General features: G+C 40.5%; 1 protein-coding gene across 1 annotated transcript; it reads left to right on the top strand.

Moving 5' to 3' along the window:
* The first annotated feature begins 17,835 nt into the window (after window positions 1-17,835).
* Window positions 17,836-72,460, top strand: LOC122807903 (SET-binding protein-like). Its single transcript, XM_044078980.1, has 2 exons — window positions 17,836-18,036; window positions 67,770-72,460. The coding sequence occupies exons 1-2, from the start codon at window positions 17,937-17,939 to the stop codon at window positions 68,261-68,263; spliced, it is 594 nt and encodes a 197-aa protein (XP_043934915.1). The 5' UTR covers window positions 17,836-17,936; the 3' UTR covers window positions 68,264-72,460.
* Window positions 72,461-144,179: the final 71,719 nt, after the last annotated feature.

Genomic DNA, 144,179 nt, shown 5'->3' on the forward strand with positions numbered 1-144,179 from the left:
CCTGCTACTTTATAATTTGCCAGCCTCCCTACCCAATAGTCAGGACTGCAGCAAGGGGAAGGCGAAGAACATAGTACAGTTTTGTACCTACCATAAATGTAGATGTTCTCCTTCCCTCTGTGTTTCAGGGTGGTTGTGTAGGTGCCTTTACATGCTTATATTTTTGTATATATATTACTGTATATATTGTGCATGTTTATTGGTGCAGGTTGTTTTGGGACTTGTCTTTTGGGTCTTCTGACATCTGGGCTCTGGTATTCGGGCGACGGGGGGACGCCGGACTACCAAGTCAGTCGACTGCAGCAAGGGGATCCTCGAACATCTACATTTATGGTAGGTACAAAACTGTACTTTTATAGAGATTGTAGTGTAGAAAAATCTGTACCTCTGTTTGAGTGTTTGAATGAAAATATAAATTTGGAGCAAAGCAGGATTTCTTCCAAATTATTCAGAAGGTCGAATACTAGGTAGTATTAAAGTCTGATGTTGTTTAGTGGCCAGTATTAAAATGACATTTGTTCAACAGATGTGTAGTGCCTCTTGATGGATTAGGTAGTGCTACTGAGATATGTTATGTGGGTTACAGACAATCAAATCAGGAAGTCAGTCTTTAATTTCAGTATCCTGCAAGCATCACAAGCATATATGTGGTAATGATGCAGTTTATTCAGGTAAGGTTTCTGCCAGGAGCACAGAACTCCCTAGCAGATGTATTAAGCAGACAAATCATGGATCCCCACGAGTGGAAACTGGATCTTCATGTATTTCAGAAATTGACAGTGTCATGGGGAACTCCAGACATAGATCTGTTCGCTTCTCCACTAAACCACCAGCTGCCAAAGTATTGCACAAAGGGGTTTCATCACACAGCTTGGAAAGTGGATGTTGTGTCTTTCAGTTGGAAAAACCTTCATGTCTATGCTTTTCCACCTCTACCTCTTCTTCCAAAGGTATTACTAAAGGTCAGACAGGACAGGCCAAGGATGATTTTGATAGCTCCAGATTGGCCTCGGCAACACTGGTACCCACTTCTAAGGAGTCTTGTAAAGAAGCCTCCATGGCCTTTACCTCTGATTCCTCATCTGTTATCTCAGAAGGACGGTCATCTGCTCAATGTCAAGCTTCAATCTCTCCATCTCACAGCTTGGCATATTCTGGGTTGAAACATGGAAGGTCTCAGCTTCCTCAACAAGTTTTAAATGTGATTATGGAAGCTAGAAGGCCTAGTACTAGGAGAGTGTAAGAAAAATGGAAGAGATTTTTATTTTGGTGTACAGCAAAGAATTTGGAGATTTCAGAGCCTAATTTGAGTGTGGCTCTTCAATATCTTACTGAGTTATTGGACAAAGGTTTGTCTTTCTCTTCCATAAAGATTCATGCTGCAGCAATTTCAGCTCACTATGATTGTGACCCACCTTTGTTTTCGCATCCTTTGTTCAAGCAGTTTCTTAGAGGCAAAGAATATAAGACCCCACGAGAGCTCCTACTCCTGCTTGGGATCTCAATTTTGTGTTGGAAAAACTTACTCTACAACCTTTGAGTCTGCAGCTACTGCTGAATTGAAATATTTGTCATGGAAGACTGCTTTTCTGTTGGCTATTACTTCTGCAAGAAGGGTGTCTGAGTTGCAGGCCCTTATGGCAGTAGAGCCCTTTTGATTTTCCATAAGGACAGGGTATCATTACGCACTAATCCTTCCTTTATGCCTAAGGTGGTTTCTAGTGTGGCTTTAAACCAAACTATTCATTTGCCTACGTTTTTGCAGATCCTCAAAATAAAGGGGAAAAGATTTTGCACACTTTAGATGTACACAGGCAATTGCGTTATTATTTGAGCAGGACTAAAGATTTTAGGCAGTCTCAACAGTTACTTGTTTCTTTTGTTTTAAGTTCACAGGGCAAACCTGTGTCAAAACAAACTATTTCTAGGTGGATTGGCTTTTGCATTGCATTTTGTTATTCCCATCATGGCAAAGAGGTTCCAGCTGGGATTAGGCCTCATTCCACTAGGGCTACTGCCACTTCAACAGCATTTCTAAGGGGTGGCAACTAAGGATATTCTGGAAGCAGCTACTTGGAGTTCAGTGCATACTTTCTCTAGGCATTATCACCTGCCTATATACTCTAAGTCTAGAGCTGGTTTTGCCACAGCTGTTTTACAAGGCTTGTTGTCAGCTCCTGCTACTTTATAATTTGCCAGCCTCCTTACCTCTGCTTTGGGATTCTACCCAATAGTCAGGACTGCAGCAAGGGAAGACGAAGAACATAGTACAGTTTTGTACCTACCATAAATGTAGATGTTCGAGGATTCCCTTGCTGCAGTCCAATTTACCCTCCCTCCTTCCCTCTGTGTTTCAGGGTGGTTGTGTAGGTGCCTTTACATGCTTATATTTTTGTATATATATTACTGTATATATTGTGCATGTTTATTGGTGCAGGTTGTTTTGGGACTTGTCTTTTGGGTCTTCTGACATCTGGGCAAGAGGAAATGACGCGCCGGTCGTCGCGATATAGGTACTTGACGCATTGACGTCAGTCTAAGGCGCAAGAAAAGAACGAAGCGTCGGTCCATGCCGCGCATAGTACCCCTGACGTACTGACGTCAGTCTAAGGCGCCATGACCGACGTCAGCCTTATACTCTGGTATTCGGGCCGACTGGGGACGCGGACTATACCCAATAGTCAGGACTGCAGCAAGGGAATCCTCGAACATCTACATTTATGGTAGGTACAAAACTGTACTTTGCATAGATTGTAGTAGTAGAAAATCTGTACCTCTGTTTAGGAGTGTTTGAATGAAAATATAAATTTGGAGCAAAGCAGAGATTTCTTCCAAATTATTCAGAAGGTCGAATACTAGGTAGTATTAAAGTCTGATGTTGTTTAGTGGCCAGTATTAAAATGACATTTGTTCAACAGATGTGTAGTGCCTCTTGATGGATTAGGTAGTGCTACTGAGATATGTTATGTGGGTTACAGACAATCAAATCAGGAAGTCAGTCTTTAATTTCAGTATCCTTCACAAGCATATATGTGGTAATGATGCAGTTTAGGAGAAATACTGACTTAAGCTGTGGAGAATGTGCATGTCCCAGTGGTGCAAAGGGAAGAGGTCTTGCTAGAATGACAACAGCTTGGGAAGTTAGCTTCCCATGTCCAGGGGTTCAGCCAATGGGGTTGGCTAACATTACCTTTGACCATCTCTCCATTTTTGGTGAAGTGGGGGATCACGGTTTGACACTTATTGGTGTTGAGTATGCCCGTGCAGAGAGCTGGACACAAACAGGCAGCAGCAAAGATGTTCAGGGGAAATCCTATGGGGGTCCCTATTATGAAGCATGCATTACACATTGAATCCAGGGATACTGTGGAGTTAATAAAAGCAACAGAAAATACCAGAGATGGTGATTTAATAGACAAGTTACTGTTTATATTGTTGTTTGTATGTGCTTTCTCTACAGAAATGTGCAACACAGGAGTTAAGACCCTACTTGATATTTGTGGGTGGGGGGCACTAAGGTCAGACGTAAATTTTTTGAGTTCATTGAAAGCATCCTGGTTGCTTTCACAGACAAAAGCAAACATGTTGTATAGCCCGTGTTTATTTTTTGTTAGGTCCCACTGGGGTGTTGCTTTTTGGATCTAGTCTTTAATAGTGGTGAATTAAATTGGAAATTCATTGTGAAGTGACACAAGCCCCAAGCGATAACCACATAATATGGCTGGAAAATAGAAGGGACTTGGGGATAAGATGCATGAAATGAGTGACCTTGACTTTGCAGACTGTGCACTTTATATAACAGGAATATGAAACAAGCATGACAGGATTAAGCAGGGAAGAAATAAATGGTAGCTTTGGGGAATACTTCATATATTTGGAAATGGTCTATCATGTAACTGCTGTCCTTCTGTCTTAGAAAAGTAAGCAAGTTAAGGATAGAAAATGTGCGGGTGTGTCTCAGTGGAAGTAACAGAGGAACGATAAAAAGCCTTTTCTGAGAACAAGTTAAATTGAAGGAGGAAGGTTTCTTTTACATGCAAGTGAACCTGGAACATAAACAGCAGTAAGCATTTTACTCTCTCTTCCTGAAGACAGCAGGGAATAACAGATTAACGTAGGACAGGTTGGAGCAGTTATGGAAGGCAAGTGATCAGAAGTCCTTGTGTTAGAATGAGGAATTTTTAATAAATATACAAAAAAGATAAGCTGTATCCCAAAATACTACATAATTAAGAAAGGTTGTGGTTGCATTCTTCCACATCACTTTTTCCTTGAGCACTGTTTGAGGACTGGAAAAGGATGGAAATAGTTCCTCTTTGGTACCTTAGGACTAATGATGAGAGGGGTAATGCTAGACCTGTTAATGTCAACATAGCAGTAGAGGCACTCCTGTTTGGCTGAGGATTTGAGAAATACTTGTATATGAACACACATATACACACACACACACACACACACACACACACACACACACACACACACACGCACACACGCTCACACTGCATAGATATTAGATATCTAGTCATGTATCAAAGCTTCCACAAATGCAAAATGTAGTTGAGGAAAATCACAATGTGGCCATCTTTGTGTAACCCGGGCAATCTAGTGTGAGCTCAAGGCATGTGTGTTTGGATTTGTATACTTTTGTACTATATACTTGTGTAAGCTAGAACACAGGAATGTTCATAGGTTCATAGTTTAGTACTAAGCTAACTGCCCTTGCGAGACATTTGTTCTCAGAAAAGGCTTTTTATCGTTCCTCTGTTACTTCCACTGAGACACACACGCACATTTTCTATCCTTAACTTGCTTACTTTTCTAAGACAGAAGTACAGCAGTTACATAATAGACCATTTCCAAATATATGAAGTATTCCCCAAAGCTACCATAATATTCTAAGGGCAAATGGTGAGTATCCTCAGTAACCTAACGCGTATAACTTTGTTCTCCCATCTTACTTTTTGTATGTAAAGGTAGTACCATACTGTAGGAGGACATGAGAGTTTATGTACGGGTGTCCTTTTCTGTGTGAGTGTATGGCTAGTAATAACTGTAACTGTAGCCATTATGTAAACTGTGAATCCCTGCACCACAGAAAACAAAATAAAACACAAAAAATACTTTTTGGTGGGGGCAAGCCCCTCTACACCTCTCACACCCATGTTTCTCTAATATACTAGCTCTGAGATTACACAACACTGGGGTCAAAGAAAAACTCCCTTACACACAATGTTCTGTATTCTTGCTGATAAAAACACAAAGGTTTTAATAAAACAGCACTTCAGTGAGCAGAGTAGATGATTCTGGTTTCAATATATAACACATCTGGCCAAGTGCAAGAATGCCGTCTGTGTGTATAGGTGTTTATGTATGTACATGTATTTTAATGCACAAAGTCATCGTCTCCCTTTGTGTCTTATAGAGACTCGAGAGCCTTGCTGATGTACTGGCTTCTCTTTTGGTCAATGTAAATATTACTGCTGCTGTTCCCTTAAATGGTCTGTAGATCCATTGGCATCAGCCAGATTAACAACAAAGTCAGTAAAAGTTATGTGTCATCTGGGGCTTTCTTTATGTTGAATGCATTTATTGATGCATGATGTCAGTGTGCTGAAATGCATGTAGACTTTGTAAAACTACCATAGTTTTTGCTGTTGATGTGACAACAAAAGAGAATACGTTTGCATACAGAAAAGTGTTTTGACATGCATCCATGGACAATCTTCAAACATGGTAAATGTTTTTATACCATAATTTACACAACTTGTGCCGAAAGAAGAAGAAGTGCTGCTGCAGATAAGCAAGCACTGTGTCAGTTTTTTGTTTGTGCCAGTGTGTAATTTTGTCATTTTGTACTTTGGGTGTAATTGTTTGCATGTACCAGGCATTCCATACAAATGCTTTAAATGTTGATAGCATGCCAGTTAGCATTCATTGTTGCAGAGGGACCTTTCAAGAAAGCTTTGCTGATTGTACATTTGCTCTTTATTTGAATGGGGTATTCTATGAAGATTACATAATTAAGAAAGGTTGTGGTTGCATTCTTCCACATCACTTTTTCCTTGAGCACTTTTTAAGGCTTTCTTCATAGTAACCTTAAAATATATTAACCTGTTTTGGAAAACACTAAACATCACTTTGTCCCATGACATTTAAATATCCAAACAGTAACTGATAAACAGGGTGGTTAGATGCTGAACTACTTGTGATTTTGATTTGGAAGTGGTTTGACCTTGAACTGATAGCTGTGTAGTCATGACAACAGGAAATGGATCTCTGCATCCAGGGGGTGGAACTCCATAAATCAAGATTGAAAGCCAATATGCAAATATTTTTGTGCAGGTAGAATTATGTTAACATTCTGCTGTAAGGATTTTCCTTTGGAGATCAGTTTTTTATTTCTTTATTCTGTTGGTCAGTGCTATTTTGCTAAGGCTTTCTGATAGTAAAAAGCAAATTTACTAGCATCATTTCCCTGACTTTTCTAATTTTTCTCTTGTAGGTCACAAATTGTGAATAGTTTTTGGCCGTGTATTGTTTTGGCAAGCATGTAACTTTCATCTGTCAAATCCAACACTATGACACTTCAGTCCAAGTAACAGTATTTGCTGGATGTACAGTTTGCATGTGTGTGCCAAGAAGTGAATGTTCCTTGCTTTACGGTTTCTGTTTTAATGCACTTTACTTGCCATTTTCCGTCCATTTTGATTTCTTGTAACTGAATTTGTTTTATAGTGTCCTAAATCATTACATAGTTTTGAAAGAAAAGGACTGCAGGGCTGGCTTATCCAGTCCATTTTTCTTATTGCAGACTTCACATTTCTAGTTTGAATACTGATGTATATATGTTTATCATATACTTAGGACCGCAGTGCTTCTGTTTACTGTTGAATTTCTTCACTGATCTTACTGGTGCCTTTGAGTTCCTTATGTCTAACCACCACTTTTTTTCTTTTAAAAAATTCAGACTATCATTCTTTTCCCTGGCTTTTTGCCAGGTTTGCGCCCTGCCATCTTCATCCCTGAGCAGTTCTCCAGAATATGATACCCTCCTCTTTAGATTGTTTTGTGGCGGTGAGGGTCACTGTATCAATAAATCATAACTTTGAGGATCATGAATGGGTCTCCAATCTCAACCATGATATACGTTCAGGATATCGATGTAAAGAAGTCCACCACGAGCAAAGCTGGAGAGGTGAATCTTGCTGCTTTTTTGAGAACACATAATGTCCTGTGTTATGATAGTACAGACCCAGTCATAATCCTTTGTAGTGCATGGAGCTTAACCTGCTGTCCTGTCCTACAGAAGTCAGGAAAAAAAGTGCTGTAGTGGTAAATGTTTTACAACTTTGAAAGTTGTAACACATTTACTGCTGCTGGACAGAGAGCAACCAACAAAGAAGAGTGGCATGAAGCTGTGCAGCTAACTATTCGTTGAGAATTGTTTCTTTTTTTCAAAAAAAAAAAGAAAGAAAGAAAAAAAGTCTGATTGAAGAGTTTTGACATATGAGCTTCCCACTGCTCTTCTGTGATGATCAGTCATCCCTGTTGATAGTTAATGTCTGCTTTGAGAGTAGAGCTTAACAGCAGTGAAGGATGTTAAGAAATGCTTGTTAAGCACATTTCTGATGTCAGAAAGGTTAGCCTGTCTTTCCATTAATTTCAGAGCATAATCGCAGAGCTCCATGCAGTACTTTTAAGGTTTTATATTGTGTTTGTTAACCAGGTAAGCCCACTACACACAGGTGTCCCTTTTTAGGGACAGCCTGGGAATACTGTCTTGCTTAAAGTCATAAAGTAGGCAAATAGAGGCTTTGTGACTAAAACTCTCGATTACAGGGAAGCAGCATGATAACAGTTTATAGCCTTACTTTTCTGCCCTTTGTGTTCTGAAGTTTTTGACGAGCTTTCAGGACTAGCTTTTCACACCCCAAACCAAACTGCACTGACTGACCACTCTTCTCCATTCTTGCTTCAAAGCATGGCACCTTATTACTACGGACAGGTTGTACAGACAGTTTAGCAAAGTTATGCAATAAAATTTCTGTGTATACAAATGTAGTTTATTCCACAAACACTTCCTCATCTAACACATTAAGATCTACATACAATTTATTGATCAGCTGTCTTTAACGGCAATAGAGGGGATACCTTTAGATCAATGAAGTCAAGCCCTTATTCTTACTGTTTCTAGTTCTAGGACAACACAACATCTCAAGACTAGAACTTAAATAATTCTAAAATACAAATATAGGGTGTAGCTCAGAAAACTGTGTTTCTTTTTATATAACAAAATTCTTAGATGATACCACTGGATGTGGAAGATGCCCATCATCTTATTTCAGCGAGACTTTCTTCCGAAAATTAAAAAGAGAGAGAGAGAGAGAGGAACTCTCAGGTTCCAAATAGCATAGCACAATTTTCTATACTCGGGTCTGCCATTTGGGCTATCCACAGATCTCAGATTTTTTTACCATATCTTTACCACCAGTATTTGTTCATGTTAAAAAGCAAAACATTACCATTTTATTTCTCTAGGTGATTGTTTGATAATGCCAGAGACAAGAAATGTTTTGATTCATAACATAGAAAAGACTATTTTTATCTTTCAGTCTCTGAGGACAACAATAAAATGCAGTTAGTCTTCTCTGTTTCCCTTGAGACATCAGCAACATTCCTTGGGACAGTCATAGATTCAGTTCTGGTGAAGATTTTCCCTACAAATGACAGTAGGAGATTCAGACATTTATAACAGAGTTTGCTGAGCAGTAGTAGATGGCAACAAGAGATTTCCTTACAGCTGTGGGGTACATGTCTTCTGCACGTTTCTTCTATCTCAGGAGAGACTGTCTAATGGAAAGTTCAGTGGCTCCTAAGAAATCTCTGGAATCAGACCAAGGATTGAGTGGACATGATGTGGTATGTATTCCTCACAAATTCTGGTGATGGACAGGCACAGCACGCTTAACCATTGAAGTGACATTTCTGTCCACTTTCAAAGTTCTGTATTTCACAACATTCTGGATTATGCCTGAGAGACCCAATCATCAACTTGTCAGTTAATCTCAACAGGAGCAATCTCTTCATGTTAGTCGGAAAGAGATGAAAGCAGTTCAAGGACAGTTTTTAATTAGGGCATTTATAAATAACAGAAAATAGTTCAACACTAATGTGATGCATAAACAAGGAGGAACCAGATCTTTCCAGTTTTTCAAGGAGGCAGTAAAATCTGTGACACAATTCACTTAAAATATGGGGTGTGTAGTTAAAAAAAAAAAAAAAAAAATCTGTGATACAATTCACCCTGCACTTTTCAGCAATTCTTGTTACAAGTCTGCTGACTCCGTTGGTTGATGAGCAGAAAGAAAACCTTGACTTCTGCGTGGAAGCTGGATCTGTACATCTTTTAAGAGAACATGTAGAAGTGTCAGCCTTCCACATGTGGAGCTCTGTGGAGCACATTGTTCCCTTGCTCCCCACAGCATGGAAGATAAATATTTTCTCCTTCAAAACAATTAAGACTATTATTTATGCTTTCCTTTCTGTTGGTCTGGAAGCAACTGCTCAAAGCAATGGAAGACAGAACCAAAGTAATATAAATACCTCTTTTTCAACCAATGTACCATTTGCTCATGTCATTTCTAACATTGCAACAGGGAAAGATTGTACATACTAATATCAAAATACTGACTCCTGCCAGCACACAGGAGGGAATTCTTTTTTTTTTTGCATATTGATTACTAGTATGAGTTATGTCATGCTTCAAAAGCTTCAGGCACCTTCCATGGGCCCAGACTGTCAGGCAGCTTGAGGTAAGATGACTAAAAGACAAGTTTGGACACAAAGTCCTTCAGAGCTTTATTGCCACCAAAGAATACGCTCTGCTGAGGCTTTTGAGGGCCCAACAGTCAACTTGTACTGTTCCTTTGCTGGGCAGATAAGTTACCTTTCTGGGAAAATAAACCTCCAATTTCTTATTTGTGTTGCTGTTTTATTGTTTTCCTCCTCAGAGAAATTATTTTAAAACTAGCATCGTTGTGTTTTAACAAACTGTCATGAGAGTCGAATGTACTTTTAAATAGAGCTTTCGTTATTCCTGTCAGTTTTAAAAGTGGTGTAAAGAAATTGAAAACATTTTTTTCAGTGTGTCGAGCTGGCATACTGTTTTAAAGTGCTTTTTACTGTGTTTTTCTCTAAAAAAAAATAAATAAATAACTTTTGTAGACTGGTAGTGTTATACCTGCATTTGCTGCTTGCCTTCCTTGGGAAAGAGGCACCATTTTTGGCTTGACCATGGACCAGACTACCAATTCCATTGTCAGTCCTTCTTCCAGACACAAAAAGAAAAAAAAATATGCAAAGAATCCTTGCCACCACAGCAGGCTAGCAATTTTCCTCAGCCAGAGTTGAGTGACTTTGCTATGGTCATTTATTGTACTTCAGACCATTCATCTTTTATTCTGAATCCCTCTGGTGTATTACCTGCAGTCAGTATAGAATGGGTATTAGCCATGTCCCCTCTTTTTCAGAGCATTATCGCATATAAGGGTATACTGTCACAACTTTGCTTTTCAGAATTTTGAATTGTCTGGCTTGTGTATTAAACTTTGTTCCAACTAATTGTGACATTATGAGAAATGTTTTATCTGAAGTTTCTTCTTGTGAGGAAAAATCTGCTTTAAAGTAACTTGGTTTCTTCTACTGCACCCGTCACTCACTTATTTTTCACAGTGTGCGTATGACTCTGTTGATACTTCTTCCAAGGTTATGGCTAATGGTACTCTTTTAAGAAGGTTTATATAGCTGCATTCTCAGAAACTCCCAGATAATGTTAAAAATGAAGTTTTAAATCCACCCTTGCATAGAGGTTTAGTGTTTGGTCCCTCTGCAGCAGAGATGATCAAAAAGTGTGATGAAAGAGGCAAGAGCTGATCCAGGGAATTGCTAGGATTTTGCAGACCTTTTTTTCCAAAATTTTCAAGGGATTTTCTATTTCTTCATACAGTTTTAGAAAAAAAGCAGAATAAACAGTCTCAACAAAATAATAGGTAACCAGATGTTTAAGAATAAATGGCAAGGGTGTTCCATAAAGAAGTTTCATCCCCCTCAAAACCAAGGACAGTTCAACAAGTCTGAATGATTGTTCAAGAAACCTTGTGACCCCCCCCCCTCCAACCCTGGCCCTTTTTTTTCCAGAAAACCTAATCTCCATTTTAGTCTTTGGCAACAGATAATTTCAGAGAAATGTGTTTTAAAAATCATCCATCAAGGTTATAGATGGCAGTGGGAGGAAATTATTTCTTTCTAGAGTGTCATTCCTCACCCTCCAGATCATACTGTTTTGTTTCCACAGGTTCTTTGTCACATGCTTTTCCAAGGGGGTGCTAGAACTGGTTCCTCCTTCCCAGGTGGGGAGTGGTTGTTGGTCAGGGATATTCTTACTGATAAAGAAAGAAAATGCTTTGAGACCAGTTCTGGATCTTTTCTTTCCTAAACCTGTTTTGTGAAAGTGCCCAAATACAAAATGATGTCATTTCACAACCTTTTACATCTTCTTCCTTTTTTAAGTATCCTAGTAACACTAGACTTAAAATATGTTTATCATCACATTCCTGTTCTTCCAGACTTCAGACGTTTCTTAAGGTTTTGTGTATCTGGATCACATTATCTGTTTTCTACCTTACACTTTGGAATATTTACTCCAAGAGTGTTCACAAAGTGTCTAGCTCCAGTTGTAGCTCATTGCAGAGTACAGGGTATCCACATTTTTTCTGTATCCGGACAACTTTCATGTCTTTGCAGAGTCTTTTTCAGTGTCAAGAATTTCTCCTTTGGGTGAGAGATCTCTTACACAATTGGAATTCCAAGAGAACATTCAAAGGTCTTTCTTGACTCCTTCAGACACGATTGTCTTCCGGGGATGCTCAGGGCATCTGTGATTCTCATGATACCCCTGGCAAGACTCCACATGAGAAAGATACAGTGGTTTCTGAAATCTCTTTGGTCCCAGCACCAGCACCCTTTATCTTTGTAAATGCCAGTGCTGGGGTTTATCAGAAGATAAATCATTTGGTGAAGACAACAGGTATCCTAAAATCCAGGTCTGTCCTTCTCCCTCCATGTTCCAAAACAGTCACCCAGCACAGATGCTTCTGACTTTGCTTAGGATGCAGTTTCAGGAAGGGTAAAAGGATAAACGCAAGCATGTAAATATCAAGGAGATGCTTGCCGTGATCAAGGCATTCAATTCTCTGAACCATCTTTGGTCCCCAGGATGTCTTCAAGTGGTTGCAGACAATACCACAGTCATGTGGTGCATCAGCAAGCAAGGGTGAACCCAGTCATTTTGTAGTCTAGCCATGTCACCTTGGGATATAGCGTCACAGCACATCTCAATCTGCAGGCATGCTGCATTCTGTCAGAGCAAAACTGTGTGTAAAAACAAGCTGACCAGGACCAGGGCAGGCCATCCTGAATAGAAACTGGATTGGGAGTCTTCCAAGATTTGATTCATCTGCAGGAAGTTCCTCAAGTAGACCTCTATGCCTCCTCGCTGAATCAATTGGCACAAGCCTCTTCCAGGTCTCCATGCAAGAAGGCCTGGAAGACCGATGCCTTTTCTTTTCCTTGGATAGGAATGTTCCTGTATGCTTTTCCACCTTTTCTGCCAATATCCAGGGTACTTCTGAAGATTCAGAAAGAATCCACCAAAATCATTATGGTGATTCCCTTATGGCCCAGAAAACAGTGGTTCTCCTTTCTTTTGAAAATTGCCAGAGCAGTCACCACAAGCATCCTCACAGACTAGGTATACGCACACAAGAACAGGGATGTTTGGTACACCTTGACATCAGTCAGTTTCAGTTGACTGACTGGATGATAGGGTCTTAATTCCTTTCAGGCACCTGTTTACTGAGGATGTGCAGCAGGTACTAATCGAAGCAAGAAAGCCTGCTACTAGAAAATCATATATTAGCAAATGGAAAAGGTTTTCTAGTTGGTGCCAACAATATAAACAGCACCCATTCTGGGCTAGGTGTTCTGTGGTTTTACAGTATTTTGAGTTACTGTGCTGTGGCCTTTCTTATTCCTCTGTCAAGGTTCATTTATCAGCCATTACAGCACTGCTGTCCATGGATCCTCCACTTTCAATACAGTCTCATGTTTTTGAAATGGATTTTGTGTAAGAGCCCCCCCCCCCCCCAAGAAAACCGGCAGCCCCTCCTTGGGAACTTAATTTTATGTTAGAGAAGGTAACACTTGCTCTGTTTGAACCAGCTGACCTGGCTGACTTGGGTTTTTAACATGGAAAAGAACTTTACTGATTGCTCTGACCTCTGCAAGAAGAGTATCTGAGTTGCAAGCTCTTTTGGTGAGTCAACCTTATCTCATTTTCCACAGGGACAGGATTTCTTTGAGAACTAATCATTCTTTTATGCCTAAAGTGATATATGTTTATTTTCTTTCCTGAACATAAAAATGAGGGAGAAGGGATACTTCATACCTTCAATGTCCCTATACAACTCAAGTACTATCTTGACAGAACAAAATCTTTCAGATCTTCGGATCTCTTGTTCATTTCTTGTGAAGGTAAGAAGAAGGGACAGCGTGTATCAAACAGACTATTTTCAAATAGTTGTCTTAAGGCTATTATCTTTTCTTATACTCACCATAACAAAACTATTCCAGGCAAGGTAAAGGCGCATTCCATCAGAACCTTGGCTTCATCTATGGCTTTTTGGAAAGTGTTGGATTCTAGAAGTATTCTAGAAGCTGCTACTTGGTCCTCTGAACATACTTTTACAAAGCACTATAAGCTTGATTCCTTCTCTAGGTACATGTCAGGCTTTGCTAAGACCATTCTCCAGAGCCTCCTGAACTCTTCTCCTTCCATCTCCCAAATGTAGCAATCTCGGGTAGTCTGTCCATATAGCTAAGTCTACTGCAGCAGTGATCAACATAGTATATTTGTGTAAATAAACTTGCAATAACAGTAAATATTGAAATGACCTCTGCTGCAGTTGCCATTCCCTCCCCTCCACCCCCCCTTGTTTTTAGTGTTTTTTTATGCCAGGATGTGAACATTTATTTTTTGTTGCTCCTAGCATTGCTTTTTCAGGGCTCAGCCACCCTCCCTCTATTGACAGGAAAGCTCTGAAGGGCTTGGCGTCCAAACTTGTTTTTTAGTCAGCTCTGCTCAAGCTGACAGTTTGGATGTGTTACAAATTTTAGAAAAGCCAAAGTCACCTGATACAAAAATGTCTTACAAAGTGGAAAATATTTGTTTTTAGTTCCATGTCACAAGGTCTTTACCATATTGTCACATTCCAGGAATACCAGAATGGTTAAGTAATATAATTTCTTTCCAACTTTTCATGCACTGAAATTCATGTTTTTACAGTTTCTACTTGATTCACAACTTTTTCACAGGTTGTAGTACATCCATGTATAAACATTTTCCTTTAAGGAGTCCAGAATTTAAGATCAGGAATGTTCATGCTGGAGAAGCTAATTTTACCACCTTTTTGTTATAACATTGAGAGACTGTAGAGTTAAGCAATTTTTCTGGTAAACACATGGTTGTTATCTGGCAGAATAATTTCAGATTTATAAGCCCTTGTATAAAGTTCCTTGACTTGATTTTTCATAATGAAAGAGGCATAGAAATTTCTGATTCCTAATACTGACTTGTAGTCCCCTCATGTATTACGTTATTTGTTAGAAAGCAAAGAAACCTAATGTAAGAAAATCTTATGGAAGGGATACAATTTTGCTCCATGTCACAAGATTTGGATCCTTTATATTATTGATCTGTTAAAGTCATTTGTTTCATTCACTGAAGTTGGTTGCTGTAATATCTGATTGTTTTCCAACTTTTTCCACAAATTGTGGGACATCTATCTGTAAAAGTGTAAAATCTTTTCTTAAAGGAAGACCTCTTAAAAGACAAATTTGTCTCTCATGGAGTTTAAACTTTTTGCTGGAGAAACTGACTTTGCCAACAATTTAAATACACTTTCAAAGACTACAGAGTTAAAAATTTCTAGTAGTTGTTAATCTGGAAGATAATTTAAAAATTTCTCACCCTGTTGTACAAATCTTATTTTTTTCCATAATGTAGACGATTATGATCGAGTTGCCGATTATAACCTTCATATTACATGTTCGAGACATGCATGCCAAGAAATTCACCTCAGGAGCAAATTTGGCATCCATGTCGAGATGTTCTTTATAGCGCATGGAGCTTTTATCTGCTCCGTACTACTGGCTACAGGTGAAAAAAAATCACAAAGTGTTTTGCAGGCTTTCTAAGCCATAAAACACATAGCAGACGTTGTCAGAAAGGCAGTGTAACACAGTCTGTTAAATTTACACTCACCTGCTTGCATCCCAACCGTTTAGATGTTTGTAGAACATCCAGATTTTATGAATGGACCAAAAATATGAATCAGTAATCAACCTGTGGTTTTCAGACAAACCACTAAAGCTTGAAAACACTAAACAGTGACATACATTTGAGTTTCAGAGTTCATGTCCTTCAGAAAATGGATAATAGCACATCATGTTATTCTAGCAACTAAGTTTATTTGATGAAGTTGAGGACATGTTACTGGTAAGGATAGCAGGCAGAAACAAATCTTTTATTTCTGCTACTGTCATTTACTGATCTGCACTGGTGGATTTTACCGCCTTGCGTAGAACCTGACCTCAACAGCTTTAACAGGTTTAACAGTTGTTAAGATTGGATTGGGCACCACCCTGACACTTAACTGGTTTGTCTTTTTCCAAATATCAGAGCGTAGTCACCACCCCCCATGCGCTACAACATTGTTACTTACAACTAACCCATGTTTATGTCTAAAATGTCAGCATGTTTTATTAAGCCGTCTCTTCAGCTAGCATTTCTTTGTTTCCCAGAATGATTAGGAATATTATTTCCACTTGGATGTTCATAAATAGTTTGATCATTGTACTAAAAGAGCGAAAGAAGTCAGAAAAATTATGAACTATTTTATTCAATAAAGCCTACCGATCAGTAAGCAATCTTTATCAAAATGATTGGTACATTGTACTGCACGTTATTATGACACTTAGAATAAACCTTTATAGGGAGAGTAAAAAGCCCATTCTAATAAAGCAAACATTTTGCTAGGAAAGCAGCAGTATATCAGCATATGTTAGAAATTTTCTGCATGAGGTATTTTAGTAGCTGTCAAGTGGTCCACTGTACATACCTTCACAAAATAGTAAAAGATGGCTCTAGAGTCCAGAGTCAGACAGACTTTGGCATGGAGGACATGGTTTGGCCTGACTGTTCTGCAAGGCATAATTTAACTGCCCAAATTCCTTGAGTTCAGTAGTACTGGCTTAAAAAGTACCAGTATTATTTACTGCTAGAGTGACAATCCCAGAATAAGATAATATAGTTCTGTATCCTTATATTTACCATGACAGGAGATCTTTTAGAAATGGTCATTGTTAGAAAAATGTTCCTTCCCTTCCCGTGTGTCATTACACACAATTGCGATGGCAAGGTGTAGAAGTAGTTAGCACAGTTGCCATTCACTGCTAGATGTTTAGTTAATTTCTCATCCCCATCTGTACCAGAATTTTCACTGGATAATCTGATTTCATCCCACATCCCAAAGATGTGCCATAGTTGAATTGGTGTTCCTCCTAGTTGTCCTTATATGTGTGTGAACTTGCCAAGAGTGCATGACATGCATACTGCAGTGGTTTGGCACTGTCATTAATTCATCTGCCTTGTGCCCAGTAAATAGCAGGATAGGCTGTATCTCCCCCATAACCCTGAACTGGATTAAGCATAACTGGAAAATGTTTTTTAAAGCATATTCATCTCATTTGACTTCACTGTTGCTTGTTAGTTTTAGTATCACTGTATAATTTAATAATCATTAAGGTAAATGCCCATCACATTCATGGGGGGGGCATTTACCTTAATGATTATCCAATTAAGGTAACCCCCCCCCCCCGACTGTGATGGGCATTTACTTTAATGATTATCAAATTGTATAGTGATACTAAGGTAAATGCCCATCACAGTCACGGGAAGGGGTGCAAAGGGCTTGAAAACAGAACATAGCTTGTAGCTAAAGCCTTCATAGGGTATACAAGACTGAAAAAAGTCTGATCATTTAGAAGACAGAGTAGTTGGGATATAACCTAAATTTTATGATTTACAGTTAGAATGACTGCACATTGAAGGTCTGCTGTTTTGAAAGTTTATTTACACACATTTGCAGTTTCTGAAGCTTTCTGTCATATATGCACCCTTTCTGTCCTTAAAAAAAAAGTACTGCCGTCACCACTCTTTTGACATACTTGCTGCTCCATCGTTATTTTTCTCGTCTGAACGACTTGTTCTGTCTTTGTTCTTACTTTGTAACAGTTTCCAGAAATGAGTACAAGAAACTCTGCTTTGGCCACATCAAACACAAGCATCCATTGTAAGGAATTATAAATTACAGTCACTGCAAGGTTTTTTGCATTTTGTTCTTAGACAGGTTTGTTTCTTATGCAATGAAATAAAATAAAAATAAAAACATAAATTTTTTTCAAAACAAGAATGTTCACAAACTGTATTATTTTGGAATTTAATTTGTAAGATCTTTTTTTTTTCTTGCTCTGAGTTCATTTTAATCAGTTACTTTTAGCATCAGTAATACCTGGAGTATCTGTTAGCACTGACTTACTATTTTTTTCTTAGTTTTTACAATAAGTAAAAAACATCATATTTAATTTATGTCTCCTTTCCACTTTTGTTGCTAATGTGAGATTGTCTTATTTCCAAGCACAGTTAGCTGCATTGTTCTCCTAATACATTATACCCTTTATTTATTCCAGGTCTTCTCAACTCCCACCTGAAAGCAGATCAGGCATCCTTCCAAAACAAGGGTGACAGTACTGTTTCAGCCATGGTAACTAGAAGAAAGCCAGTGCCTGCAGAGTCCATTCTGGTACATCCAGCTTCAGTGTTATCATCTTTGCCGTTATCATCCATGCCATCTGAACCAGGTATAACACTCATTTTGTGTTGTTCTATAAACCATAGCTGTATGTTAAAAATTGCTTTAATTATATCTGAAGTAGACATACTGAATAACTGTACTTGGTTCCTTTAATCTTGATGTCACTAGGGAAAGTTTACTAGGAATTAGGCTGTATTATGCAAGAGTCTGTGTTATATACAAGTCATACAAGCTAACATGCTGCTTATGATGCAGACATATCCTCCTTTCAGCAGCTGCATTTACAGTGCTATAAACTTCATTTGTTTTTAGAGGGCCAAGTTAAACACCGTAAAGGCCTTGCTATCCCATATGATGTTTTACAGTAGAGGCAGTTATGGAAGAATGCCGTCTAGCAGCTGTCAAAATTTTCCCAAAATAAAAAAATGCAAATGCACCCATTTCTACATAGCTGGATAATCCTACATCTCCCCAATTAGCTTATCAGCCTGATTTAAAACAAAAATGAAAAGATGTAGCAAAGCACACACAAGACAAATGCTTCGTTGTAAGAGTTTAGAATCACAGTTAATATAGCAAATACCACAATGAAGCAACCAAGCTGTACCAAATGGTATAAAAGCATAAACCTTTTATTCCTTCAAGTGCACACGGTAAGCGCTTTCGCCAATAAGCTTCATCAGACCACATAATAGCAGCATAAAAAATGGTGTTTATATATAACAATTCAAATCCTAATCATCCAATCACAACATGAAACTTAAAATTGGTGTACTGATTTCTTAAAGAAATATACATATAAAACCAATAAACCTACATGCAAATTTCAACTACATATCCAAATACACACAGTATATATTTCAGAAATCACAAATATATACATAAAAAGGTGTATGTAAACCATGACATATGAAGCATCTAAAAACATAATAAAAAACTATAAAATGCAAATTATGAAAATATAAATTATAAAAATATACGAGGAATACATGTAAAAATATAAATAATAGATGCATATAAAATATTTCATTTCTGTATTCTCCATTTATTTAAAAATATTTCATTTCTGTATTCTCCGTTTATTTAAAAAAGGTTTTATGGAGGCCCTCTCATTTAACCCACTACCCCTGTCAGCTCTGAGAATGATAATCCAGTTGTTCTCTCTAAATTCAGTGTGGTTCCTGATGTCTCCTTTTCTAATACTAGGTGTTATGACCTCAATAGCCCTAAAAAGAAAATAATGACCATCATCATACTGATGAACAGAACAGGGTGTAACTTCTGTTCATACATTGATACTTCAAATAAGTTCCGTCATCCAGACTTACACAGAGAATATTCATTTCACGCTGAAGCTGCATGTAGAACCCCTAACATTGTATATTTAGTGGAGTGTCAAACATGCCATTGTTTTTACGTTCGCAAAACGAATAGACCTTTTAAGGACAGGATTTGTGAACATTTATATAACATCAAGAGATGCTCTGACAACAATGCACTGGCAAAACATGTTATTAGATATGATGATACGTCATTATTTTCCTTTTAGGGCTATTGAGGTCATAACACCTAGTATTAGAAAAGGAGACATCAGGAACCACACTGAATTTAGAGCAAACTGGATTATCATTCTCAGAGCTGACAGGGGTTGTGGGTTAAATGAGAGGGCCTCCATAAAACCTTTTTTAAATAAACGGAGAATACAGAAATGAAATATTTTTAAATAAATGAAGAATACAGAAATGAAATATTTTATATAGGTTCATAGGTTCATACTAGGCTATCTGCCCTAGGGCATTTATAAGCCTAGCCAGAATGTGTTTGGCTTTCGCCACCTATTTTAAATTTATTTTGCTATGCCCTTTTTCGAGGTTAATATACTGTGCCTCTGTCTAACAGTGACACAGAAGTGATACCCGGGGTAAACCTACGATCTCCCATCCACTCATCAAGATTCCTCTTGAAGAGAGTCAATGAGGGACTCTGCCTAACCTGGGCTGGGATTTTATTCCAGAGTGAAGGGAGCCTCTGGGTTATGAATCTGTCCCTCCAGCATGTCCTATTTATTTCAGTGCTGAGGTTCAAGTCTCTCGAGCACGTAGCTTGATGGGATTTGGATTTTCCGAGGTGCAGCATGTCCATTAATTCCGGGTTGGACATGGCTTTATACGTCAGGCACAGATCGCCTCTGAACAGGCGGTATGCCACTGAGTAGAGCTGGAGTTTCTTTAACCGGGCAGCATATGGCATCTGTTTGAGCCCTTTGATCCTCTTGGTGAGGTAGTTTTGGGGTCTTTCCAGTTGCTGCAGGTGTCCGGTAAGGTACATCCCAAAAGGGGCATTGTACTCAATTATGGGCCTGATGAGGGATGAGTAAAGAGGCACGATGACCTCCCCTGATCTAGATGTGAATCCCTTCATGATTAGGTGGGCTATATAAAATGTTTTTCTAACCACTTTGGCCACGTGGTTGTCAAATGAGAGATTGCTATCAACTTGGGTAACCAGGTCCCTAATTACTTCTTCTGTACTTAATGGATTACCACCTATGTGGTAATTTGTGGGCACTTTGTTTTTGCCAAAGGGGATGACTATACACTTTTTGGCATTTAGCTTGAGGCCATGGCTCTGGCACCAGTTGTCTGTTTCTATGAGGCCCTTTTGGAGGATGCTTGTGTCGGCTGGAGAGTCGATTATGGTGCCCAGTTTGCAGTCATCTGCGAACTTGGTCAGCCACAGTCCTTCCGTGTTGGCCTGTACCACTGAGAAATATATACCGAACAAGAGAGGTCCCAGGACTGAGCCATGTGGGACACCACTTGTAACTGGTTTGGAGTCTGACATGGCTCCAGCAATTCTAACCATGTGGGTTCTGTCCTTGAGCCAGTTTGCAATCCATCTAGTGACATAGGGGTTTATATTTAAGCTGGTGAGCTTATCTGTAATGCCCAAGTGGGGTATTGTATCGAAGGCTTTTGCGAGGTCCAGGTAGGCTGTGTGGACCACCTTCCCCTCATCAATGGCCTTGGTGACTGTTTCAAAGAAATCAACCAGGTTTAATAGGCAGGATCTGCCCTTAACAAAGCCGAACTGGGTAGGATCCAGTGTCTGTAGGTCCCCAATATCTTTATTTATAAGGTCCATGATGATCCTTTCCATAGCTTTGCAGACCAAGCTAGTCAGGCTTATGGGGCGATAGTTTCCAGGATCCGTTGAGGCACCACCTTTATGGAGAGGGACCACTGTTGCTGTACGCCACTCTTTGGGCACATATCCTGTAGTAAGGCTGAGAATGAACAGTAGTTTTATGTTTGGGTTTAGCTCTTCTTGGAGTTCATGTAGGACGCAGCCTGGGACACCGTCTGGTCCCATTGATGCTGTGTTTTTGCTTTGGAGAGGGCGGCTCTTACCTGAGCATCTGAGATGTCAGGGGGGCAGCACTCTGCTGGGATAGATATTTGCCTTTTTGGTGGGGAGGTGGGGGGGAGAAGTTTGCGCTGAACTTGTCAGCTAGGATGTTGGCAATGTCTGTGGGTTCGGTGTATTTTTTGTCATTTTGGACTAATTCTGAGCATATCTGGGAATTACCACCCAGGTTCCTAACATAACTAAAGAAAGCCTTGTGATTATCCTTAGTGTCCTGTGCAATTTTTCTCTCGAAGCTGGCCTTAGACAATTTTATGAGTGCCCGTAGTTTTTGCTAATACTGATCAGTGATGCCTTCCCTTTTGGGATTTTGCTGTATCATTTAGTAGCTTCCTCCTTCTATTGTATAGTTTGTTTATGGCTGGGGTCCACCAGACAGGACGTCTGCCTTTGGAGGACTGGGTCTTGGTTTTATTTGGGATCACATGATCCATGCATTCCTGAAGGTGTTCATAGAATGCGTTTATAAAGGATTCTGCAGTCTGGGCCGTATTTTCCACAGGCCCGGGTCTTTGAAGGATTCCACCTCGGTTTTGAGGAGTGTGAAATTTGCTTTAGAGAAGTTTTTCACTGTGGTTTTCTGGGCAGGGGGTGGGGACTGGATGTGAATATCCAGTGAGATTAGTTTATGGTCTGATCTTACCAGTGAGGGATACACTTCTGGTCTGGAGCATAGAGTCCCCATGTTGGTGATGATCAGGTCCAGTATGTTTTCCCCTCTTGTGGGAGTGGTAACAAGTTGTTCCATAGCATTTGAGTTTATAAATTCTAGGAACCTTTGGGCTCGGGTGTTTGGGCTAGAGTAATGCTCCCAGTCTATGTTTGGGTAGTTGAAGTCGCCCAATATAATAGTGTTTGGAGAGACCTTCATATTTTCTAGTGTTCTCAGGAAGGCCGAGTGGGGTTCTTGGGTTTGGGAGGGTGGTCTGTAGCAGGCTATAAACTGGAAGGCAGTTTTACCCACTGTTAGTTGCACATGGATAGTCCCTGATGCTTCGTGCTTTGCCACCAACCTGGAGGTGTGGGTATCTTTGATGAATATCGATACTCCCCCTGCTTTTGTGGTTCGGTCCAAGTTTTGGGGCCGAAAAGCATGGTATGAGGTATAACCTGGTAGTGCTGGGGTGCTCTCGGGAGCCCTGAACCAGGTTTCTGTTACTGCACAGATATCGATGTTCTCCATGCTAAGGAGAGTTTCGAGTGCGTGCATCTTGAGGTTTAGACTTCTGTCATTGAGTAGCATTACTCTTAGTTTCTTATCCCTTGTGATACCTATGGAGGTGGGTTTGTCTTTAGAGCCTTGCCTAAAAAAGGCACTATGGGGGTAGCAAGAGCCTTTGCCAATATCAGAAAGCCCAGGGGTGACAGGTGCAAGCCGTCCCTAGCGAAGCATCATGGCTTGTCGAGCATATCATCCCAAGCTGGCAGGCATTGGATCCCCTTTGAATGACACCAGTACTTAAGCCAATTGTTGAAATTGATCATCTTGTCTGCATATTGTGGCATCATTCTTGGTGAGGGTAAGATACTACTCAAGGTTAGGGTCATACCGGCCTGGGCTACATGCTCAGAGAGCTCCTCTGTGTCTCTTTTCATGTAGTCCAGGGAGGTACATCTCAGGTCATTCACACCAGCATGGACAATGACTGAGTCATATTTGTACTTGCCTTGGAGTGACCTGAGTGCTTGTGTTATGTGGCGGATCCTAGCGCCCGACAGGCTGCTCACCGTGACCCTCTCCTTGTTCAGCCTGGTGAGCGGGACGTCATTGTGCCTGACGATAGAGTCACCTATTACAAGTGTATCAGGTGTGTTGTTTAGTCTTAAGGGCTGTGACTGTTCGGCACACTGGCTTTGTGAGATGTGTTGCACGTGTTTTGTTTTGGGGTAGCGGTTGCTTGGGTGTCTGCTTTGGAGGTCTCTGCTGCTTAGGCAGATCTTTATTTATAGCCTCCGAGTATGTTTTTGTGTGATTATGTGTTTGGTTTGCTGTCGTGGTAGGTCTATGTGAGACTGGAATTGTAGTGAGTGTGGTTTCCTTCTCCTCCTGACTGGTTATGCCAGTACTGAGTTGAGAGAGCTTAGCCTCCAGTTTGGCTATATGGTTGCATCTCTCACATGTGTTGGAATTTGTTGGGAGTAGAAGAGGGTTGTCTGTGTACATGAGGCAGTTGTAACATTGCCTCAAGATTCCCAGATTCACCAGCTGGACCGGAGAGGAGATTGACAACTGACCTTTGGACATGCTAGAATAATATTGGGAATTCCTTTATAATTGAAAACAAGGGCCAGTGGGGAGTGAGGGTGTAGTGCTTTTAATTTTTAGTGCTGACTTATATAATTGCTTTAGTGAGCAAGTGCCAGGTAACTTAAGTGCAATGTGTTACAGGTAACTTAAATGCAAAACGACAAACAGTAACTTTCTTTCAAGTGAAACAAGGAAATAAGTACAGTAAGCAATGCAGATATCACTAGTGATCCACAGAAGCGCTGAGAAGCCGCGTATTAGGTGGAATTAGCGTTCCAGGGAAATAACAAGCAAACAAACAACAAGCATATAAACAAAGCTAGATTCAGCAGGCCTGGATCTAGTCTATGCTACAGCAAACAAGGTGTACCAATTTCAGTAAGATACAGTTCAAATATTCAGGGACTATAAACCTTTAACCAGAAATTCCCAGCTCAGAAGGGCAGAGTTCAGCCTCTTCTCCCACAAGAGTGCAGACCACGAACCTTCTTAATGTAAACTAACTGGCCTGAAGCCCAAGTGCTTAAACCAGAACTAATACACTTTAAGAATAACAGACACTGGGCTCTCAATCAGCAGTTCCCAACTTAGAAGGATGAAAGCTACCTGTCTTGCCACCACAGTGCATGCCACAAACCTTCCTAATGTAAAACAACTGGTCTGAAGCCCAAGTGCTTAATCCAAAAGACTTAGAATGATAGCTACACTTCAATCAAGTTACTACCAAGCAGTAATAAATACAATTGAATACTTTAGAGAATGCCTGGATTAGTGCTCAAGTTACACAAACAAAGCTAGATCCAGTAGGCCTGAATCCAGTCTATGCCACAGCAAACAAAGTGCACCAACTTCAGTAAGAAGCAGTTCAGATATGCATTCACTATAAGCCTTTAACCAGAAATTCCCAGCTCAGAAGGGCAGAGTCCAGCCTCTCCTCCCACAAGAGTGCAGACCACGAACCCTCTTAATGTAAAATAACTGGCCTGAAAGCCCAAGTGCTTTAACCAGAATTAATAAACTTGTAGAATAACAGACACTGAGCCCTCAATCAGCAGTTCCCAACTTAGAAGGATGTAAGCTACCTGTTCTGCCACTACAGTGCAGACCACAAACCCTCTCAGTGCAAAACAACTGGTCCGGAGCCCAAGTGTTTAAACCAAAAGGCTTAGAATGAGTTACACCAAGCAGTAATAAATACAGTTGAGTACTTTTAAGATGATGCAAAAGTAAAATAAAGTAGGTAGAAACACAAGTACAGTAAAAGCAGATGAAATTTTTTTTTTTTTTTCTGAACAAGTGCTGAGATCAAAGAAACAGATTTGAGTGCTGAAACTAGAAAACTGGCTAGTTATAAGAAAAAAAACTAAGCTAGAAGGCTTCCCTCCAACACAGAAGGGCTTGGGGGCTCAGAAGCCTACAAATAGTCTATACCACTTAACAGGAAAGGCAGGAAACAAGCTTAAATTTTTTTTCTGTTTCCCAGATGCTCTCTTTGTACACAGTAGGAGTGCCTGAAATCAGAATATGATCTCACTGTACTCATTTGAGTGAGCAAATGAGATGGGCCCAGAAGGAGTATCCAAACACAAATTCACAAGAGGGGTGGGCAGTTTCAAGGCCACTAAGATTAACACCAAAACAAAAACAGGGAGGGTGGGTGGGACTAACTGAAGAGCAGAGTCAAAACTTCCAGTTCAGTTAATATTCCTGCAACACATTTAAAATCAATTTAAATACTGTATTTTTTTGTGGGGGGGAGTGCAGATAAAGGTACTTAAATTCTCTTATATGTCCAGTTGAATACAGCTAGTTCTTAGCCGGCCAAAGCTGAGGTTTTAAGCAGAAAATATTTCACACTGTACCACTTAAATAGGCAAGGACAGGAAATCAAAGAATGTGGCTACCCCCACACCTGTAATTACTAGCAAATAACAAAATTCAGCAATATGCATCTATCATTTATATTTTTACATGTATTCCTCGTATATTTTTATAATTTATATTTTCATAATTTGCATTTTATAGTTTTCTATTATATTTTTTGATGCTTCATATGTCTTGGTTTACATACACCTTTTTATGTATATATTTGTGATTTCTGAAATATATACTCTGTGTATTTGGATATGTAGTTGAAATTTGCATGTAGGTTTATTGGTTTTATATGTATATTTCTTTAAGAAATCAGTACACCAATTTTAAGTTTCATGTTGTGATTGGATGATTAGGATTTGAATTGTTATATATAAAGACCATTTTTTATGTTGCTATTATGTGGTCTGATGAAGCTTATTGGCGAAAGCGCTTACCGTGTGCACTTGAAGGAATAAAAGGTTTATGCTTTTATACCATTTGGTACAGCTTGGTTGCTTCGTTGTGGTATTTGCTATATTAACTGTGATTTAAAACAAAGTTGTTGTCAACATGTTTATTATGTAGGTTGGGAGGTTTGCCATAATGGATAAAGTGTTTTCCTCATAGGTTAGGTGAAAGGTACAGAGTATGATTCTCACCTTGGATTATTGGTTAGGCGTAAAATGGTCCTTCAGAGCAGTTGATTAATATTCAACCATAAATCTATGTAAATATAGCAGGTGTACTGAAGCTTGCTGTTGGTAGTTTTATCCCCTCTAAACCATGATCTTACCACCATATATCACTTACACTCTCATTCTTCACTACTAACATTATTATACTCAGCTTAGTATTCCTTTAACTTATTTCAACTTATCCTTTTCTATCTCTTCACTCTTTCTTCACAGCTATCATTTTTGTACTTACCATTGTACTCCTCTGACTAGTTTCAGCTAACCTTTTCTTGTCTCTTCCATCCCTCAGACATACTGATGTAGTGTAGATGGCGTTACCAGTGAACCATGGCGATAGGCTTATAGCTTGTATGAATCCTGTAATTGAACTTCTCATTGCCATTTGAATCATGATTTACGTAATGTACTACTACCATCTGAGTTATGACTGCATGTATTTATGTAATAAACTTACACTTTTTGTCAAACTGTATATTTTCCACATATGTTTGGATCATAGACATGCTGCTATCTGCAATTGTTGTGATTATGAAGTTCTGTTCGCTGTATGTAATAATGTGTCACTGTTAACTCATTCTACTTCATTATAGTTTGAGTCTCTAATATTCTTGCCGTCTTTGTGTTGGTCACTGAAAAATTAATTGTCAAGGTACTCCTTACTGTGATGGATCCAAAGTCTTCTTTTAGACACTAAGGTCTTGCTGGCTGGATTCTGCTGGAATCAAAGTCTAGTTATAATTGCATTCACAGTCTGTTGCCCACAGAAACTTGCAGAATGTATACTGATGCAGCACCAAACTCTGTCACTTAACACAGATGCAGTAATTAATAAATAACTTTTTGTAACAAACCACACATACTGCTGTTGCAGCTTTAGTTACACTGTGCCACTTTACTTCTCAATCAGCATAGAAGATAGCTTTCCTGTACAAAATACTTCTCCTAACAGTTTCATTTGCTATAGTCTCTTTATAATGGTTTTACATCCTGTTTTTCACCTTGGTATTCTGTTTTGGTCTTTGTATGAAAACATCTTTTTGCTGGTGTTTGCAGAGAAACAATGTTTTCATCCTGTAGAGAAATAATGCTGATCTTGTGAAAATGCTGACTTGATGAAAGCATATCCATTCAAACTTCCCTTCTTAACAGTGTCATATTTTAGAAACACGTGCAGAGTGTTTTCCTGTTGTCCATTCTTTAAGAAAGCAGGTTAGCTTTCTTACTGAATGTGAAATGCATACATCATGTTTTTTACATTTTTGGTAAGTCTGTAAGAGGTCAGCTTTCTTGCTGACAGTGTGAAATGCTTACATTCTTTTAAATTTGTAGGAAAACATGTTATACCTTATTCATTTTGCATATTTGTACTTTCAACCTTAATACCTTTTTGAGAATACTCTTACAATTCTCTCTTTTTATTTTAAAACATACTCAAAACACTTTATACTGATGTGCATTTTGAATCAGATTATATAGAAAACGCATTAAGAAACAAAACCTTTAGTCTTCTTTTGATACAAGTCAAACTGTAATTTTACATAGTTAATACAATGATATCAAGTTTTACTACCAAAACTGAATGCATTTAACAACTTTTTCTTTTGCAGACCATTCTGTGAAAATATTTCATCAGTTATGGGCTGTGTCTGGTTTAGTTTTAACTTGATTAATTTATTCTTTTGCAATTACAGAATTTCATTTATGACTTAGAACTCTTGCATTAACTCTATGCAGCTGTTGAATTAACTGTTTACTTTTATTAATCATTTTATACCAATATATTAGAGATAGACTAATATCTATAAGAGACAATAACTATGTGCTACTGCAAACGTTATTTAGTGTTATAAATATACAGTTTCAATGTCATTTTAACCATAACATTGTGGTCATATTTCTGAACTCCCTATTAACACCTTGGTTGACACTGAAGTGAACTAAAGAATGCTGTTTACATATTAGTCCATTAGCTGTATGAGTACAATATTTTAATATAATGTTCCTTTAACGTAACCAATACTAGTACAGATAAAACGATGGTCCAAAAAACAGTGATAAAACTGCAACTAGTAATAGAATTACAACTTGACAAATTACTTTTGAACTTGTTACTTTACAATGTGTCCTATACAGTATATATCTACACAGACTGTTTGCTACTCATGCATTTCAATAGGTACCCTGGACCCATTTTTTTAAAATTTCATTTGTACTGAGTTATTTTATATTTGTACATACAAAGACTGTAAAGTACATTTAGTCTAATCTTACAAATTTAGTAATATTAATATCAAGCAAAATCTTGGACTAGTAGCATTACCACCAAAGGCATGGTATTAAACTACATATCCAGCAATTAGAAACATTTATGCTTTTGCATACCAACGTTGTCTTGACAAAACATTAAAAAATAGTGACCAGTATTGCTCATTTTTTACATATCTTTACTCTCTCTCTCTTGTATAGCTTTACAGTTTAACAGGTTGTAAATATAATTTAATATAATAACTGGCATGATAGCTGTTAGAAACTTGTAAAATATCTTATCCTGTCAGGTTTAATCTGTTTACCAGTATTTCTAATGCACTAATACCTGTTTTCTCCTCCCCCCTGAAAGTGTATTGTCAACAAGGAATGATATATTATTTCTTCCTGTGGCTTTATTTTAGACCCTTTTGCAGTACTGCTTATACAGTCAGTGTAAATCTGAGAAAGTACTCCTCCCCCTGTAGTATTGCAGTATTGTTTGTATTCTCACAGCGTAAATAAAATAAAGTATGTTAGCCCAACACTTTGGTTACACATTTGCTTTATTAGGTTACTAACAAACTATGGACCTTTGTCTGATTTGATAATTTTTTTTATAAAGTTTTTACTGTTTACCACCCTGCTTAATTGATTTGAACTGTATGTATATAATGGCCCATCGGCTGGCTATACTTGATGTAACAGTTTTTTTACTTTTAACATTTACCTGCAAACAGATTATCAGTGACATGTATGCACAATTGTGTTTTAATAAAAAATAAATTTTTAGAAAAACTCAAGCCACTTGTCTGGCAATCGGTCTTGTTTTTTACCTTATCTGCTCAATATTTCCTGTAACTATTTATTTGGGAAGGTCTGAGCTCACATTTTAGACTCTGTAGACCGTAATTAAGCCTTTTAGCATTTTTCCTTTAATCATCTGTTAATACACTTGCAATTTGATAGTAAAATGCAGTTATAAAAACACTCAGAAATATAATATGTATTTGTGATTTGCATAACTTCGCATTTATACTACATAAGTAGACATTATTTTACAATTAGTTTACATATTTTTTAACTTTGATTTTAGTATTTTTTATTTATTTAACTGTCCTGCCATTTATTTTACAAAGACTACTTGACTAATGCCATCTGTGATTTTATTTATTTTTAAAATTTAGAACTTTATTTACATTATTTATATTCGCTGTTGTCTGCCTTTCCTCTTGTGCATTATAAACAGATGTACTTTAGATGAAAAGAAAATACATGTATGCCAGTCTTTTGACTTCAGATCTTTACTGTTATTAACTACTCTCATTTGATTTTTATGCACTAGAACCGTTTTGTTTACCTTTTGACTCTACTATGAGAATAGCAGTCATACGCTCTACTTTACTGTAGTACTGATAAATATCTTGCTTTAATTGAATGAAAGTAAAACATTTGGGAATAATTTGTCCATACAGCAGATCCTGCCATGTATGCTTAACAGTTTTCAAAACACAAACATATTATAAAATATATATTTTTTGTACAGATCAGCTGTAGTTTCCTGCACTTTTGCAATGTTTTCTTAAGCTCAGCTGTTGTATGCAGAAAGTCAGTCTCTTGTCAGTTCAGCTAATTTATTTTCTTTATCCTGTAATTGCTGTTCAGTAGTTTTCTGTAATGCTGCACAGTCTTTCTGACATTTTTCAGTAACCTGTTCTGCTGAATCTCAAACTCCTATGCACTTTTGAAAAAATTTGTGTATAACTTGACTAAACTTCTTGAACTCATTGTGTCTGTCTTTTAGACGTCTACTACATTCTTTTTGTAACAAGATGTACTGGAGGTTCTGTCAGTAACTGATTTGACTGTTGTTGTAACTCTGAAATTAACCTTTCACATGTGGTGACCGGACATAACTGTTCAACATCTGAATTTAATGTAAGCATATTAACATTTTCTGGTTCTTTACCATTAACAGTTTTGTCTGTACAGTCTAACCTTTGAATAATGTCATGCACTGTATTTTTATGACATTGTACACAGAAAGCAGTTTCATATGATTTACACAATAAACATTTGTCATACCCCACATGATTTTCTTTGAGATACCAGTCAAATGTTGTAATCCATTTGCATAATGCCTTACTATCAACTTGCCCTAATAAAGTTTTACATTTACTAATAATGTGCTGTGTATACCAACTTTGCAGTTTACTCCATATTTTATCTGGTTGTTCTGCTACATTAAGAGTAAAGCTTGGCTTACACCTGCTTGAATTCTGTCTAATAGCATCCATACTAAAAATGTGACACAGAAAAAGGTCTTACCACTTAGCAAGGAACAGGTGATCAGGCTGTTGCAGATGGCTGGAAAATTTTTGGAGTCACTCGAGAAGCTGGTGAAACACAGCATACAGCGAGATGCTGTGAAAAGTTGGTGGTCACCTTTCTTGGAGAATTTATGGCACTGTGACTTTCCTGCACTGCAGACTCAATCTGGATTCAGATGTCTGAGAAACTGTACTACCACAAGCTGCATAAACTGGAATATTTATGTTTAGAATTTACATATATGTACAAATGTTAGTTACTGCAATTTGACTGAAGTGACCCTCTGCAGGCATCACCACTCCCCTGTGTTTGAATGCAGGCTAGGCTCACCATTGAAAAATTAATTATCAAGATGCTCCTTAGTATGATGGATCTGAAGTCTTAAGACTCTAAGGTCTTGCTGGCTGGATTCTGCTGAAATCAAAGTCTAGTTATAATTGCATTCACAGTATGTTGCATACAGAAACTTGCAAAATATACACTGATGCATTACTAAACTCTGTCACTTATACACTGATCCAGTAATTAATAAATAACTTTTTAAAACAAATCACATGTACTACTGTTGCAGCTTTAGTTACACTGTGCCACTTTACTTCTCGATCAGCATAGAAGATAACTTTCCTGTACAAAATACTTCTCCTAACAGTTTCATTTGCTATAGTCTCTTTAGTGGCTGCACATCCTGTTTTTCTCCTTGGTATTCTATTTTGGTTTTTGTATGAAAACATCTGTTTGCTGGTGTTTGCAGAGAAACAATGTTTTCATCCTGTAGAGAAACAATGCTGATCTTGTAAAAGTGCTGACTTGATGAAAGCATAATATCCATTCAAACTTCCCTGCTTAACAGTGTCACATGATAGAAACATGTACAGATTGTTTTCCTGTTGCACATTCTTTAAGGAAGCAGGTTAGCTTTCTTACTGACAATGTGAAATGCATACATCCTGTTTTTTACATTTTTGTTAAGTCTGTAAGAGGTCATCTTTCTTGCTGATAGTGTGAAATGCATACATTATTGCTAATTTTGTAGAAAAACATGTTATACCTTATTTATTTCGCATATTTGTACTTTCAACCTTAATACCTTGTTGAGCATACTCTTACAGTCACATCTAAAAAGTGTCATTGGACCAGTGCACTTATGAAATTAACAAATGTAATTAATTAAATAAATAAAAATGTGCTGTGTTCATATTTTAAAATTTAATGATATGATTACATTGTGATGCCTGAACATTCAAGGGAGCATGGGATCTTACCAGCTGTGTACAGAGATATTAAAGGTGTTACAGTGGGTTGTAGGCTGAAAGGAGGGTGGCTCACCAAAGACACAATTGCATATTTCAGGTTTGTTCACTGTGTGAGCAAATGTTTTTTTTTCAGGAAGCTTCCAGAGACTTTTTGGAATCTACAGTACCAAGTGTTAGATGTTACATTCAGTCATTAAGACAGATCTGAGTTGAATCACTTTACCACCTTGAGAATATTGATAACAAAAGCTGACATTCTTTCTGGCTGCATGGCACAGAGGGGTAAAGCCCTGACTGTGAGTAGATGAGTTGGGATCGATTAGCCACATGCTGGAGAAGCTGTCTGTGGAGTGCAAAGGTGAGTGGCTGTCACTGACTTGCCCATATCTGGAGAGGAAGGCAGTTCCACTGCCTTGCTGACACCCAGATGAAGACGGATTTCACAGCAGGCAGCACATCCACCAAATAGCAAGGTCCTGCTATAGCCAGGATTAGCCACATGTCTAAAACAGTGTATTTTATTCGGCCAGAGTTATGGAATGATGCATATGAAGCTGCCATGTAGGAAAACTGAGCCAGGGCATAACCCTTGATGTCTGTCTGGGTGACCACCTTCTGCGGTCACTTCTCATCTAAAGTAAATGATGGCTAATAGTTGACAGGCACAAGGGAGAAAAAGACATAGAAAAAATTCCTTATTTTATACATCTGTTCCGTCCTTCCAGACCAAAAGCTTGGAGACTGGACACATTCGTTCTATGTTGATGATGCTCCTTCCTTTATAGTTTATCCCTTTCCAGTTGCTGAAAAGATCCCACATGAAATCCAGAGAATAAATTCAGACAGTCTTTATATAGGCTTACTTAGCATAAGATCTGATTTTAAAAGCTCACTGCTTTAAATCAGTGCTAGAATCTCATGTCAGGATGTCCTAATCTCAGCATTAACCATATCACTTGCTTTGTTCTATCTTGAAAGCATCCAGGAAGCTCTCCAGCAGCTTTTTTTCTGTGTTAGTTAATGGAAATTTCAACACAGTGTTATTGTGACTCCAAATATTTAGAGCAATTTTATTTAAAAAAATAAATAAATCCTATTCCAAATCATCCTTCTTCAGAAAAGAGACTGACTCCAGATCATTCCTTTATAAGTTTTATTGGAATAAGTGTTTTCACTCTTGTAGACTTCTGAGATGTAAGAACTGCATCTGAAGAAGTTTGCAAGGATGAAAGGACTTATCCCAATAAAACTTATAAAAGGAATGATCTGGAATCAGTCTCTTTTTTGAAAGAGGAGGATTTGGAACTACAATTATTTTTTCAGAAATTTAATTTGCTGAAGGGATTATACTTGGACCCTGAACAATCCTGTGTTGGAATTTCAGATTGTCCTGGTGTATACGCCTTGTATACAGCCAGGTTGGATTTGAGATACTGGAGTCTCCACCAGTGGGTGACCTTGGATTGTCTGTGTTGGTTAATGAAAGGACTGTCTTTCTGGACTGAATATGAGAGGTCTGTCCCTTCAGGGCTCCCCTGTCTCTTTTCCCCTCAAGTACTTTACCTACATAATTCTTCTAAAAAGGCTTGGTCTACTCACATAACTTGACATTCCAGCCACATGTATTCAGAGGATTTTCTATTGGCAGTGCACAGGCAGGTTAAACAGCTTTTAAAAGGGATTTGACATCTCAGGGACGCTTTCAAAAACTCGGGCTCTCACTCAGTGTAATTTGCAATGTTTCTTTGTGAGTTCAACACATTGTAAACACCATTTTTTAATTTCGTAATGTACAACTGGAAATAAAATCTCTGTTTAAGGCATCATGGATCTCTTTTGTTGATGCTTTCATAAACTATACATGACTTAGTAATGACAAGTACTTTGTTGTTGAAATTACTAAGAGCTTTGTTCTGGTTAAGTGAATTATTTAGCCCCAAGTATGTGTTTGGGAAGATAACTATCAAGCTTGTTGACCTAATCTGTTTTGAGTATCTGTTACATACAGGTAAACACTTGTCAGTTATGAAACAGGAATCATGCAAGGCTGGGTTTCCTCTACAAATGCAGTTGCCATAACTAGGAAACCTCAACATTTTATAGAAGTCTTACTTAGGCATTTTATACTTTGGTCACGTGAGAAAGGATAACTGAATCTTTAAACAGTCATCACTTTCGTAAAGTTTTCTCAAGTCCAGTAAGGAACAGAGACTTTGTTATGGAGTCGCATATAACAGTAGTTTCAAAATTAAGTCTGCAGTCAGGGAATGCAAATTATATTTCAGTTAACAGACCAAGTAATGCTGAACTTACAGCACGGTTTGTGAATACAAGATATACTTTTTCCTATTCAGTCCTGCAGTACATCTTTTCCCGTTTGTAAGTCTAATGTATCTGTAGCTCTTTTTGTAGCCCAGATGTTTATGTGATTCAGTGAAGCAACAACTGTGTTAATAGGAAAATGGGGCATTACTCTGCATTTCCTGTAATTAATGGAGAACTCTTTGAAAACTTCTTTATTTAAAATAAATCTGCAAACTGAGCACAGCTGTGGAGTGCAAGACGTTCTTCAAAACCTTTAGCTGGAAATGGCCTGGGGCATCTCCAAGGGGATCTGTAATGATAGTAATTAAGAACGAACCTCGGCACTGAAATGACTGCCTTGCTTAGTTCTTGTCTGAAATGAGTCACTAGCTATAAGTGGTTTTGGTTTACATATGGAAAATGTATTTTTTATAATTAATGAAAAACAGACTTTGGCAAGCAAGTGAACCAGGTCCTTATTTATGTGAGTGCAAATGTCTGCAGTTTGTTTATGACTCATTTATTCAGTTCTTGTATTGTGACTACAGTTTGCTTACATTAAATTAACATAAAACTCACTCAGAGTAGCTGCATAAAGGCTTTTTGGTGTATGTGTATAATAGAAAAAGGAAAGAAGAAATGTTAAATGACTGCTGTATACTTGTCGGGTCAGAGTTTAACATTACTTGTAAAAAGCTCTTTGGTTGTCTGTTTTTATATATAACTAGGCTAGGATGAGGGGATGTATGCAGTAAACGCAGTAATGATGGTGTCATTACTGGACTTTTGGCAAGTTATGCAAGCTTTGTTCAACATATTTATGAAAGGTTATCAAACACAGTGTTGTTAATGCAAAGTATGTACCTTTAACATTTTTTCACTGAAAAGTAATGATAGGTTCATAGGTTGGTACTAGGCTGTCAGCCCTAGGGCCTATACAAGCCTAGCCATAGCAATTCCCTGGATATTTCTTCCCACAATATTTACTTCCCTGGACCCCTGCCTAGCAGGGCGAGTGACGTGATCCCTGGAGTGAATTTCCTATCTCCCTTCCAATTGTCAAGGTTAAGCCGCGGTGGTACAGCAGTAGCGTTGTTGCCTCACAGTAAGAGGTTCTCCTGTTTGATTCTCGACTGGAGTGCGTTCTGTGTGGAGTCTGCATGTCCTCCCCACGGTTGAGTGGCCTCCGAAAGACATCATGAATGGGCATGCCTTCGCTGAAGGTTAGGTGTCGGGCTGGCAGCTCGGCACCATAAAAATCTACTGCCAATCATTAGCGGACCGGAGTTCCGCTGTGGCGACCCCTAACCAGGAAAAGCCAAAAAGACAAACAAATATCCAATCGTCAAGATTACTTTTGAAGAGGGCCAAGGAGGCACTCTGCTTGACATGTATGGGCAGTCTATTCCAGAGTATGAGGAGTCTCTGGGTCAGGAACCTATCCCTCCAGCATGTTTTGTTCATTCTGATGACAAGGTTTAGATCCCTGGAGCGTGTGGCTCTGAGGGATTGGGATTTCTTTAAGTTGAGCATGTCCAATAGCTCAGGGTTTGACATGGCCTTGTATGTTAAGCAGAGATCCCCTTTGAGTAGACGATATGCAACAGAGTATAGCTGGAGTTTTTTTAAACGGTCCTCATAGGGCATCTGCTTTAGGCCTGTGATTCTTTTAGTGAGGTATTTCTGTGGCCTTTCCAGCTGTTGCAGATGTATTGTGTGGTACATACCAAACGGGGCGTTGTACTCTATAATGGGTCTAATGAGGGATGAGTACAGTGGGACAATGACCTCCTTTTTCTGGATGAAAAGCCCTTAGTGATGAAGTGTGCCACATAGAAAGATTTCCGGACTGTTGTGGCAATGTGGTTATCGAAGGTGAGACCACGGTCCACCTGTGTCCCCAAGTCTCTCATCACACTTTCAGTGTTTAGTGTACTGCCACCTATGTGGTAATTCAGGGGTACATGTTTTTTTCCCAAAGCGGTTAACTATACATTTCTTAGCATTAAGCTTGAGCCCAATGGCTCTGGCACCAAGCATCTGTTTCTGTAAGGCCCTTTTGTAGAATATCCACATCATTTGGGGATTCAATAATGGCTCCCAGTTTGCAGTCATCTGCGAACTTTGTTAGCCAGAGTCCCTTAGTGTTGGCCTGTACTTCAGAGAAGTAGATGCCAAACAAGAGCGGTCCCAGGACTGAACCCTGAGGTACTCCACTTGTCACTTGTCTGGAGCTGGATTTGGAGTTGGCTACATTTACAGTCTGGGTTCTGTCAGTAAGCCAGGTGGCAACCCATCGAGTGACGTAGGGATTTATGCCCAGCTTAGTAAGTTTATCTATGATTCCAGAGTGGGGGATGGTGTTGAAGGCCTTGGCGAGGTCCAGGTAGGCTCTGTGGACCACCTTATCCTCGTCCACAGGTCTAGAGACTGATTCGAAGAAGTCAGTCAGGTTCAGGAGACAAGATCGGCCCTTCACGACCCCAAACTGGATGGGGTCCAGTGTTTGAAGGTTGCCAATGTTTTTGTCTATAAGTTCCATGATAATGCGTTCCATGCCCTTGCAGATCAGGCTCATCAGACTGATGGGATGGTAGTTCCTGGGATACAAGGTAGATCCCCCCTTGTGGAGTGGGATAACTGTAGTTGTGCGCCACTCAGTGGGCACGAAGCCTGAGGTGAGGCTATGATTAAACATGACACTTAGATGAGGTGCCAGTTAATTTTGTAGTTCATGTAGTACACAGCCCGGGATGTCATCTGGTCCCATGGATGCTGTATTCTTAGCTTTGGAGAGTGCAGTTTCTACCTGTGTGGCCATGATTTCCAGAATTTGGCAATCTTTTGGTATTGAGATGGACCCTTTAGATTGTGAGAGGGGGGTGAAGTTGGCACTAAATTGATCTGCCAGGATATTAGCAATATCCCTGGGATCAGTATATTTAATGCCATTCTGTTGTAGCTCAGAGCAGCTGGAAGTGTGAATATCCTTGGTGAATATGGACACTTCTCCACCTTTAGTGTTTCGGTCTTGGTTTGGTGGCCGAAAAATGTGGTAAGAGTTGTAGCCTGGTATTGCAGGGGTTCTCTCTGGAGCCTTGAACCAGGCCTCAGTTACTGCACAGATATCGATGTTCTCCATTTTTAGGTGTGCCTCGAGAGACTGCATTTTGAGGTTTAGACTTCTAGCATTTAGTAGCATTACCTTCAGATTTTGCATGCTTGTGTCTGTTACGGTGGTGGTTTTGTCCTTTGATCCTTGCCTAAAGAAGACACTATAGGGGTGGCAAGAGCTTTAGCCAGTAACCTGAATCCCAGGGGTGACAGGTGCAGACCATCTCTGGCAAAGCATCGTGGTTTGTCGATCATGTTGTCCCAGGCAGACAGATACTGGATCCCCTTTGAATGACACCAGAAGCTTAGCCAATTGTTAAAGTCAATCATTTTGTCCTTATACTGTGGTATCATTCTGGGCGAAGGCAGGATGCTACTCATGGCTAGGGTCATACCTGCCTAGGCCACATGATCCAAAAGCTCTTCCATGTCTCTTTTCATGTAGTCCAGGGAGGTACGTCTCAAGTCATTCATTTCAACATGGACAATGAAAGAGTCGTATTTGTACTTGTTGTGGAGTTTCTTGAGTGCATGCATTATGTGGCGGATCCTGGCACCCGACAGGCAGCTGACTGTAATTTTCTCCTTGTTCAGCCTGGTGAGTGGGACAAAATGTTGGGTACGTTGTCTTGCCTTAGGGGCTGTTGTTGAGTGGCACACTGGTGTTGTGAGCTATGTGTCACTTTGGTTGTGACTGGTGTTTGTTTGTGTTTCAGCTTCAGAGGTCCTTGTTGCTTGGGCAGGTTAATGTTAAGGGCCTCCGCATATGTGGGTTTAGTGTTGCTATGTGTGGGTGTTGATGGTGTGGGTTTTGAAGGGCTATGTGTTGCTTGAGGTGTAGTGCAGGTGTTAACCTTCTCCTCTTGACTGTCTAGCACAGTCTTGGCTGGAGAGAGCTTTGCTTCCAGTTTGGCTATGTAGGTGCATCTCTCGCAGGTTGTAGTGTTGGGTGGTAGGAGGAGAGGGTTGTCTGCGCACATGAGGCAGTTGCTGCATTGCCCCAGTATGCCCAGATTCACCAGGTGGACAGGAGAAATCACCAGAAGCTGACCCTTGGACATGTCTGTTTAGGTGCTTTTTTGTAATGTACAAGAGCTGTTTTCCCTTACCTTTGTAATTATAGGCTGTTTAGTGCCTATGAGTAATTTCTCCTTATTAACAAGGAGAGTTGAGTGCTTGTATCAGTTTAAGGCTTCCTAGTGCTTTCCAGCAGGTTCTAGAGCAAGTGCTAGTCACAGGGGTTCACATTTTAGTGCTACTACTGAGAAACCAGCTAGTTCTAAGGAAAAATTTGAAGAGCAGACTTTCTGGCACCTGGAATAGTTTAACCGTAGCCCCGCGGTGCTGCACGATGCGTAAAACGCACAAACACAAGTGTTTGTAAGCCAGAAAGTTGAAAGTGATAGAAATCAGCCCAAAATGGCTAATAAAATTACAATTTCAAAGCTGGAAACCACTCCTCTAGTGTTAGATAGGCAGTACAGTGCTCACCATTCCCACTGGTAAGCAGTAAGACTTCCCTCTACCACAGCAAGGTCTGGATAGTTCTGAACACAGAAAATAAAGTAATTTTAATTTTTATTATTTATGCTTCTTTGCCCTTATAAGCCAGTGACACTGCAACATATGAGTAGCATATGTTTGCCCTGTATTTAGAAGTCATTCAATTCAGTTGTCTGAGACAGGAACCAATGTACCAAAAACAGCTACATTTCTTCATCATCACCATCACCTTCTACTTAAGTACTCCATCTTCAGGGTTATCTTTCAGTAACTGTGTATATGGCATGGTAATGCACTGTCCAACCCACTGATGTCAGCATCCCTACAATGTACTTCCTTTTCTAATCCATGGTAGGTTACAAACCATTGTGCTTAACAGTTTTCTGACTGTATCAACAGTCCACATAAAGCTGGTTCTTTTCTAAATGTATGTATTGATGGTTCATGCTGATGTAAGTCTCTGCTCACTTCTGTTCCAGGCTAATAGCTGACCATCATGACTTGTTCATTCACTTATTTTTAGTTATTTTCTGAGCAGTACAGAAGCTGAGAGTTGACCCAGTCATAGTTTGAAAGTACATTATCAACTGTGTATGTTTTTAAACACACTTCCAGCACTGTGGATCAAGCAGTTTTCCATCCCCAAGGTATCATTAGCCATCCATCCCTCTCTGTTTCGGCCACCATCTCCAGTTCTGTGGTCGTTTAGCAGGACCAGTGTTTCTTTGGCACATTCTTAACTTCATTCTTCTGCACTACAGAGCTGACATTTTTTTGTATATTTTCATCTGTGATAATTGCTTAGTGTCAGGTTGTGTATCGGTTGTCAGACAAAATGTGCAACCTGAGTCTTTATTTTTCTTATCAGAAATTATTAATAACAGAATTGGTTTATTACTCATAATGTTAATTCTTGAGTCTGGAAGACTGATACTTCCTAGTAGCAGACATGAAGCACACATCCTAGAATTTTTAAGCACAAACACATGGATAGAATTTAAGTTCCAACAATTGTATTTGTTCAGCAGTAACTCAGTATTATTTTCTATACCTACCCACCTGAAGGAGCAAAACTTAAATGCTTGCGTTATGTAGAACTTTGTGTACATCCTCAAGTTTTATGTTCATTTATTTTCATTGATAGGTTTGCTGCTAAACTCCTTTAACCTCCTATTACTTAGAATTGATTAGGTAGGGATTAAAGGAGCACCAGCCTCTCTTACAAAGTTAATTAACTTATAGACAAGAAGATGTTGTAAAATTATGCCAGTATCCTTACTTTAAGATAAGAAATCTCTACCAGGCTTGCTAAATTGAATGAAACAAATAGTATTTGGGAGGTTAAAAGTATGAACTGGCTTGATTTGCTTACTTAACTCTTGTCACTGTAGTCATATGTTGTATATACTATGGCAGTGGGTGATTTCATATTTTGTCAATTGGAGAGGGGTATTTTTTTTAATACTGATTAAACTAGAGCCTCCTACCCCATTGTTAAATGTATGAATTATCCATAACCCTAAAGTGGTGTATTGCTGCTGTACAGTAGCATTATTCTAGAAAAGGAACTTCCCATCTTTTTAAAATAATGCCCTTGTGTAATGTGACCTCTGTGATTATTTCTCTCTGCTGATGCAGTGCAGAGATGGAAGCTGTAAAATGGACTATGCATGCACATACCCATGTACATAACAATATATTCTGCGGGCATGGACTAAATGGAGGTGCTGTGGCAGAAAGAAATGCAGTAAAAGTTAAATAAAAGAGAATTTTTTAAGGACTGTGACAGATGAGTTTTACTGATTAGAAATATACATTACACCTCTCCACTTTTAATTTGTTTTCAGAAGGGACATGGATTTGTAGTGAAATACTGCATGTAGCATTGCCTCCTCGTAACAAGGTTCTGTGGTTCAGTTCTTGGCTGGGTTCCCTTCTGAACAGAATCTGCTTATCAGTGTTACATCAGCATGGGCTTTCTGTGGTCAGTCTGGTTTCTCCTACTTTTCCGAGACATTCGGTAGTTGAGCTGACATTCCCCAGATTGCTTGTATGAGTGTATGTAGTGTGTGAGTGAGTGAGTGAGTGAGTGAGTGAGTGAGTGAGTGAGTGAGTGAGTGAGTGAGAGAGACTGCACATTCTCTGATAAACTGACACCTTGTCCAGAATGGGTTGCAATGCCTTGTATCCACTGGCTGCTGAGATAAGCGCCAGTATCCCAGTGATCCTGTAGAGGATGAAGATGTCTATCAGAAAATGGGTGGATGGATAAGTTTTGCTGTTTGTGGCAAGATAAAATTATGGTGTTTGGTAGCTAAACCAATTTGTCTTTGAGTACAGCTACCAGGTTTTTCTTTCTAACTGGAGATTAGTCATAAATTAGTAAATTGAAATTGAAGTTAAAGTACACACCACTACTGTTTCCTGTTAAGTTCCCCTCCTCCCCCATTCTACATAAAGCACATGTCCTTTCTGACCCAGTGTATCATGGGACGTGAGAGAGTGAGATAAAAGTTGCCGAACAAAGCTGTTAACCATGTAGGAGTACATTTTTTTGTATGCTGTTAATGGCGGGTCCCTCCGGATGACCATGAAGTACAGTATACTGCAGTGCCCACTACAGTGGACTATATATATAAGAGCTCACTTCTGCACAACTGCAGTTCCATTTAGATTAAATGAGCATACTTCAGATGACTTGTGCTTCTTAGAGTCCCTAATGCAAGTGCTGTGTTACAATCGCAGGCCATCCCCCCAGGTGAATCTCATAGCAAGACTATGCCAAACCTGCCCATGATGGGCGAGCCAGCATGAGTTTCCACTTCCACCCCCTCTGATTGGTTCTTGCATTGTTCAAGCCAGTAACTGAATTCAGGTCATCTGAAGCATACTCAGGGCCAAAACCTGCATGCCACAAAGCCAGCCATCACTACTCACTGCTTTTTACTTATGCAAAATACAGTCACTCTTAAGGCATCATAACTAACCAGTGTAAGTCTTTGTATAGGCTGCCTTTGTTGTTCAGTCATTCTCTGATATCCAAGAGCTAGAGCCCATGTCAGCACGTAGAGAGCATAAGGCTTTTTTATTTTAAACTTTATTTTAGTTTATTCATTTGTCAAACATTTTAGTGAATTAGTCGTCATAGACCTTTTCATGAATGAGCTAAGCCACAAGCACAAGGGTCAGTTTACATGCAGTAGTCGTTCAATCAATATGTTTTTGGTAGAAGGGAGGAATACCTTGAGAAAACCCATGCAGACATGGGGACTGTATGAATAATCCACATAGTAAGTGACCAAGTGACCAGAAGTCAGGAGTGAATTCTGTGGAGATTGTAAGGCAGACATCTTAAGCACTAAGCCACTCTGCATCAAAGTAATCCTCATCAAGGAATCCAGTTTATTACAGAAGATATGCATGTTTACATGCATATACACACACACATAGTACATTTATCTGCAGATAGTTTGGAGGCTTGCCATTGCATTTGCAGTATGTCTTTGTGATGTGTGAGTAAATCAGAACACCTAGGGGAATAGTCTGGCTACATATGACTGCTTGAGAGCAGTTACACAATGTAAATATTCTTATAATTAAAAAAAAATTGTCTAAATGATCTGTCAAAGAGCACTTATCTCTGGGTTTTGTTCCATCATTTTGGAAGGAAGCCATCACTGTCCCCATATCTAAAGGAAGGGAACTCAGTTTTGGTAGATTAGTATTGCCCTTTTAGCCTAAGAAGTATTATAGGCAAATATTTCAAATGTGTGATATGATGACAGGGTGTCTGAATTCTGATTTTGGTATATACCAGCATGGATTTACAGCAGGATGCTTTTTTAGTAAATTTTTACTGGTTAACATGGGAAATGGTAGATCAAGGTCTCTGAGCTATTTTTTGTATCTTGATCTGGCAAGCCCTTTGATTCAGTGCCACATAAAGAAATTTTGAAAATATGGAAACACAATGTTAATGCCTTTATTTGTAGATGAATAAGCATTTGGTTGAGTGGGAACAATTGTAGCATTAAGAATTTCACACTGTGTCAGAAACTAAGCTTGTAACAGTAGGATTCCCACAGGGGTTGATGGAACCAAAATAGTTTCCACATCAGGAAGGCATTTGGGTTTGTAAGCTTGCAGATGACAAAGTGTGGGTGATTGTGACATACTGACAAAAGCCAGATTGCAGGGAACTTGGAAAGGACTGAAGTGTGGTTATTGAATAGTAATATGGAATTTAATGTTAAAAAATCAGAGATCCTCCATTTTGGTGTTAGTAATTTTAAAGTATCTGTATTCAGTAGACAGTAAGCTTTGTCCATATGGATGACACTGTAAAGGGTCTTAGACTCGTTGTTGATATGAGGTTGTGCTTTCAAGCAAACCTGCAAAATGTTGTAGGGAAAACTTACTCTACTCTAAAGGAAATGCTACACAATATATCTAGCTGGGAAGCTGAGATATTACTGCCTATATACAAAGTGGTAGTAAGACCTGTTATTGAATATCATATGGTAGTATGTAGTTATAATATGGCTCATATTCGTAGGTTGGAAAGAATCCATAGGGTCTACGCACTCTATCCCACCCCCACCCATCACCTGATCAGAGCTTTTAAAAACACTTATAACACAATACACTGCTTGGGAGCCATTTTTTTGAATCCTAGTAACTGCTCTGTCCTGGCATTCTGTGCACCTCCTGCTTCTCTCTGTAAGTACTGAAGTTCAATTGCTGAACCTAATTTACTGAATATAACTGCAGTATCATCTAGTTTTTGACTTGTAACAGAAGCTACTTGTGTACTGTTTATGCAGTGACTCTGTAGAAGACTACTAGTGTTGTATGAATTTTTTGCCTGATATTTATTTATACTACTGTAAAGCTACTGTAATGTTTTTGTGAACCATTTTGACCAAAAACGAGTTCAGAACTATGCCAATAAGTTACCATCTCTAACTAATGCTTATATGGAAAGATACAAATCATTTACATCTATAACAGAGCTATATGGTGCTGAAATACTATTGAACTAGATACTAAGAAATATAATCACTGTCTAACGCATTATCTAACTACTGCTAGGCATTTCTGGTGAACTAATCTGTAACTGGGACTACATTAGTGTGTATTAAATATTCCTTAACGTACCATTAATAAAAGAGGGTTAAATACTGTTTTTATTTTTGCTATTGCATGACTAGCCTAAGTCTGTGTATTTGTTACCTAGTATTTTCTGCTCTGTTTAATACTGTGAACTCCCCATTTGCAGAGGTTCTACTCACCTCGCCCTAATGCCTATATCTCTGCTCTCTTCTACAGTGTTTAAATATACCTGCTGCATTTTTTGCTGAAAATATAACTCTGCTGCTTTGCCTCTTCCTCAGGACTGTACTCTGCGATCTGAAGCTGCGGCGGTCTACTATCTGCCCCACTATCTTCCACTACAGCGCTGCACTAGTTATTAAAACCATGTTTAAATATACCTGCTGCATTTTCTACTAAAAATGTGACTCTGCTGCCTTGCCTCTCCCTTGGGACTGTACTCTCTGATCTGAAGCAGCGGCAGTCTACTACCTGCCCCACCATTTTCCACTACAGAGCTGCACTAGTTATTAAAATCTATAGGTGTTTTTTTCATTAATGTATCTTACTTGTTGTTCTGAGTGAGTAGTGTACATGGACGCTAAGGCCTGCCATAGAACCCCCCCCCCTTTTTCTTTGCAACTGACTTAAAATTAACAGCATCCCTTAATTAACAGTCGACCCTGACTTTCCTCCTGATTTACTGTTAGCTACTGCCCATAAAAGTCGCAGTGGTGTTGCCAGTCACAGTTAAATATAATCACACTTTAACCAGTACCTTACCTACTCTAGCTCACTGTTTCAGTTCTTTGCTGAGTTCCTTACCTTGTGGAATTGATTCAGCCCGCTCCGTTCGCCCTCACTATTGCTCAGGCTCACTTCTCTCCCCACCCTGCCTATACCCAAATTTATTCATAACCACAACCACCTGACTTTCTTAACACTTCCCACCAACCTATCGCATAATCCTCCAACCACTCCCCCATCTCTTTCCTTTCACCACCTTCTCATTAATTTGTTTGGTGGTGCTCTGTCACATCACACTATCCTTTCTCCCTCTAATAACTCCCAAACCAGATAACTTAACTCCACATATACAACCACCACGCCACTTCAACTCTCAGCATGCTTGCACCTCCGATTTTCTTAGCAGTTCTCCTCTCCCTAGGCTACCATCTAACTTCGTACTACTCCACTATCACTAACCATAATCACCTAAACTCCCCCATGCTAACCTTAACCACAATCACCTAAACTCCCCCACGCTAACCTTTTCAAACACTCACCACCATAATCGCATATACATTTCACGTACCATCTTCAACCACACCCCCTTTGAGCTCACCAAGCTCATTTACAAAGAAACTAATTATAAAAAAACTACCCAGTTTACTCATACACAGTATGATCACCACTTACCTACACACACACTGACCATTGCTACTAACCAACTTGCACTCCGTGGCGACATCCACCCTAACCCAGGCCCCTCCACTACTATACCTACTGCTACAAACCTACATGCATCTATTATCCCCTTCAAGCAAAAATCCTCTGACCTCTTAATACTCAGTATAAACATCTGCAGCATCATGAATAAAATTGAAGAAGTACACGCCTCTATATCCTTCTATAACCCTGACATTCTAACCAAGACCTGGCTCAAGCCCCACATCAAAGATACCACCATAGCCCCTCCTGGCTACAACATCCTTAGATGTGATCAAATAGCTAAAAGAGGTGAGGGCATTGCCCAACTTTACAGGCACAACCTTACTCTCCAGCAAATATGTAAAGATATCCCCACTTTCGGCTATGCAGAAACCCTGTTTGCAAATATAAAATTAAACCAGCAGAAACAACTCAACATTATAGGTGCCTGCTTACCACCAGGTGACATTATTGCCACCCTAAAGTCCATTTTACATTGGACTTCCACCACCCTTCCTCAGGAGACACCTATCCTGGGGGATTTCAACATTGATTGGGCCTCTGTCATGGCATCCACCCCAAAGTACCACTTAAACCTATTTAACTTCACACAGCTTATCCAAACCCCCCACCCATATAAACAAATCCACCAAAAAGGAATCCATATTAGACTGGATCCTAACCAACAAGCCTTCATCTGCCAATATATCTTGGTACATTACCCGACTCCCTCAGTGATCACCTACCCACATTCATACTAAGTCAGTACACAAAACCCATAAAATCCCCCATCCTACTTTCTATCCGTAGTTCCAAAAATTTCCTACCAGACCAATTCATCAACACCATAAAAAAATAAATTGGTCACCTCTTAAAAACTCTACCATTAGATGAAGTCGTGGATTACTTTAACACTACCTTCTTAGGTATTCTTAATCTTATGGTCCCACAACATATAGTTCATACTAAAACGAACCCAGCCCCCTGAATCTCAAAGGACACAAGATCACTTCTCAAACAACGAGACATAGCTTGGGCAACCTGTCATACCGACAAAACAAGTACCAATCGACAGTACTTCCTAGAGCTCAGAAACAAAGCAAAAAAACAAATACATAATGACAATAAAAGTTATTATATCCAGCTACAAAAAACTCACTACAACAATCCACAAATACTCTGGCCCGCAATCAATCACATTCTCCAACCAAGCAAAGTCACCTCCACAAACCCTAACATTGAAGGTGATAACAATGATATTGCCAAACAGTTTAATGACTATTTCACCTCCTCCATCCAAAAGTTATTCAACAATTTCCCCACTACAACTACAAATACCCCCAAATTAAAAAAAAAACGGTCACCATAAGACCAACTCCCAAATCTCTCTTAAACCAGTTCTAAACACCTTGCCAAATTGAAACCCACCTCTCTCACCTACCCTATTTCAATACTAATCAATAGATCCATAGCTGAACACACTGTCCACTGTCTCTGGAAAATTTCTTACTTCATCCCCCTACACAAAGGTGGTGCATCGACAGAACTTAGGACTGTCTCCCCTATCAAAAGTCTTAGAAAAATGTGTACACACCCAACTACTGAATCATCCTCTTCAATGTAACCTACTAGCAAATTCTCAACTTGGATTTCAGCCAAACCATAGTACCACCTCTGCCCTTATATCCTTTACTGACTATGTCAACCAACAAAGAAATCTCAGTAACTTTGTATCTGTTGTCTTCCTAGACCTGTCAGAGGCATTGGACATGGTGTCCCACTGCAAATTACTATCAAGTCTCTCTGAGCTTAATCTGGATAACTCCTCTCTACTGTGGTTTAAAAATTATCTGTCCCTCTGGCAACAAGCTGTTAAATGGCATAACTCTGTCTCCCCTCTCCTCCCAGTGGGACAAGGTGTTCCGCAAGGATCATTCTTGGTCCCTTACTATTTTCTGTCTTTACCAGTAACATCCCCTTGTCTAGCCAACAGACTAATATAGTACAGTGTGCTGATGACACCTCCCTTATTGCTCAGCCCCCTGTCTACAGTTTCTACAAGATAGAACCCACAAAGCTTTCACTACTATAGAAAAATGGCTAAATTCCTCCCAACTCATACTAAACCCATCTAAGACCAAACTCATGATCTTCCACCCATCCAGAACGTTCACCCCTACCTCACCATTCTCAGTAACATCCTCCAATACCCTTATCATACCAGTAACTCAAGCCACGCCACTAGGTGTAACTATTGATCAAAACCTAAAATTCGACAAACATATAGCACTAACAATAGCCAAAGTTTATAAAAAACTAGGTTCCCTCTACCAGTGCAAGAGCTTCCTCACACAGGAATCCTGAATCACTATCTCTCGTATCCATCTACTCTCCACCTTACTATACGCTTCCCCAGTTCTAACTAACCTAATCAAATCTGACCTTCTGAAACTATCTACCTGCTACAATAAATTCTCAAACTTTGTAACCAATGCTAAGTTTTGTTCACACCGCCTCCCTAAGACAACTAGGATGGTTAGAGCTCCCTAACCTGCTAAAGCACAGTCAACTTCTCCTGACCCAACAACTGCTGTACCAACCAAGTAAACATCAGCAAAGCTCTTCAGTACCACCCTACTGACTGTTACCAATTGCTTACATAGCTCGGGCCAAACTCTTTATCACTATGCAGTTGCTAAGGCCTGGAACTGTCTACCCTCTGGCATTAGATGTCTAAATAGTAAACATACTTTCAAATCCCTACTAAGAGATCTCCTGTTCAAAACTTTGATATGTTCCTGTACAAAACCAGACTAATTTCACCTGTTCCTGACTTTCACCATCCCTAGATCACAGGTGTACTGTGTAGTTTCACTTGGTGCATAGTACTGTGAACCAGGTGTTTAGGCTACCTTTATAGTTATGATTTCTAGTTTATGACCCTGTTTGTCTATGGAAACTTCTTTTTGAATTTATGTTCAAGCAGTTGTGTATTTGTTGTATAATATTGTTTAATTGTTCTCAATATTCTAACCACTGTATGCTGCATCATTTGTAAAACTTTGATTTTACTCATTTTATATGTTCTAAGCTCTTTGTACAAAATAGCTATGTTTATATAATTTTTTATTATTTTTTTATAATTTTTTTGCTATGTATCTGGAGCTTTTGTCCCTGTGCTTGTGCTGAAAACAGTCACCTTGTGTCTAGTCGGACTAACCCAGTAATCAAATGGAAAATAAAATAAATAAGTAAAACTAATTTGTGAAAATAAGGTACTTCAGTTGCAAAATTAGACTTCAGATGCTTTGTTTGTTTGCAGTATGTAATAAGTTAATAAGATGGTATCTTATCCTGACTTATAAGTGTAAAGATAATAATGTTATGGCATTAACAGTGGACACTGAATTTAACAACCATCAGCAAAGCACAAGGAACTATGGTGCATTAGCTGAGGTGTTAAGGGTAAATATGGAGTTAAGGAAGAACAACTTCCATGTAATATCATGGCTGCTGTGTAGTGCTCTTCCACTGGGAATCAGAATTGCAAAGATTTTGCAGGTGTTTAAAAAAGGCATTGGATGACGTTATTGGGATTGGAGCATCTGATCCCTCAATGTTAGGTAGCAAGCTCTTGGAAGACCTTAAGTAAGACTTGGAGTTTGCTACTGTACACATTGAACACTTGAATATTTACCTTGTCATCTCCAAGAGGTTATGTACGTGTACAGATGTTTTTGTTTACCCACATAGTCAGGCCTCCAGACACCATAAAAACAGGAAAATGGAGAAGCCTAGAAGATTGGTCTAGGCTTCTTTTCTTGTTTTTATTGTGTCTAACAAACCCATTGTGCTCTCTGTCCTTTTCCATGAACAATCTCAAAGCAAGATATTTCCACCAGTCTGGGACAGATGACCAAGACCTTAGTAAATAATCAGGAGATCCTGCCCTGGTCTTGAACTCTTGGTTTACCTCCACTCAGCCCAAGAGGTTATACTGTATTCTGAAACTGCATCATTTGAAATCCCAGAAAAGAATGTGCTGACAATTAAAACTTTGCTACCTGTACTCCAGAATGGCAGACCTCTGACTCGAGTTTTCTTATGAGAGATAAGACAGCAACACAGCTGGACACCGGTTTCATACATCCACTCTAATCATTCAGCTGGAAGTGGCATACTTTTGTGAGGGGACTTCAGTACTTTTGTCACTCCAGTTGAAGAACTGCTAGCAGTTGTATTAGGGACAACTGATAGTTGTATTCTGGTCCATATGATGATCACAGAATGCCCCACTGTTATTTGGGAAAAAAATACTGGGTAATCAAATGTCCAAAGGTTGGTTGTTGGTTAAGGGCACTCCAGGTACATAGACATTGACATTTGTTCTTTGAGGAAAAAAAATGTTGGTATGATCTCCCAGACTGTAGAGAAAGTTGATAGTGTGGATATGACTCCTTGGATCCTTGTGCTGTGGCTGCTGGTACTGTTCTTAGAATGCATGCCTGGTTATGAATCCAGCAGTTCTAAGCAAGCATGCTCAAAATGTTTGGCAAAGTGCATCACTTTCTTCTGCAACCAGTGTACCAAGACCCTGACTGTTAAGTTAGGAAACTCAACTGCTGCCACAGTGGGCTTATCCAAAAACTTTTATACCATGTATTTGTGAAGGAGCAATTGGACTTCCACTCACACATTCTCCTAGCATTACAGGATAGTTTCTAGTCTGTTTTGGGCCTTTGCAGTATTACTGCACATGTTGTACTCTCATCACTGCCTAGGTTCAGAACCCTAGATCTCCCTTGTACTCTATCCTTCATATTATGAATGGCTTGGAGCAACAATCCTTATGTGAGTGAATTCATCATAACAAGGATCGTTTTTGCATTAACTGCTTCAACTTCTCAGGGTTGTGCCTTCCTGATGTGTATAATATATATATATATATATATATATATATATATATATATATATTGTGTGTGTGTGTGTGTGTGCGTCTCTCTCTCTCTCTAGTTTATTAAAGATGGTGGGTTTTGTTAGTGTAAATTATTCCTCGAGATCTTATTAATTTTATTAATTGTGACGTCTTTTCTAACACCGGATGTTTGATATGGGGGGGGGGGGTCACTGTATCAGATCATACTGTGAAAACAATAACTGATGTTATTAAATTTCTTCTCCCCTTCTAAAAGACTGCTGATTAGGATGCTTGGCATGTCTTCTTAACTGTCCAGAAGAGCTAACATCCATTTGTGGCCTTTCCCATTCATATTATGAATGCAATCTGGATATCTTTTATTTTTTGCTGAGTACCCTCAAAAAATTCAACTTATTTTGTAATAGGTGTCACTCATGTATTTATGCTTGTTAAAATTTATAATCTGAGACACTGACTTTCCAGTTTTTCTGGGGAAGTATTGGAAACTACTGAGTTTGAATTGTCTGAGTATTGCAAAAAACACAAGATTTTCACAGAGTTTGGCATTTTACTTCAGAGCACGCATTCAGCCTTACTTGCATTTCTGCTTATGTTTAGTAAATGTAAATACGATCAGTTTACTTTACTGAATATTCCTTATTTAGAATTTTTTTAATTTTGAATGTGTATTGATTTACTTGTGATTGTAATGAAATCATGACAGTGACTGCTAATTATACTTACAATCACATGCATCATTTTTGAATTGTATGTTCCAAAGATGGAAATTCATTGTTTTAATAACAGTATGTCAATGTCTGTTAAATTGTAAATAGTAAAGCCAGGGCAGAGCCATAGTTAGGGCATGGCAGAGAGGATGGCTGCCCTGGGTGCAAGCGATTAGGGAGCATGATCTGCAGGTGCCAGTATTGCTGGAGTGCAGTATTGTTACTGCTTTATGAAGCTAAGATATCCCTACCATAAATGAATGTCAGTACTGTAAGGTTGGCACAGCTGACATGCTGTCAATGTGTGTGCTGACTTAACTGTAAACTGTAGCAAGAAGCAAGCAGCTTGCTACAATTTTAGAGTAGTGGGAAGAATTATTTTTCCAAGTTTGAGAGGACTTTTTTTTGTTTTCCTCTCTCTAATCTAGTTATGGCACTGAGACAGGGAGTTATACAGGTTAACTCCAGTTTCTAAGTATTGGGAATATCTTATATAAGCTGTACAGTTCTGGTATGTACTGTGCATGCGTGAACCCTGTCATTTGATTGTTGGTCTCTTTTTGGGTTGCACAGATACACACGCTTTGTTGTGGCATACCGTAAGTGATTTATTTATGACATCGTACACCATAAGTGATTCCACTGGCTATATTTACACAGAGGGTGAAATTATACATATTTTCATCTTCTTGAACATGCTACCTAACAGAGAGTGATGAAGGCTTTGTGTTTTGAAGAAGTGGCATTTCTGTATAAATAGCATTGCTAGATTGCAGTGCCACCTTAATGTCCACACCTGTCAGAAAGTAGCCACTTCTCAGGTGTTTGGACTAACAGTGATTGATTATTCTTGTGTTGCATGAGCTTGTTTATTTTGCCTGTAGAGGTTTTATTGTGGAATGTTGACCAGAATCTTTTGATGTGAAGTTATATCTCGCCGTTCATTCTTACAGATGTATTTGGAGCCGATCCTTGGCTCCGAGTCGGCCTACTACAAAGCTCGAGGTCTTCAGACAGCTCAAGGCCAAGTCCCTCTCCCATGATGCACCTTGAGTTACCCCAGATTTAGTTTGCCACTGCAACAGACTGGAGGTTTCCTAGCACAGCTCGGGCCAGTATTTCATATTTTTCTTAAGAATTACTATTTTCTCTCTTATATATTGATAGTTATAACTTTAAAATATTAATAGCTTGTTAGATTGGTAGCCTTTCTGACTTTTTCTTATACTCCCTTTCACCTTTGTTTTTTATAGGCCTTTATTATTCCCTTTCCCTTCTTTGGTGTGCCTTTATAAAAATATTAGGATAGTTTATATAGCTTTGTAGTGTTTCATAAGCTTCTATAGACGTTAAATATTGTGTGAGAGTGTGTTTTTATAGTTATAGTTAGCTCACATTTGTTCATACATAGCCCATTTGTTTTTAAGGGCTACTTACTGTAGTTTAAGATTGCTAAAATGTGTGTGTGTGTGTGTGTGTGTGTGTGTGTGTGTGTGTGTGTGTGTGTGTGTGTGTGTGTGTGTGTGTGTGTGTGTGTGTTCTTCTTTGATATTGCAGTCTGTTGGTGTTGTTGTTGTTGTACAGTTGGATATTTTTGGTACTGTAGGATTTCACATAACTGACCAAGAAAAAGACAAACATCCCAAGTCTGGGTTTAAAAAATGTCCAAAGTGTGGACAAAAGATGTCAGTGACAGATAGTCATGTAAATTGTGTGTAAATTGTGTCCATTGACTTGGAGCTTTGCACTTGCAAGAGAGCTGCTCCATTTGCCATTCCTTTTCTAGCAGAGTGCTGCATGAAAGGAAAAGAAAACTGATTGATAGAGGACTTCTAAAATCTTCTTTTCAGGAAGCTTTGAGCGACCAAGATAAGTCTAGCCAGTCTCCCAAGTCTTTTAAGTCCTCTAAGGCTTCTTCGTCTGGTTTGTCAAAGTCCAAGAAACCGTCAGTGTCGGCTCCAAAGCCTTCGGAGCTGAGCATCCTGTCTTTTCGGAGCTGGTCCCCAGTCCTCGAACCGGTCTCCGAAGTACTAAAATCTCCTATCCTCCAGTTGGTACCACCCTCCTTACATTCATCTCAGTCCTCGATTACCCTGTCCGATTTGGATGTGGATCGTGTGGTGCAGAAGCTGCTACAGGCAACGGCGTGCGCTAAATTTTTATCAGCTCCAACCCAAGTGGTTTCAGAACCGAAAACTGTTATTCCATCGACTTCTTTTCCTCCTCCGAGCCATACTGGTCCATTAGAGCCGGAGGAGATGGACCTCATGATTGTGGAGCCTTCTGAGCCAACTCCTGCTCCAGTGCCATTGGTTCCGATTACTCAGACTTTCTCGGCGCCCATCGAGGAGTCTAGGAGCCGACACTTGCCGGTCAGGTCCGGGGAGGATAGTTGGACTGACCTGTCAGTTCCAACTTTGCCTCTCGGGGCCTCGGCTCGGATGAGTTTGGCTCCTATCTCTGGATCAGAGCCCACTGTTCTAGTGCCGAAGGGATCATTTGATGTTAACTTGTCCAATCTCACCTTCATTCTTGCTGGATAGTTCCAGAGCCGATCCTCGGCTCAGACTCAGACACTTACTAGAGCTCGAGAGCTTTTTACTGGCTCGAGGCTACCCCTTATCCCAGAATGCCCAGCGCCAGCTACCCAGATCTCGTTTGCCGCTTTAGCTGCGAGGTTGCGATAAATACTGGCTCAGGCTTAGTATCACTTTTTGTCTCTTGTAAATTCAATTATTATGCTTAAAATTTGATATAATTCTTCTTTGGTATTAGTTTGTAAGTTTCTTTATTGTAAACCGCCTTAACTCGTCCTTGTGCTTTACTTTGGTGCTGTGTTGGCCGTCGCCCCTTAGTCGCTAGGCCTTCTGTTATTCCCTGAACTCGTTTAACTTAGAGAGTCCCCCCCCCTTAAGGACAGCCGTTTAAGTTAGAGGCTCTCCCTTAAGGTCTGTATTAATTTTTAGTTTTTTCTACTGTAGTTTGTCTTTTACTAAAATGTCTAAGGAAGTTAAAACCTCTAGTTTTAAAAAGTGTGACTCATGCTGTCAGAAGATGTCTCTGACAGATGGGTGCACTAGTGTTTATTGCCTGGGGGCTCTGCACCTGCAGGACTGTTGTGCTATTTGTCATGCCTTTAGTCCAAGGGTCCTGCAGGAGTGGAAAAACAAGCTTATCCTCTGTGGCTTATAAAAACAGGATTCTCTGGCTAAAGCATCTCAGCCATTGAAACCTTTGAAACCAGTCAAGCCGTTGGCTCCATGTTCGGAACCAACCTGTGAGCTTGACAAACCAAGTGTGTCGGTGCCAGCTGGCACCGACAAGACTACCCCTCCGTCGGCTCCAGCTGTTACTTCTGAGCCGTCTCGGAGCCACAAAAGAGCTAGGTCTCCTTCTTTGGAGCTGATTCACTCGGTGCCACAGTCACCATTACTTCAAAGCAAGTCCAGTCATCGCTCATCTTCCCACTCCTCTCGATCCTCGAGGTTATCGGTTCGGGATGTGGAGAGAGTAGTCAGTAGGTTGCTTAACTCACAGCCCCTTGCTAAAATGCTTTCAAGCCCAGCTCAACAGGCTTCGGCTCCATTCGCTTCGATTTCGATTCCTCCTCCGACTATACTTAGTTCGGAGCCGGAGTCCATGGACGCTCTGATAGTGGTTCCTTCAGCTCCGATGACATCCTCATCGGCTCCAACGTTGGCTCCGATTACCTCGATTCTTCCTCCCATCGAGGTATCTGGGCACTGAAGCTCTCTCGTCGGCTCCGAGGGGGGAAGTGGCATCGGACCCTTGTCCGACCCCGCTCTCCCTCTCGGAGCATCAGCTCAGTTGAGCTCGGCTCCCACATCGGCCTCGGAGCCATCACCCTCGGTGCAGGGTGGTATTCCTGTCTCTTCAGAGCAGGAGCCCTCCTTGTGTCGAGACCGTGACGCTTTCGAGGTCATGCGGAGAGTGCTGTCCCCACAGATGGCTCCATTGGCTCCACCCCCTTGGTGCCTGTGACAACCTCTGCTCCTCCCCCAGCCTCAAAGCGTAGGGAACCTATGCCCCAGGATACCCCATTGGGTGAATCCTCTTCTTCCAAAGCCTCCCCAGAGCATTGTGAGCAGGCCCCCCGGAAGAAAAAGTGCAAGAGGAAGCACCTAGACTCCCCTGAGTCTGTCACCTCAGATTCAGACCGAGATGAATCGGAGGGGTCCCCAGGTCCCCTTCTGAAGATGTTTCTTTTTCGGACATCCTTAAGATTCTCAGGCAGAGGCGTAGCTGGACTTCCCTAGCCCCCTCCGAGGACGAGTCTGTATACTTGGACGCATTTGGTTCCCGACCTTCCACCTCCTGGGTGTCTCCGCCTTTGGATCCACTCATGTCTGTAGTGTCTCGAAAGGCTTGGTCAGCTCCAGATTCCATGAAACCTGTCCCAAGGAGATCCAATAAATTCATCACAGCTCCCCAAGACAAACAATTCTTAACTAAAGATGTCCCAGTTGATGCCATGGTGATAGCAGCAACCACAAAGAGAGAGTTATCTGAAACCTCCTCATCTGTCCATCCACCGAATAAAGACTCTCGTACGATGGACAGATATGGGAAGTGAATGTTTTCATCAGCGACCTTCTCCCTTAGGTCCCTGAACTATCTTTCTCATTTTACTAAGCTTCAGAGGGATCTCCTAAAAGAGCTTGGAGATACCCTACAAGAGCGCACAGCTGAAGGAGCTTCAGCCAAGGTAGCTACCCAGCCTGCGACTCTTAATTCAATAGTCAATTGCTCCATGAGGCTTATTTCATATGCAGCCGATGGAGCGAGTAGAGCTGCAAGAACAGGAGTAGCTCTTAGGAGGCATTCTTGGCTGTGGCTATGTCAGTTTGCAGAACCTTTCAGAGCGTCCTTCACCAGTACCCCCTTTGATAGCTCCTCTCGCTTTGGGCCTCAGGTGAAAGACACACTTACCAGGTGCCAGCAGGAAGGCAAGACGCTCTCTGATGTCAGAGTCCATTTTTCCACTCCTACCAGACCGTACCCAAAAGGTCAGAAGGGTGGAAGGATGTGGTTCTGAAAATCCCATGGACCCTTGCCTGATGCATGTTGTTAATTTTCCCCCAAGGGCAGAGGAGGAAATAATAACAATGGTAGACACCGCCCTCTTGGCAGAAGGGGTCCGCAAAATCAGGGTGACAGAGATACTTTCTCTTCCCAACCCTATCAGCATCCCTGAAGGGATGTCCGACTGCTCAACTCTGGAGGCAGTCGGGGAAGGCTTTCATTGTACCCAACCACCTAGCAAAATATTACAAAAGACAAATGGATACTAGCCATTATATCCAGAGGTTACAAGATTCCCTTTCATCAACCCCCTTTTGTTTCAAAAAAATCCATCCCAGATGTTCCACCCAATCTAAGGGATCAGGCAGTCACAGAAGTTTCAAGACTGCTAGAAAAAAGAGCCATCCAGGAAGTCCCCGCAGACCAATTAGGATCCGGAACTTAGTCAAGATTCTTTTTTGTGCCCAAAAAGACAGGGGACTGGAGACCAATCCTAGATCTAAGCAGGTTAAAAAAATCTGTAAAAAAAGAAACATTCCGGATGGTAACACTGCAGTCCATTCTCCCCTTTCTGGGTCAGGACAATTGGATGTGCTCCATAGATCTTCAGGACACGTACTGTCATATAAAAATAGACAGACGGTCCAGGAGATTTCTACGCTTCCAGCTAGGGGCCAGTCATTACCAATTCAGAGCTCTGCCCTTTGGTCTCACCACAGCCCCTAGGGTGTTCACCAAATGCATGGCAGTAGTCACGGCTCACCTGAGATGTCAAGGATTCCAGGGGTTTCCTTATCTGGACGACTGGCTCCTCACTGCTACCACCAGGCAACAAGTTATAGAAGTACGAGATTACACCATCACATCCTGTGCTCAACTAGGCATCACAATAAACTTTGAAAAATCTGCCTTGTTGCCCTGTCAGTCTATTACATACATAGGAGCAAAGCTAAACACAAGAAAAATGATTGTAAATTTGCCTCAGGAAAGAGTTTCCATTATTCGAAAACAGATGTCACTTCTCCTGAGGAGCAAAAGAATTCAAGTCAAATATGTTCTTCAAGTTCTAGGGTCCATGGCAGCAGCCATTCTTCCAGTTCCCTTAGCACACTTTCACATGAGAGTCCTTCAGTAGCTTCTTTTCACACAATGGTCCTTCCGGGAATTACCCATGTCTCAAATGATGCTAATTACGGAATCTTGCAAAAGACACCTTTCCTGGTGGATGGTCTCCCCACTAGTTTCTCAGGGCAAACCTTTCATGGAACCCCATCTGGTCGCCACAGTCACCATAGACACTTCCCTTTTAGGGTGGGGGAGGGCATTATCTAGGGAAGACAGTCCAGGGCACTTGGCAACCTCACGAGTACCACTTGCACATCAACGTCCTGGAGATGAGAGTGGTGCTGCTAGCATTGCAAGCTCTTCAAGACTCTTTCCCTGCTGGGACTATTGCAATACAGACGAACAATATGTCAGTGGTTTGGTACATCAACAAACAGGGTGGAACCAGGTCTTACCCCTTGTGCCGAGAGGCCCTCAGACTGTGGCAGTGGGCGATTTCCTCCCAAAGTTTTCTGATAGCAACGCATAACCCTGGGACATCCAACATAATAGTGGACAAGCTCAGCAGGGTTATCCTCATGCCTCACGAGTGGTCTCTGAAACAGGAAATTGTGGATCTTATTTTCCGCAAATGGGGTCAGCCTTGCTGCGATCGCTTTGCCTCTCCCCTCAACAACAAATGCAGCAGCTACTTCTCCCTTGTTCCTCCTCCAGGTCAGACACCCAGGGATGCTCTAGTCCACGATTGGCCTCAGGGACTCCTTTATGCATTTTCCCCCTTCCCCATAATTCCAAAAGTCATTCAGAAAGCAAAATCGTTGGGTTGCAAAATGATCCTCATTGCCCCCTATTGGCCTTGACAGATTTGGTTTCTGTTCCTTCACCCCCACCTTCTAGCCCAGCCTTGAATTCTGGACCCACTACCGGACCTCTTGATTCATAAATCAGGCTGGCTACACCAATCCCTCCAATCTCTCAAGCTCACAGCTTGGTTACTCCACTTCCAATCCTAGCCAGGCTCCCCAATATTTCCCCAGCAGTGCGTGACATTATTGTTTCCTCTCATAAGACAAATACAAGGAAAGTCTATGCTAGCAAATGGAAAAGATTCTTCCTGGGTAGAATCCAGGAATTTAGATCCTTTTACAGCACCTGTACATGAGATTTTGGACTTCCTAGCAGAACTGTTTGATGGTAGAAGCCGCTGCACCAGAATGAGAGTACAACTGGCTGCCATTTCAAATTTTCATGTCAGAGTTTCTAACTCCAGCATAATGTCTCACAAACTCTGTAAGGCCTTCATGAGAGATACATCTCTACTTAGACCCCCAGTGAAGGAGCCACTTCCACCTTAGGATCTCAGTTTGGTTCTTGCCTCCTTGATACTGCCACCCTTTGAACCAGCAGCATCATGTTCCTTGAAGTTTCTCTCTTGGAAAACTATTTTCTTAGTTGATATTACTTCTGCCAGACGTGTTTCAGAACTTCATGCACTATGTGTTTGCTTCCATACCTAGTTTTTCACAGACAGGGTTTGCCTGAGAACTAACCCATCTTTTCTACCTAAAGTTTGTTCAGACCACAATTTGAATCAATCCATTGAACTCCCTGTCTTTTTCCATAATCATTCCAACAAGGCAGAATACAGGTTACACCAATTAGATGTGCATAGACAACTGTATTTCTATCTCCATAGAACTAAAGACATGAGAAAATCAGATCAGTTGTTCCTTTCATTTGCTAACAATAAACAAGACCTTCCAGTTTCTAAAGTAACATTGTTAAAATGGTTATTGGACGCCATAGTCCATAGTGAGCCCGGATAAATGGGGAGGGTTGCTTCAGGAAGGGCATCCGGCGTAAAACCTCTGCCAAAAATTACTGATGCGGAGAAGTTTTCATAATTACATACCGGATCATTCGAGGCCCGGGTTAACAACGACCGCCACCAGTACTGTTAGCCAACAGGGTGCTGGCGAAAATTGGGCTACTGTTGGCCGAAGAAGAGGAGGGGGAAGGCATGCCCGAAGGCAGGAAGAGAGGTGGAAGGTTAGGAGTGTAGTACTGAGGGTAGGAACTTTGAATGTTGGCAGTATGACTGGTATAGGGAGAGAGCTAGCTGATATGAATGAGAGAAGGAAGGTTGATATATTGTGCGTGCAAGAGACCAGATGGAAGGGAAGTAAGGACAAGTGTATAGGAGGCGGGTTCAAATTGTTCTATCATGGTGTGGATGGCAGAAGAAATGGGGTAGGGGTTATCCTAATGGAACAGTATGCCAAGAGTGTTTTGGAGGTGAAGAGCGTGTCTGATAGAATGATGTTTATGAAGCTTGAAATTGATGGTGTAATGATGAATGTTGTTAGTGCATATGCTCCACAAGTTGGGTGTGCGATGGATGAGAAAGAAAAATTTTGGAGTGAGTTGGATGAAGTGGTGGTGAGTGTACCCAAGGGTGAGAGACTAGGGATTGGAGCGGACTTCAGTGGGCATGTTGGTGAAGTGAACAGAGGGGATGAGGAAGTGATGGGTAGGTATGGTGTTAAGGAGAGGAATGCAGAAGGTCAGATGATTGTGGATTTTGCGAAAAGGGTGGACATGGCTGTGGTGAATACTTATTTTAAGAAGAGGGAGGAGCATAGGGTGACGTACAAGAGTGGAGGAAGATGCACACAGGTGGAATATATCCTATGTAGGAGGGCCAGTCTGAAGGAGATTGGAGACTGTAAAGTGGTGACTGGGGAAAGTGTAGTTAAGCAGCATAGAATGGTGGTCTGCAGGATGATGTTGGTGATCAAGAAGCGGAGGAGGAGTGTGAAAGCAGTGCCAAGGATTAAATGGTGGAAGTTAAAAAGGGTGATTGTGAGGTGGAGTTCAGGGAAGAGTTAAGACAGGCACTGGGAGGCAATGAAGAGTTACCGAATAGCTGGGTAACTACAGCAGAGCTAGTAAGGGAGACTGCTAGGAAGGTACTTGGTGTGACATCTGGACAGAGGAAGGAGGACAAGGAGACATGGTGGTGGAATGAGGAAGTACAGGAGAGTATACAGAGGAAGAGGCTGGCGAAGAAGAAGTGGGATTGTCAAAGAGATGAAGAAAGTAGACATGAGTATAGGGAGATGAGGCGCATGGCAAAGAGAGAGGTGGCGAAGGCTAAGGATAAGGCATATAGAGAGTTATATGAGAGCTTGGACACTAAAGAGGGAGAAAAGGACCTGTATCGATTGGCTAGACAGAGGGACAGAGCTGGGAAAGATGTGCAGCAGGTAAGATAAAGGACAGTGAGGGAAACATACTCACAAGTGAGGAGAGTGTGTTGAGTAGATGGAAAGAGTACTTTGAAGGGCTGATGAATGAAGAGAATGAGAGAGAGAGAAGGTTGGATGATGTGGGGATAATGAATCAGGAAGTGAAGCAGATTAGCAAGGAGGAAGTAAGGACAGCTATGAAGAGGATGAAGAATGGAAAGGCTGTTGGCCCAGATGACATACCAGTGGAAACATGGAGGTGCTTAGGAGAAATGGCAGTGGAATTTTTAACCAGATTGTTTAAAGAAATTTTGGAAAGTCAGAGGATGCCTGAGGAGTGGAGAAAAAGTGTTTTGGTACCTATCTTTAAGAATAAGGGTGATGTGCAGAGCTGCAGTAATTATGGAGGGATAAAATTGATCAGTCACAGCTTGAAGTTATGGGAAAGAGTAGTGGAAGCTAGGTTAAGAAGGGAGGTGATGATTAGTGATCAGCAGTATGGTTTCATGCCAGTAAAGAGCACTACAGATGCAATATTTGCTCTGAGAGTGTTGGAGAAATACAGAGAAGGTCAGAAGGAGTTGCATTGTGTCTTTGTGGACTTAGAGAAAGCATATGACAGGGTGCCTAGAGAGGAGTTGTGGTATTGTATGAGGAAGTCGGGAGTGGCAGAGAAGTATGTAAGAGTGGTACAGGATATGTACGAGGGTAGTGTGACATTGGTGAGGACTGAGGTGGGAGTGACAGATACGTTTAAGGTGGAGGTGGGATTACATCAAGGATCAGCTCTGAGCCCTTTCTTATTTGCAGTGGTGATGGACAGGTTGACAGATGAGATTAGACAGGAGTCCCCGTGGACTATGATGTTTGCAGATGACATTGTGATATGTAGTGAGAGTAGGGACCAGGTTGAGGAGACCCTGGAGTGGTGGAGATATGCTTTAGAGAAGAGAGGAATGAAGGTCAGCAGGGCTAAAACAGAATATATGTGTGTAAATGAGAGTGAGGGTAGAGGAATGGTGAGGATGCAGGGAGTAGAGTTGGTAAAGGTGGATGAGTTTAAGTACTTGGGATCAACAGTTCAGAGTAATGGTGAGTGTGGAAGAGAGGTGAAGAAGAGAGTACAGGCAGGGTGGAATGGGTGGAGAAGAGTGTCAGGAGTGATTTGTGACAGACGGGTACCAATAAGAGTGAAAGGGAAGGTCTACAAGAGGGTAGTGAGACCAGCTATGTTGTATGGGTTGGAGACGGTAGCATTGTCAAAAAGGCAGGAGTCAGAGCTGGATGTGGCAGAGTTATAGATGTTAAGATTTGCACTGGGTGTGACTAGGATGGACAGGATTAGGAATCAGTATATTCGAGGGTCAGCTCAGTTTGGACAGTTTGGAGACAAAGCAAGAGAGGCGAGATTGCGTTGGTTTGGACATATGCTGAGGAGGGATGCTGGGTATATTGGGAAAAGGATGCTAAGGATGGAGCTGCCAGGTAAGAGGAAAAGAGGAAGGCCTAAGATGAGGTTTATGTATGTGGTGAGAGAGGACATGCAGGCGGTTGGTGTGAAAGAGCATGATGCAGAGGACAGGAAGAAATGGAAACAGATGATCCGCTGTGGCAACCCCTAATGGGAACAGCTGAAAGAAGATGATGATGATGATGATAGTCCATAGCTACCTCTTGGGACAAAAAGATCTTCCAACAAAACCCAAAGATCATTCAACCAGGTCAGTAGCTACTTCGGTAGCATTTCAATCTAGATTGCCCATAGATTCAATTTGTGCAGCAGCTACTTGGGCAGATCCTCATACATTCATTTCTCATTACAAAGTAGATGTGGTCTCCTGCGGCAGAGCTTCCTTTGGTTTCCCGGTTCTGAAGAGTCTGTTCCAATGAGCCACCCAGGATTGAGGTGCTGTCCCATCCAGCAAGAATGAAGGTGAGATTGGACAACTTAACATAAAGAAGTTATGTACCTACCATAACGTTCCATGTTAGTTGTCCTTCATCTCGCCTTCCTTCTTGCATCCCTCCCTCCTTCCCCCTTCCTCGAGGATTGAGAGGAGTTTCTCAATGGTTTCACTGGCTAATTTGTTTTGTTATTAGTTGCTTCTCAACCAAACCATGACAATTAACTTTATATCCAGGTTTAGTAATGGATTATCTTCTATAATTATGTCTAGTGTCTCAAATGAGATCTGGGTAGCTGGCGCTGGGCATTCTGGGATAAGGGGTAGCCTTGAGCCAGTAAAGAGCACTCGAGCTATAGTAAGTGGCCGAGTCGGAGGATCGGCTCCCGACCCATCCAGCAAGAAGGAAGGTGAGATGAAGGACAACTAACATGGAACGTTATGGTAGGTACATAACTTCTTTTTTCTTCAGATCCAGTGGTTCCTTCTCATCGGAGAAGGGGTGCCTTTGAGGCCATAAGGAGAGTAATGTCCCCCAGGACATCCACAACTTCAGGACCAACTACCTCCTCTTCCCCAAAAGGGCCTGTGTCCACTTCTGCCTCACAGATCCCTTTGAAGCGTAGAGACCCTAAGCCTCAGGAAGCCCCACTGGGTGGCCCCTGCTCTTCCGAGACCTCACCAGAAGTTCCCACTGATGAGGTTCCCAGGAAGAGAATTTGCAAGAGGAAGCATCTAGACTCCCTGCAGGAGTCTCTCACATCTGACACCGACTTAGATGAATCAGAAGGGTCCCCATGGTCTCCCTCTGAAGATATCTCATTTGCAGATATATTAGAAATCCTTAAGCAGAGGGGTGGCTGGAAGCCCACCAACCCTACTAAAGGTGAGTCGGTCCTCCTGAAGGCTTTCAGGCCTCAACCCTCCACCTCTTGGGTGTCTCTGCCCTTTGATAAGCTCATGGACCTGGTCTCACGAAGGGCGTGCAAGTCTCCAGACACCATGGAGCCTGTCACTAGGAAGCCCAATAAATTTATTTCTGCCCCTCAGGATAAATCTTTTCTCACCAAGGAAGTGACTGTTGATGCCATGGTGGTGGCAGCAGCTACCAAAAAGAAGATGTCAGAAACTTCTTCCTCTATCCATCCTCCTAACAGAGACTCTAGGATCATGGATAGATATGGGAAGCGCATGTATAGTTCAACGACATTTGCCATGCGTTCACTGAGCTATCTTACACACTTCACAAGACTGCAAAGAGACCTCCTAAAAGAGTATCAGGGTATGGTAGCTGAAGGAGCTTCAGATAAAGTTGCCTTCCAGCTTGCTACCCTTAATTCCATAGTGAACTCATCCATGCATCTCATCTCATCTGCAGCTGATGGAACAAGTAGGGCAGAGAGTACAGGAATTGCTCTCAGGAGACACTCCTGGATGCACTTATGTTCCTTTGCGGAGCCCTTTAAGTCATCCTTTGTCAACAGCCCCTTTGATGGCTCGTCCCTTTTTGGGCCCAAAGTTAAGGAAACTTTGACCAGGTGTGAGCAGGAAGGAAAGACTCTGTCTGCCGTCGGAGACCATTTTTCCACCCCTACTAGACCCTACCCCAAGGGTCAAAAGGGAGGAAAGATGTGGTTCCGAAAAGCCCAAGAAGTCTTTCTGGACACACATGGTGAATCCCCCTTCAGGGGCAGAGGAAAGGGGGCAATAATGGAAGACGCCACCCTCACGGCAGAGGGGGTCCACAAAACTAGGGAGACAGAGACCAGGTCTTTGGGAAGCCCTACCAGCACTCCTGAAAGGAGGCCCGACTGTCCTACTCTGGAGGCAGTCAGGGGTCACTTATGGCTCAAAATAACAAACAACAACTGGGTACAAAGTATAGTTTCCAAAGGATATTTTATTCCCTTCGCCATCCCCCCTCCATTGACAACAAAAATCCCGGACGTTCCACCCACTTGCAGGGAACAAGCAATAGTAGAGGTCCAAACGTTGCTAAGAAAAAGAGTCATCCAACCAGTCCCAGTAGACCAGACAGGATCCGGAACTTACTCAAGATTCTTTTTGGTTCCAAAAAGGACAGGGGACTGGAAACCTATTTTGGACCTCAGCAGACTAAACAGATCTGACAAGAAAGAGACGTTCCAGATGGTCATGCTTCAGTCGATACTACCGTTCTTAGGGAAAGACAGTTGAATGTGCTTGATAGATCTGCAGGATGTGTACTATCCTATAAAAATGGCCAGACCATCCAGGGATCATCTGTGCTTCTGGCTGGGAGCCAATCATTACCATTTTCGAGCCCTGCCCTTTTGTCTCACTACAGCCCCCAGAGTGTTCACCAGATGTATGGCAATGGTCACGGCTCACCTGAGGCATTTGGGATTCCAGGTGTTTCTGTACTTAGACGAGTGGCTCCTCACTGCCACCACCAGGCATCAGCTAATATAAGCCAGGGACACCACCTCTTACTCTTTGCAATCAGCTAGGCATTACCATTAATTCAGAAATATCTGCCTTGTCGCCATTACAACATATAGTTTTTATTAGACCAGAATTGGACACCACCACCACCACTTTAAAACTTCCATCAGAAAGAATATTACTACTTCGTCAGCAAATCCAGAACATCATATCCAGAGACAAGGTTCCAGCATCAGAAGTACTAAAGCTGTTAGGGATGATGGAAGCTGCTATAATAGCGATTCCGTTGGGTCGCATGCACATGTGGATTCTACAATTGCTGCTGTTCACGCAATGGTCTTATCAAGAGCTCCCAATGTCTCATCTCATTATTGTAACAAACACATGCAAAAAGGATCTTCGGTGGTGGTGTTTGACCTCTCTTCAAGTAACGATAGGTCATCCTTTTATCCTACTCTCACCATCAGCCACAGTGACCACGGATGCTTCCCCGATCGGGTGGGGGCATTTTCAGGGAAGAACAGCCCAAGGCACATGGACCAAATAAGAGACACATCTGCATATCAATGTCCTGGAGATGAGATCGGTACAATTGGTGTTGCAGTACTTTCGGGACTCTCCCTCTGGGGACAGTTGTGATTCAGACGGACAACATGTCAGTGGTCTGGTACTTGAACAAACAAGGAAGAACCAGATCCTATCCCCTTGGTTGAGAGGCTGTAAGAGTATGGCAGTGGGCTACATCCATCCAGCACTTGCTGATAGCAACGCACATCCCGGGGAAATCCAACGTGATTGCAGACAAACTTAGCAGGGCAATTTTGTTGCCTCATGAGTGGTCCCTCAAAAATGAGATAGCGGAGAGAATATTCGGCAGATGGGGCCAGCATTGCTGCGATCTTTTTGCCTCCCACATGAACACAAAATGCAGAAGCTGCTTTGCCCTGATTCCCCCTCTGGGAGATTTTCCAAGGGACGCGCTCGTACACAATTGGCCTCCGGATCTCCTCTGTGCTTTCCCACCAATTCCCCTGATACCCAAAGTACTACAGAAAGCAAAAGCCCTGGGAAGGACCATCATTCTAATAGCCACTCATTGGCCTTGTCATATTTGGTTCCCCTTCCTTCGTCTTCATCTGTTGGAAGAGCCTTGGATTCTTGACCCAGTTCCAGACCTTCTGACGCATTCGTCAGGGGCTCTTTATCCCTCTCTTCAGTCCCTAAAATTGACATCTTGGCTGCTCCAATTCCCATCATAGCCAGGTTCCATAACCTCTCAAACGAAACACAGCATATTTTAATATCCTCTTATAAGTCCTCTACTAGAAAGTTGTACCTTAGCAAATAGAGGAGATTTTCTATATGGGTTTCTTAGAATAACACTGATCCCTAAAAAGCCCCCATTTCCTCTATATTAGAATTTTTGACTATGCTTTTCAACAAAGGAGCGGTGGCAGCTACAATTCGAGTACAGCTTGCCACCATCTCTAATTTTCATCTTGATGTTAAAGGATTTAACATTATGTCACACAAGCTATCCAAAGCCTGTCTCAAAGGGACCTTTCACCTCAGACAACCAGTGAAATCCCCTTATACTCCATGGAACCTAAATTTTATGTTTTCACACATTATTACTATCTAAATGGTTATCTGATTGCATCACTTTCACTTAGCTGCCAATTTACCCCTACAACACAAAATTAAGGCTCATTCTACCAGAGCAGTGTCCACATCCTCTGCTTTTTCTGCTAGACTTCCTATAGACAATATTTGTGCAGCAGCCACTTGGTCAAAACCTCATACCTTTATCACTCATTACAAAGTTGATAGGGCCTCCTTTGGTTCTACTGTCCTGAAAAACATATTCCCGTGAGCCACCCGAGAAAGATGGTGCTTGGGACACTACCCATCTGTAAGAATGAATGGCTTTACATAAAGAAGTTATGTACTCACCATAACGTTCCATGTGAGTTGTTCATCTCGCCTTCATTCTTACTTCCCACCCTCCTACCCGCTCCAGGGTTTTTTTCAAGGACCGAGATACTAGTTTTATCATGGTTGCTCTGTCTTTCTTATGTTTTTTATCTAAAAAAGTGATAGAATGGTATATGGTATTATTAGAGGCAGCAAACAAGGTCTGAGGTAACTCAAGGTGCATCATGGGATAGGGACTTGGCCTTGAGCTGTCTGAAGACCTCGAGCTTTGTAGTAGGCCGGCTCGGAGCCAAGAATCGGCTCCGAACCCATCCCTAAGAGTGAAGGCGAGATGAACAACTCACATGGAACGTTACGGTGAGTACATAACTTCTTTTGTAAATGGGTGGGCACAGTTCACAGTACAAGCAGAAATGAAACATTCCTTGTTGTCTACTGTAAAGGATGGCAGCGTGCTTGAGTATAGGAATTCAGATAGATGTACCTGGCAACTAAGTTTGAATTCCATAGCCCTATATGGCTACTGTCTTCCTTCCCCACTGATTTTTGTTAACATACTTGTGCTCCTTGGTTAAATCTAGAAGCATTGATCACCGTAGTATAAATTCTGCATGTCATGCTTTCTTGAAAGATCTTCTTTCTTTTAAGTTAAACAAAGAAATTTTTCATATACCATAGCTCATCCTCACTGCACTGTCAAGTTTAAAATGGTATACTTGGTTGAATAGTACTTTCACTGTGTTAATTCCTGTACCTGCAGTTAATCATTATAAATGTGCCTAATATGACAGTATATAATTGTTTGTGTTACAGTATGATATTATCCTATCTTCCCAATATACAAGTGTGGCTAGATGTATCTTGGTAATTTGTATTTCATTTTAGTATTTAGCCTTCACTGATTTAGCCCTCACATAACAAAAGTAGATTTATTTAAATGGAAAATTTGACTTCTATTTTGAAGTTGTTTTCTTATACTGATGCAGATTGTAATTATTTTTTTCTTTTTTTTTTAAAAAGTCCGTCCTCCTCTGAAGAAGCGATTCAAGCCTGCAGAGGTTGAAGCAGTCCAAAATGATTTAAGAAAGATGTGCAGTTACACCAAGATTCTGTCCACCAAAAAGAACTTGGATCATGTTAACAAAATCCTTAAAGCCAAGAGGTTGCAGCGGCAATCCAAGACAGGTAATAATTTTGTGAAGAAAAAGAGGGGGCGTCCACGGAAGCAGCCTCTTCCTTTGGATGTAGACTGTGTAGACCAAATGCCAATCCTGGAGAAGTGCATTGATCTACCCAACAAACGGGGTCACAGACTTTGCTCAAATGCTGCAGCATTACAGTCTGCTGTCCGGGACTCTGTCATGGATACAATTGAGGCTGTGATTCATATGGCCCGTGAAACCCCACCTTCAAAGACACCACAGGATGGGAAGAGAAAACAGAAAGAGCAGGAAGAAGTGAAAGTGAAACGAACCAGGAAAGCCAGAGGTACTGAAAGTGAAACTACTCCCTGATAACTAAATTCAAAATATTTTTAGCATAACTGCTAAAAACAGATGTACTGGAATCTTTTAAGACTGTCTCAGGCCCATTTGAAAAGAAAGAAAAGCTGTAACACCAAACATCATTGTACTTTTTTTTTTAAACTAGTGGCAGGCAGGTTGGTTCAGATCTGGCTGATCAAGTACTTTGGTGATACCAGAAGTAGAGGTTATATTAATTAAGGTACTTAATTTACTAAGCAGTGTGGAGTTATGACAAAAACAAAAACAATTATGTCTGAGTTCCTTCTGGATGCAAGCTCTTCTGTTAGGAACATGATATTCGTACTACCAGCATATCATAATTAGGTGTACAGATAAAGCAACAGTACATGATGTTCACTAAGAAATGTGAATTTGAACTCTTTTACAACCAATCCAATGCTGACATTTCAACATACTGGTCTTTTACAGCATTGTACAAACTGTCACGTGTGTTGCCATGGTGTTTGCTGTTGGCAGAGATGTTCATGGGCCTTCTGCATGTTTAACAGTGGTCATTGTGGTAGGAAGTCTGCTTTAGCCACTATTTCAGACCTCCTTGCCTATTTCTGAGGTCTTGTGACAATTCAGGCAATATAAACTGAGCCTTAAGCAATTATTTGCATACCCAATCACTGTCCACAATAATGTAGATAATTTTGTCACTGTCTAATCTGAGTTTTGTAGATGGCAGGAATCTGACCAAAAATCGTCCATAGCAAATTAGGCATATTCAGTTGTATGTTTCTTTGGTGGCAGTATTAATATGAAAGGTACTTTCAAGTAGAAAAGAACAGAAAAAATCATCCTGTAGTAATACGTTTGAGAACTCCACTTATTTTATTTATGATTCCAAACTGGTAGTTTGAAAAACTGTTTATTATTTTAGTAATGAAGGTGGCTGTCGTAATTTTTCAGATATGTTGTATAAGGGATTTAATATACTTGTCTTAAAAATATTTTTTTAATTGTTCCAGGGCGCCTGACATTGCAGTTCTATGCCACGCAGAATCAGAAGTTCTATGTGTGGTTGCCTTAATAAATTAAAAGTCTTTAACATTTTTGTACATAATATAGTAATACAGCCATCAATCTGCGTGGATGCAAACTTTGTGCACAAGGTCTCTCATTTGGTCTGTTGAGTAATACAAGCAAATACACTTGTTAAGTTCTGAATGTAACATGTTCAAACCTTCCTAAGAGAGCCATTGCCCACTATTTAGTTTAAACAAAAATAAGTAAACTGTCAATGAAAATTAAATGTTCATTAATGTCAGTGTTCATTTGTGTTTTGAAATGGGATTAATCAGTACTGGTAAATGTGTTTGCTTTAATGTGTAGTTAAAGGCAAAAAACATGGTGAATTAGATGTTGAAGGTTTTTGGGCAGTAATAACCCAATAAATTAAGAATAAGGTCACCTTCTTTTAAGTAAGGAACATCAGTTGATTACAACATAACCATCTGTAACTCAGAGAAGTACTGCATTTAGCAGCATATGCTGCCTTTTCTGTGTTTCTTCACTGTGCTTCAAAAACAGTTTCACTGTGTGCTACTGTTGTGTATCTGCTGTTCTTTTCTTTAACATTCATCTTTTTCTGATTGCCCTTAGATAGCCATGAATAACGTTTTGAAATGCACATCTGTTAAGCTTTTACATTGTTGTCACAGTATCTCTGTCTGTATCCCGTCATGCATGTAATCATCACAGATGTAAACCACATTATATGCACTTAAAACAGTTCAGAACAAGTACCTGAACTGCAAACACATTCCAAAGTATCACTATGGCTGTCAGAATTGTACATTTCTTCTCAATAATGCCACAGACATCTGACATTTGACAACCAGAATCTGGTGTGCACACTTCTCCCCACCTCCCAAACCACCCTTCATATTTTGACATAACTGAGGAATAAGATATAACATTTTTCTTTTTTTATATGACCCTTCTGTTTTAGTTAAATACATTTGAAAGAAGTATGTTCTAATTTCGGGTTGAGATTTTTATACGAGTGGGATGGGCCACCAGGACCACAAAGTGTGGTCATTTATCCCTGACTTAAAAATGAGTAACAATACGTAGTTAAAAAATACATTGCCTGAACAACTTTCTTTGTGACTGAGTTCTCTTGCCTTGTAAATATTAGATGCAGCAGTGGATCATACTAAAATAAGTCACATTTTCCAGAACCGTACACAATCTCCAGGTGATGTGTTAACCTTTACCTTTTTCACTGTATTCAATGTATATATTTTTTAAAGGATATTTCCGCCTCATTATATACTGTAAAATGTGGTGAGAAACATTTCCCGACATACAATTCTTCATTGGCTATATATTTTTTTGGTTTAAAATCCATAAAAATCAGGAAAAAGACTGAATGCACTAAAAGAGTTGTTAATACATAATGCAGCTAAAATTCTTGTTTAAAAGTGCAAGACCCTACACACAGTAGCTTATTTTAATAAATACCACTACCAAAATAACATGAAAAAGGACTGCATTAAGAAAAATTGTATACATTCTGAGTTACAGTTTTAACCATAGGTGGTGGTATTAAGTGAGCAAAATATATCAAGGTAATTTTGTTCAGTAGATTTACAAGACTGAGTTACTGAAATGTTAGCTGCAAAATGTTCTTAAGGTGACAATAGCTGATTGATGGATCATAATAGCCAGGCATACACAAAGGTATGCTGCCAGGATAGTAGGGATAACATGTCACTAAAATGATTGATGTTTGTGGACATGTGCAGTATATTTATAAATTACACAATATAAAGTAACCTACAGCACAGTTTGTCTTACAATTATGCTTCTACTTTTACTACTAATAAACCTAGCAGCTTGTTTCAGTGTAGTTCCATGTGTTGTAGGGTGGCATCCATACTGTCTTCCTTCCTGCTTATTTGCTGAATGTGTTGCTGTCTTCGGGTGGGATTTGTTTACAGCTTACCAAGCACATCACTGTTATGAGTAGTACTTCAGTGAAAGGTACTGTTCACGAGTCATGGAAGGAACTTGGGGGACTTATAAAAGTCAGCTATGTGGTATATTGCCCTCATCTACTCTCCAGATTCCCACACATATGTATGTGCACACACACACACACACACACACACACACACACACACACACACATGTACACAGGCACACACAGCGGCAGTCTTTCAGTAAACCTTGTTATGGGGATTTTGCCTAGGTTTTCACGGCTACATATAAGAGCATATTGCCAATAGATCATGCCAGGGGAAAAATAAAAGCAGTTATCTTCCTATCATTTATAGCAGTCTGTTTATCAGGAATCAGATGCCACTTTCCATTGTACGGTACCACAGTAACTGACATTTGAGGCATTGCTGAACACAGAGAGAGTGTGGCTTTCTTTTTAATAAACAATGCTTGAGCCTCATTTTCACAGTGAGCATTCTCAAAACAGGCAACTAGCCTTTCAATAGAAGTAAAAAAAAAAAAAAATTGGACTGTAATCCTGAACGAACTAAAAGCACATCCTAATTGATTTGAACATGTACGTTGTATTCTTTAAAATGCCTATCTGTGTAATAAAACACTACAAAATAATTAGATTATAGAACCGCTGCCAATAAAGTAAACATGGGCATACTTAACCCCATGTTGTTTATCTTTGTTTTAAAGCTATTTCTTAATTAAAAGTGCACATCAAGTGTTATATATGTATATAATAAAAGAATGGGGCACAAGATTGTTTTTCAAGTCGTGCTGGCTAAATTTCAGTTTGTATTCATAAGTGGTTTTTAAAAGCCTTTTTTAAAGTGTATTTGCATGTTCTATTGTATGTAAACATATTTTAGAGGAAAACAAATTGTATTTGTATTTTAATTGAATATAGAAGCAAGAAAAAATTGTACATTGTTTGAAATGTTCTTTTTTGTAACAGTTTTTATTCATGAGGCATTTTTGTACATTTCAGAAATGGATACAGACTTGCTGTTATTTGATGCTTTAGATACATCTGGCATGCTTTAATGTCATGCTCCTTCATGATCTTAGATGTTGGTTTTTAAGCATTTTTTATAAAAAAGAAAAAAGAAAGCTCATTTTTTTTCTCTACCCGATCAGGTAGTAGCAAAGAGCACTTAAAAAAAATTAATCTTATTCATATGTTATTCATTGTGTGAAATAAAGGAATTCAGTTCAAAGTAATGACATGACTGGAGTGCTTTTTTTTTTCTTGACTGTCATCTGTTTTGTATCAGATAGCTCAGCTTTCATTTTGCATCTGTAATGTGTAAAAAAAAAATACACACACACATATGTAATAAATGTGATAGTTTTGTTTTACAAAATACAATAGAAAAATGAAAATTTCCAGTGAAAGCAGAGTACCGTATGAATAAGCAACTAATTAATCTAAGAAGTGCTGTTAGTATGAATATGTATATTCCTAGCAATAGATTCCTACCTGTTGTATGTTAGTACAACAACATGTTGAGCCCTGCTTTACTTAGGTTGATAGCCACTTCACCTTCTTCCTGCCTCCTCGTACTATCAGAGACCCAAACTGTGTGAGACCTTGGATACAGAAACTTAGCTAACCAGGTTCATAAGTGTATACTAGGCTAATGACCACTAGGTCCTTTATAAGCCTAGCCATACAACCTAAATGTGCTTCACAAGTTGTGTTTTAAAGGTTATTTTACGGGGGTGTATGTTAGTTAGAGCATGATTTAATGGCTACCTCTGCCCATGAAACACACAGCTGGTGGACCAGGGTTAAATTTTCAATTTCCTTTCCACTGATCCAGGTTACAGTTGAATAGGGTTAGGGAAGGGCTGTGCTTCCCATGAATGGGAAGCCTTTTCCAGAGAATGGGGCATAGCTCTCTCTCAACCCCTTAGGACAAAAAGTCTGGAAAAAGCCAAAAATAATGTTGGGGCAAATCCCCAAAAATAGGGACACATTTTAAATATTCCTCTTACAAACTTAGAAAGTTGCTAGAATAAAAGGTCTTGTGTCACCATGCATTTTCTGAAGGATATGAAATCTGAAACTCAAATGCCTGTCTATTTTGTGAATTCAGTCATCACTGATTTGCCAAAAAATCCAGAAAACTACAAATGTTTTGAAGAACAGACCAAAAACATGAGACAAAATGGAATGGGGATTCGCTGAGATACATACCTGCCCTCCAACATGTCCAATTTAAGTGGCAAGCAAAGTTTAAATCCTTAGATCTGGTAGTTCTGATGGTGTTCATTTTGTGGATATGCAAAAATCTATCAGAGTGGGATTCAAGGATGGCCTTGTATGCCAGGCATAAACTGCCAATCAGCAGTCTGTTGGAAGCAGAGTGTAGAAATAGGGCATTGAGGAGTTCTGCATAGGACATTGTGTTTTCACCGTGTATTCTTTTTATGAGGAACCTCTGCGGACATTCCAGTTGTATGTGCCTGGTAAGGTAAATGCAGAAGGGGGAGTGATACTCAGTGTGGCATGATGACTTCCCTGGACCTAGATGGCATGCCCTTACGTATATGTTGAGTGACATAGAATGATTTTCTTGCAGCTTTAGATAGATGTATGAAAACCAGGTTTCTGTCTACATGAGTCCCCTGACTACTGTGTCTACTTTTAGGGGTGTTTTATCAATGAGGTAGTTTGCTAAGTGGCTGAAAAAGTACTATGACACATTTCTTGGCATTGAGTTTTAAGATGTGGCTTTGACATCCATCATTTGTCTGTTAGAACTTTCTGAAGATGTTAGTATCTTGGGGTGTTTCTTTTATAGAATCTAGTTTGCATTCATCTGCAAACTTGGTAAACCAGATGCCCTTGACATTGCATTGACTTGCAAAAAAATAGATGCCAAACAGGAGCAGACCCAGCACAGAGACCTGGGGGACTCCACTGGTGACTGGCTTCTTTGTGGAGGTGGTCTATCCAATCCTAACTTCCTGGGTCCTGTCTGTGGGGCATCTGGCTATTCAGCATGTTAAATAGGGGTTTAGGCCTAATTCTGTGAGTTTGTTTACAATGCTGAAGAGGGGTATTGTATTGGGTGCCTTATCCTGGTCAAGGTAGGCAGAATGCAACATTTTGCCCTCACCCATTACCTTGGTGATCTTTTCAAAGAGTCCACCACACCAAGTAGACAGGACCTGCCTTTGACAAAACCAGATGGGGTTGGGTCCAGTGTCTAAGTTTCCTATGACATTCCATGATAATTCTTTCCATGGCTTTGCATAGGAGACTTGTCAAACTAATGGGTCTGTAGTTTCCAGAATCGGTTGATAGTGCACCCTTATGCAGAGAGATGACTGCTGTAATCTTCCATTCACATTGCATGAAGCCTGTGCAGAGACTATGGTTGAAGAGTGACTCTAGTGCCCTCATAGGTCATATTTCAGGCTATTTAGGATGCATCCTGGGATATTATCAGGGCTTGTCAAAGCTGTATTCTTGGCCTTAGAGAGTACATCTAAGACCTGCTGTCTTCTGACAGTTGGAGGGGTTATATTAGATGGTTTTTCTTGAGGGGGCAGCTGGAGGTGATAGAGCGGTAAAGTTGGAGCTGAATTTGTTAGCCAGAAGATTTGCTGTATCTCCTGGTTTCATGAACATGGCTCCTTTTGCCAACAGTTCGGCACACTGTTGTGTGCTGCCTTTGAGGTATCAAGAAGGTCTTATGGTTGTTCTTGGCATGAGACGCCATCTTTACCTCAAAATTTGCTTTGTTGGACTTACTTAGTCCTTTTAGTTGTCTGTCTATTCAGTCTGATGAGAGAGTTTTTATTTTTTTGGTGGTTCACTTCTTAATTATAGTTATGACTTTTTTTTCTTTTGTTGTACAACATCTTTAATTTTGGATTTCACCAGGGTGGTTTTTTGAGATAATTGTGGGCTTAATTCTGGTAGGCACAGCAGCCTGTATGCAGTAATTGACATGACTGTACATAGCTTCTGTGAATAATTCTGAGTAGGATGTTGTGTTATCTGGATTTGGATGGGCTTGAAATTTTGACAAGTTCAAGTAGTTTCCAACTGTTACAGCTTTTGCTGAGGTTACAGAATTGATTCTTATTTTGAGAGAACTGCTTTGTGGTCTGACTTTACCAGAGAGGACATGACATTTGCAGGGGGGGGGGAGCTGGGGGGATGGGGTCAGCGTTCTCCCATATTTGTGAGTACTGGGTCCAATATGTTTGTTCTTCTAGTAGGCATGTACTGTAACTGGTCCAGGGTATTTGTGTTTTCAAAGTCTAATTTTAAAATTTCTGTGCCTGCAAATTTGAGGTTGTATAGGATTCCCAGTTTAGTCAACCAGGAGTGTGGTATTTGGCTGAATGGTGAGTGTCTCCAGTAGGTCTTAGTATGAGCTATGGGTTCCATGGGATGTAGAGGGTGACCTACAGCTTGCTAAGATATGGTATGGGACTTTGACTATGATTATTATGACCAAGGGGAACCCCAGTGCATCATCCTGTTTAACCAGCCAAGAGATGCACTTGTTATTGATGTAGACCAAGAGACCTTCATCTTTAGTCCTTGTCTGTGTAGTTGTTGGTCTAAATGTGCAGAAGGCTTTAGACCATGTCTTGGTAACTGCACAGATGTCCGCATTCTTTGGTGTGAGGAGAGCTTGGACAGAATTCAGTTTCTTGTTTATACTTGTGTAGTTGAGCCGTAACACCTTTAGATTTACTTGGGTAGATTTTGCTGTGTTGTAAGGTTTGTCAGTTTGGCATAGTCTAAAAAAGGCACTATGGAAGAGGACAATGTTTTAGCCAATATTCAAAAGCTTAGGGGGACAGGTGAAGTCCATCCTTGCCAAAGCAACATGGTTTGTTAACCATGTCCTCCCACACTGACAGATGTACAGTCCCCATAGAATGGTACCAAAAACTATGCTAATTATTAAAGTCACTCATCTTATTTTCATATTGTGGCATCATCCTTGGTGAAGGCAGAATGCTGCTCCATGCTAGGCACATACCAGCATGTGACACACAGTCTGAGAGCTACATAATGTCTCTCTTAGTATATTCTAAGAGGGTATGTTTCAAGTAATTTACCCCTATATGGACTATGACTGAGTCATACTTGTACCTGTGGTGCAGTGACTTGAGTATTTGCTAACTTGGCATATCATGGCTGCTGATAGAAAATTGACCGTTATTTTCTCCTTGTTCAGCCTGATGACTGTGGCATCAGTATGTCATACAGTGGAGTTCCCAATGACTAGAGTCCTGGGTAGTGTGTTGGCTTGCCTAAGGGCCTTGGCAGTTAAGGCTGCACTAGGTGTGGCTGTATGTGCAGTTTTAGATGTTGATTCCGTTGAGTGCTTTTGGGTTTGCTGAGGATAAATGTTGCAGTTAGAATATCGGGGGGGGGGGTCTTTGGAGTTTGGGAAGATTGCATTTAAGTGCTTCAGCGTAAGCAGGTGAGTGTGTGGGGTGGGTACAATGTTTGGTGGGTGTCACATATGTATTTCTTGTCAACCAGATTATTATGAGTGTTTGTACACAATATGTAAATCTCTTGCATACCGTATTTGTTTCTTTGAGGATTAAATGATTGTCAGTGAACATTAAACAACTGTTATGTTGTCTCAATGTACCCATATCCTCCAGCTGTGAAGAAATTGGGAAAGTGTATATCCATGATATCATGTCCTTTACTGGGTGTGCTGCATGAGGGGTTAATAGCGGCCTGACAAAGGGTGCTTTTGAGGCTAGAGACTAGACTGGACTATATAGTACTAAGTTCAACGGGAGACACTCCTCAGCGTGCAAACTAGTTGCTTTTTGCTACTCTGCACAAAGTAGTGCTTTGCACAAGTTACTGATACAGTTTCAGAGGTAGTTTATAGGGAAAATGTGGTTTCTAGGTATCTGTCTGTACAGGGCACTACTAACCACTACTGCACGATGGGCAGCTGGGTGCAAATGCTCTATTTTCACAGGCACTTAAAACACAGGAAACTGGTTTCTAAGTCCTCTGGACAATAAAACAATTAAATTTACATTTTGTTATGTGTTCATAGGTTCATAGGTAGGTACTAGGCTATTGGCCCTAGGGCCTATATATGCCTAGCCAAAAAGGTACCATGGCTTTCGCCACTCAAGAAAATTATTTTCCTGTGCCCCTGTCGAGCAGAGCCACAGAAGTGATCTCCGGGGTGAATTTCCTATCTCCCATCCAATCATCAGGATTTTTCTTGAAGAGTGCTAATGAGGAGCTTTGTTTGATATAGACAGGTAGTTTGTTCCAAAGTATGGGAAGTCTCTGGGACAGGAATCTATCCCTCCAGCATGTTCTGTTTATTGTGGCAAGGTTTAGGTCCCTAGCTCGTAGGGATTTCTTTAAGTGGAGCATGTCCAACAGCTCTGGATTTGACATAGCTTTGTATGTTAGGCAGAGATCGCCTCTGAGTAGGCGATATGCGACGGAGTAAAGCTGGAGTTTTTTGAGACAGTCTGCGTAGGGCATCTGTTTGAGGCTGGTAATCCTCTTTGTGAGGTATTTCTGCGGCCTTTCAAGTTGTAGATGTCTTGTGAGGTACATACTAAAAGGGGCGCTGTATTCTATAATGGGTCTAATGAGTGATGAGTAGAGGGGAACAATGACCTCTTTTTTTCCTGGATGAGAAAACTTTTGGGATGAGGTGTGCCACGCAGAAGGATTTCCTGACTACTGTGGCGATGTGCTTATCAAAGGAGAGACTACTGTCCACCTGTGTCCCAAGGTCTCTTATCACAAGTAGACTACCACCTGTGTGGTAGTTCATGGGTTCAGAGTTTTTACCAAAAGGGATGACAATGCACTTTTTGGCATTGAGCTTGAGGCCATGGCTTTGACACCAGGCATCTGTCTCAGTGAGGCCCTTTTGTAGGATGTCCACATTGTTAGGAGTTTTGATTATGGCTCCTAGTTTGCAGTCGTCTGCAAACTTTGTTAGCCAAAGACCTTCTGTGTTAGCCTGTACTTCAGAGAAGTACATACCAAACAGGAGAAGACCCAGGACTGAACCCTGTGTTACTCCATTTGTCACTGATCTGAAGTCAGATTTGGACTCTGCTACTTTCACAACTCGTATAGACCAGGCCACCATTTACTGCCACTAGATGGACTATCCCAGTCCTGTTTAATGAAAAAACACAAAAAAAGATTGCTTGAGAGTGTAATGCTACCACAGAGCAACTTAAACAAAGATTGCTTGAGAGTGTAATGCTACCACAGAGCAAGGCGATCTGAAATAGTAGGGACCTTTAAAATGATTTAAAGTACAAAATCAACAAATAGGCAAAAATAAAGCAGTAGCACTCTACACTTAACTAAAGTGCAAAATGGTAAAATAAATGTCTTATCTGCCAAGGATGGAATAAGATTAATTTAGAACCATCTCAGAGTGCAATGAGGGCACAAAGCAGGTGGGAGCTCTGGGAAAATGAGCAAGAGACAATTTACAGTGAAAGAGCAATAGTGTATTATGGCTCTATAGAAAACAGTAGATGAAAAAAGTACTTAAATAGCTTACACAACAGACGATAGCAATGAAAGAGGGGAGGGACTTTGGAAATCAGATTACCATAAGGGTCAATGCCAGAGAAATACCCTGTTAAAACCACTGAAGTTCATGTAACAGAACTTCTGGTTTAGAGATCATGCAAGTCTTCTGATTTCTGCTTTGATTTGCAGTCTTTCAAACAAGTATGTGTTAAGTAATTCATTCACTTATTGACTGCATAATTGGACTGGTTCTGTTGTATCTCTTTTAGCCTTAGCCATGACCTAGCATTATCTTTTATGTGTTATGGTAACTAATAGTTCTTATAGCATTCAGGTAGTTACATATTTTGGTGAATTAATATTTGCAATGTTTCTGAGAATGACTGAATGAATAAAATTTGCATACAAGGGAGTATACACAGTAATCAAATAGGTTTTTGTACTAGCCATTTTATGATTAAATGAAATATGTTCACTCTATTTATTAGGTGTGTTTGGTTTGCTGAAGATGAAATGACCTAGTTGTATTGTACTAGTAAACTACTGTATAACTAATTCCGTATTAGCTAGACTTAAGAGTTATAGTTTGACTTGTGTCATGACAGATTTGTTTTATTTACATGTTTATGTTGTGTATGTTCAGTGTAAAACAAGAATCCTTTTTAGAAGTGCATGCTTTAAGCACAGTACAACCATGGAGTACAAGCAGAAATGATTGAGGAAATATTTTAGTTTGTGATTTAATTTGAATTTTTGAATGTGAGCACTCAAGCTTTTTTCCTTGAAGTGCCATCAACAGTAGGCCAGATCTGCTCACCTTTGTAAGTCTGCTTTTCAGAGAAGTGTACCGATTTTGTTTAAACTGAATATCTCTTTAAGAAGTACTCTGGAAGACAGAGTATATAACAGATGATGTCCTTCTCTTCCATGTTGCAGTATTCTCACTGTGGGATCCTCCTCCTCAGGCAACCCGAACGTCCGGCTCCTATGCAAAAGCTTAAGCCTGGTTTGTGTCAGGTGCGTGGGTCATCACACATAGGGCCATAAACTCTGGGCCTTAAATGTGGCGTCTGCACACACAGACCTCAGAACTTCTCTGGTGCAGTTGAACATCAGATCGAGCACTTCACTCCGCACTTCAGAAGACGTCTTCAGATAAGTACCACATAGGTTAATTTATTTCTCTTGCGTGTGCTTTGATTGCTGTTGCTCCCTTATTTAGTTAGCAGATGTCAACTAGAAAGGGGAAATTTAAATGCAGCCACCAGATTCCGCACAAGGACTCGTACGAACTTTGTTCTGCTTAGGCCAATCCCACGACCATATGACCTGCAGCATTTGCCAGTCGTTCGTACCTAAAACTCTTTGCAGTCGTCTAGCAGCCTTAAAACTTTACCTTGAAAACCAACAACTAAAGCGTTGAACCCTAGGCATGGAACCCGAGTCAACTGTCTTGGTGGAGCCACCTAAAAAGAAGACCAAGGTTGTAAGGCCTACTGCTTCTGCCCCTCCAATGTCAGATATTCCACCAGCTAGTGATCTAGGGACTGAGAGGCATCTGGAAGAACTGGCGATTTCGGGGATTTTGTGGAAGCCGCCTCGGAATTCCTAGTCGGCACATCCTCATAGGTTGCTCTGACATTGGCTTTGGCTGATATAGGTTCATAGGTTCATACTAGGCTATCTGCCCTAGGGCATTTATAAGCCTAGCCAAAGTGTGTTTGGCTTTCGCCACCCATTTTAAATTAATTTTGCTATGCCCTTTTTCGAGGTTAGTATACTGTGCCTCTGTCTAACAGTGACACAGAAGTGATACCCGGGGTAAACGTACGATCTCCCATCCATTCATCAAGATTCCTCTTGAAGAGAGTCAATGAGGGACTCAGCCTAACCTGGACTGGGATTTTATTCCAGAGTGAAGGGAGCCTCTGGGTTATGAATCTGTCCCTCCAGCATGTCCTATTTATTTCAGTGCTGAGGTTCAAATCTCTCGAGCGTGTAGCTCGATGGGATTTGGATTTTCTGAGGTGCAGCATGTCCATTAATTCTGGGTTGGACATGGCTTTATATGTCAGGCACAGATCGCCTCTGAGCAGGCGGTATGCCACTGAGTAGAGCTGGAGTTTCTTTAACCGGGCAGCATATGGCATCTGTTTGAGCCCTTTGATCCTCTTGGTGAGGTACTTTTGGGGTCTTTCCAGTTGCTGCAGGTGTCTGGTAAGGTACATCCCAAAAGGGGCATTGTACTCAATTATGGGCCTGATGAGGGATGAGTAAAGAGGCACGATGACCTCCCTGATCTAGATGTGAATCCCTTCATGATTAGGTGGGCTATATAAAATGTTTTTCTAACCACTTTGGCCACGTGGTTGTCAAATGAGAGATTGCTATCAACTTGGGTCCCCAGGTCCCTAATTACTTCTTCTGTACTTAATGGATTACCACCTATGTGGTAATTTGTGGTCACTTTGTTTTTGCCAAAGGGAATGACTATACACTTTTGGCGTTTAGCTTGAGGCCATGGCTCTGGCACCAGTTGTCTGTTTCTATGAGGCCCTTTTGGAGGATGCTTGTGTCGGCTGGAGAGTCGATTATGGTGCCCAGTTTGCAGTCATCTGCGAACTTGGTCAGCCACAGTCCTTCCGTGTTGGCCTGTACCTCCGAGAAATATATACCGAACAAGAGAGGTCCCAGGACTGAGCCTTGTGGGACACCACTTGTAACTGGTTTGGAGTCTGACATAGCTCCATCAATTCTAACCATGTGGGTTCTGTCCTTAAGCCAGTTTGCAACCCATCTAGTGACATAGGGGTTTATATTTAAGCTGGTGAACTTATCTATAATGCCCGAGTGGGATATTGTATCAAAGGCTTTTGCGAGGTCCAGGTAGGCTGTGTGGACCACCTTCCTCTCGTCAATGGCCTTGGTGACTGTTTCAAAGAAATCAACCAGGTTTAAGAGGCAGGATCTGCCCTTAAAGCCGAACTGGGTAGGATCCAGTGTCTGTAGGTCCCCGATATCTTTATTTATGAGGTCCATGATGATCCTTTCCATAGCTTTGCAGACCAAGCTAGTCAGGCTTATGGGGCGATAGTTTCCAGGATCCGTTGAGGCACCACATTTGTGGAGAGGGACCACTGTTGCTGTAAGCCACTCTTTGGGTACATATCCTGTAGTAAGGCTGAGATTGAACAGTAGTTTTATGTTTGGGTTTAGCTCTTCTTGGAGTTCATGTAGGACGCAGCCGGGGACACCGTCTGGTCCCATTGATGCTGTGTTTTTTGCTTTGGAGAGGGCAGCTCTTACCTGAGCATCTGAGATGTCAGGAGGGCAGCACTTTGCTGGGATAGATATTTGCCCTTTTGGTGGGGGGGGGGGTTGCGCTGAACCTGTCAGCTAGGATGTTGGCAAAGTCTGTGTGGGTTTGGTGTATTTTTTGTCATTTTGGACTAATTCTGAGCATATCTGGGAATTCCCACCCAGGTTCCTAACATAACTAAAGAAAGCCTTGTGATTATCCTTAGTGTCCTGTGCAATTTTTCTCTCGAAGGTGGCCTTAGACAATTTTATGAGTGCCCGTAGTTTTTTGCTAATACTGATCAGACATGCCTTCCCTTTTGGGGATTTTGCTCTATCATGTAGTAGCTTCCTCCTTCTATTGTATAGTTTGTTTATGGCTGGGGTCCATACAGGACATCTGCCTTTGGAGGATTGGGTCTTGGTTTTATTTGGGATTGCATGATCCATGCATTCCTGAAGGTGTTCATAGAATGCGTTTATAAAGGATTCTGCGGTCTGGGCTGTATTTTCCACAGGCCCAGGGGCTTTGAAGGATTCCACCTCAGTTTTGAGGAGTGTGAAATTTGGTTTAGAGAAGTTTTTCACTGTGGTTTTCAGGGCAGGGATATCGAGGGGGAACCAGGCTTCGTTGGACGCCCGCTAACGGTTCTGGAAACAGAATCTTGTCCTGCAGGCCAGATGCCAGATAAGTGGCCTACCGCTCCTCAAACTACCACTAAGACTACTCGTCTTAAGAGGAAGCCGAAAACTAAGGATCTGTCTGCTCCCACTGAAGACCAACCAGACTGGCAAACATTTTCATAGCCCTTGGTTCAGCCCTTTATGGCTCTTAGGCCCACAGCTTCTACTGCTGCTACTTTGCCTGTTCTCAGCCCTAGGCCAGCCTCAGCTTTTTCCATTTCCCCCACCCAAAGTCAGGAGGAAGACTCCTCTTCTTCCTCCTCAGATGAATCTCCGACTTAAACACATCCCAGTTAGCCTTCCCTCTTGACTACTACTCCGCAGATGAGGACTCTTTAGAGGGAGACTCTCCACCTGAAGATATTTCTTTTGGGGAAACAATTTCCAAAATGAGGGAGTTTTTCAAGCGGGATGCCACACAGATGACTGAGGTTCAAAAGAGGTACTTTGAATTACTTCAGGTAGAGTCACCCTCCCCCTCTGCTATTACCCGTTTGATTCCAGCTTACCTGGATGCATTTGCAGCAGCCTCCAAGACCCCCAAATCACATCCCCAGCAACCAAAAGACCTGAATCGTTTTATAAGGTCCCTGATGAGCACAAGTACCAAATTAAACCACCTATGGAAGATCCTGCAGTCATTGCAGTGGCTCCAGACAAAATCCAGACAAATACCTTACTCCTCTCTTCTGCCATCAGACAAGGACAGTAAGGTCATGGACAGACTGGGGAAAAAGATGTATACATCTTCCATGGGCAATCAATTATCAGACCCACATGGTCAAATATGCCCTAGACTTGGTTTCTTAGGCAACTTCCTTGCTTTTCTCCACACCTGACTCTCCTAACAAATCTCAGGTAGCAACTAAGCTGTCTTTAGCATCATAGGTTGCCAGACAGTGTATAAAGTGCAGCTATGATGCAACCGAGGCTTCCGCTAGGTCTGCAGCTTCAGCCTCTGTGCTGCGCAGGTACTCCTGGCTCAGGCTTCAGCCCCTCCCTGAGGACTTTAAAGCAAAATCTTAGCTGCACCACTGGACAGCAAATTCCTGTTTGGCAAACAGTCTGCTGAATTGTTTAACAGCCTCCAGGAGAAAAGCAAGAGAGCTTCAGGACCTCAAACATTTATTGGTCTCACCCATGCCCAAGTTTTACAGAAACTACCCTGCCAAGGCCACCTTTGTCATGAGGGCTCTAGCCCCATCTCCCTCTTCCTCCTCTACGCACAGGAAAGGATTTAAGCACCCTCCCCAAGGGCAGCACCTCCTCAATCTAGCCCCAAGCAGCCCTTTCCAGACAAAAGCAACAATGCACGACTGCCTAAGTCACCTTCCTCTCTCCTCCCACCTCTCTCACTGTCTACCCATCTGGAAAAAAGTCACCTTGGACAGCTAGGTATTAGCAATAGTGGAAAAAGGGTACTTTATGACCTGACAGTAGAAGCCCTTGCCACTAGGCATCCCCTTCCCACCCAAAAACCAGCTACATCTAATTCCCCAGATCATCCAAGATCTATTCACACAAGGGACCATAGAAGGGGTCCCCTCAGGCGAAGAAGGGTGGGGGTTCTACTCCAGACTCTTTCTATTACCAAAAAAGGATCGCCCTTGGAGGCTCATCCTGGATTTGCCCTCACTAAACCCCCTTTCTGAAGGTCCCTTCATTCAGAATGTTATCCCTTCAAACACTTCTTCCACTATTGCCACCCAAGGCATTCATGGCCATTTTGGACCTGGGATCTGAAGGAGGCATAGCTCCACATATCCATTCATCCAAACTACAGAATGTTTTTGCTTTTTGCTGGACCCTCTTCATACCTTCAGTTTACAGCCTTGCCCTTTGGTTTATCTACTGCACCAAGGGTTTTCACAAAATGTCTAGCCCCAGCAGTAGCCTACTACAGAACAAAAGCCATGCAAATTTACTCCTACCTGGATGACCTCCTCATTCTAGCAGAAGAGGAAATTATTCTCAGGAACCACTTACTGTTCACTATGTCCCTGCTTCGGAACTTGGGGTTCACCCTCAACCTGACAAAATCCTCCCTCGCACCAGCCCAAGACAAAACCTTCTTGGGCTGCAGGATAAGAACAGTCTTCCTTCCTCAGGACAAAATCTATGCCCTAGTCAACTACTATTATTTATTTATTTATTTATTTCAGTTTAGTGATCAGGGAAGTCCACTGGGCTGAGAAGAGCTCATTTTCAGTGGATGCCCGGGAAGAAAAGCTCCACCAAAAAGTAGAAGTACAATATTTATATTTTGCATAAAACAGATTTGGAGTACACAGTCTGTTAAACATAGTCAATGAACATAGTAAGGACATGTTGCAATAAAATCAAAACTTAGAGTGAACTGTAAGCGATCTAGTCATTGAACATTACAGGACTAGTTGCACTAAAAACAAACTTAGTGTGCATTGTATTGTATGTTAAACATGTAGTTATAGAGAAATAGTAAGTTAGGTATAAGTTGAGAAATGGGTAAAGATAAGAATACAAGAAGTGGCAGAAGAAATTAAATAGGGAAGTGGAGTTTGGTATATAAAGAGTATAAGTAGCAGGAATAATTACATCATAGGAAGTGGAATTTGGTATATAAAGGGTATAAGTGTCAGAGGTAATTACATCATAGGAAGTGGAATTTGGTATGTGAAGAGTATAAGTACACCAGTAATAGGTATTGTATTACATCTGTATTTAGTACAGAGGTTAAAGGATGCTCCAATGTAGCTCAAGTATAGCACTATTGAGAGGGGGTTGGGTTGATGAAGTTGGAGCATGGCAATGGCATTCCCATTTGGAGAACAGATGAGAGAACAGGAGAGATCTGAAATTGTTATGGTTAGAGAGATTGCGTAGGGGGGAATTCCATAGTTTAGCTATGGTGCAAGATAGTAGTAGTTGTCCAGGTGGGCATGAGGGTTTGTAGACTTGAAGGAGATTTTGGTTCTCAGATCTGAGGGAGCGGTTTGGAATGTAGAGTTTTAAGGCTGTGGCCAGAGATGGACAGTTTGTAGGTTTGAAAATGAGGTTGTGGGCTGTGGTAAGTTGGAGGTATCTCAGGTAGTTTGGTAGTTCGAGCCAATTGAGGGAAGTGCAGAGAGTGGCAGTGATGTGATGAGTTTTTTGCGTTAGTTGCAAGTTTACATATTTTGTGGTAACAGGATTCAAGTTTGGATCGGAGGCTGGCTCTGAGATTTGTGAATAGGGGGGCACCATATATAAAGGAAGGGAGAAGGAAGGTGGATGCTAGAGTTTGCCGGGTTGAGGGGCTAAGTTAGTGGTTGTGCCTGCAGAGGAGACCGATCTTTTGATAGGTTTTCTTGATTGAGGAGAGCATGTAGGTGTCAAATTTTAGGTCTTCATCAATTATAATGCCTAGTAGCTTGGTATGGGGAACGATTTCAAGGTGGGAGTTATTCTGGCTAAGAATGCAGAATGAGTTTTTGTCAATGCTGGAATTTCGTGAAGGTGAAACTACTCCTGGTCAGCCAGATTTCGGCCTGGCAGTTCCTTTGTCTTCTAGGCCTCATGGCAGCTACAGTCTGTATGCTACCCCTAGCCAGGCTTCACATGAGGAAGTTTCAGTGGTACCTGAAAAATGTCCGATCACAACACAAACACCCATGGACTTTCAGGTACCCTTCCTACCCTGCCTGAAGACAGAGTTGAGGTGGTGGATCCAACAAGTAAACCATAATCCAGGCCTACCTCTGCTCCCCACCAAACCAGTGCAATGCATGCACACAGATGGTTCAGATCTAGGGTGGGGAGCCACTAAGAACGGCCTCAAGTTGCAGGCAGAATGGGAATCCTTCCTACAGAAAAAACATATCAATGTAAGGAAGATGACTGCTCTCCTTCTAGCCCTACAGACCTTCCTTCCTCTAATGCAGGCAGGTCCCCTCCAAATCTTCACAGACAATACAACTGTGATGTGGTACATCAACAAACGGAATGGACCAGGTCCTACCTACTCTGCAGTCTTGCAGTGCAGGAAGAGCTAGCCATTCAGTACATCACACTGCAGGTGGTGTACATTCCATCCCAGGACAACCATCAGGCGGATGCCTTCAGCAGATCATTCTCTCAGCATCATGAGTGGATGTTGCACAGAGATGTGTTCTTAGACATTGTCCACCAGTGGGGCACACCTCAGATACATCTGTTTGCCTCCCCCCAGAACAGACAATTACAGCTATTCTGGTCCAGGGACCCCTCCCCACTAGCCTTGAGAGTGGATGCCTTCTCGATTTCATGGAAGGGACTATTTCTTTATGCCTTCCCTCGCTTCCCACTCCTTCAGAAAATCCTTCTAAAAATCCAAAAAGAGAAGCCGAAAATTTTGCTGTTGACTCCCTATTGGTGAAGGCAACAATGAATGTTCATCGTGTTACACTGCTGCAGTCATTACACTTGGGTTATCCTGCCGTCAACCGGTTCCCCAGTCGGCCTGAGCTCCAAAGTCTTGGTCTGGCATCGGTTGCTGTCGCCTCCTCCCTGACGTCAGTGTGACAGGGGTATATAAGATGCAGCCGACGCCATTTTCTTCACTCTTTCTTGCTGCGCGGTGCCCGAAGCAAAAGCAGTTCGCAGGTGCCGGTCGGCCGACTCCTGAGATTTTCATTCCGAATCTAGAACCAAAGTCTTCTACAAAGCTAAGTACCCCATTGGGGAAACTTTTTCTTACCTCAGACCGATGTCAGTAAAAGTTAATAACTGTATTTCTTGTGGGAAGCAAATACCTCATAAGGATTTCCATTCCTATTGTATCCCATGCCTAAGCCCAGACCACGACGTCACTGGTTGTCAGTTTTGTGCTAGGTTTAACAAGCGCACTATTAAACGTTGGTTTGATTTTGCCCGACATTATTTTGGCAGAAAATTTAATTACACCATGCCGTCGGAACTTCCGGCGACCGGAATACATAAAAAGCGCAAAGACAAGGACAGGCATCCGAGGCCCAAACCTGACGACGAAGCCTCTTCTAGGCCGGTTCTCCGGTTTTCAGCGAGGCGCCTTCGCAGCCCCTGATGACCGCTTCTGCAGAACCACAGGCCGCCTCCGACTCACACGTGGAGATGGCCGGGCCTTCGGACGCACAAGTTTTTCAGCCTACCGAGGCTAACCCTTCAGAGGGATCCGAAGTAGCTGAGCAACCCGAAGCTTCAGAGAGTGTTTTCAGACCTACTCAGTTAACCATTAAACCCCCTGCTAAGTCTAAGCCTGCTTTAAAAACAAAGAAACAAATACAGCATTCTCCAGGACAGGCCTCCATGCCTAAGAAACAAATGCTCAAAATGGCTGAAGACCTAAGTACTCTGATCAGGGGGTCCCATCCCCCTCCAGATTCAGATCCTCCTAATTTTAAAGAAATGCAGGATTTATTGCATGCAGCTGAACAAGTGGGAAAGCATACTTTGCAATGTGGTTTTGATTCTTTAGAGGCCTCCTGTAGAGCAGCAGTTACAGGCTCTGTCATTAGAAGGCATGCTTGGTTAAAAGAACATACGTTACCAGATCATGTTAAAGCAAAATTATTGGATACACCTTTACAGCAGGATGTGTTATTTGGAGTTAAGGCAGAAGAGGTATTAAAGAAAATGGAGGATAAAGCAAAATCTATGCAAACGGTAAAGGATTTCTTACAGGTTCAGCCACCAAGATTTAGCAGAAATTGGCCAACAAAGAATTGGTCCTTTCCGGCTACAGACAGACCTCAAAGGGGCAGATACAGATGTCCAAGAGGTAGAGGTCAACCACAAGGTCCTTACAGGCCTCGACAATGGGGTGCACCAGGCCAGAAAGAAGGGGAAGACAGGCCCCAATCATATAAAAAGCAGCCTCAATGACTTCCCATTACAGCTGCCAAACAATTCTCTCTTGGCAGCCCCCTTGGGAGGAAAACTAGCACTTTTCTATCACAATTGGCATTGGATCACCAAAGACAAATGGGTTCTCAACATTGTATCTCAAGGTTACAGGTTCCACTTTCACACTCTGCCAAGGTTAAAAGGAATGCCAAATCTGCCACCAAATCAATGGGCAGAGGCTCAAAAACAAATTACAGCACTCATGGAAATGAGAGCTATTCAAGAGGTACCACCACAAGAGCAAGGACAATTATTTTATTCAAGACTCTTTCTGGTTCCCAGAAAGGACAAAGCCTGGAGGCCCATTCTGGATCTTTCGTCTCTAAACACTTACCTGGATGTTCCGAAATTCAAAATGTTGACACTACAGCAACTTCTTCCCATGGTGGTCAAGAAAGCTTGGCTCGTGACCTTGGACCGCAAGGAGGCATACCAGCATGTCCCTATCAGACAAAACTGCAGAAGATACCTCAGATTCATAGCAGGTTCAATGCACTATCAATTCTCTGCACTGCCCTTTGGCTTCTCTACTGCGCCCAGGGTCTTCACAAAGTGCCTGGCACCAGTAATTGCATTTTGCAGACAGAAAGGAATTCAAATTTATCCGTACCTGGATGACTGCCTGATTCAAGCAGAGAGCAAGGACATTCATCTAGAGCATCTGGCGTTTGTAAAACAGGTATTAAGTTGCCTGGGGTACACAGTAAATGAAAAGAAATCAAAACTAGTGCCCTCACAAGAGATAATATTCCTGGGTGCCAGTTTGACCACAACTGCCCAGATGGCTTATCTCACGCCAGACAAGCAAGGACAACTGACTCAATACTTTCAATTGATGGCAACAAAAACCCAACTCCCTGCAAGAAAAATTCTGCAGGCCTTGGGTTACATGGCATCTTGCATACTACTAATTCCATATGTCAGACTGCATATGAGGAATCTACAATGGTTCCTAAAGAGTGTATGGTCTCAACACTGTCAAAGTTTGGAAACAGTTATACCACTAATTCCTTGCCTTCAACAGGAGTTTCGATGGTGGGCTCAAGCTTGTCACCTCAACAAGGGACAGCCTTTTACTCAACCCACAGCCAGGCAAACACTGACAACAGATGCATCAGATTATGCCTGGGGAGCACACATGGCAGGAAAATGTATTCAGGGCAAGTGGCCCGCAGAACAAAGGCATCTTCACATCAATCAAAAAGAGATGTTAGCTGTACAGAATGCCCTTATAGCTTTCAAGGACCTGCTGCATCCAGGACAGCTATTACTAAAAACAGACAATATCACAGTTATGTGGTACATAAACAAGCAAGGGGGCACTCACTCCTACCCCCTCTGCAGACAAGCCATGACCTTGTGGAACACAGCTCTAAACTATCAAGTTCATCTGCAAGCACAATTCCTGCCAGGAGAGAAAAACACACTGGCAGACGACTTATGCAGAAACATCATGGATCCCCACGAATGGGAATTGAATCCACAAATATTCAGAATGATAACACAGAAATGGTGGAGCCCGGACATAGATCTGTTTGCATCCCCAATGAATTGCCAGCTACAGAAATTCTGCACAAGGAGTTGCCATCCACAAGCATGGAAAGTGGATGCCCCCTCATTCAGCTGGAAAAACCTACAAGTATACGCTTTCCCTCCACTACCTCTCCTGCCAAAGGTTCTCATAAAAGCCAGGCAAGAAGAGCCAAAGATGATCCTGATTGCTCCAGACTGGCCACGCCAGCACTGGTACCCAATCTTAAAGAATTTAGCACAAGAACCACCCTGGATATTGCCTCAAATCCCACATCTGCTGACTCAGCACAACAATCAGATACTTCACAGTCAGCTAAAGACCTTAAACCTAACTGCATGGAAAATTCCTTAGTCAAGCAAGCAATGCCTCTCTCCAAAGCTGTTATGGATGTCATTCTGGAGGCCAGAAGGCCTAGTACCAGGAAAGCCTATTCGGATAAATGGAAGAGATTCTGTGCCTGGAACCAGGCTCACAGCCTTGACCCTCTTGTCCCAATCATTCCTCAGATTCTACAATATTTAACTGAGATGCTGGACAAAGGCCTCTCTTTTTCATCCATCAAGATCCACGCCTCTGCCATCTCTGCTCATTACAACACGGATCCTCCAATTTTCTCTAATCCATTGCTAAAACAGTACCTCAGAGGGGCTAAAAACATAAGACCGCCCCGTAGAGCACCTACTCCAACTTGGGACCTCAACTTTGTTTTGGAAAAATTAACTTTACTTCCCTTTGAGCCAGCTAACACAGCAGGATTAAATAATATTTCTTGGAAAACTGCTCTGCTCCTGGCAATAACATCAGTTCGAAGAGTTTCAGAATTACAGGCACTAATGGCAGTAGAACCTTTCCTCATTTTCCACCAGGACAGGGTGTCCTTAAGAACTAACTACGTTTATGCCAAAGGTGGTTTCATGTGTGGCTCTAAACCAAACTATTCACTTGTCAACTTTTTATCCAAAACCACAGAATAAAGAGGAGAGACTACTGCATTCTTTGGACATTCACAGGCAGTTACGCTTCTACTTGGACAAAACCAAAGCTTTCAGAAAATCTGAGCAATTACTGGTAGCATATGCTGCAGGAGCACAGGGAAAAGCCATTTCAAAACAGACTATTTCAAAATGGATAGGACATTGCATACGTTTCTGCTACACACACCATGAGAAACCTGTACCTAGCAGCATTAGATCTCACTCCACCAGGGCAACAGCCACTTCAACTGCCTACCTCAGAGGAGTGCCTACCAAGGACATTTTGGAAGCAGCAACATGGAGTTCTGTGCATACCTTCACCAAGCATTACCATCTGCCTTTATACTCTAAATCCAGAGCTGGCTTCGCCACTGCTGTGCTGCAGGGCCTTATAGCCACACCTAATGCCTTATAGAACCAACCACCCTACCTCAGCTTTGGGATTCTACCCAAGTGTAATGACTCCAGCAGTGTAACACGATGAACATAGTACAGTTTTGTACCTACCATAAATGTAGATGTTCGAGTGTATACACTGCTGCAGTCCAGGTTACCCTCCCTCCTTCCCCTCTTACTTGCTGGTACGTACCTATATCTTCTACCCTTTACTACCTATGGGGAGTATTTGCTGGTAACTAAAAGTTGTTTGCTTTTCCTATCTATGTTTTATTAGCAATTTGAATTGCCTATCCATTTGAGGGCACCTGACATCTGGGGCAAGAAAAACTGAAGAAAATGGCATCGGCTGCATCTTATATACCCCTGTCTCACTGACGTCAGGGAGGAGGCAACAGCAACCAACGCCAGACCAAGACTTTGGAACTCAGGCCAACTGGGGAACTGCCTGATGGCAGGATAACCCAAGTGTAATGACTGCAGCAGTGTATACACTCGAACATCTACATTTATGGTAGGTACAAAACTGTACTTTCCCCCTTCTTCTATCTCTTGCTAAGGGCAGTCAGCACAAGTTGCCTCACAAGGTGAACCTGCTCACACAACAGAAAGGATCTCTCATTCACCCACACCTGGAAATGCTCCCCTTAAACCTGTGGGTGATAAACACCTGATCCCCTTCAGATACTGGTACTCAGAGGATGTGCTATCCATTCTGCAGGAGGCCAGGCAACCCACTACCAGGAGATCCTACATTTTGAAATGGAAAAGGTTCTCCAGTTGGAGTCTCCAAAGGCAAAGGGACCCCTTCCAAGTGGATGTTCCACTAGTCCTAGCCTATGTGAGTGAGCTTCTAAAATCAGAACTTTCATACTCTTCAGTGAAAGTCCACTTATCTGCCATTTCAGTCTGTGTACCTATGGATCCACCTCTTCTTTCCAGGCTGGAAGTTAAACTATTCCTGAAAGGGGTTCTCCACGTCAGACCTCCAATTAAACCTATCCCCACCCCCTTAGGACTTGAACTATGTACTGAAGAAACTCACCATTGCCCCCTTTGAACCAGCAAACTCTGCTTCTCTGCAGATGTGCACATTCAGCTAAGTGCCCACTGGGTTTTTTTTTTTACTTGTTTTGCTTGCTGTTGCTGTTTTAGACTTACATGTCAGCTAGGAAAGGGAAGTGTGCTTGTGGGAGACAGATTCCTCACAAGGACACACACGATAAGTGTGATGTTCTTCGTGTTTCACTGTTGCAGTCATTACATTTGGGTAATCTGCTGGCGGGTTGCCCTCAGTCGGCCTGATTAACAAAGTCTTGGGTCCTGCGTTGGTTGCTGTCCCTTCTTCCATGATGTCAGGTCGTCAGGGGTATAAAACATGCTGCCAATGCCATTTTAATCAGTCTTTCTTGCCGCGCAGTGCCCAAAACAGAAGCAGTTTGCAATTGCCGGTCGGCCGACTCCTGAAATTTTCATTTTCGAGTTTCAGAACTGAAGTCTTCAACCTAAAGCTAAGTACCCCATTGGGGGAACTTTTTCTTGCTCCTTACCGATGTCAGTAAAAGTTAATAATTGTATTACTTGTGGGAAGCAAATACCTCATAAGGATTTTCATTTGTACTGTATTCCTTGCCTAGGCCCTGATAACAACGTGCTTTGCTGTCAGTTTTGTGCTAAATTTAACCAATGCACTGTTAAGCGTGGGTATATTTTTGCATCTAAATATTTTGGCTCAAGATTTAACTATCCAGAAATGTCGTCGGATAGCAATCCGACTACCGGAATTCACAAAAAACGCAAAGAAAAAGACAGAGACAGACCGTCGAGGTCCAAAACTGACGATGAAGCTTCTCCTAAGCCAGTCGCCGGTTCGCCGGTACTCAGTGAGGTGCTTTTGCAGCCCCTGATACCCAATACTTTTGATTCGCAGGCCTCTACCGAGACCCATTCGGAGTCCGACATGCCGCGAGATACTTCAAGTTTTGAACCCGCGGATGTCTCTCCCATAGATGGGTCCAGAGCCGCTGAGCAGGCACTGGCTTCTGAGGGTGTTTTCAGGCCTAAAGATTTGTATATTAAACCAACGCCATCCTCAAAAACAAGGCCAAAACCAACTTTTGTGTCTAAAAAAACTGACGCGTGGGCTACGCGCTCAGGTCCCTATGCCTAAAAAAAATGATCAAAATGACTGAGGATTTAATTACCTTGATCAGGGGTTCCCAACCCCCTCCTGCTAAGAGGCCTAGGCAAGGCACTGATTATGAATCTTCAGATCAGGTTTCCATTTCTTCTGATTCCTCTTCTGATCAGGAATTCTCTATTCCACCTTATGAGGACTCTGATGCAGAATAATCCATTCCTTCTGCTTCTCCTCCTGAGGATTTTTCTTTTGGAGAAACTTTGCATACCTTAAGAGAAAATTTTCATTGGAAGAGTCAGGATTTTTCGGAATCCAAAAAGAGGCTTAGGGATTTCCTTCTTCTTCCTCAGCATAGGCCTTTGACTATACCTCTTGTTCTAGACATTGTTGAGGATGTTTTCTCAGAATCCAGCATGGCTCCTGATTCCCTGCCTCCGGCTCCTAGTAAGCCAGACAGATATTACAGGGTTCCTGACTCCCACAAATTTTTTTTTAAAAACCTTACTGCTGACCCTGAAACAATTTCTCAGGGTCCCAAGGGTGTTAAGGCTTCTACTGCTAAGAATCCTTCCCCTTCTGATAGAGACTCCAGGGCACTGGATAGAGGGTGAGAAGGTTTACACGTCTGCAACCTTGGCAATCAGGGCTTTAAACTGTCAATTTCATATGCTTAAATATCAGCAGCATGTCATGGGTTTACTTAAACAGAAAATGATGGTGATTTCTGACTGTGTGGAAAATAAAGAGTTACAGGATTTATTGCATTCAGCTGAACAAGTTGGAAAGCATACTTTGCAACGTGGTTTTGATTCCTTGGAGGCCTCTTGCAGGGCCACTGTAACGGGATCTGTGATAAGAAGGCATGCTTGGCTCAAGGAGCAAAATCTGCCTGATCATATTAAAGCAAAATTGTTGGATGCTCCTTTACAACAGGACAGTTTATTTGGTAATAAGGCAGAAGTTTTGAAAAAGATGGAAGACAAAGCTAAATCTATGCAAACTGTAAAAGATTTCCTACAAGTGCAGCCACCCAGATTCAGTAGGCACTGGCCTACTAAGAGTTGGTCCTTTCCAGTACCCACCAGAGCTGCTCCGGTCAAACCTAGGCACTCCAAAGGCTTCAGATTTCAGTCATGAGGAACTTACAGAACAAAACAGTGGGGTGCCTCCACCTCCAAATCTGGAAGTAGCAAGGCAACCCTCTATGGTAAACAGTCTCAATGACTTTCCTATGCCATTTCCAAGCACTTATCTTTTGGCAGCCCCTTTGGGGGAAAAACTAGAACTTCATGCACAAAATTGGCATCTAATTACCCAGGGCAAGTGGGTTTTAAATATAGTATCCCAGGGATACAGATTTCATTTCCACACGTTGCCAATTTCAAACGGATGGCCAGATCTGCCTCCAAATCAGTGGGCAGAGGCCTAGAAACAAGTTATGTCCCTCATGGATATGGGGGCTATTCAACCAGTACCAGAAAAGGAAAAAGGGCAAGGTTTTTATTCAAGACTTTTTCTGGTATCCAAAAAAGACAAATCATGGCGTCCAATTCTGGACTTATCCATTCTAAATACTTTCTTGGACATTCCAAAATTCAAGATGCTGACTCTACAACAGTTACTGCCCATGCTAGGCAAGGATGCCTGGCTGGTAACTCTAGACTTAAAAGAGGCTTACCTGCATATCCCAATCGGAATCTTGCAGAAGATACCTGCGCTTCAAAGCAGGCTATTTGCATTACCAGTTCTCTGCACTGCCCTTTGGCTTATCTACTGCACCCAGGGTCTTCACAAAGTGCTTGGCACCAGTAATTTCATTTTGCAGACAAAGAAACATTCAAATTTATCCTTATCTGGACGATTGTCTAATTCAGGCAGAAAACAAGGACACTCTTCTACAGCATCTGGCATTTGTAAAAAGGCTTCTAACTTGTCTAGGGTACACCATAAACGAAAATAAATCACAACTGGTACCCTCTCAAAAAATTACATTCCTGGGTGCAAGCTTGAATACAACTGCCCAGATGGCTTACCTCACACCAGACAAACAAATCCAGTTGATTACTTACTTCAAACAAATGGCCTCAAAAACCCTGTAGTCTGCAAGACAAATTCGTCAGGCCTTGGGGTTCATGACTTCCTGCATTCTTCTAATTCCATATGCAAGACTGCATATGAGGAAACTTCAATGGCACCTAAAAAGCTTATGGAGTCAACATTGTCACAGCCTGGAAATGATTCCTATCATTCCTTGCCTGCAGCAAGAGTTCTTTTGGTGGGCAGAGGCCTGTCACCAAAACAAGGGACTGTCATTCATTCCACCCCCTGCCACCCAAACCCTGACTACAGATGCATCAGACTATGCTTGGGGGGCGCATCTGGCTGGGAGATCCATTCAGGGCGAATGGAGCCCAAATCAAATGCACCTGCATATCAACCAGAAAGAGATGCTAGCTGTACAAAATGCTCTGACAGCTTTCAAGGACTTTCTTCATCCAGGACAACTACTGATAAAGACGGACAACACCACAGTCATGTGGTACATAAACAAGCAGGGGGGGTACCCATTCCTACCCCCTTTGCACTAACCATGGCCTTCTGGAACACAGCCTTGACTTAGCAAATACATCTACAAGCTCAATTCCTGCCAGGAAAACAAAATACTCTGGCAGACGAACTAAGCAGAAATCTTATGGACCCACATGAATGGAAACTGGATCTGCAAATCTTCAGCATGTTGACATGCAAATGGGGAGCCCAGACATAGATCTTTTTGTCTCACCCCAAAACTATCAGTTGGACAGATTCTGCACAAGAATTCATCACAAAAAAGCTTGGAAAGTGGATGCTCTATCCTTCAGCTGGAAAAACCTATCAGTCTATGCTTTTCCCCCTCTGCCTTTGCTTTCCAAGGTCTTACTAAAAGTCAGACAGGAAAAACCAAAAATGATTCTGATTGCTCCAGACTGGCCTCGCCAACACTAGTACCTGCTCCTATGCAATATGTCACACCTTCCTCCATGGTACCTGCCTCAGACACCTTATCTACTGTCACAGCAAGAACTTTCAAATTCTACACACACAGCTCCAAACTCTGAATCTTGCAGCATGGCTACTCAACTAACTTCACCAGTTACATCTCTCAGCAAACCTGTGATGGATGTCATTTTGGAGGCTAGAAGGCCTAGCACTAGAAAATCTTATGCTGATAAATGGAAAAGATTCTGTGTCTGGAATCAGGCATAAGGAATAAGCACAGAAATGCCCAATATTCCTCAGATTCTGCGATATTTAACTGAGATGCTTCACAAGGGCCTATCTTTCTCTTCCATAAAAATCCACGCCGCTGCCATTTCAGCTCATTACAACACAGAGCCTCCCCTCTTTTCTCATCCCCTGCTAAAGCAGTATCTCATAGGGGCCAAAAATTTAAGACCTCCCAGGAGAGCACCAACTCCTGCATGGGACCTCAATTTTGTGGTGGAAAAACTCACACTGCCTCCTTTTGAGCCAGCTGCTACTGCAGACATAAAATTTCTCTCTTGGAAGACAGCTTTTCTTTTAGTAGTCACTTCAGCTAGAAGGATCTCAGAACTACAGGCTCTCATGGCAGTGGAGCCTTTTATTATTTTCTACCCGGACAGGGTAGCGCTCAGGACCAATCCATCCTTTATACCTAAAGTGGTATCCAGCATGGCTCTTAATCAGACCATTCATCTGCCAACTTTTTTCCCAATTCTACGGAACAAGGGAGAGCGGATTCTGCATTCATTGGATGTACACAGACAACTAAGATTCTACTTGAACAGGACAAAATCTCTAAGAAAATCTGAGCAACTACTGGTGGCATTTGCTGCAGGGGCAGAGGGAAAGGCTATCTCAAAGCAGACAATTTCAAAATGGATAAGCCATTGTATTTGTTTCTGCTACATGCGTCATGGTAAACCTGTCCCCAAGGGGATCAGATCCCATTAAACCAGGGCTGCATCTACTTCTGCAGCCTTTCTTAGAGGGGTTCCTACCAAAGACATTCTAGAAGCTGCTACCTGGAGCTCAGTTCATAAGTTCACCAAGCATTCCCATTTACCTCTCTTCTCTAAATCCAGAGCGGGCTTTGCCACTGCTGTCCTGCAGGGCCTTATAGCTCCTCCTAATGCTGTATAATTCCATCCTCCCCACCATAGCTTTGGGATTCTACCCAAATGTAATGACTGCAACAGTGAAACATGAAGAACATAGTACAGTTGTGTACATTTACCGTAAATGTAGATGTTCGAGTGTATTCACTGTTGCAGTCCTGGTTACCCACCCACCAGCCCCTTACTTTTCTCTTTTTATACCTCTTCTTTCTGTTACTATGCTCAAAAGCCTTCTTGTTGTATTTGCTTTTATTTGGAGGTATATTTTTTGTGTTCTAAATTGCATGCATATATATATATATATATATATATATATATATATGACATCTGGGGCAAGAAAAACATTAAAATGGCGTCAGCTGCATGTTTTATACCCCTGATGATCTGACGTCATGGAAGAAGGGACAGCGACCGATGCAGGACCCAAGACTTTGTTAATCAGGCTGACTGAGGTCAACCTGCCAGCAGATTACCCAAATGTAATGACTGCAACAGTGAATACACTCGAACATCTACATTTATGGTAAGTGTACACAACTGTACTTTTTCTGTCTAGGCGAGGCGCACAACCATGCATCCTCATCTATCTGTAAGTCGTTCATCCCCAAAACACTTTGTAGCCGACTAGCGGCTTTAAATCTTTACCTCGAGAATCAGAGACTCAGATTCTTGCCGTTAGGCATGGAGGGAGGAGTAGGCCCATCTGACATGCCGCCTCGGAAGAAGGCAAAGAAACTTAGGCCCAATCCCAGGCTGCACCTCAGGCATCCAAACGGGCTCTAGAGGCGATAGCAGACCCAGAGTCCGTTCAGACGACGGTCTCCCAAGCAGTCCCAGGAACCACAATGGAAGCCGGGGTGCGGGATACCAAAGGTACGTCCGCTGAGGTATTTTAACCATCAGAGTCTGATGGTGGAGGGGAACCAGGGGTCACCTTCTCAGAAGTCCATGCTCTTCCTTCTCTTGCTAGGCAGACGTCTGCTTCTCCCTTGTCTACCACACCCTTGAAAAGGAAACAGAAGTCCAAACACATTGAACCCCCTCAGATGTCAGGCTGGGAATCCTTTTCCCAAAGCCTCTTTAAGGCCTTTCAGGCCTTACAATCCCAGCAACTCCCACCTACTCTCACTCCTCAACCAACCCATGTGTCTGAGGAGGAATATTCATCCTCTGAGGAATCCTCTTATGAGACTCAAATTGAATCCCCCAAGGAGTTCATTACTCCAGATGAAGAGGACTCTATTTCTCCAGACTCCCCGGGGAAGAATTTAGTTTTGGGGATACTATCTCCCTCATGGGGGAACACTTCAAGTGGCAGGCCTCTGAGGTCTCAGATTCTAAGAAAAGGTACTTTGACCTTCTGCAAATGGAGCAGCCTGCTCCCTCAGCTGTGCCCCCTTTACCACCTGCATTTCAAGATGCATTCTTAGCTGCTTCACAGTCTGCTGACTCCCAACCTCCAGCAGCTAAATGACCAGACAGATTTTATAGGGTCCCCCACTCCAGGACACCTAATTTCTTTACAAGAACCCTCCTGCTAACCCAGCTCTTACAGCTGTTTCTGTAGACAAGTCCTCCAGATAGCTTCCTTCCCCTGCTCTTTATCCAACTGAAAAAGACAGTAAGTGTATGGACAGGACAGGTAAAAAGGTCTACACATCTTCCACTCTGGCCATTAGGGCCCTGAACTACCAAACCCACATGGCAAGGTTTGTACTTGATACCAATTCTAAGGCCTCGAGCCTTCTTTCTGAGGTCGAGGACTCCCCCACCAAAGTACAATTAAACCCTCTCCTCTCAACAGCATCACAAGTGACCAGGCACTCTATTAAGTGCAGCTATGATGCTGTGGAAGCTTCTTCCAAAGCTGCTGCTTCTGGATCAGTGCTACCTTGTTACTCCTGGGTAATGCTACAACCCCTCACCATGGATGTTCAGAACAAACTTCTGGATCATCCATTAGACAATAAGGCACTTTTGGACAAGCCTCTGCTGAGCTCCTCAAGTCCCTCCAAGAGAAGGGAAAAAGAGTTGCAAAATCTAAAACACCTTTTGGTGTCCCCCATTCCTAGATATCATAGAAACTACCCTCAAAAAACATCATTTGTATGAAGGGAATCCTTTCCCTCAACACAACTATTCAATGGACGTAGGCAGCACAGACTTATACACCAAGACTGTCGTCAAGATCTTCTACCACTCCCTTTTGGAGACAGCCTGAACATCCCAGGCCCTCTCCAATATGACTCATCCACCCTGCATCCAGAAACTCCCCTATCCCTCCATCTCACTCTCTCCCTCCCCTCCTAGCGGAAACTTACAAAAGAACGATGGGTCCTCTCCATCATCCAGAGAGGATATTACATGACTTGGTGGATGCTTCCACCCTTTCAGGGCATTCCACAACCACCAAAAAAAACAGATTCACCTATTCCCACCCATTATTCAACAACTCCTAAACCAAGGCACCATAGAACCAGTTCCTGCCCCTCAAAAAAAACTCAGGGTTTTACTACAGAATGTTCTTGGTCCCCAGGAAAGAGGGTCCCTGGAGACCTATCCTGGACCTTTCCTTTCTCAATCTTTTCCTTCTCTTACCCAGCTTCAAAATGATAACCTTACCTATTCTCCTGCCTTTAATTCCCCCCGAGCCTTCATGGTGGCTCTAGATCTCAAGGATGCCTGCCAACACATCCCCATTCATCCAGATTACAGGAAATTCCACCGATTTTCTATAGGCTCCTGCCATTTTCAATTCTCTGCTTTGCCCTTTGGTCTATCCACAGCCCCCAGAGTGTTCACCAAGTGTCTACTTCATTGCCCATTGCAGGACACAGGGTATACAAATATATCCCTACCTAGATGACCTCATCCTGCACCAAGATCACCAACTCCTACTCCTTCATTTGCAGCAGGTGTCACACACCCTCTCTCTTCTGGGATTTAATATAAATGTAGAAAAATCTCGCCTGACTCCTTCTCAGGACATGATTTTTCTGGGATGCAGACTATGCATGGACTGCATGAAAGCCTTCATACCGGACCAAAGGATTCAGGAACTCGGTCTGTATTTCAACCAGATCCTTTCCTGAACCTTTCTGACAGCTCAGGAATTTCTGAAACTATTAGGGCACATGGCATCCCTTATACATATGCTGCCTTTGGCAAGATTACACATGCACAAATTTCAATGGGTACTGAAAAGTCTATGAAACCAACCCAGCCACTGGGGATGCACAAGCCAGTGCATTTCTTTGTGCCGGTCCCAAGCCTGGATAAATGGGGAGGGTTGCGTCAGGAAGGGCATCTGGTGTAAATTTTTGCCACATCATATATGCAGAAAACTGTACAAAAATTCATACCGGATCGGTCGAGACCTGGGTTAACAATGACCGCCACCAGTACTGTTGGCCAACAGGGTGCTGGTGGAAATTGGGCTACTGTTGGCCGAAGGAGGAGAAGAGGCAGAAGGCATGCATGAAGGCAGGTAAAGGCTTGGACTGTGATAGTGAGCGTCAGAACTTTGAATGTTGGCAGTATGACTGGTATAGGGAGGGAGCTAGCTGATATGATGAACCGAAGGACGGTTGGTATATTGTGTGTGCAATAGACCAGATGGAAGGGGAGCAAGGCTAGGTGTCTCGGAGGCGGTTTCAAATTGTTTTATCATGGTGTGGATGGGAGGGGAAATGGCATAGGCATTATCCTGAAGGAACAGTATGCTAAGAGTGTTTTGGAGGTGAAAAGAGTGTTGGATAGAGTGATGTTTATGAAGCTGGAAATCGATGGTGTAATGATGAATGTTGTTAGTGCATATGCTCCACAAGTTGGGTGTGCGATGGATGAGAAAGAAAATCTTGGGGTGAGTTGGATGAAGTGGTGATGACTGTACCCAAGGGTGAGAGACTGGTGATTGGAGCAGATTTCAATGAGCATGTTGGTGAAGGGAACAGAGGGGATGAGGAAGTGATGGGTAGGTATGGTGTTAAGCAAAGGAATGCAGAAGGTCAGATGGTGGATTTTGCGAAAAGGATGGACATGGCTGTGATGAATACGTATTTTAACAAGAGGGAGGAGCATAGGGTGACATACAAGAGTGGAGGAAGATGCACACAGGTGGATTATATCTTAAGTAGAAGGGCCAATCTGAAGGAGATTGGAGACTGTAAAGTGGTGGCAGGGGAAAGTGTAGTTAGGCAGCATAGGATGGTGGTTTGTAGGATGACATTGGTGATCAAGAAGAGGAGGATGAGTGTGAGGGTAGCACCAAGGATCAAATGGTGGAAATTGAAAATGGGTAATTGTGAGGTGATGTTCAGGGAAGAGTTAAGACAGGCACTGGGTGGCAGTGAAGAGTTACCGAATAGCTTGGTAACTACAGCAGAGCTAGTAAGAGAGATGGCTAGAAGGGTGCTTGGTGTGACATCTGGAAAGAGGAAGGAGGACAAGGATACCTGGTGGTGGAATGAAGAAGTACAGGAGAGTATACAGAGAAAGAGGTTGGCGAAGAAGTGGGATTGTCAAAGATATGAAGAAAGTAGACGAGTATAAGGAGATGAGGTGCATAGCAAAGAGAGAGGTGGCGAAGGCTAAGGATAAGGCGTATGAAGAGTTGTATAAAAGGTTGGACACTAAGGAGGGAGAAAAGGACCTGTACCGATTGGCTAGACAGAGGGACTGAACTAGTAAAGATGTGCAGCAGGTAAGGGTGATAAAAGATAATGAGGGAAACTTACCCACAAGCGAGGAGAGTGTGTTGAGCAGATGGAAAGAGTACTTTGAGGGGTTGATGAATGAAGAGAATGAGAGGAAGAGAAGGTTGGATGATGTGCGGATAGTGAATTGTGAAGTGCAATGGATTAGCAAGGAGGAAGTAATGATAGCTATGAAGAGGATGAAGAACGGAAAGGCTGTTTGTCCAGATGACATACCTGTGGAAGCATGGAGGTGTTTAGGTGAAATGGCAGTGGAGTTTTTAACTAGATTGTTTAATGAAATCTTGGAAAGTGAGAGGATGCCTGAGGAATGGAGAAAAAGTGTTTTGGTACCGATTTTTAAGAATAAGGGTGATGTGCAGAGCTGTAGTAACTACAGAGGGATTAAACCGATCAGTCACAGCATGAAGTTATGGGAAAGAGTAGTGGAAACTAGGTTAAGAAGAGAGGTGATGATTAGTGATCAGCAGTATGGTTTTATGCCAGGAAAGAGCACTACAGATGCGATGTTTGCTCTGAGAGTGTTGATGGAGAAGTACAGAGAAGGTCAGAAGGAGTTGCATTGTGTCTTTGTGGATTTAGAGAAAGCATATGACAGGGTGCCTAGAGAGGAGTTGTGGTATTGTATAAGGAAGTCAGGAGTGTCAGAGAAGTATGTAAGAGTGGTACAGGATATGTACGAGGGTAGTGTGACAGTGGTGAGGTCTGCGGTGGGAGTGACGGATGTGTTTAAGGTGGAGGTGGGATTACATCAAGGATCAGCTCTGAGCCCTTTCGTATTTACAATGGTGATGGACAGGTTGACAGACGAGATCAGACAGGAGTCCCCGTGAACTATGATGTTTGCAGATGACATTGTGATCTGTAGTGAGAGTAGGGAACAGGTGGAGGAGACCCTGGAGAGGTGCAGATATGCTCTGTAGAGAAGAGGAATGAAGGTCAGCAGGACTAAGACAGAATATATGTGTGAGAATGAGAGGGAGGACAGAGGAATGGTGAGGATGCAGGGAGTAGAGGTGGCAAAGGTGAATGAGTTTAAGTACTTGGGATCAACAGTTCAGAGTAATATTGAGTGTGGAAGAGAGGTGAAGAGAGTACAGACAGGATGGAGTGGGTGGAGAAGAGTGTCAGGAGTGATTTGTGACAGACGAGTACCAGTAAGAGTGAAAGGGAAGGTCTACAAGAGGGTAGTGAGACCAGCTATGTTATACGGGTTGGAGACAGTGGCATTGACAAAAAGGCAAGAGTCAGAGCTTGACGTGGCAGAGTTAAAGATGTTATTTGCACTGGGTGTGACGAGGATGGACAGGATTAGAAATAAGTATATTAGAGGGTCAGCCCAGGTTGGAAGGTTTGGAGACAAAGGCAGAGAGGCAAGATTATGTTGGTTTGGACATGTGCTGAGGAGGGATGCAGAGTATATTGGGAAAAAGATGCTAAGGATGAAGCTGCCAGGTAACAGGAAAAGAGGAAGGCCTAAGATAAGGTTTATGGATGTTTTAGAGAGGACATGCAGGCGGTTGGTGTGACAGAGCAAGATGCAGAGGACAGGAAGAAATGGAAACAGTTGATCTGCTGTGGCAACCCCTAACGGGAGCAGCCGAAAGAAGAAGAAGACTGAAAAATCTATGAAACCAACATTCCCAACCCTTGGATGTGCCCTTCCCACTCTTCCCTTGCTTAAAGAGGTAGATCCAATGGTGGATATCTGCATTACAGACCAACCCAGGGCTCCACCTTCAGACCCCAGCTCCACTTCAATGCCTTTACACCGATACTTCGGACCTAGGATGGGGGGCAGTGCTGCAAACAAATCAAAAGCACCTCAGTACAAGGCAAATGGTCCACTCTAAGAGTAAAAGACCACATCAGCATCAAGGGGGAGAGCTTTGCTTTTAGCCCTACTAACATTCCAATCCTTTATCCTGACAGGAACCTTAAAGGTAATCACAGACAACATGACAGTTCTGTGATACATAAACAAATAAGGAGGGACCAGGTCATACCGTCTATGCAGACTGGCCATTCAGATTTGGAACCTAGCAGACTCCCTCAGAGTACACCTGTTGGCCATGTATATCCCCTCTCAACAGAATGTGATGCCAGACACACTCAGCAGAACCTCAGACCCTCTCACGAATGATTGCTACAGAGGGAGGTTTTCCTAGACCTGATGCACAGGTGGGTATGCCACAAGCAGACCTCTTTGCCCCCCCAGACAACAGGCAGATGCCCAACTTCTGCACAAGGAACCCACACCCACAAGCGTGGAAGGTGGACGCTTTCTCCTTTTCATGGGGGCCTGCCTTCCCCCCTTTCACTCTGATCCAGAAGGACCTCCTGAAAATTCAGTGGGACAAACTAAAGATCTTACTGGTGACCTCCTTTTGGTCAAGACAGCATTGGTTTCCCCTCCTTTTTTCTTTAGCCAAGGACAGTCACCACAGTTTACCCCACTGGATAGACCTGCTCACACAGAACAAGGGGTCCCTGCTACACCCGCAGGTGAATAATCTAAAACTGACCTTATGGGTGATAAAATCCTAATCCCTTACAGACACCTTTACTCTGAGGATGTACTTAATGTTCTGCAGGAGGCCAGAAACCCAGCACTAGGAGAAACTACATGGCTAAATGGCTCAGACTCTCCAATTGGTGTCATAGGAACAAACAGGACCCCCTCACTACCTCCATCCGTAGGGGTCCTATCCTTGTGTGAGCTACTCCAAACAGGACTGACATATTCCTTGATCAAAGTCCACTTGTATGCCATCTCTGCCTGTCTGCCCATTTCACCTCCCCTGGCATGCAGACCGGAAGTCAAACTCTTTTTAAGAGGAGTCCTTCACATCAACCCCCCACAGAAACCAATCCCTCCTCCATGAGCTCTAAACTTTGTATTAGAAAATCTAACAGTATTTCCCTTTGAACCAGCACATTCTGCTTCTCTGAAATTTTGTACATTCAAAAAACGTTATGTTAGTTGCCCTCACATCCGCTGAGAGGGTTTCAGAGATCCAAGCCCTGATGTCCACATCGCTCTACCTAGTCTTTCACAGGGACAGAGTGGTGCTCGGGACCAACCCCTCCTTCATGCTTAAGGTAGTTAATGAACTCTAGTTGAATTAAACTATTAAATTTCCTGTCTTCTACCCCCATCCTCAAAATGCTTCAGTGAGGACCCTTCACTCTCTGGGCATGCACAGACAAGTAAGATATTACCTAGACAAAACCAAAGACATGAGGAAATGAACAGTTATTTGTTTCCTTCCTTCCCAGAGCACTAGGGAAACCTATATCTAAGCAAACCATTGCCTCATGGATCTTCAAGTTCATCTCCATCTGCTACTCCTACCATGGAAAAACCTTAAAGGGGGTATCAAACCACATTCCACCAGAGCAGCTGCCTCTTCTTCTGCCTTTTTCAAAGGCATTGATTCCCTTCTATTTTAGAGGCAGCCACTTGGACCTCAGTGCACACCTTCACCAAACACTACAAGCTGGAACATGGCATCCCATGCTAGAGCCGGTTTTGCCAGAACTATCCTACAGGGTTTCCTGGACCACGGAAACCCTTCCTCCTCCCAAGATCATACTTAAAGCTCTGGTTCTCTCCCTACTGTTATGAATACTGCACCATCAGAATAGAAGGATATAGAATAGTTGTGTAAGACCTTACCCTAACCATAGATGTTCTTGTGTTTCACTGTTGCAGTCATCACACTTGGGGTTATCTGACTGCAGGTAGCCGTAAGTCGGCCTGAATACCAGAGACTTGGTATTTCTGCGTCACTTGCTGTCACTCCAGGACTGATGTCAGGTCGTCAGGGGTATAAAAACAGGCAGCCAATGCCATTACATCAGTCTTTCTTGCTGAGGAGCCCAAAGCAGAAGCAGTTCGCACGAGTGCCGGTCGGTCACTATCTGAGTTTTCGTTTACCAATTCAGTCTTCTAAAGCTAATTACCCTGTTGGGGATCCTTTTTTCTTGCTCTAACCAATGTCAGAAAAAGTTAACAATTGTCTTGCTTGTGGAAAGCAAATACCACACCGAGATTTTAATTTTTACTGAGTCACCTGTTTAGGCCCAGACCACAGCATACCTCGCTGTCAGTTTTGTGCCTTGTTCAAAGCCAGAACCATTCATCGTTGGGTCCTTTTTGTCCCTAAATACTTTTGTTCTCGATCTCCATATTCTGAAATGGCTTCGGTAAGCCATCCGACTACTGATATTCTGAAAAAATGTAAGGATAAAGACAGAGACAGACCGCACAGGTCCAAAGCTGCCGACAATGCTGCTAGTTGCCAGTTTGCTGATACTCAGGTGCTTTTGCAGCTCCTGATGCCCGCTTCAATGGATTCGCAGGTCTCTACCAAGACCCGTTCGGAGTCCGGTCTGACGTGAGACTCTTCTTTGACTATGGAACCTGCGGATGTCTCTACCTTGGATGGGTCCAGTGCCGCTGAGCAGGCACCGGCTTCTGAGGAAGTTCTAAGCACTAACGATGTTCAACACAAACCGACGACTTCAGTTCTGTCTAAAACTACCAAGTTTCTAAGGTCAAAAGTACACGCTGCGCCTAGAAAACTGACAACCAAAGCACATACACCTGCTTCCTTGCCAGAACATCAAATGCTTAGAATGGCAGAAGACCTTCCCCTGCTAAGAGAAAAAGAGATCAGTCCTCAGCAGCTTCAACAGACCAAGAGTCCGATGACTCTGAGGGTTCTGATTATGAAGACATGCCCTTATCTGCATATGAGGATTCAGATGCAGAGGAATCCATTCCCTCTGCCTCTCCTCCAGATGATATTTCTTTTGGTGAAACCTTACATACTTTAAGAGAGCATTTCCATTGGGAATGCCAAGACTATCCTCAGTCCAAAAAGAGACTCAGAGAATTTCTAGACTTGCCACAAAACAGGCCTTTAGCAATACCCCCAGTCCTGGAAGTTGGTGATGTCTTTATGGAATCCAGTCTTACTCCTGACACTTTACCCCCTGCTCCTAGGGAACCAGACAGGTACTACAGAGTACCTGACTCACAAATTCCTTTTCAAAAATCCTACTGCTGACCCAGAGGTCATTTCTCAGGGGCCTAAAGGTATCAAAACAATTACAGCTAGGGGCCTAAAGGTATCAAAGCAAGTACAGCTAAGAATCCTGCCCCTTCAGACAGGGATTCCAGAGCTTTGGACCGATGGGGTAAGAAAGTATATACATCTGAAACTCTTGCCATTAGGGCTTTGAATTGTCAGTTTCACATGCTGAAGTACCAACAACATATTATGGAACTTATTAAGAAAAAAATAGCTACCTTTACAGACTGTGCAGAAAATAAAGAATTGCAAGAGCTTATGCATTATGCAAGCCAAGTCAGCAAGCATACATTGCAGTGTAGCTTTGACACCCTAGAAGCATCTTGCAGGGCAGCAGTCACTGGTTCTGTACTGAGAATGCATGCTTGGCTTAAGGAGCAGACCTTGCCAGTCCATGGCAAATCAAAGTTATTAGATGCTACTTTGAAAAAGGACAATCTGTTTGGCAGCAAAGCAGAAGAGGTTCTTAAAAAGATGGAAGAAAAAGCTAAATCTATGCAGACAGTCAAAGAATTCTTGCAAGTACAGCCTCCTAGATTCAGTAGGCATTGCCCCTCGAAACATTGGTCCTTTCCAGCCCCCTCAAGGCCATCTCAAACTAGACCCAGGGGAAACAGACCCCAAACTACAGTCTCAGGGTATGCAGAGATGTAAATAATGGAGTGCCTCCACCTCTAAAGCAGGGAGTGCTAAGTCACCCCTTACGGAAAGAATTCCTAATGACTTCTCAACTCCACTCCCCACCTCTGCTCAACTGATTGTGCCCCTAGGAGGAACACTTGCCCTTCATGCAAAAAACTGGATTTCCATCACCAAAGACAGATGGGTCCTCAACATTGTATCCCAGGGGTACAAAATTTACTTCCACTCACTGCCAACTCCAAAAGGGCTCCCAAATCTTCCTCCAAACCAGTGGGCAGAGGCACAAAACCAAGTTCAATCCCTGCTCTCTATAAGGGCAATTCAACCTGTTCCTGCGAACAGATAGGTCAAGGATTGTATTCCAGACTTTTTCTGGTACCCAGAAAAGAGGGCACTTGGCACCCAATCCTAGATCTTTCAATTCTCAACACCTTCCTGGTGGTACCAAAATTCAAAATGCTCACCCTGCAGCAGCTTCTACCTATGCTAGCCAAAGATGCCTGGTTAGTCACCCTAGATTTAAAAGAAGCCTATTTGCTCATCCCTATAAGGGAGTCATGCAGGAAATATCTATGCTTCAGGGCAGGATCTATGCATTATCAGTTCTCTGCACTTTCCTTTGGCTTATCCACCGCTCCCAGAGTATTCACAAAATGCCTGGCTCCAGCCATTGCTTACTGCAGACAGAGAAATATTCAAATTTAACCATACTTGGACGACTGCCTGATTCAGGCAGACAGTCAGGAAATGCTGGTGCAGCACGTGACATTTGTAAAAAAACCCTTCTAACCTCCCTGGGGTACACCATCAATGAAAAGAAATCAAAACTAGTCCCCAGTCAAAAGATTGTATTGCTGGGAGCAAGATTGGACACAGCATCCCAGATGGCATTCCTCACTCCAGAAAAACAAGCCTATCTGACAGACTGTTTTACTCAAATGGCCACCAGAACCCAGCTATCCACAAGGAAAGTCCAGCAAGCTCTAGGGTTCATGGCCTCATGCATCCTACTAATTCCATATGCCAGACTGCATATGAGGAAACTTCAGTGGTACTTTAAAAGTTTTTGGTGCCAACATTCTCAGGACCTGCAACACTAACATTGGTTCTCTTGTTGATAGTTTGATACATGTTTTTATTAACCAATGTCCTGCTGCCCACCTATCACTGTCAACATGAGTGCAATATTCCAAAAAAGAGAAAGAGTCTTTTTTTTGAGTGCATCTGTTTGTGGATACATGTTCCAAGATGGCCATGGTACTGCATTTAGTAGAGACCATAGCAGGTAAAGCTGAAGGAATGGTCACTAAGTTGATAGCTACCCAAAGAGCAGTGCCATCATTAAAATAACTTACCTTGAAGGAGGACCTAAATGTATATCTTGCTACCTTCTACCAGTATGCCCACTAGGAAGAGTGGAATTGAGCTGACTGGTCCATGATCTTATCACCCCACTGAGGTGAAGATCCACTGAAAGCCCACATGGAAATGGACAATACTTATCACCAGGATATGATAGTCAAAAGGACATTACTTGCAGCAGCTGGTGTGCTCAACAAGTTTCACAACTGAATATTTTCTTTTAACAAAATGTTTAGGTTACTGTTCTATGACGTAAAGCACATCTTTGATTTATGATTAGATTCTATGAAAAAAATAAGATTACAGAAATGATAGCAAATTATAGGTTCATAGGTTCATACTAGGCTATCTGCCCTAGGGCATTTATAAGCCTAGCCAGAGTGTGTTTGGCATTCGCCACCCATTTTAAATTAATTTTGCTATGCCTTTTTTTGAGGTTAGTATACTGTGCCTCTGTCTAACAGTGACACAGAAGTGATAGCCGGGGTAAACCTACGATCTCCCATCCACTCATCAAGATTCCTCTTGAAGAGAGTCAATGTGGGACTCTGCCTAACCTGGACTGGGATTTTATTCCAGAGTGAAGGGAGCCTCTGGGTTATGAATCTATCCCTCCAGCATGTCCTATTTATTTCAGTGCTGAGGTTCAAGTCTCTCGAGCGCGTAGCTCGATGGGATTTGGATTTTCTGAGATGCAGCGTGTCCATTAATTCCGGGTTGGACATGGCTTTATACGTCAGGCACAGATCGCCTCTGAGCAGGTGGTATGCCACTGAGTAGAGCTGGAGTTTCTTTAACCGGGCAGCATATGGCATCTGTTTGAGCCCTTTGATCCTCTTGGTGAGGTACTTTTGGGGTCTTTCCAGTTGCTGCAGGTGTCTGGTAAGGTACATCCCAAAAGGGGCATTGTACTCAATTATGGGCCTGATGAGGGATGAGTAAAGAGGCACGATGACCTCCCCTGATCTAGATGTGAATCCCTTCATGATTAGGTGGGCTATATAAAATGTTGTTCTAACCACTTTGGCCACGTGGTTGTCAAATGAGAGATTGCTGTCAACTTGGGTCCCCAGGTCCCTAATGACTTCTTCTGTACTTAATGGATTACCACCTATGTGGTAATTTGTGGGCACTTTGTTTTTGCCAAAGGGATGACTATACACTTTTGGCGTTTAGCTTGAGGCCATGGCTCTGGCACCAGTTGTCTGTTTCTATGAGGCCCTTTTGGAGGATGCTTGTGTCGGCTGGAGAGTTGATTATGGCGCCCAGTTTGCAGTCATCTGCGAACTTGGTCAGCCACAGTCCTTCCGTGTTGGCCTGTACCACCGAGAAATATATACCGAACAAGAGAGGTCCCAGGACTGAGCCTTGTGGGACGCCACTTGTAACTGGTTTGGAGTCTGACATGGCTCCAGCAATTCTAACCATGTGGGTTCTGTCCTTGAGCCAGTTTGAAACCCATCTAGTGACATAGGGGTTTATATTTAAGCTGGTGAGCTTATCTATAATGCCTGAGTGGGGTATTGTATCGAAGGCTTTTGCGAGGTCCAGGTAGGCTGTGTGGACCACCTTCCCCTCGTCAATGGCCTTGGTGACTGTTTCAAAGAAATTGACCAGGTTTAAGTGGCAGGATCTGCCCTTAACAAAGACAAACTGGGTAGGATCCAGTGTCTGTAGGTCCCCAATATCTTTATTTATGAGGTCCATGATGATCCTTTCCATAGCTTTGCAGACCAAGCTAGTCAGGCTTATGGGACGATAGTTTCCAGGATCCGTTGAGGCACCACCTTTGTGGAGAGGGACCACTGTTGCTGTACGCCACTCTTTGGGTACATATCCTGTAGTAAGGCTAAGATTGAACAGTAGTTTTATGTTTGGGTTTAGCTCTTCTTGGAGTTCATGTAGGATGCAGCCCGGGACACCATCTGGTCCCATTGATGCTGTGTTTTTGCTTTGGAGAGCGGCTCTTACCTGAGCATCTGAGATGTCAGGGGCAGCAATCTGTTGGGATAGATATTTGCCCTTTTGGTGGGGAGGGAGAGAAGTTTGCACTGAACCTGTCGCTAGGATGTTGGCAATGTCTGTGGGCTCGGTGTATTTTTGTCATTTTGGACTAATTCTGAGCATATCTGGGAATTCCCACCCAGGTTCCTAACATAACTAAAGAAAGCCTTGTGATTATCCTTAGTGTCCTGTGCAATTTTTCTCTCGAAGCTGGCCTTAGACGATTTTATGAGTGCCCGTAGTTTTTTGCTAATACTGATCAGAGATGCCTTCCCTTTTTGGGATTTTGCTCTATCATGTAGTAGCTTCCTCCTTCTATTGTATAGTTTGCTTATGGCTGGGGTCCACCAGACAGGACGTCTGCCTTTGGAGGATTGGGTCTTGGTTTTATTTGGGATTGCATGATCCATGCATTCCTGAAGGTGTTCATAGAATGCGTTTATAAAGGATTCTGCGGTCTGGGCCGTATTTTCCACAATAATTTTAAAAGATATTTGCTTACTGCTTTAAGAACGTGGGTGAGTCACATTGACCACAGACTGAAAGTTTTGTTGCTCTAATAGAAAAATTGTTATGCCATGAGACTATGTATGGAACTGAGCAGCCTAGAACTCTAGTAAAAACTGAAGTCAACACCTATGTTAAATACAAAAAGTAAAAGTTGTAAACATACTCTGTTTTAAATGTGGAAAAATGTGTCACACAGCTAGATTTTCTTCTAGTTATGGTAACACTGTTGCACCTGTAACCACTGTAAAGCATGTTACTAGCAAGTTATGCTCATGGTATATGACAGAATAGTGTGGACTGCCTACTGTTTGCAGTTGTGTGCAGAATCTCAATTAATGGCTACAGTGACTGTTACACTCAAGCATTGTGGTAACACATAAAAGGGTGCAACATATTTAAAAGTGACTCAAGCAGTATGATAAAGCTTAGTTATTTATTATTTATTTATTTTATTTTACATTTGTTTACCAGGACGACTGGATGCAGGTCCTTTTTCAGCGGAGGCCCGGGGAGAAATGCTCCACTTGTTAGCACTAAGAGTTACAGATTACAGTCTACACATATTAGTAAATACAGTTAGAAATACTAAAAAGAAGAAAAACACATTTTAGATTACAGGGCATATACAAGTAATTGTAGTAATTTACAAATTATAGTTTGGTAACTAAGATACAAATATATGCTTGGAAACATTCACAAGCCATGTGCTTAATGCTGGAACATACTATTGTTTAGTATTGGATAAATTGACTCATCCTTGAGTCTACACAGTTTAGAGAGATGAAGAGATGGGGATTAATTTAATGTAGGAGTGTTTGAGTATAGTTACAGTTAAAAAAAAAGAAATGAGTAGTACTTGGTTAGTGTAGCTGGGAGTAGTATTTGGTTAGTGAGGGTGAGAGTTGGATTTATTGGGATAGTTACAAGGGCAGAGCCAGGTGGCTTTTAAGTGTGATTTTAGAAGGGTTTTAAATTTTAACATAGAGTTGCTGGAGGTTATAGTGGATGGGAGTTTGTTCCATATTTTTGAAATGTAGTTGGAGAAGAGTGATTCCCCAGTTGAATTATTGGCCTTTGTAACATCTAGGAGGAGTTTACTATTCAAGTGAAGGGCTCTAGAGGTGGTGTATTGCCTTATAAGATTTTGGAGAGCTGGGGTATTATCTGGTTTCTGGAGTATTTTGTAGGCAAATGTTAACTGATTGAAGTGTAGTAGGTGTGGAAGTTCTAGCCAGCTGAGCTGTTTTAGTGATACACAGTGATGAGACTTATATGAGGCATCTGTGGCAAGTTTAGCTATCTTATTGTAACAAGAATCCAATTTGGAGAGGTAATTTTTGAGGAGGTTAGTTAAAATAGTTGAGGCATATAGGAGGGTTGCCAGGAGGTATGTGTGGGCAATAGTAGCTTTTGTGTTGGCTGTTAGAAATGGTTTATTCCTGTAAAGTAGACCTAGTTTTTTGTGGACCTTTTGTATGACCTGAGCTATGTGGATATCAAATTTTAAGTTATTGTTGATTTCTACTCCCAACAGTTTGGTGTGAATGGTTGGGATGATAGTAGTTTTATTTTTGGATTGGGATTTTGAATGACTTGGGCGGGTGAGGGAGTTCTGGTTGGCTAGAAGAGAAGGAGCTTTGTTTTGTTGGGGTTTAGTATAAGTTGGGAATTAATGAGCCAGTGTTCTACAGACAGAAAGGAATCTTATGTTAAGGTGTGTAGGTCCTTTAGGGAGGAGGCTGTGCATATCATAGTTGAGTCATCTGCATATTGTATTACTGATGCATGAAGTGTGGCGGTGTGGAGCTGGTTGGTGAAGTGAGAGAAAAGTAGTGGGCTAAGGATGGAGCCTTGCGGCACCCCTGTAGAGACTGGGAGAAGTGAGGAGAGTTGTTGTTGCCACTGGACAGCTTGCTGTCATCCTGATAGCTAGCTTTTGAAAAAGGATAGAGATGAATTACTAAGGTTAAGGTTGGAGAGAATCCCTATGAGTTTTTTTGTGATCTTCCATATCAAAGGCTTTAGATAAGTCTAAAATATGGCAGATACAAATCGTCCATTATTTCTATGCTGGTTCACAGTGCTGGTGAAGGCCATAAGGGCTGTAGTAGTGCTCTGATAGGGTCGAAAGCCATGTTGTGTGTTTGATAGGAATTTGTGTATATGTAGGAAGTCCATGAGTGGGTAATGTACGACCCTCTCTAAGATTTTAGACAAGGGAGAGAGAACAACTATTGGGCTATAGTTGGTGGAATTCCTTCCTTGTGTGAAGGAATGATGTGTGCGACCTTCCAGATGGGAGGAGCTGTATTTTCTGATATTGATCTGTTTATGAGTATAGTTACCGGGTACACTATTGCTTCTGCTGGAATTTGCAGAAATTTTGCTGGGAGGTTATCTGCGGCAAGGGTGGTTGGTTTAAGTTTTGTGAGTAGTCTTTTTATAGTATTGGCAGATATGGGCTGTAGTGTAAATTGGTTGAGGTCACTGTTGTAGTTGGAGCTGTACTGTGGTGGGAAATGGGTAGGCTAATCAGGTGTATTGGGAGTATTTTAGCAGCTAGGGCTTGGATAGTTTCAGTAAAGTATTTGTTAAATAGGGTTGCTATATTGTCAGAGCTAGAGTTTGATATTGGGGTTGGAGTGACTACCTTATCTGGTTGAAGAATATTGTTAATTGCTGACCAGAACTTTTGAGGGTGGTTGAGGTGTTTATTTTGGATATTGTGATAATAGTTGATTTTATCTAATTTTATAAGTTTTTTGGCTCTATTTCTAAGTTCTAAAAATGTTTGTTTTGCAGATTGAGTTTGTCTTGTGAAAGTGATCCCAGGCCTTGTTCCTAGCCTTGAGTAGGGATCTGTACTCCTTGCTTAGCCAGGGAGTATAGTTTGTTTTTAGTCTAATATTTCTAGGGGGAGCATGGATATTTAATATGTCTAGGAAGGAGTTAAAGGATTTTACAGCTTCATCTGGGGGGTAGTAGTTTAAGAGGTTCCCAGCTGCAGCTTTTTAGAGCCAAGATGAAAGTAGTTGGGTTGAAATGTTTTTTATTCCTGATTAACCGGTAAGTGGATTGTTTAGTTTGGTGCATGCAGGTTCATAGCAGGAAGATTGTTTGATGGTCGCTCAGGCCATCAGGGAGGCAGCCTGAATGTGATGCTAGGGTGAGGTTGTTAACCTAAATCCAGTCAAGAATTGACTATCGTTTAAAAGATTTGTCATTTCTAGTGTGAGATGTGATGAGCTGGGTGAATCCATGGAGGTTTACATGGGGTGCTGGGTTCAAAGATGAGCAGGTTAATCAATCTATATTGAAGTCCCCCATCAGGATTGTTTCTTGAGGGAGGGACATTGAGACCCACTGTAATAAATGCTCTAGTGTGGGAATATTATTACCTGGAGGAATATAGCCACAAATGATGATAATATGTTTTTTTTGGGTTTATAAAGATGAGTTCTGAATTTCCAAAAACAAGGATACCTAAATCAAGATGGCTAAGTTTGAGATGGTCTTTAAATAAGACTGCTGCTCCCCCTCCCCTTCTGGTGGTCCTGTCTTTACGAAGAATATCATATCCAGGAGCTACTATTCCATTATTGATTTTATCTGGTTTTAGCCATGTCTCTGTAACTGTAATGATGTCATTAGAATAGAGGGAGAGCAGTGCATGTAGATAATGGACTTTGTTTAAAATGCTTCTTACATTTATGTTGAAGAGCTCTTATGACTCAGTATTGTGGGGTCATAATTATATTGAGGAGTAGGACCAAGATTAGAGTGTTTGTTACCGGAGCGATGCAGCATCCTAATCAAGCATGAGTTTGGCAAGCTTGTTTTTTAATCTAGTTTGTTTTAGATAAGTTAGGGGGGTAGTGGTTGAGGGATGGAATTTGTTTGCAGGGTAATCTATGTGGTTAATATGGAAGAGGGTTGGAGCTATGGAGTAATGAACTAGTTTATGTGGGTGGGCTGTTACAGAGGTTTGCCAAGGAGGAGGATTAGTAGGTGGTAGGATAGTAAGATATGAAGTGAGGGTGTAGAGGAAAAGTAGTAGTGAAGTAGTTGCGATGTATAGGGCTGTTGGGTGTAAGAGTGCTTTGTAAAGATAAAGCATATTGCAAGGCAGCTTTTGATTTGTCGATACTTTACTGTAGTGAAGTAAATAATATAGTTATAGGGTGCTGGTTTGTTGTAGTAGAGTACAGTATGAGTAGTAGGTGTGATATGTAGTGAAAGAGTTGATTGTGTTTGATTAAGGCGTTAATAGGAAGTATGAGTATGGCTGTGAAGAGACATAGTGGAAATAGGAGTAGACAGGAAGGGGTGGGAGTAGTTAGTTTGACTGACAGGTGTAATGAGGCTTGCAGTGTGATTGGCTGCTGAAAAGTGGGTTGGGTTATGGAACTATAAGTTTAGGTGAAGCGAATGGAGCATGTAGAAACAGGCTGAGTATCAGCAGTTCTGAAAAGCAGTTTTCCAAGTGAGTTCAACTCAGAGCAAGTGGGCTATAATACACATCTGTTAATACAGAGCGCATTAGCTTGGGAGTGGGTCAAAGACTACAGAATATATGTGACTTACTTTCAGAATGAGCCCAATAATTAATAGCTAAAAGATAAGGATAAATAGTATGGCATTCCTATGTACATGCACACTTGTAAGTTATGTGATAATTTACATGTTGAGTGGAGGACCAAGGATAAATGGGAGATAAGGTCTAGTAGGCTAGGGTGAGATACAGGTAATGGAGGGGGGCACAGTGGTTAGTGGCTAGTATTCTTGTTTAGTGTGCACACCACTGAATCAATCTAGACCAAGGAAAAATCAGGAGGGCAATAGATACATACATTAGCTCAGAAAGGAGGGTATAGTTATATATGTAAGAAGAAAACCCTTACTGACAAAGCAATAGACAAGGTATGCATTCATAGTGAAAAGAATCAGTACTGTATTATTTGGAATTACAAACTGGGTTTAGGGAGGTAGTTCATCCTGTAGCTATTTTGTTCGCAATTTAACACACGCAAGAATAAATGTGAGATTATTTCACATTTTAATAAGATTTGGAGGCAATGGGAAGAAAGAAGTTCGTATGAGATATCACCCTCTCAGTGTGCGTAGAACAACCGGCAAGTGACTAAGCATACAGATATGCCCCTGCTTAACTTAGAAAAAAGTGTGGGCAAGCACCCACAAAACACACACATTACAGTGTATGAATTGAGCAAAGATAAAGTTATACTGTCAGAAATCTGTCTAGGGACAAGACAAAGGGAAAGGAGGAGCATACACTGCTCAAAAAGAAAATATGTCTTTAACACCTGTGACCTAACAGTCTGCAAGAATAGAGCCTGTAAAAGGAACTTGCACACTGCGCTATTACATGCCATGAAAGAGCAGTATTGTTGCCTGAAAGTGTTTTATATATATATATATATATATATATATATATATATATATATATATGTTCTGTATAAAATAAATGAACATATAAACATCATATTGGAATTGAAAGTGCAGTGTTTAAAAATGGCCATACCAACCTGCATGTTCCTGACCTTGAAAGCTAAGTTGGTTAAGCCTGTTTAGTGTTTTGATGAGAGGCAGACTGTGAAAAAGGTGCTGATTTTAAACTTTTTATAATCTGGCTTATATATGTATATATGTGTGAGTGTGTGTGTGTGTGTGTGTGTGTGTGTGTGTGTGTGTGTGTGTGTGTGTGTGTGTGTGTGTGTCTATATATATATATATATATATATATATATATATATATATATATATATATATGTATATATATATATGTGTATATATATATATATATATATATATATATATATATATATATATATATATATATATATATATAATTTTAACAATTTTTGTCAACATTTAGTTTTCTGGTGGTTTTATGTCATATGAAACTGGGTTGCTATAAAATATACATGTACTGGTTCTTCTATTTTCTGAAGAAATTCCAACTCATTTGTAAGGAGCAACAACGTTTATCACTTTGTGTTTTAATAAATAGTTTGCAATGATAATACAGTCTCATCATCACATTATATATAGATAGATATATATATTTGAGTAATGTTATTGATTTACATCATTATGTGATACATTTAGGGACAGAAAAATTCTTGAGCAAAATTGGAACTTGTTTTTAATGAAGAATCTGTCCACTGAAAGGGACTTCCAAGATGGTTGCTAACTATTAACACTTTAATTCTGGGTCTTTCAGTGTGAATACAGAAACTGAGAAAAAAGACCCAGTGAAATTGTCAGTATGGGTACAATTTGATTATTGACTAGTAAGTACACTGCTTGGAAATCAGCTAAGAAGAAACTTGGTAGATAAATGTTGGAGGAGTGATGGGGAAGAAAGAAGTAACTAGGAGCATGTTTATTGGTAGTGTAATGAGATGACAGATTTTTGGGAGCAAATGGCTGTAAGTGGGGAAATTATTCTTTTGAGGTGGGACAGAATCTGAATTGCCAAGACATTGTGAGGCCTTATTAAGTTTAATTCTTTTGGCTGCCAAAAAATTACTATAAAACAGACATCAAAATCTAAACCAAGTGCATTTGAAGTATTGAATTTTGTTAAAGAATAAGTCAACTTTATCTGAACTACTGAATTTGTTAAATAGATAAAAGAACTGGAAGTGGGACCTTTAGAACAGGGAGAGGACAAAGTACATAGACATAAATGGAATTTGTGGGAACAATACATGTAGATCACTACTAGCACTACTGGCTGACATCAAAGATGGAAACAATACTAATTTCATGAACTTTAATCATACTTTGACTTAGGAATGGAGTCCATTCCCATCATGGTATTAGAAACCCAAAAGACTTGGAGAAATTAAAACGTAGAATAATGTGCAGGAGAAAGAGGAGGATTTAAGGTAGGGGAGTAATTGAGCAATTTATGTAATGTTGAACTGAATGGCAATTGTTATAAAGAGAAAAATATATGTAATGTATAATCTATGTAAATGAAAAAAATCTTAATATTTTTTCTAATAATGACTGTGTGTCTGCATCTTAAGTGATAATTTAATTAAAGGTATTTACAAAAGAATCTGTTGGCAGGAATTTGGGGAATGAGCCATTGTTTTTGTGTAAGCAGAGTTATAGTATAAAATGTTTTTTCAATTTTAGTTGGAGGTAAGATATCCAAATGTGGGCTTTGCATTCAGTGTAGACTCATTCTTGAGGGATCTTTTATAACATTTTCTGATTTTCCTAAGGTAACTGCTTGCACTGGCAAACTCATTTGTAATATCATCAGATTAGTATATGCTGCCATCTGCATAACATATCTGGCATTTTACATTGGTAATGACTTTATCCAGAGCATCAAAAATATGGATGTAATTCTTTATATAAACATACATTATTTTGTTCAAATTGCAAGAAATTCAATTCTTTCATACTTGAAAAGGTGGAGAAATTGGGAAAGCCAGTTACTGAACAGAGAGTTATTTTGGCAAATAAAGTTTTCACGATTTAAATGACAGTATCAGTATTAACCCTCTTTTTAAGAGAAAAGCTAATACATTATAACATTATAAGGTGTTTAATTTATTTAATTTATTAACTGATTGTTGAAGTCATGTGATTTAGTAGTTTCATTTAATTGGGTTTGAGTGTCAGTGTTGTTATTCTGATGAAGTTTAATGAATACAAACAAAAGCATTCAATAAAATTTCCTTTGGAATATGTTTTTTAAAATTTATTTATTTGTTTATTTATTTATTTTGGGGGGGGGGTAATACTTGGGTTTGGTTGTTCTTGATTTTTTCCCCCTACTGATGACTACATTTATTCAAATAATTTATTTGTTGGTTCTGGACCATGATCCTCTGTCACCTTGAGGAAAAAAAGTTCTTTCTTTCCTTTAAAATTATCACAGACATTTTTAGCACAATTTTCTCCACTTGCTAAGTATTTTACTGTACATGTATTTATTTCTGCATATCATGCGGATATTGTAGTTGTGGTGTGGAATGGAAACTACTAATAATGTGGCTGTACTGGGATCACAGACAGTGATGAACAATCTGTTAGGATATCTACCAATGATGTTTATTTCAAATTCTTGTGAGTGGCAACTGATTTTAATATTAACAGTTTTGTGGTGAATAGCAACCCTAGCAAGGACTGTAGCACTTTCAAGAGCAGCTTGATAATTTGGGTAAGAAACTCACTAAGTTTAAGTCACTCCACTCTGATGTTTGTTTTTAGGAGGGCATTAATTGCATCACAATCTTTGGTTATTTTTTTCAAAAGATGAGTATGGATTATTTGAACATTTTGATAAAACAAAGCCTGATGCATACTGACCAACTCATTAATGATATTAAGGTAGTTGATGGTTTTATGAAAAATGGCTTATTATTTGCATCTAAGAAAGTATCAAATGAGTAGATTTTTTTCAGATGTAGAGGAACCACTTAATAACTCTGTTCCAAAGAAAGTAGAAAAATACAGCAAGAGACAAGAGAGAGAGAATATGCTGAGAATTTAGATTACGGCTCTGGTAATCACAGATCCTGATAGTCACAACAGTGGTTCAGATTTGCAACATCAGATACCAGACAGTGCTGAAGGAGATGTTGAAACTTCTCCATTATAAAGTTCAGAAGGGCTTGTTGGAAAGCAGGGTGATGAGAATTATTTTCAAACCCAACAGACCAGGGTTTTCGGAAATGCTGTGTCCAAAACAGTAGGGTGAAATACAGGTAAGTTCTCTTGCTGGATTTGAAAATCTTGACTTCAAATAAAGGTACATTTAATTCTGATTTTAAAATAATCAGTTATAGTACCAAAGTGATTACAGAACATTAACATTCTTTATTTCAGTGTGGTTTCACCTTCACTGCATACATAAATTTTAAGGGTGTTATCTTTGAACTTAAAGTTGTTCATTCATTAATTTAAAATTCATCTTAAATACAGAAGGCACATCTTTTCATAGGGGGGATAGGGGTGTAAACCCCACAGACATTCAGATTGGAACCCACTACTGCATTCTTCTTTGATGTGTTATGAGAAGGTTTGTACTAGACTATTCAAAAAAGTCATCCTTTTTTCCACTGACAGTAGATAACTTCAATAAGAGTAAAAAGAGAGGGAGATCTGGCATGGATTGGGTATTGAAAGCACTGTTTGAATTACAAAACTGAACAAGACTGGGGTTGTCATAATGGATAGCACTAACTGTGTTTGTAAAATGCTCAGCATGCATTTCAGTGATGAGCTTTATACAAGCATGGCTAAGCATGAGGTTTGGTCAGCATGTTGGACTATTAACTGTTTGTTACACAATATTTAATGAATGGAAACATAGAAAAGGACATTATTGACTTTTTAAATGTATCCAAACCAAAAATTCCAATGATTTTTGGCATTCCCAATGTCTCCAAGGATGCATTAGATCCACCATTTAGATTTACTATTTCTGTTGGAGGCTGTAAAATAGAACCCCTTACTTTATATATTGATTGTAAATGAAAGAATGTCTTGGATATCTTTCCTAATATCTTAAAAAGATTCTGAAGATGTTCTAGATAGGATCAGGGGTGTTGAGTTTTATCAAAATGACATTTTAATCTCCACTGGCTTAATACCCCAGAATTGTGGTTTGGAATGATTTTGTGAAAGTTTGAGCAAATGTTCTAAGTTAAATGGTAGGAATATTAAGTTCCTTATGATCTGCATGAAAGTGGCGTTAAGTAACAATTTTGTACAGTTGAGGGTGACTTCAAATGGGTATTGCCATGGGGGCTCACTATGCTCCCATCTATACCAATTTAGTTTTGAGTCATTGGGAGTGTTATGTCCTTCAAGGGGCTTTTAAACAATATTTGAAATTGTATGAAAAATGTTTAGATTTTTTTTGTTGTGATCTGGTCTTGCTCATTGGCCAAGTTGCATGTGCTTTGTGAATACTTACAGACTATCACTGAACTTTTAATTTTTTTATTTTCTATTAGTAACCTCCATTTAAATCCCACAAGATATACCTAAAAACAACTCACCTCCAGCTATCACGCAAGACCAAGCCCTGAAAGTGCTATCAAATGCTAAGAATACTGAATTGATGGGTCCTGACAATATCCCTGAATGCATCTTAAATAACATGAAGAAATATTAAGCCACCCCTTTTATTCAGCCCTCATTAGGCCAGTCAGTGACATGTATCTGTCCAGACACTTTCAGCAATTGGAGCATTCACAAAGATACCTTACTACAAAGGATACAAGGTATAAACAATATGTCCTACATGGACTGCCTTAAAGCCCTGTCATTCTACTCAGTATCCTACAGACTGCTAACAGATGGCCTGTGTCTGGCATACTAAGCATACACTAACCAAATAGAGATGGACCTTCAGCACATCAAGTCAAATGGCATCAGAAATACTTACTTCAGAAAGCTAAACCTCTTCTCCAAAATCAACAGAATGACATGAAGGGACAGTTATATCTTGCAGAGGATACCACTGCCATGGAGCAGATTCTCCATCCTCATAAAACAAGGCTCAGTCCTTGCCATATTCAACATTAACTTAGATGTATGGATGAGTAATAGAAAATTTACCCCAGGACTGTCACTATGGGTAAAATATAATTACTGACCACAGAATGGGTAAGACCAATCTAACACCAAATGGAATAGGTTAATTAAATCAACAAAAGGGAAACTGGCTAGGCTTAAAATGGCCCACAAAGGCAGCTAGCGTAGTGCTTACCTATGTAACTATAAAGTAGACTATTTTGGTTTTATTAGAAAAGAAAACATTTTCTAATATTTACCTACATTTTAATAGCTGCCATTCTGCAGACCAAAAACAGGGGAAATGTTAACAGTCATATGGTTTGTTTTGCTAGAATAATTTCTGATGACAGTATATTTTTTTCTGAATGTGAAATATTAAAAAATATGTTACTCACATGGGATTATCCTATTGTATTTTATGGAGCTCATATTTACTGAAGTGTTTAGTCAAAAAGTAGTTTGATTCACCTCATTCTGTCAGAGGCATTAGAAAAACTATACACAATTTCCTCCCTTCTTCTAGTAACATTATGGTTTTACATCATTCTGTAGATTTTTTGGGGTCAGAAAAATTCTTGAACAAAACTGGACCTTGTTTTTTAATAAATAATCCATCTGCAGGAATGTGGGGGGATAAACCATTGCTTACATATACATCAAGTTATAGTACAGAAATTTGCTTGAGGGTAAAATAGCTGGATTTTTGTTGGCGGGTGGTCAAGTGTGGGAGCTGCAAGCAGTGTATATTCATTCACGAGTAATCTTTTATTACAGTTTCTGATTTTCCTAGGGTAATTGCTTGTGCTGGTAAATTCAATTGTAATATGGTGGGAGCAGTGTATGTTGCCATCTGCAACATTCTTGGCATTTTATGTCACTAAAACCAAGAAGTGGTTGCTGTCTGTGAACATATGCAGATTATCAAAAAAATGGACTCATGTAATTCTTTACAAATGCATACATTATTTTGTTAAAATTTTAAGAAATTCAAAAGTTTCATACCTGAAAAGGTAGAGAAACATAAAAGATGGGGGGACTGAGAAGACCAAATACTGAACAGAGAGCTGGTTTGGCAAATACAGTTAAAATGCAGGTACATTTCCTGTTTTTAAATGACGATATCAGTGTTATCTTTTTTCTTAACAAAAGAGCTTATGCATTGCAAGGGATGATTCAAATGAATTCATTTTTTGTTTGTTTGTTGAGGTCAGGTGATCGATTCATATTCACTTTTAATTGGGTTTGAGTATCAGTGATGTTATTCTGATGAAATCTATTGCCAAATATGGACAAAAGCACATAATAACATTTAATTTCATGTGGAATGCTCCATTTTTTATTTATTGTATTTGTATATATGCAGATAGGAATGTGAGTTTAACATTTTCTGTTGTAACTGTTACAGTGCATAGGCAGGAGAAATTAGTAGAAAGTAAGGAGAATGCAAGAGTCTTAACTGGCCTAAATAGGCTACATCCATTCAGATCTACCACTACATTAGCCTCACTTGTCCTATGACAAGTGCAGATGGTCTCTCTCCAGTAATCATGGAACTGATGGTTTTAAGATGGTCAATTGTCAATTGGATAAGTCAATTGAGGCATAGTATGGTGGTTCTTACCATTTAGAATAGTCAAAGTGACTAAAACATAAGAAAATTTGAGTAAATGATATCTACATCATATAGTCATAGGAATCATACTACAAAAATGATCACAGGGGCTGTAAGATGCATAGCTTTACACACCTTCAAGTAGAAAACTTATAGCTTCCTGCCAAACTTTTTAGTCAATCCAAACTGAGCATGGCTGTACATAGTAATCTTGGAAGAAATTTGTGTCTATCCATCGAATCTAGACTAGCCTTAACGGTAGATATCTAGGAACAAAATCCAGTCTATACACCAATTTGCTCTTTCTGTCCTAACTTAGAGTTTTGGAGTGATTGACTGGCCCCAAATGTGTTTTAAGCTTCATGCTCACCAAATGATTTATAAAAATCAGTGCATACCAAGATTATATATTACCTGTTCCGAAGGAGGGCTAGGCCTCATTGAAATTGATTACATGTATAGATCTGCAATCGTGGAACTTCACATATATCTGCTGACCTCACAAGACCAAAATGTTGTGAAAATTTTGAAACATGAGAAGAATAAATCTAAGATTATTTCTCTGCTTAATCTAGCAGAAGCATATTGGCGTCAAGCAGGAATGGAAATCAGACCAGAAGTAGATAAAAATCAGGCAGCAACTGAATGTGCCAAAAAACAAAAGAAAGAATATAAGGGAAGGACCAGATGAGAAGGCAAGAAATGTGGAAAATGCATAAATATAGTTGTAAGTATAAAAAACTTCTGGAAGAACCTCATGTTGGTCAGGAATGAATACAGGAATGGTTAAAGAGAGGCAAAATCAAACCAAGAGATGAAAGGTTAATATTGGTGACCCAAGGCAGTGGGCTTTGTATACACTAGTTTACAAAGTCCATTAAACATGTGGGAGAAACAGATAAATGTAGGTTTTGTAAAACCGAATTGGAAACAGTTGCACACCTCATTGCTGGTTGTGACATACTAATGGCAGGACTGTATACTGAAAGGCATAACAATGTGGCAAGACTGTTACACTGGGATTGTGCAGACATTATAGTAATGAAGTAGCTGAAAAACTCTGGAAACAAGCAACAAAGCATCATAGGAAATGATGAAGTTTACATCACATGGGATCACCCATTACCAACAGTTCAAAAGATAGATGCTAGAAAACCGGATATAGTGGTTCATGAAAAGAAGACATGAGAGCAATGTGGAAGAAAGATACCGAGACAGTTCCAGTAATACTAGGAGCAATGGGTCTTATAAAAAAGAATCTACAATTGTATTTAGATATGTTACCAATACATGTAACTCTGTACAAATTGCAGAAGGAGTCATTACTGGGCACATTGCGGGTGCTGCGAAGAGCACTTCGAGCTAACATCAAAGATTGAAACAATACAAATGTCATGAACTTTAATCATATTTTGACTTAGGAATGGGGTCCATTCCCATCATGGTATTAGAAACCCAAAAGATTTGAAGAAATTAAAAAAGGGTAGACAAAGTAGTACATTGGCATGTAAAGTTAACTTATTCTATAAGCTGATAATGCACCGAATTGAAACCTATTCCTCCAGTGAGTCTTATCTATTTGTAGGTTGAGTTTCATGTCCTTGACATGTTTTTTGTAGAGTCACTGATTTGGCAAAGAAATAGGAAGTTAAGTAGGACTGCTTCTTTGGGCTGAGAAAGCAAGACACAGGTCATTTTGGAGTAGCTGGTAGGCTTCTGAGTATAAGGAGGGTTGCACTACTCTCTTGGGAGGGTTAAATGATTTAAGGCCTTTTATCTTCTTTTCCTGTTGAACGATATGCTTGGAATTCTACATACCAAAGGGGAATTTGTATTTGATGTGCCTAGTGAGGGAAGAGTATAGTGATAGGATGACGTTTTTAAACCATGAAGATATTTTCTTGGCAATTTACTGGACCAAATAGAAGGGTTTCATGACTAAGATGGAAACATGTAAATACCCAAGTCTCTTAATTCAGACAGGCAGTAATGTTGAAACAAATCTGGATATCAGGGAATTATATTGGCAGATGGTGCTAGCATCCAACATCTCCTCTGGTCTATGTGAACATATAAGCAGTAAATCTGGATTTAAAGTAAAGCATTTAGAAAAATTGCTATGGCAGTATCAACCTGAATATGCCTAATCTCTTTTAACACTTTTATTGAATTATCACTTGAGACATAGGCAAACACAATTTTATATAAAAGAAAACAAACCATGTTGACTTGTTCACAGTTAAAAACATTATTTGTCACAAATATTCTTTTATGCAATTATCATCAATCCAACATTACATACATTGATCATTTCCTGCCTTCCCATAAACTTCACTCCTCCTCAAAAACATTATTCTGCACGTGCTTTCCCACAATTTCATTTTTTATATGTAGTTTGTTCTAATCCCTTTCTAAACATCCCACCTACATTTTTTTTATCAATGTTACAATATTCACTACTTCAAATACAGTTGGCTTAGACTTTGATTTCCATTTTCTACTAATTGCTTTTTTGGCAACCACCAGAATTAAACTTAACAAGGACTTGCTGTGTTTAGGCAGTTCAGATCAGGTACATACTTTCCTGAGTTACACCCACTTGGCCACCCAATATTTCTTACAGAGTGCTTGTAAGAAGTTTTTAAAGTCTGTCAACTCATTTCCCTCCCAAAACATATGTTCCCAGTTGCCTCTTTCTTCCCGATCACATCTCCAACATTTGCCATCCACCTTAGACTATAACAATACCTATACAAACATTTCAAATCAGAAATCCTAAAGCTTCTTGACTTTGATGCATATTTTGGAGCTATACATATGTCCTCCCATTGTTTTCCTTGTGAATTGCTTATCCAATCTCTCTTTCGAATCTTGTCTAACCTCCCCTAATTGATTCCTGTAGTTAATCATGTAATATTTTATATGCCCTACTAATTATTCCTTTTCAACAGCAGCTTCTGTTTTAGATTCATTACCAGACCTACCAGAGCAGGTCTTTCACTTAGAATTCCTCTATCTTTTCTCTTTGCCTGTACTCTGATGTCAGTCCCTGATAGACAAGACAGTCTCTGGCCTGCAGCCCAAATGTCTTTTTGGCCTCTTCCACTCTTCCCTCTCCATTTATTTGCTCCAAATACCTTGGTTCTTTTGTCAGATTTCTCCAGTAAATTCCAACCCCCTCTTGCCTATTCACTGTACTCTTAATTGCAGTCATCTGTATCGACAAAATCTCCTTTCTCCATACTTGTGTTGGGTTAGTTCTTAGAATACTTTCTGCTACTTTATGACTAAAATATTCTGCGTGACTCTTGTTATTCTCCTTAAGAATCTGCATCCCAAATCCTACTCTCCGATTTCTTGAGTTTCCACACTGCATCATCATAATCTCTTTCCACTTTGAATTATAGCTTTCTGCTTGTATTTTGTATACAATCCTTAACTGTATAGCTGTAAAATATCAATTCAAATCAGGTAATCCTCAACCACCTTGTTCTATTCGAAGGATCAACCAATCATACTTGATAGCTGCTCTCTTCCCCTTCCCAGATAAAATCCTTCAACTCTTATTAATTGCTTTACACAGCTTCTCTTCTGTTTAATAAAAATATGCCCAACCTGCATATAAAACTCAAGGGACTAAATATGTTTTCACTGCTTGTATCTTGCTATCCATATCCATAAACAAGAACTTCCAATTTTTCTCTTTTTGTATTATCTTTTCTTTAGACCCTTCCTACGTATCCTTAACTGCAATAACATAATTGTTTTTAACCTGTAGTCCTAAATACATTGTTTTATCATGTCCTCATAAATATGGGTATTGCTGAATCAATGTATGTGTGAGTACACAGTTTGCATGTATAGACTTTGTTTTGTCTTCATTAATTTTATATCCTCAAAAGACTTAAACCTGACTCACCATCTTCCTCAACATTAAGATGTCCTTTACTGGTTTTATAATGTACAAAATAATATTGTATGCAAATAAAGCCAACTTTTCTTGATTACCATACCAATTATATCCATAAATTTCTGAGTCCGTTATTTTCTTTGCCAGTGACTCTAAATACTATTTTCATTATACATAACAAAGATAAAAGAGGACAGCCCTGCCTGGTTCCTCTATTCAGACACAACTTATCAGAGAAGAACACTCCCACTTTAATTTATGCCTCAGATAGCTTATATCTACTCCTAATTAACTTTAGTATTGTATCAGGGAATGCAAATGCTTCCATTGCCATACTCACAAAATCCCAGCTTACTCTGTCACATGTTTTCTCTGCATCAAGACTAACCAACAACAGTGATATTTTCTTTCTTTCTTGTTCCCTCTGGATCATCATTGTTCTGTTAATGTTGTCAAATGTTTGCCTCCCCATCACATAACCGCAGTGATCCATATCTATCAATTTTTGGCAAAATCTTGGCCATTCTTTTAGCTATTATAGACATAAGCACTTTGCAATCATGATTTAAAATTGAAATGGGCCTATGTGAAACTGGGTCTTATGGGTCTTTATCGTCTTTAAGTATTATAGCCACCACAGCTTTCTTCCAGGATGTTGGTGCTTCCCCTCCTTTTAAAACACTGTTAAACAAACTGTTCCACATCTTTATCACTTTCTTCTCTGCTAACTTCCAAAAAAAAAACTTTCACAGGAAAACCATCTATTCCTGGAGACTTTCCTGCAGATTGATTATATATCACCATTTTTATCTCATCTCCTCCTATCTTAACTGTTAATTGGTGAATCTCATCTACCTCTAACCTTGGCATACCTAAACGTACCTACCTCTAACCTTGGCATACCTAAACTTATCTACCTCTAACCTTGGCATACCTAACTCTATGTCTAACCTTGGTATATCTAAGTAATCGATAAATATTTTCATTTGTGCTTTCCCTTGATTTTCATAATCTTCTTCTTTATACAAATTTTCATAAAATTTCTGAAATATCTTTCAGACCCCAACAGGATCTCTGGTTATTTTTCTTGCTATAGGTTCCATAAGTTTTTCAGCAACCCTTTGTACTTTCTGTTGCTTAACTTACTCTGCTAGAAGTTTTTGTGCTCTGGAGTAATTATCAAATACAGTTGCTTAAAAGCAATCTTTTCTAAACTCATGCATATTATCCAGATACTCCCTTATTTTCTCTTCAGCACTCTTCATTTGTACCACATCTTGTTCAAAAATAATTGACTTCAACAATTGGCTTAGTTTCTGGTGTCATTCCAAGTGGGATCCAGTATCTGTCTGCCTGGGGTGACATGGTTGACAGGCCTCGATGCTTTGCCAGAGATGGCCTCCATCTATCACCACTGGCATTCCGGATATTGGCCAAGGCCCTCACCTCTCCCATTGTGCTTTTTTCAGGCAATGTCCCAAAGACAAATCTTCCAATATAAAAGACCTGTCAAAAAGTAAAATGAAGGCCATGCTGCTTAATGCTAGGAGCCTTAACCTGAAAATGCACTCACTGGAAGCTGTCCTTGCACTGGAAAATGCCGATGTCTGTGCAGTCACAGAAACTTAGTTTAGGGCTGTGGAGAGCATCCCTGCCTTACCAGGCTATACCTCTTTCCACACATTCCTACCCCAGAATGAGGTCAGAAAGACAAAGGGTGGTGGAGTCTCTATCTTCATTAAGGACAGGCACACCTACAGACTGGTTTGCCAGCATGATGCACTGGAACTACTCCAGGTGCAACTGACGCTTGGCATGAGACCCATCTAAGTTATAGCCAGTTATATACCCCCCTCCATGACTCAGGACACCCACTCCTGCTACCTGGATCTACTTGACTCCATCAAGGTACCCCCCAACACCCTGATCCTTGGTGACTTCAACTACCCCACCATAGACTGGGTGAACTATTCCTGCACTAATGTACTCACTCAATGATTCCTTGACTTCATCAATTCTAACATACTAGACCAACTCGTATCATCCCTCACAAGGGGAGATAACATTCTGGACTTGGTTCTCACCAACATGGACGACCACCACCCCGTTTGGTATGTACCTCTCCAAACATCTGCACCAACTGGAAAGGCCACAGAAATAACTCACAAAGAGAATCCATGGTCTCCAAAACCTGTCCTATGTGGACAGGATAAAATCACTGTCACTCTACTCGGTATCATACAGCTTCCTCAGAGGTGATCTGTGTCTTGCCTACAAGGTAATTTCCGACCCTGCCCAACTAGAGATAATCCATATATGTAAGTCTAACTCCTCTTGCATTACTCACTTGAAAGGCCTGAATCTAATATGTGACATCAACAAAACCTGCTGGAGAGAAAGACTTGTCTCCCAGAGGCTGTCCCATCTCTGGAATACACTTCCCATACACGTGAAACAGAGTACCTCACTGACCCTCTTCAAGCACAACCTTAATGAGTGGATGGGAAAACACAAATTTGTCCCAGGGGTTCCACCCGTGTTTCTCACTGACAGGGGTGACAGGTGCTAACAGAAGCTCAAAATTTACATTTCTTTGTAAGCTGCATCTGGCTAGGAAGCCACGGCAATACAAAAGCTGTGGAAAGCAATTAATAAAGAGTTGAAGGATTTTATCTGGGAAGGGGAAGAGAGCAGCTATCAAGTGGGATAGGTTAATCCTTCGAATAGAACAAGGTGGTTGAGGATTATCTGACTTGAAGTGATATTTTACAGCTATACAGTTAAGGATCGTATATATAATACAAGCGATAAACTCTTGGCTAGGCTTGTAAGGTCCTCAGGGCCATTAGCCTAGTAACCTCCTATGATCCTATGATTACTATCTTTTTCCTCTTCTAGCATTATTGGAGGTCATCTAGCAATTAGTGTAAATAATCCCCTTTTCCTTTATTCCTGATATTTGGCTGAATACCCATCCTGAAATCCTTTCATTGTAATGTCTACATTTCTTAAAACTAAAAAAAAGCAAACATACTATGAAGGCTGCCAGCCTAGCTAGATAGAAATTTGTAGATAATTCTATGCCACTGTAAATATTAATATAATACACAGGCTTGTTTTTACAAATGTAAGAAGCCTAAATGTAAGAAAACTGTGTTATATGCTGAACTTCAAAAATGTAATGAATTACAACTGTGTTTGATCTCACGCTCGAAGACAGGATGTCTGGGTTAGCAAATTCTTTCTATTGTTATTAAGACAGATATAATTGCTAGATTTTAAGTGTCTTGTATTGCTGTGGCTTCCTAGTCAGGTGCAGCTTACAAAGAAATGTAAATGTTGAGCTTCTGTTAGCCTGGGAACTAAAGGAGAAGTGATAAAACTGATGTAATGTGAAATGACTCAGCAGTACTGGGTATCATCAATTTAAGGCATTCTCAGAGAGAAAGATTGAGCATTTTGTTTTTTAATCTAGATCTGAAAACAACTCACCAGCACTTTGCCTTGTAAGTAAAGTTATTTAGGACATTATTCACAATGATACTGCAACTGCATTTGTCCCCATGGTGCTACAGCCAACACTCTGCAGCTTCTTCTCTCCCCACTCCCCAGGGTGCTTCATTCAGCATTCTGCAGTTGCATTTCTCCCTATGGTACTGCAGCCAACACTCTACAGCATGTCTCTTTCCAGCACTCTCCAACTGCATCTCTCCCCATGCTGCTACAGCATTTTGAGTAATTATGCTAGTCATACTCCACTTCTGGTTATGAGACTGAACCTGATGACACCTTATCCTCATACTCTTCCCATGAATAATTATTTTTTTGGGGACACCACCCAAAAGATGATGCAACCTTTTAATTCAAAGGGGAAAAAACTATGAATCTCAAAAGAGGTACTATGCATTTGGAAGATGTTCATCATTTGATGACTGTTGCAGGAGCCTTAGCCTACTACTTGACCTGTCAATGGTTTTGGGCACATAGATAGTGCTCTTAAGCTCTGGAAGCCGGATGGCTGTTATATCCTGTGCAGGATATAACCCATATAGCTAAGGCTACTACGACGGTCATCATTCAAACATCTAATGCTATTCTAAGTATACTTACACACCTGCAATCTCCCAAGCCTTCTGCTGTCTCTCCTGCATTAGAAGATTTAAGCAATACATTTATCTCAGCTTCTGTAGCTCCAGAGTCTCAACCACTTGCACCAAAAGTCTTATAAGTATTAATGAAGTCTCAGATAGTTACAAATACCTCTACAAGAATCATACCTCTGACTCTGAAGTCATTTCTGCATGCTGAAACCATCCAAACCTTTTCCATTCACTAAAACCTTTCCTAACAGCAAAGACAGTAGGGCAATGGACAGGTATGGAAAAACAATGTATACTTCAGCTACATTAGCTTTCCAAGCTGTTAATTATCAGATCCATATAATAAGGTCCCAGTTATCTATTTTGACACAGTGGCTAAACTTATGTTGAATATGCCTGACAGTGACTCTAAGACTGTACTTCAAAATATAATTTTGTCTGCTTCTCAGGTTGCAGGTCACTCTAAGTGTGCACATGATGTTGCAGACGCACCTTCCAGGGCTGCTGCTTCTGGGTCTGTCCTTCAAAGGTTCTGCCGACTCAGATTCCAATCACTTCCACAAGATGTCAAAGCCCATATTTTAGATGCTCCATTGGATAAAGACTTCCTACTTGGTCCTACTTCTGCTGATATTTTCAAAATATGGAGGAAATGGCTAAAAATATGTAGGGATTTAAGCAATGTTTTCCCCCTCCCAAAATTTAAAAGAAATTACACTGGCAAACCAGAATATTTCTACCAGAAAGACTTCATACCAGAAAAGTAAAACATTCATAAAGTGGCAGGACAAACCAAATGATCTCTTTCACTCAAGCTTTCTGGCTTCTGACTACCCCTTCCCTCATCACACTACCTCATCCTTCCCTCTTCCAAACTTCCCAAAAATGTCTGTGTCAAGTTTCCCCTTTGGAAAACAATCACAACAAATTTTTAGGTTTTGCAAATCATTCAAAAAGTAATTAATTTCCAGATCATTATTCAGTCCCACAAGTGCATCCAAACCAACACCATCTGGTTCCTTCTACCAATCCAGATGTAGATCAAGGTGTAATAGAAGCTGGTCCTCCCCATCAAAAAGCAGAGAAATTTTATTCTAGGTTCTTCCTTGTTCCAAGAAAAGAAGGCACTTGGAGACAATTCTGAATTTGTACACTCTTGAACAACTTCTTAAAGGTTACAACATTCAAGATATTCATTCTCCACATTCTTTTCCCTGTGATTCCTCTCAAAGCTTTTCTGGTTTCTTTACATACATACATACATACATACAAATATTTCAAGTATGGGCATTAATGCCCTTCTAGCTTGCCAATATGCCAAAACACTTGTTCCCATAATAAGTGTCCAGTCTGTTCTTAAAAATATCTAAACTAGCACTTGCTTTAATTAGTTTGGTAGTCTGTACCATGCATCAGCAGCTCTCTCAGAGAACTAATTAATACACTGCTCATTTCTATAGAATCTTCTACATAGGTTGTTTGATGATTCTGTACTACTTTTTGATAACCCCAAACATTCTCAGAGGTAGTTGTCTCTAAATGTCCGTCCTATATACCTGAATAAGATCTCCTCTTAGATATTTGTAAGAGGCACTGTACAAGTTCAGATATTGTAGTCTTTCTTAATAATTTAAATTTTCACATCCATGGATGCCCTAGTATATTTCCACTGTACTCTTTCCAGTTTACTCATGCTTGTTTTCTTATAAGGTTTCCATATTGTTATTCCATACTCATGTTTGGGTCTAATGTAACTAACAAGCAATGACTTCATCATTTCTACTTTCCTAGACTTTATAAATATTTTTATAGAACCTATAGTTCTATAACTATCATTAACCAATTGGTTGGTATGATTAGAATAACTTATAGCTGAATCTACCGATATACCCAGGTCCATAAATGAGTCTACAGTTTCAATTACTGTGTGCTGTATTAAATATTCACCTTTCAATTTATGTCTCCCAAATCTCATATGCTTAGTTTTTGATGTATTTATCAGCACATTATTCTCCTGTACCCAAATGTTCAATTTAGTCAAGTTCGTTTGCATACATGCCTTATCTCTAACACATGTAATCAATTTACCCAATTTCAAGTCATCTGCATATAGACTGTAGAACACCTCAAATGAAAAAGTTAGGTCTGATAGATACAATCTAAATAAGTCAGGGCCTAGGACAGAGCCCTCTGGGACACCCTGACTGTAACCATGAATTACACCTATCCAGTTGCTGTATGATACTTGCCATGTCCTATTTATAAACCATGCAACTATCCATCTTATCAAGAGTACATCAATACCTAGTTGTTCTAATTTATTGATCAGTGTTTTGTGTACGACCCTGTCAAATGCTGAAGTTAAATCTATATAAATTACATCACAGCAAAATTTTTTCATTCATAGCTGTTATTATATTGTTTTAGATCATCATACACTACAAACGGTAGTTCCAGGATGCACAAAAACACCAGTAACCAAGTAAAATGCACCCAATGGCCATTAGAAAAAACCTCCACTTTATTTTAAAACATACACGGTCAAAATTTGAAGTAGTTAAGCGCATTCATCATCTGTAATGACTTCATCAGAATTGAAAAACCATACTACCAGTGCAACAAACTATATATACTTTGATACAAATAGTAATTGGCTAAGAAGTTAATACATCAATTAAACAATTGATCATTACATCTCTTAAAAACACAGTACAGGTAAAGCACAATATGTTAAATACATAGTATATTGTAATACCAAATAGTATATAAAACAAAAAATTATTATACTAAATAAGATATTATCAAAAATAAATTTTGTTAAAAATATTGAATATCATTTCATAGAAAATGTTATTAAACATGAATTTCATTAAATTTCATAAGATGATACAAGGTGAAAAGCATTATTTTGTAATCTTGTAATAAAAAATTGAGCTAATGAAAATGTAAGTTGATAAAAATATAAATTTAAATTTACATGTTCATCTAACACTATATTTATTAAACTTAATTACCCCATTCTTTGATATGGGTTCTAGCCTTAAGAGCTGGTATTATAGAAACACTGTCATTTAAGCATGGGGGGAAGTTAGCAGCAATCCTAAGTTGCCATAAAAGTTCCTTCTTGCTAAGCTGGTTCTTCCAATCTCCCCCCAGGTTCAATATGTACGCTATCTATTATTCCAAATTTGAAACCGTGAAAATCAGTACAATTCAATAGTGCATTGGTTTCTTTTTTATTCTTTAGATCGTACATATGTTCATAAATCCTACGTCTGAAAGATCTTTCCGTCTTTCTGACGTAGCATGCTGGACATGTGCCACATGTTGCTAGGTAAGCAATCCTCTGGGAATTACAATTCCCATTCTTAAAAATAATGTTCGTCCTTAATCTGTCTTTCAATGAAATACTAGTTTCTTTAGAAATATAACAACACTGGGGACAACAGCCGCAACATCTAGCGCCCATAACATTATCCTGTTCCCTCTCTGTTCTAGATGACTCTAACAATTATTTCAAATTCATTCCTACTTTGGTGGTAAAAAAATGGTTGGCCACCCACAATATTGTAAATATCCTGATTAGTCCTAAAAATAGGAAAAAACAGCAGCAACAAACCGACTAATGCTCCACAAAAAGAATAAATTCACAAACTTGCAAGCTAGTAATGCAAACTTTTTATTCCATAAAGCACTTTTCATCTGGCTGGATAGCTAGACTTCTTCAGATGCAATTAAATATTCAAAACACAGTATATAAAATGAACATCAGTCAGCTGATCCGCCCTAATTAGAACAGCTGATCAACACCAACCAATGCATATACATATCCTCACAGCCTAAGGCAAAATGCCTTAAACACATATACCATGAATTATATCTAATTCTAGATAAATTAATTAAAACCTACTAACATATTTATTAATTTAAATCATAATTTATATATCTATAAATATTCTAAAAAACATTCTAAAAACTTATAAAATACTTAATATACTATATAAAAAGTATAGAAGTCAGAAACCATACCTATAAGTGAGTTTCTGACTTTAATTATGTACATACTCCAAAAAACATGTAATTTAAACAAAGTAAAACAGTTAAACTAATGATGCATAACTCATACATCTCTCCTACTGGGACAACTCTATTTAGTAAAATAATATAATATAATATGCATAACATGTAAAATTCATAAAATGTTTGCTATGTAGAATAATATACGTTTCTGCCCTAAAAGGTTTTTTAAAAAAACTGCTTTAAAAATATATAGCTGTGATTATCTTAAAAGACTTTTCAGTTTTAAAATACATTTGATAGAATACATCTCATTAAGACCTGGATAGAGACATGCAAACGTACATAGTTACCAAAACAATTCCATTTTTTCAAGTAACAAATGTACTGGGCCACCTCTAGCATCTGAGGTTACACATTCTATAGCTCTAAACATAAAACATGATTAGGAATATGAACATTTGTATAGCATTAGAAATAAACTAGACAATGCCCTAGCTAGGCACACTCACTCTTTTCCTAATCATGGTTTTATGTTTAGAGCATTCTCAAAAATCTGTACCTGCCAAAAGGAGTACTAAAAGTGAAACAAAAATGCAGTCACCTATTGTGGCAAGCCTTAGCTTTACATCAATTTATATTGACACGAATAAAAAACTTTTAGTGCCAGCACCAATAAAAAGCGAACGTGAATAAAATAAAACTTGATGTGCGCAAAAACCTTAACGCCAAGTTTATTGACAATGAAACAAGCGTTTTCACTGGAGCCACAGCTACAGCTTCATCAGAGGTACAAAAAAACCCGCCAAGTCAGGTTTATATTCCCACGTCATTGCGTGCTCCAAATAAAGCCATTAAAGGGCCATATTCATTTAAACAAAAACATAGAATATGAAACATAAAAAAACATTAAAATCAGTCCCCCAGACCTACTTCAAACTAGTCACAACATTAATTGTTTAAAATAGTTTTAACACTATGCAATGATTGTTTCATGTAGAAAATAATAAAATCCATCACGTTGCATCAATATATAAAATAAAAACCCATTACATTACATATTAATTAAGTGTACATATCATTATCGGGTACTTAAAACCAAACCTAGTATATTTCTATTAACATTAGTACCACTCTGCACACCTTGTTTGTTAACTCCTTAAAAGTGGGAGTGTTTAGGTAAACATGCTTACACATATTACTTTTTATTCGAAATTTTATTCAATGTGCCATATCTTTACTAAGTTTTTACTCATATAAATACTCAGTAACATATAAGGAAAGGTATGTACCTGATTATTAAGGTGAACAGCTTGTAGCACATAGTTGTTTTTTGTTACTAACACTGAACTCCATGAAAAGTATCGACAGACTTATTTAAATGTCAGACCATTTGTAGGGCCCATACCTAATTTCAAATTCCAGCGTTTTTATGAAATTTTTACTTAATTTTAACATTTGAAATATTTACCATGTAATGGAAAACCCTTAATTTGTAGTTATCGTTTGTAACTTTTTGTCTCAATATACAAGCAATGTTACAATGCTCGTTCAGGCCAGGATATGAGAAGGCATCTAACCTCAGTTGCCATTCTAATTCCTTATTCTCTAAGATAAGTGATGTTGGGCCCCCTCTTCCAGTGTTTAGTATTTGGTCAATTGCAATAAATTCAAAACTATGCCCCACATTTTTTGTAATATGCTTCGCTAAGGCATTTTCATTGTTTTGCTTCCTCATGGCATAAACGTGTTCATAAACTCTGTCCCTCAGCCTTCTATCAGATTTACCTATGTAGAAGGCTGGGCAGCAGTTACACATTGCCAAGTAAATTATAGATCTTGATTCGCAGTTTAGTTTTTGATTAATTCTGAATTGCCTTCCACGAATACAAAAAACACTTGTTGTTTTCACAAGGTGGCAGTAATTGCAATGTCCACACTGAAAAGATCCTTTCATTTTGGTAGTTGAAGTGGATACAATATGCCTCTGTAATAAGACTTTCAGATTATTCCCTCTTCTATAGGTTACCCTTGGTTTATTTCCTAATCTTTCCAAGAGTTGGTAATTATTAGCAATAAAATACCAATTTTTATACAGGATAAACTGTATTGTCTTCGAATCAGTACTGAAAGTAGTAATAAAACTACATTCATAATTATTTAATGTGGGCTTATGATGGTTGATTATATTGGTGTCATTACTGTGTGTTATCATATTCGTCCCTCCACTTAGATCCAACATTGGATTAGCTATTATAGCCGACACTTGTTTCTCCGGTAAAAGCGGAGGATAAAGTCCCAAGGCCCTTTTATCATTAACTTCCTGGAATAACTCCTCAAACAGGTGTGCTGGATAATCCCTGTTGGTGAACATGAATTTTAAAGAATCACATTCTTTTTGAAAAAGGAACTCAGTACTACAAATTCTGGACGCTCGGATCAACTGACCCTTAATTATAGCTTTCTTTTGCTTGTATGGATGACAACTCTTAAAATGGAGTAGGGAATTGCAATAGGTAGGTTTTCTATAAATACTTGAAAAGTATTCGCCCTTAGCTAAATCCTTACTCAATTTGATATCCAGAAAGTCGATTTCACTCTCAGAAAATTTTGAGGTGAACCTTAAAAAAGGTGTGGTGTCGTTAATGATAGACACCAAATTCTTTGCGTCATCCTTGTCGCCCTCAAATAAAATAAATATATCATCCAAGTACCTAGTGTAGAATTTTACTTTTGCTTTCCTTACAGGGTGGTTGAATATGTTATTCTTCTCCCAGTGTGCCATAAACAAATTTGCCACACTGGCCCCACAAGGGGACCCCATTGCCACCCCTTGTTTCTGCAAAAAGTATTTACCATTAAAGGCAAAGTAATTGGATGATAAAATTATGTACAGTAACTGAGTGACTACATTAATCTCTTTTTTTGTAGCTTTGAATTCTGTTAACATGAGGGAAATCCATTCAACTGCCTCTAAGTGGGGAATAGATGTATATAAATCTACTACATCTATAGTTAAAAAATTAACGGCATTATTGTATTCCACATCTCTTATCTTTTCCAGAAAGGTCCAAGAGTCCTTACAAATGTAAGGTACTTCTTTCAAATATTTAGAAAGAATGGCCTCTACTAACTGTGCACAAGGGTATGTTAAAGAAAGTCGGCTATCTATCAGTGCTCGAAAAGGTGGATTCCTTACGTCCTTATGGATCTTAGGGATCCCAAATATTACCGGGGTTTTAGGCATTTTAATGTCTATGTAATTATAGGTGTCTATGTCTATATCCCCGTTCAAAAAGAGATCCCTGAAGTAACTCCTATTCCTCACGTGTGAGGTATTTACTTTGTTTAAGGACGAAGCCGAATACGCTGGCCCTTCAAGTATAGTTTCCATGATATTATCATATTTAGACTTGTCAAAAATTGCTAGGCCGCCACCCTTGTCTGGCTTGATGACCCTTACCTGCGCCTTACTTAGCATTTCCAATTCTAACAGTTGTTCCTCAGAAGCATTCCTAATGATGTTTTGCTTTCTAAAAGTATTCGAAGTTAAATGTCTTAAGTCCAATTCACATACTTTCTCAAAAGGCAATAAACCAGTATGCAAAGGTGGGTTATATGTGCTTGCAAGCTTTAGTCCTACCTCAGTAGCTATCCCTTGGTTATTAAAAAGGAGTTTTAAATTTAACTTCCTTACAAAACATTTGAGGTCAATAATGGTCTTAACCAGATCACAACTAGAAGTAGGGACAAAAGTGTTGCCATAAGCAAGTAATTCCACTAGGCAAGGATTGACCTGAAAGGAAGAAAAGTTATATATTTTAAAGTCACCTTTCTGGTTAAGCAGTATAGTTAAGTCATCTACGCCACTTATGTCAGTTTCAGTCATTAAAGTCAGGGTTTTTCCATTACATGGTAAATATTTCAAATGTTAAAATTAAGTAAAAATTTCATAAAAACGCTGGAATTTGAAATTAGGTATGGGCCCTACAAATGGTCTGACATTTAAATAAGTCTGTCGATACTTTTCATGGAGTTCAGTGTTAGTAACAAAAAACAACTATGTTCTACAAGCTGTTCACCTTAATAATCAGGTACATACCTTTCCTTATATGTTACTGAGTATTTATATGAGTAAAAACTTAGTAAAGATATGGCACATTGAATAAAATTTCGAATAAAAAGTAATATGTGTAAGCATGTTTACCTAAACACTCCCACTTTTAAGGAGTTAACAAACAAGGTGTGCAGAGTGGTACTAATGTTAATAGAAATATACTAGGTTTGGTTTTAAGTACCCGATAATGATATGTACACTTAATTAATATGTAATGTAATGGGTTTTTATTTTATATATTGATGCAACGTGATGGATTTTATTATTTTTTACATGAAACAATCATTGCATAGTGTTAAAACTATTTTAAACAATTAATGTTGTGACTAGTTTGAAGTAGGTCTGGGGGACTGATTTTAATGTTTTTTTATGTTTCATATTCTATGTTTTTGTTTAAATGAATATGGCCCTTTAATGGCTTTATTTGGAGCACGCAATGACGTGGGAATATAAACCTGACTTGGCGGGGTTTTTTGTACCTCTGATGAAGCTGTAGCTGTGGCTCCAGTGAAAACGCTTGTTTCATTGTCAATAAACTTGGCATTAAGGTTTTTGCGCACATCAAGTTTTATTTTATTCACGTTCGCTTTTTATTGGTGCTGGCACTAAAAGTTTTTTATTTGTGTCAATATAAATTGATGTAAAGCTAAGGCTTGCCACAATAGGTGACTGCATTTTTGTTTCCTTTTAACTGTTTTCGTGGTCGTGGTCAATATTGGTATGTCGCAAGGCAGTCCACCTAGCCCTGCAAGCCCAGCGCTATTTAATACTGGGAACACTAATATAAATGAAGAACAAACTGACTTAACAGCCCTTATCAGGGCTTTAACAACTAGGATGGATAAAATTACTGATAAGCTTGATGCTCTCGACCAAAGGATCGAAGCCGCACCGAAAGCGAACGGCAATTTGACGAGTAGCTCGGATCCTTTAACGAAAACCGGCATCTCCGGGGATTCGCTCACTATGACCAACTTCAACTCCCAAAGTACTGGTTTCACTATTCCAGCAGGGCAGCGATGGCAAAATGAAGAGAGTGCCTTGCCGGCACAAACTGTTTCGTGGTCTGGGAACGGATCGCAAACTCGTTTGACTGAGAAATCTAACTCGGTCATGTTACCTATGCCTCCAGGGGCTACGGGGGTCCCGAATTTTGGTCTGTGGATTCACAACACCGACAACTTGGTATTTGGTAACCAGGTGGATAATTCAGCGACCAGTTTTTGCTCGAAATCAGTAAGTGGAACTCCTATTAATACTTTATTAAAAGACTTTGACATTAAATTATTAAAATTGAAAAAGCTACAGCTTGAAGTAGCTTATTTTCATCAATGCATCAAAGAAAAAATGATTCCTAAGGGCTTGCGATCTAATTTCTGCCCAACTGGTCTGTTTACCAACAATGACTTTCTTAAAGAATTGGGGCAGCTATTTGACAATCAAGGGCTCCAACTATTAGAGCTTATTATTAAATTCTACAACATAGAGATAGCTAGGTTGTTGGAAGAAGTGAACATGCTTGATGAGAAGCTCAAAACAAACCTTGAATTTGAAAGATATAAATTCGATTACTCCAGAATCTTTTCGAGTATTGATGGAGTCATAGAAAAATTCAAGGTCACTAAAAATAAAAAACTTTCTAGAGATAGGCTGAGTTACACTAATAACTCAGCTTACCCTAAGTTGAAAGAGATTTCTCCCCGTCAAGATACTGACCATTTAAATGAGAGGGAAGACGACGAAGATCATCTTCCTGCATCTGAAAGAAGTGGGCAGGGCACAGAAGGTCCTATTTCTAATAACTCTGCAAGTAGGGCAACTGAACGCAAAAATGGAAGGAAGGTTTATAACACCAGGAGTAATAATTCCAACAATGGGGGCAGACAAAATGAGGAGGACATTAATGACCATTTTTTAGGGCAAAGGACAGCCCGACAGTATCAGAAGAAGAACTGGAACAACAAAAACTGACTTTAATGACTGAAACTGACATAAGTGGCGTAGATGACTTAACTATACTGCTTAACCAGAAAGGTGACTTTAAAATATATAACTTTTCTTCCTTTCAGGTCAATCCTTGCCTAGTGGAATTACTTGCTTATGGCAACACTTTTGTCCCTACTTCTAGTTGTGATCTGGTTAAGACCATTATTGACCTCAAATGTTTTGTAAGGAAGTTAAATTTAAAACTCCTTTTTAATAACCAAGGGATAGCTACTGAGGTAGGACTAAAGCTTGCAAGCACATATAACCCACCTTTGCATACTGGTTTATTGCTTTTTGAGAAAGTATGTGAATTGGACTTAAGACATTTAACTTCAAATACTTTTAGAAAACAAAACATCATTAGGAATGCTTCTGAGGAACAATTGTTAGAATTGGAAATGCTAAGTAAGGCGCAGGTAAGGGTCATCAAGCCAGACAAGGGTGGCGGCCTAGCAATTTTTGACAAGTCTAAATATGATAATATCATGGAAACTATACTTGAAGGGCCAGCGTATTCGGCTTCATCCTTAAACGAAGTAAATACCTTACACGTGAGGAATAGGAGTTACTTCAGGGATCTCTTTTTGAACGGGGATATAGACATAGACACCTATAATTACATAGACATTAAAATGCCTAAAACCCCGGTAATATTTGGGATCCCTAAGATCCATAAGGACGTAAGGAATCCACCTTTTCGAGCACTGATAGATAGCCGACTTTCTTTAACATACCCTTGTGCACAGTTAGTAGAGGCCATTCTTTCTAAATATTTGAAAGAAGTACCTTACATTTGTAAGGACTCTTGGACCTTTCTGGAAAAGATAAGAGATGTGGAATACAATAATGCCGTTAATTTTTTAACTATAGATGTAGTAGATTTATATACATCTATTCCCCACTTAGAGGCAGTTGAATGGATTTCCCTCATGTTAACAGAATTCAAAGCTACAAAAAAAGAGATTAATGTAGTCACTCAGTTACTGTACATAATTTTATCATCCAATTATTTTGCCTTTAATGGTAAATACTTTTTGCAGAAACAAGGGGTGGCAATGGGGTCCCCTTGTGGGGCCAGTGTGGTGAATTTGTTTATGGCACACTGGGAGAAGAATAACATATTCAACCACCCTGTAAGGAAAGCAAAAGTAAAATTCTACACTAGGTACTTGGATGATATATTTATTTTATTTGAGGGCGACAAGGATGACGCAAAGAATTTGGTGTCTATCATTAACGACACCACACCTTTTTTAAGGTTCACCTCAAAATTTTCTGAGAGTGAAATCGACTTTCTGGATATCAAATTGAGTAAGGATTTAGCTAAGGGCGAATACTTTTCAAGTATTTATAGAAAACCTACCTATTGCAATTCCCTACTCCATTTTAAGAGTTGTCATCCATACAAGCAAAAGAAAGCTATAATTAAGGGTCAGTTGATCCGAGCGTCCAGAATTTGTAGTACTGAGTTCCTTTTTCAAAAAGAATGTGATTCTTTAAAATTCATGTTCACCAACAGGGATTATCCAGCACACCTGTTTGAGGAGTTATTCCAGGAAGTTAATGATAAAAGGGCCTTGGGACTTTATCCTCCGCTTTTACCGGAGAAACAAGTGTCGGCTATAATAGCTAATCCAATGTTGGATCTAAGTGGAGGGATGAATATGATAACACACAGTAATGACACCAATATAATCAACCATCATAACCCTACACTTAATAATT

This window comes from Protopterus annectens, chromosome 1.part1 (assembly GCF_019279795.1).
Source record: "Protopterus annectens isolate FY-2018-M chromosome 1.part1, PAN1.0, whole genome shotgun sequence".
NCBI lineage: Eukaryota > Metazoa > Chordata > Ceratodontiformes > Protopteridae > Protopterus > Protopterus annectens.

What these genes read in the sequence shown, in the direction of transcription:
- LOC122807903 (XM_044078980.1), top strand. Translation starts at nt 17,937, where the DNA reads ATGGTAACTAGAAGAAAGCCAGTGCCTGCAGAGTCCATTCTGGTACAT. An exon ending in ATCCATGCCATCTGAACCAG is followed by an intron (nt 18,037 to 67,769) that starts GTATAACACTCA and finishes TTTTTTAAAAAG; the next exon opens with TCCGTCCTCCTCTGAAGAAG.